Source organism: Kogia breviceps, chromosome 16 (assembly GCF_026419965.1).
Source record: "Kogia breviceps isolate mKogBre1 chromosome 16, mKogBre1 haplotype 1, whole genome shotgun sequence".
In the NCBI taxonomy this organism is placed as follows: domain Eukaryota; kingdom Metazoa; phylum Chordata; class Mammalia; order Artiodactyla; family Physeteridae; genus Kogia; species Kogia breviceps.
In genome coordinates, this window is record NC_081325.1 from 58923278 (window position 1) to 59067456 (window position 144179).

The window sequence follows — 144179 nt, forward strand, 5'->3', positions numbered from 1 at the left end:
AGGAATAAATAGAAACAAAGAAAACAAAAGCAAAGATCAATAAAATGAAAAGCTGGTTCTTTGAGAAGATAAACAAAATTGATAAACCATTAGCCAGACTCAACAGGAAAAAGAGAGAGAGGACTCAAATCAGTAAAATTAGAAATGAAAAAGGAGAAGTTACAACAGACACCGCAGAAATACAAAGCATCCTAAGAGACTACTACAAGCAACTCTATGCAAATAAAATGGACAACCTGGAAGAAATGGACAAATTCTTAGAAAGATAAAACCTTCCAAGACTGAACCAGGAAGAAATAGAAAATATGAATAGACCAATCACAAGTAATGAGATTGAAGCTGTGATTTAAAATCTTCCAACAAACAAAAGTCCAGGACCAGATGGCTTCACAGTTGAATTCTATCAAACATTTAGAGAAGAGCTAACACCCATCCTTCCCAAACTCTTTCAAAAAATTGCAGAGGAAGGAACACTCCCAAACTCATTCTATGAGGCCACCATCACCCTGATACCAAAACCAGACCAAGATACTACAAAAAAAGAAAATTACAGGCCAATATCACTGATGAATATAGATGCAAAAATCCTCAACAAAATACTAGCAAACAGAATTCAACAACACATTAAAAGGATCATACACCCTGATCAAGTGGGATTTATCCCATGGATTCAAGGATTCTTCAATATACACATATCAAGCAATGTGATACACCATATTAACAAATTGAAGAATAAAAACCATATGATCATCTCAATAGATGCAGTAAAAGCTTTTGACAAAATTCAACACCCATTTATGATAAAAAATACTCTCCAGAAAGTGAGCATAGAAGGAACCTACCTCAACATAATAAAGGCCATATACAACAAAGCCACAGTGAACATCATTCTCAATGGTGAATAACTGAAAGCATTTCCTTTAAGATCAAGAACAAGACAAGGATGTCCACTCTCGCCACTATTATTCAACATAGTTTTGGAATTCCTAGCCATGGCAATCAATGAAGGAAAAGAAATAAAAGGAATACAAATTGGAAAACAAGAAGTAAAACTCATTGTTTGCAGATGACATGATACTATACATAGAAAATCCTAAAGATGCTAACAGAAAACTACTAGAGCTCATCAATGAATTTGGTAAAGTTGAAGGGTACAAAATTAATGCACAGAAATCTCCTGCATTCCTATACATTAACAATGAAAGATCAGAAAGAGAAATTAAGGAAAGAATCCCATTCACCAATGCAAAAAAAAAGAATAAAATACCCAGGAATAAACCTACCTAAGGAGGTAAAAGACCTGTACTCAGCAAACTATAAGGCACTGATGAGAGAAATCATAGATGACACAAATAGATGGAGAGATATACCATGTTCTTGGATTGGAAGAATCAATATTGTGAAAATGACTATACTACCCAAAGCAATCTACAGATTCAATGTAATCCCTATCAAATTACCAATGGCATTTTTTACGGAACTAGAACAAAAAAACTTAAAATTTGTATGGAGACACAAAAGACCCTGTATAGCCAAAGCGGTCTTGAGGGACAACAATGGAGTGGGAGGAATTAGACCCCTTGACTTCAGACTATACTACAAAGCTACAGTAATCAAGCCAGTATGGTACTGGCACCAAAACAGAAACATAGATCAATGGAACAAGATAGAAAGCCCAGAGATAAACCCATGTACCTATGGTCAACTAATCTATGACAAAGGAGGCAAGGTATGGAGAAAAGACAGTCTCTTCAATAAGTGGTGTTGGGAAAACTGGACAGCTACATGTAAAAGAATGAAATTAAAACACTCCCTAACACCATACACAAAAATAAACTCAAAATGGATTCGAGATCTCAATGTAAGACCAAACACTATAAAACTCTTAGAGTAAAACATAGGAAGAACACTCTTTGACAGAAATCACAGCAAGATCTTTTTTGATCCACCTCCTAGAGTAATAGAAACAAAAATAAACAAATGGGACCTAATGAAACTTTAAAGCTTTTGCACAGCAAAGGAAACCATAAACAAGATGAAAAGACAACCCTCAGAATGGGAGAAAATATTTGCAAACGAATCAACGGACAAAGGATTAATCTCCAAAATATATAAACAGCTCATGCAGCTCAATATTAAAAAAACAAACAACCCAATCCCCAAATGCACAGATGACCTAAATAGATATTTCTCCAAAGAAGATATACAGATGGTCAAGAAGCACATGAAAAGCTCCTCAACATCACTAACTATTAGAAAAATGCAAGTCAAAACTGTAGTGAGGTATCACCTCACACCAGTTAGGATGGGCATCATCAGACAATCTATAAACAACAAATGCTGGAGAGGGTTTGGAGAAAAGGGAACCCTCTTGCACTGTTGGTGGGAATGTAAATTGATACAGCCACAATGGAGAACAGTATGGAGGTTCCTTAAAAAAGTAAAAATAGAATTACCATATGATCCAGCAATCCCACTATTGGGCATATACCCAGAGAAAACCATAATTCAAAAAGACACATGCACCCCAATGTTCACTGCAGCACTATTTACAATAGCCACATCTTGGAAGCAACCTAAATGTCCATCGACAGATGAATGGATAAAGAAGAAGTGGTACATATATACAATGGAATATTAGCCATAAAAAGGAACAAAATTGGGTCATTTTTTGAGACATGGATGGATCTAGAGACTGTCATACAGAGTGAAGTAAGTCTGAAAGAGGAAAACAAATATCGTATATTAACGCATATATGTGGAACCTAGAAAAATAGTACAGATGAACCAGTTTGCAGGGCAGAAATTGAGACACAGACATAGAGAAGAAACGTATGGACACCAAGGGGGGAAAGTGGCGGGGGCTGGGGGTGTGGTGTGATGATTTGGGCGATTGGAATTGACATGTATACACTGATGTGTATAAAATTGATGACTAATAAGTACCTGCTGTATAAAAATAAAATAAAATTTAGAAAAATAGCATGTATTTATATGTAAGCCTTTGGTATTTTTTTGAAAATTCAAAAGGTCACATTTTAATTTTTTACATAATTTTGGTGTAATTATATAACAATCTGAAGAAATTAACAAGTAAGGGTTTTTCTGTTAAAATTTGAAAGAAAAAATTGGTAAGGAATTGGCAGCTTTTCCTACCATATAATATACCTTTTAAGCCAATTCCGATGTCTCTTATAGGTTCAGATTGGAAAAGAAGTAAAAAAAAAAAATTTTTTTTTGGCCACGCCACGTGGCATGTGGGATTTTAGTTCCCGACCACAGATCACACTCCGCACCCCTTGCAGTGGAAGCTCTGAGTTTTAACAACTGGACCACCAGGGAAGTCACTAAACAATTATTTTATATATTTTTTACCTGAATACTCTTAAATTATAAACCAAAAAGTTAAAGTGCTTACACACCTTGATCACCTCTGAATCAAGTTTCTCCCTCATTAAAACTGATGCTTTTAAATAAGCATTTGATTGAGAAATCTTGTTTTATACATATTTTGGTTGGAACATTTTGTAAGCAATGTATTATTTCTGCCTCTTGAAATTTCAGGTTGAAATTAATGAAAAGAAATTTTCAAAAATTTGAATGCAGATTATTAAGGTTTCTGTGATATTTGAGAAAAAGTCATTTACTTGTGAAACTTTTGAAGATATGTTTCCCCCAACATCTTCTATTTCTTATAGATGAATACACATTGGGAAACCTATCTGAAATAATTAGCAGATAGTTGATGATAAAGCAATTCAATAAAAGGTCATTTGCCTTATCTCTGAACAAAAAATTACCATCTCTGTTAGTCTATGAATTGGTGGAATAATTTGTTTTATGCATGTTTCTGTTCATGCTGAAAATCAGTAACTCTCATAATGGAATGCCCTGGTTGAACCTGGTACACACAAATTGTAACACCTAGTGCTATGGTTGCACTTTAAACTGATATGTTGTCACTTCAAATTACTTTGCATTGGCATCTGTGGTTATTTAGAACTACAAGTTAATTTGGATAATTTCCAGAACAAATAAACAAGTGCAAAACTGTCTCAATGCATTTACTGTGCTTGAATGATTGAAGGGCTTTTTTTTTTTGGCTTTAATGTTCCAGAATAATTTTATCTAACAGCAGGAAGTGGCTAGACTCACAAACAAACAGTTCTTTTCTTGTAAATTATATGAAATCTACATGAAAAAGGATACTTAATTTAAATTACAATAATAATAAATAGAAAATGACTAAAGCACCTTACAAAAAAGTTCTATGCATAACATAATGACAATAATAACTATAACAGTAAAATAGAAATGGCAATAGTGATAGAAAAAACAACACAATAAACAGAAAAAGTAAGGATTTTGAACTACTCATAGTAAAGGAATCATGGTATAATGAACAGGAAACTAGAGCTATTCCAAAAGATAAACAAAAAAAAATGTAATACTAAAACAGTATTTATTTTGGAAGCTAAAAGATGATATTTTCTATGAGAATTTACCAATTCTATGCCATCTAAGGAACCACAGACTAAATGAATACACATCCTTTATGTATACGGCCATATCCATATTCTCAGTCTCTCACTACAACTTATTATTGTTATCCTTACATATACCTTTTTATCTTAACCTCATGCTTCAGCCATGTAACATGCACACTGCAACATGGTGATGGCTCTCTCCTGAAGCACATCTTTTCTCCATTTTCATATTCACTCAGAGAAATCTCAAGTCCCATGCTTTAGTCTACATGCATGAATGTATGTCTTCTGCCCTGATGTCCTAGCTAACATATAAAACCTCCTAGGTTTAAATACTGTGATGGTTCATTTTATATGTCAAGTTGACTAAGCTGTGGCTCCCAGTTTTTGGTCAAACACCAGTCCAGATATTTCTGTGAAGGTATATTTCAGATGAGCTTAACATTTAAATCAGTAGACTTGAGTAAGGAAGATTGCCTCCACAATGGAGGTATGCGCCTCACCTAACAAGTTGAAGGCCTTAAGAGCTAAAACCGAGGCTTTCCAAAGAGCAATTCTTCTTCAAGACTGCAACATAGAGGCCATAACTGGTTTCAGCCTGTAGATTTCAGTCTTACAACTGAAACATCCACTCTTCTTTGAATTTTCAGACTGCCTACCTGGTTGACAAATTTTCAGCTTGTCAACCCCCATCCAATTCCTTAAACCCATATTCTTTCTCTCTCACTCCCTCTTTCTCATATATATACATATATATGAAAATTATTATATATATATGAATAAAATTATAATACTTTTACCTGAGGTATATGTTATAAACAGCTGCTTTCTAATAAATGGATGAAATTGTAACATACCTAGAAAGTAATAAAAGTAGAAAGAGAAGTGATGGTGGAAATATTTAACAAACAATGTTACAAGTGTACCAATAAATTAGAAAAGACCTCAGGTCTTTAGAAAAATAAATGAAGGTACACTAGAAATAAAGTGTCCTAGTTGTAATGTAAAGTGTAAAGCCTTGTTTTAAACCTTTAACGAAATTGAATTTGTAATAAAAAGTTATTTCAGAAACTCTTTGACTTAGAGATTTCCTAACAAAAAGACATGAAAAAATTAACTAGAATGTAGAACAAGCTTCTGCAGAGTATAGTAAAGGTATTTATATTCCCCCAACAGCAAAAGAAAGGAAAATTATTATAGATCAGTCTCATTCATAAATTTGAGTGTAATTATTCTAAAAATTTTTCACAAATAAAATGCAGTAATTTTTAAAAAATTATAATACATGTTGGCTAAGTAATTTCATCCCAAGAAATTAAGAATCTTTGATATTAGAAAGTCAATTAATTTAGTTAACTAAACTTACAGAATTAAGTGGAAAAATCCAGAACGTATGCTCTATAATTCTTTCTATACAAGAATGACAAGGATTTCTGTCTTTATTTTGTTTAAATAATGTATCCTTATTTAGAAGTATGCATGGCACATAGTAGTTCTGTGATGTTTATAAAATGAATAGCTGCAGAAAAAGAATACATAAAAATACAACCTTCATTTACTGTTAAAAAAAATTAAACCTTTATCAAACTAGGAACAATATATAACTTCCTTTAATGTGTTACAGAGTATCTTAAAAAAAAAGAACAATCATAGCCATATAGGTGTTACATAGGTAACACAATACTTATTATTGAAATATTGAAAACAGTATCTGAAAAACTGGTAAATATAAAATCAAGATTAATTTTCATTAGTAAGTATACAAAGAGAAATATGACTTTATAATGGTATCTTTTATAAAGGCATAAAACTGCAAGGTGCCCAATAGTAAATGGCAATTCTGAATTATTTGATATTTCATATATACAATTATAAAATTTTATTGAAAGACATTAACAAATCCTAAGTAAATGGAGGTTATATCATGTTTTATTTTTTATTGTAACAATATCATATAAATATGTACTTTTCAGTATTTTATCTTTTTACTTAATGAAATGCCACTCATACCAACAGATCCTTTTTTGAGAATTTTCACAAGCTGATTAAAACATTTATATGGGGCTTCCCTGGTGGCGCAGTGGTTGAGAATCCGCCTGCCGATGCAGGAGACACGGGTTCGTGCCCTGGTCCGGGAAGATCCCACATGCCGCGGAGCAACTAAGCCCGTGAGCCATGGCCGCTGGGCCTGCGCGTCCGGAGCCTGTGCTCCGCAACGGGAGAGGCCACAACAGTGAGAGGCCCGCATACCGCAAAAAAAAAAAAAAAAAAAAAAAAAAAAAAAAAAAACATTTATATGGAGGGCAAATAGTCCTCAAATTACAAGATATTTCTGAAGAAAAATAACCTGGTGATAATGCTTTCCTACATTAAAAATATGTAATATAAAGTTATAGAAATTAAGGTAATGCAGTATTTGATCAGGAGTGGACAAATTTATGTATAAAATAGACCCATGCCCATATGAAACTTCAGTATGGCAGAGGTACTCTCACATCATTGGTAAAATGGAGGACTATACAGCGAAGTAACTAGAAAAAATAAAGTTGGATCCTCAAGTCCTCATAAGTAAAACTTAACTCCAGATGAATTAAGAAATTAATTGTTTAAAATCCCCAGCAAAACTATGAAGAAAAACCATATATGTGATTGAAAGAATGGACAGAAAACATCAACAGACAATCCCCCAAAAAAGAATCACATGTGGCCAGAAAATAAACGTGAGATGTTCAAAATTATTAATGATTAGGGGAATGCAAGTCAAAATGCAATTAAATTATATCTTACATATTACATACATTCCATTCACAAAAATTGATAAAGCCTACCAATATCAAGTGCTGGGGAAGATGTAAATCTACAGAATCTCTCAGGCACTGCTGGTGAGAGCTTAACTTGATACTCCTACATTGGAGAACATTTTTACATTATGTTTTTACATCAGAAAATATATTTTCATAATATTCCTTCCATTCTTTTCAGGCCAAAATGTTTGGAATCTACCTGCCACCACTCTTGCTCTCAAGACTATGGTGAGCAAGCACCTAGTTTTCCTAGGACTGAGAGGATTCTCAAGATTTGATACTTTCCGTGCTATGACTAGAAAAAAAACCTAAGGCAAATCAGGAGGTCGGTCACCATAAATCACACCTCACACTCAATTTATCAGAAAATCCAGTTTGCTTCAACTTTAAATTATGTTCAGATCATCAGCTTGACACCATCTCTACCATTACTACCTGCCTCAGACTCCTGACGTCTGTCATCTTTTTGAGATAAGAAGTTAATCTCTGAAGAAAAACATTGATTTGAAGCCCAGTTTCACCCATTACCATTATTACTACCAGTGCTACTTAAGTACCAAATACAGACTCAAGGGTATATATGTATCATCTCATTCTTATAACAAAATGAAAAAGGTTATTATCCTTGCCAGGAAAACTCTGAAACCTGAGCCTCAGAGATGTAATTTCCTCAACTAGTAGCTGTTGGAGTCTACTCAGTCTCAGATCCTTCCATAATACTTGTGATTGCTGTCCATATGGGTGACATGTGGATAAAGAAAACGGAAATATTAGAAGCAATGTGAAGTCTTACCTTTACTACTCTACTCTTGTTATATCTTGTCTCTTGCCCACATCCAAGATTGACAATAAGATGAGAATGGGGTCAAGAGAGGCCAACTTTAAACGTTTGCAGCCCACTTCCTTCAAAGAATTTCAGGAGTTTTATCACAGGTGAGTAAACAGAGTCCAGAAATTGTTTGCAAAATGTTTCCTCATTAAATACTTGTTAGTCAATTTTCTTAAAAATAAAATTGCTGAAAACAGGTAGGTTTTGATTTTCACACACCCAACTCTACCCTATTTAATTCGCCAAGCATTAAATAGGGCATTTTATACTCCTCTTCTACAAGTTCATGCAACGCAGTTATTCAATTTTGAGAAAATAGATGCCATTTCTACTTTCTTTCGCCTAGAAAAAGAAGCAATATTTTTCTAAAATAAATTCAAGCACATTTTGCTTTAATTATTGTGAATAACAATCTATTTGATTTACAATGATTTGTAAACTTTAGGCATTAAATACATATGAAATAAAAATAGTATAATGCTATATTTGTGTCATTTGAATTTATATATGAAAGTTGTCTCCTGATGTAGAGGTGCAAATGGAGCATTTTGTCCTCCATGGTTATTAAAGGTATGAGAAGAAAAACTGTATTGTAGATGCGTTGTATTATTTTTACAGAGATCATACCTCAAATCTATCAGTCAAGTGTTAGTACAAGGAAAAATCTCTCTAACTGAAAGCAATTTTTTTCCTTCATAAGAAAAACAGGAATACTTTCAGTGTCTTATTTTAAGCTTTAAAAAAATGTTTTCTGGAAACTATGATTCCTGTCCTTTTTCTTATAATTTCAGCTTTTTGTGAGAGACAATGTTCTTTAAAATCAGAGACCAGTTAATAATTTGTGAGTTCCTGTTATTGGGCTCCACTTGAATTTAAATAGATAGGCTCTCAGGGAAGGCATAACTGTACTTGGTCACACTGGTGTGTCACCTTGACAAAACATTCAAAATCACAAGATGCCCCACATGACTTTGTCTGAAATAATAAATATAAACATTGATATTCAGTGATTACTTTCCTAAGAAAACACATTAATCATACCTTTCATGGGAATATACTAGTTTAAATACTGGGCACGAAAGTGTTTATTTGGCATGCTTTCTTTTAATTAACAGGTATGTCTTTCTAAAGTTAATGTAAGCTCGGTAGTTTACACTCTAGGCTGTATATTCTTCAGGAAATGACAAATGTTAAGAACAAGGACATAAATTAATTCATGCTGGAAAGAAGGAAGAATGCCATTCTTAACAGGAAACAGCCAGCTAAGGATGCTAGATGTAATGTGTACTGAACTGGATATGTTGGAAAAAGACAAATGGGGCATCTTAATATTCTGACTCTCATTAAATGGTAGATTGGGTGTGTGAAAAATATCTTACCAAGGTCTCATTAATATTCCCAGACGTGGAAGGAGGGCAGATGAGTATAGGCAAATAGACCAAAGAGATATTCTGCATAATGAGATGGGTCACTCCTTCCCTAGAGAGTGGTCCCAACAAGCATGAAAGCAATGCTATCGGGATTCCTCATGAATGTGAGCAACTGCAACAACTAGAAGGACTTATGAAAATACATTATAAATTTTAAAGAGGGAATGACACTGAATTAGCAGAGGAAATACATTTTTTTAGATTAAGCTACTACAAAAAGCTATAATCAAGTTTCCCAAGATATCCCCAGAGGGAGAAACTCAGGCAAGTAGTAATGAAGAAAGAAAAACTTAATGACAGTAAAGATAATGTGAAGATGTGCTTTGAAATAAAATGATTAAAAAGTAGATTGTTCATTATTGAAAATTGATTTAGTAAAGAGGAGCTAAACCTAAAGTGGTTCTCAAGTAAACATTTAACATAATGCTTACCTGTGAAACAGTAGAGCTAGTCCCATCAAAGTCAGCAGTAGGATATTTATTTGCCTTGACCTTTTTTTTTAATGTATTAAAAAAAAAAAAAAACCTGGCCAATAACATGCCATAAGAATTGACGTGAAAGAAAAACTCTTAACTAAAAAAAGAAATCTTATTATTTGCAAATGAAATAATTTTCTTCCTTGAAAATGCAAGAGAAAAACCTAAAATCTCATATATGTATAAGAACAGAAGTTCTATAAAATGTATGACAAATGCATATATAAAGAGGCATATGTATGTATGCAAGTATATGGCTAATATTTATGTAGTTGAAATATATTTCATGTTTTCAATAAATTAAAAATCAATAAAGATAGTGTTGACCTAAAAGAAATAGACTGCCAGTTATTTCTCCAGCAAAAATAGGTTTATTCAGGATCAGCAAAGAATTGAGATTTGGGATCTGCAACCATAGGAAGCCACGTGCAAATTCCCCCACAGCAAAATAAAGATTTTTCATAGGAAAAGGAAGCTGAGAGGGCTATAGAAAATAGAGTCTATGGTGTTGGAGTTCAGGGCAGCCCACCCAAAAATATGCCAGAATGGCATACTGATTATTTGGAATTAAAATTAAGAAATGGCCAACACAAAAGGGACATTCCAACCCTATTTTCTGTCTACCTGAAAGCAGGAAATAAATCTCCTGTGTGAAAGATGCACTCCCTGCATCTGGAAATAGAAGGACACCCTTATCACCAGAGATAGGAATTCAGACCAAGAATTTCAGCCTATATGAACAAACCTTGTTACTTCTATAATTTACTACCCAAATCCACATTCCATTTAGATTCTTCACTCAGTAAGTACCTAAAACCTAAGTTTCTTTGTTCTGTCAGTTCCTCACAAATTTATCGTTTCTCTTTATAAAAATTATGAAAGATGCCTCTGGCCACTTCTTATGTCCCATTTCTATGAGACCTCTGTGTGCACAAATTAAAACTTGTTTCTTTTTCTCCTGTTAATCTGTCTTGTGTCAGTTTTGTTATTAATCTAGCCACAAGGTCTCAAGAGGGATAGAGAGGAAAATTTCCCCCTCTTCAACAAAGTCCGTGCCTTCTCCATTGGTGAGTTTCTAGAGATTTGGTCATCCTCTTGTAAATGCAAATGTCTCTTACAAATGGGTAACTTCTACTTGCCTTTCAGAGCTTTTTCTTATGTGCGGGGGTTTCTTAAAAACAACCAGTTCAAAATAATCCTTATGCCAAAGAGACACATTTTGGGATGGAAAATTGTGCTTCCCTTCAGCAAAATATGTTATAATTCATGTAAATAAATACATGATTTTAGTATATATCATCAAATAAGAAATGATTTACATGAATCAGTAATATAATTAAAGTTTTCTTCCATAGAGTTTTACTATATATCATGTCCATTTCATATTTTAACACTTAAAAATGTAATTTCTATTTTGAATCAATAACAGAATTAATATATATAACTCTAGATCAAATAAAAATCACTTAAAGTTTATTTCTTGTTTCCTGGTTAAAATAAGGACAATCAGTAATGTTAATTAGATTCATTTACAATGATTCAAGGAAAAAGTGTACAAAAAAACACAACAGACCAATCTATACATTTACCTTGATTCTGGCCAAGATAGATAAAAATAGATAAAATAGCTATTGCTTTTGGTAAAAGAGTTAGAATTATACAAAAGATAGTAGAAGCTAAACGTTCTAAGCATGCAAATAGCTAAATTCCTAGGAAAGTAAGGTAACTTTTTTAATTGAAAGAAAATTTTGATTTTCTATTATTAGGAATTAGGCTTCCTACCAGAGAATTATTTTGGAACTTTAACATGCACATTTTGTGTAAATACGTCTGAAGTTTTAACAGCACATAGATCCTGAGTATTCACAAATGAAATATGGTTTCCTTTGTGGCTATGTATCTCCCTTAATATATCTCACTTCATAAATCTTGTGAGGCAGAGGTTTGCAGACTTGTATTACCAAGTGAGAGTAGAGCAGGCACATATGGCAATAGTTTCAAAAAGAGCAAATACACTTTTTTTTTTAAAGGTATGCTTTCCTACTTTCAGAAGAAACAAGTTAACATTAATACTAACTTTTCACAAGTTTTTAAATACTTTTTCTAGAGGCTGGCACCCTGAGTTGTGGTTCACGGACCAGCATTATGGGCAACACCTGAGTGTAAGTGACAACTGCAGAACCTAAACACTCACTCCAGACTTACTGAATCAGCATCTGCAAATGATACATATGTATATTAAAGCTTTAGAAGCATCTTCTATAGAATTCCAAGATACTTAAACTTCTATTTCTGTTTCATCAATTACAGTCAGGATCTCAACTCTACCATATTCTAGGATAAGGAAACACAAACTTCTCTCCTCCAACTGACCAACTCTATCAAATCTACCATTTTGTTTGTTGCTTTGTTTGTTTATCAGTCTACATTAAATATAATTCCACATAGATGGGTGAATAATTAGCCCACAGGCTAACTGAAAACACTGAAAAGTCTGAAAATGGAAATGTTGAATTTATTATGTTCCTGGAGTAATGCAGAATAGAGTCTGACTAAAACCAGAGTGGAATGGAGTGATTCTTGGAATTTTACTTTTATTAGTCATTAAAATACCTTCTTCCTTTCTATGAATTAAAACTAAGGTGGCAATTTATCACTAAGTGATAATTTATCACTCAAATTGGTACATTTTTCACTTTGAGTGAAAGTGTTAGGGCATAAACCATCTTAAACACCTAGGATAACAGATATAAACCAGGACTGTCCTGGACAAACTGGAATATGTGGTCATTATTCATTTAATTGAAAATCTTAACTGTTACATCATTTATAATTTAAACTAAGAAATATAACTCATGCAAACAATTTCAATTATAATCAGGCTGAATGGGCTTTTGGTCATCATTTTGGTGGTAAGTGACAACTTATGGTCTTTCCAAAGTGACAACTTATAGTCTTTCCAATGTTTATTTAATGTAAGCCTCCATATAACTATAGCATATGAGACAGAAGTATTTATTTTGAGAATTGAGAATCATAAATTACAAAAATGAAAATTAAGTATATATATTATAAAAGTCATATATATAATGCATATAATAGTCTACCATTCTAAATGGAGAAAATATTTGAAACTGTTTCTATAAATCTCTTTAAAATGTCTATAGTGATTTGTAAAAAAGTAATTTAAGTTAGAATTACACAGGCTTGTATTTTAAAAAGAGAAAGATAATTTCAATATATACAGTGCTATATTCAAAATGGCTTTGTAACTAACTTTCAAAGATATGTTTCTTTGTTCTTTTTTTTTATTATTCAGGATCTTAGAGAATGGGACCATTTCACTGAAGTTTGAAAATTTTTCATTAATTTTAAACGAAATTCCTTTTTTGCTTTCTAATTTCAATGTATTTTTTGCCTATGATATTTCTATTAAAGAGGCAAGAGGGGGGAGATATGGGGATATATGTATATGTATAGCTGATTCACTTTGTTATAAAGCAGAAACTAACACACCTTTGTAAAGCAATTATACTCCAATAAAGATGTTTTAAAAAAGCTTATATTAAGACCAGATCTTCAAAAACCTTTTTTCTTAAAAAAACATGATTTTCAAATTTGGCTGCACATTATAGGCACCTGTGGAGACGTGTTAAAGTATCAATGTCAGAGCCCCACTCCCATGACTCTGAGCTAAGTGGCTTTGGTGTATTCCTGTCATGTGAACATTCCACATGTGAATCTAATGTGCAGACAAAGATAACCAATCTTTTAAAATATGAAATGGAAAATTTAGATTAATATGGACATAACTAAAATCCCTACCTCTTTTCTCTTCTAATCTCCCTCAAAATATGATATAAAATTATAGATATAAAATTATAGTACTATCAACAACTAAGAAAGTTACAAAAATAACTAACTTACAGATTCTGGAAGTAATTTTCACTAACTGTAAAGCCAGTGGAGCCAGAATGGAAAATGCTTATATTTAATCTAACAACGTGTTTCTTCTGATTATAAAATAAAAACTCTTTTATTAGTTTCAGTTTAACAAAATGAGATATCTTAAAGGTCCACACAAGAAATCTGAGTATGTAAATCTGGCTAGGTATAAGAATAAAGACAGATATCCCCCCAACAGGAAATTGAAAGTGAATATTCTGCTAAGAGACATTAAATTCAAACAGCATCAAATGAATAAAGTGCAATGTCTATAGCATTGGTCTAGGGCTGCCTAATTTAGCTACTGTAGGTCAAAGAGGAGCGATGTTGACAATCACTCCTCTTGAAGGGATTTTATGCGTTTTTATTTGACCAAAATACTGTTTACACATCCTCTCCTAAAACTCCCAGAAACCCATAGAGGATGACAATTGGAAGGCCAGCTTGATGGAGGCTCCTAATACAAAGGGAATGACAATCTTCAATATTACAATGCAAAAATCAGAAACATCTGTGGTAACACTGCATGCTGAAGACTGTAACTTTTCTTGTCCTCTTGGATTGGAAGTTCAGAATGTTAGTTGATTGTGGCAAAGAGGAAGTCCACTTCATTCTGGAGCCACCAACATCAGAAGAGCTGAGAAGGGAGTCAAGGGTGCTCAGATCAACCTCATCATTTCAGTACTCTGACGATAAGCAGAGTAGTTAGTAAATAAATGAGGACCACAGTAACAGACACATTTTGTACATTGACTAACACTGGGTGGGACTTCATTAGTTTCTCTGCACTTGAATATGAGTAAAATTAACTTAAAATAACAATCAAAGCCTGTGGGGAGAAAACGCCACAGAACAAAAATGGTGATGTGATCCTGAAGACTCAGAGTATAGGAGGACTTTAAAAATAATTTATCTAAGACAAAAATAAACAACATATGCTCTGCTAAACCAGATTGGGGGGAAAAATTAAGAAAATATCTATTACCCTTCAAGCATTTTAAAATTGATACAAAATTATTTTATACTATTTAAATACTTAAAAATGATATAAGTCCTATGAAAATATATGTACAATGTTGACATCTTAAACCAAATGTCACCTCATTTTTTAAATGAAATTAATGGAACCTGAACCCTATCACCCATTTTTAAAAGATCATGAATGAGATGTTCTTTAACAAAGGAAAAGTCACATCTTTCCTTTTGCTCCTTCAATTTAATGGATTTCGCTTCCCACACAGAATTTTATTCTTTATTATAAAATAATACTCTATTATTCCTGAAAGTCTTTGTTAAGCACCCTATCATTCTTGTCTCACAATGACAACATATATTTAAATTTAAGTTGAAACTTTAAAGTTCTTGTGACCAGGCTCTAAGTGCTCATTTGCCCCCACCCCTGGGTTCACTTATCATTACAATTATTAATGGTATTCAGTTGACAGAATATATGCCACAAATTTTAATTTAATTATAATTAAGCATAATAATTTAAAAATTTATTGGAAATGCATCTCAATGAATTGAATAGAGCTGTTTTTTTCAACTAGATCATATTTTCATGGATAAATATTACTTATCGCTAGAATACAGCAGTTTTCAATATCATTCTAATTCTATTTTCCATTTTATGGTTATAACCTTTTAGAAAACTTTTTCACATAAAGAGAGATGAAAATCATTTTAGCAATGTCACTGGATATTTAATTACTTTCAAATTATATGCCAGAATCATAGAGTAATTAGTTTTTGTTAATTAATTATGTAATTAAAGTAAATAAATAGAAAACATTTGTCTGAAAAAGGAGACATCCCCAGTGTTTAGTCAGCCACATTCTTAACAGCAATACTAGGACATAGCATCTTAAGAAGATTAGGGGAGGTTGAGAATATTGGTTTTTAATATTGGTTTATTTTACATGATAAAAAAAGATTTTGAAAGAAGAGATAGGAAGGAAGAAGCAGACTAGAGAAATATTTCAGGCAGATCATTTTAAGGAAAGAGAACTTCTGTAATTTAGTAACTAAAAATTATTTTAAAACTTTCTGTTACTGAGTTAGCCTAATGTAGACCCATATTTACCTCAGGTCTGTGCTTCTTTTAGTTTGAAGACAACTGTAAAACTATTAATGGCTTCCCCTTTGGGGAAGTAGGTTGTTTAACATATGGAGATAACGGCACTCCCAAACCTATACAAGGCCTTTCCTTGCTCTCCTGAGCTCTCAAATGGAGGAAGAGGCAAACTAATTTATTTGAAAGCAGGACATTCGGGGATCTGTTTTTCTCATGGCTACAGTTATGACTATTAAAAAATCCAAGATATGGAAACAGCGTACCTAAATGTCCATCAATGGATGAGTGGATAAAGAAGATATATATATATATACACATACCATATCTTCTTTATCCATTCATTATATATATATATATATACATATATAATTTTTTCAACCATATAAAAGGATGAAATCTTGCCATTTGAGAGAACATGGATGGATCTTGAGGACATTATGCCTAGTGAAATAAGTCAGACAGAGGAACACAAAAGACTGTATGATCTCACTTATATGTGGAACATAAAAAACAAAAAAAACAAAAAATCCATCTCATAACTACAGAGAACAAATTGGTGGTTGCCAGAGACAGGGGGTGGGAGGTGGGCAAAATGGGTGAAGGAGGTCAAAAATACCAAATTCCAGTTATAATATAAATAACTTATGGGAATGTAAAGTAAATATAGTTTATAATACTGTACTGCATATTTGAAAGATGCTGAAAGAATAGATCTTAAAATCCTCCTCACAAGAAAAAATAATTTTTTGGTAACTGTGTATAGTCATGGACATTAACTAGACTTATTGTGTTGATTATTTCACATATATATATGCACATATTGAATTATTATGTTGTATACCTGAAACTAATATAATATTACATGTCAATTATACCTCAATTACAAAATAAGCTTATTTAAAAATTCATGTGTACCACCAAGCCAGAGTTTTTTCATTAAGTTAATTGAAGTTGTATTTCCTTATTTTAGATTTACTTTTTCTGTCCCTACAGCTTTTGTAAATTCTTTATTATTATAATCATCAATAATCTGCTGTCAAATGTAAAAGAAATATCCAGCATGAATTTTTCAATCTTTAACATTTTTTGTGTCTTTCTGAAAAATCTTATCTATTTTTATATTTGAAAGCAAACCATATGCACCGTCTCCAAATTATTGACTTGAGTTATAGCCTAGACATGCCATGTCTTCTCAACTCTTTAATTTATAGCTATAGTTACATATCTCACAAGTACCCCAAAGTAAGATTCAAAAGTGAGACAGTATCATATTAAGCCAATTCCTCTTCCTCGTAAATTGCCTATCTGGTCAATTAATTGGGTTTTATTCATTTATTGTTAGCCAATAATTAACTTAAGAGTTATCAAATATTTATTAAGCATTTGCTGAGTATCAGATGCTGTTAAAATCCAAAAAATATAGCATAATAAAATAGATACTTTCACCACCTTCATGAAACATATCTTGTATTGGAGTAGAAAGACATTAAAATAGTCACACAAGTAAATGTAAAATTGCAACACTGTTTACTTCCATGAAGAACAGGTACTTGAATTTATGTTCCTGAATAATAAGGAGGCCTGGCCTAGCCTGAAACAAATTTTAAAAAATGCTTTTCTGGGGCTTCCCTGGTGGCGCAGTGGTTGAGAATCTGCCTGCCGATGCAGGGGACACGGGTTCGTGCCCCGGTCCGGGAAGATCCCACATTCCGTGGAGCGGCTAGGCTCGTGAGCCATGGCCGCTGAGCCTGCGTGTCCAGAGCCTGTGCTCCGCAATGGGAGAGGCCACAACAGTGAGAGGCCCACGTACCGCAAAAAAAAAAAAAGCTTCTCTGATAAATTATTTTCACAAGTCAATGTGTATTGTGGTGGGAAGAAGAATAGTGCAGACAAAGGAAATAGTATACAAATATACTGTGGTGGAAAAAAGATGATAATGATAATTTTAAAATCTTTGGTGGTCGGCAGAATTTAAATACAGCCTCTGTATTAATTTGCTAGGACTGCTGTAAGAACGTTCCAGAGACTGGGTAGCTTAAACAGCAGAAATTGATTTTCTTATAGTTCCAGAAGTCTGAAATCAAGGTGTTAGTAGTATTGGTTTCTCCTGAGGGCTGTGAGGGGTGCTCCATTTGATACTTCTTTCCTTGACTTGTAGGTGCCATATTTATGTTCACATGGTGTCCTCCCTGTGTGCATGTCTGTATCCAAATTTCCCTCTTTCTTAAGGACAGCAGCTATATTAGATTAAGAGATCATGCTACTTTCATATGACCCCATCTTAACTAATTTCATCTACAATGACCTTATTTCCATATAAGATCACATTCTGAAGGACTGAGGACTTAGGACTTCAACATATGAATTTTGGGGGAGACATAATTCAACCAAATTCAACTCAAGATCCTCACTCCTTTTGTACACACATCTTCTCCCAGTTAATCAATGAAACACTAACAGAGGGGCTGCTGTGAAGAGATTTTGCAGAAGCAAATTAGGTCTTAAATCAGTTAATTTAATACAGGGATATTACCTTGTGTGAGCCTAACCCAATCAGGTGAGACATTAAAAAGGACTGAACTCTTTTCAGCCACAGACCTATAATATAGATTCTTCAATGAACTAGTCTCTGTAGTGCTACAAATTATCCTTATAACCTTTGTATATTCCTTAGTATATTTTTTATATTCTTCTGCAACATACCATTTGCTACAGGCTGACATTTTATTTGGTAATATATGTACACCATGATCTTTACAGAAATAATTTTTATCACACTGGTTTTCAGTCTTTTTTTTTCCCCACAAGCTCATTGAACTAGAAGAGATTCTCTAGGTGCACCTTGATTTGTTTTGACTGTCTTGGTTTGTTTTGACAAACATACCTTTGTCTCTTCCTAGAATGCATTTTCTTACTTTAGAACCTAATAAAATTGCCCATCAATCTTTTAGAATTTAACTGCTAACATCTTTTCTGTGGTGTTGCCACTGCTTTTTCTTACTGCCAAAGATAGCCCTTTGTTCTTGTTACACAAAGGTGCACCTCTCTTCTAATCCTCATCCTATTAGTAATTCTTTATTACACATCTGTCTTCTCAATCTCACTGCTATCCCTTTAAAATCAAAACATTTGTGGTACTCAAATGTATATAGCTACCCTGGCCCTATATTAGGAAACAAGCAATATGTGTAAACTGAAAACAGTCATTTCAAATTCAAACTTCATTATTACCGTATATTCAGAATGAAAAATTAAATGATATTGTATATGACCTGAGCATTTTCCTTAAGATAAGTGACACATATGTGATGACTGATCTCACACAAATCCCATCAAGTCTATTCTATTGTAAAAGGAAACAGAAATTCTCTCACTCATCAGAAAACAACAAAGTAAAATTTGGTTTAGGAAACGACATGCTCACAAGATTTTAGTAATTGCTTCCAAACTTTTTCTATATTTTCCTTATAACCACCCTCCATATGCCACTGATCTTCTTTTGCACATGTCCAGCTTTCATACACTTTTTAAATATATAAATATATATGAAATATGCTCTCAAAATTGGTCCATTGCTTATTAAACTGAGTAGGACCTGCCCCTGCTGGAACTTTCTGGGGGCAGATCCCATCCCCACCCCCATGTCCCCTGCCTTTAACCTCCTAGGCCTTCTCCATGTTCCAATAAACAAATTTAATCAGAAAAGTGAGACAATGCAGAAACAAAAGAAAACAGTCAAGCAAGACAAAATAATAATAGTTTAGCCATAAAACGAAGTCAAGACCTTTTGTTCCTCTTCAAGGGCTATACATAATATCCTGAGCCATATCCTTGAGTTTTTTTGCAAATACTAAAACCCCCACCAGATGGAAGAAGCTAACTAAATGCTTACCACAAGGATGCAGACCTCAGACCAGTTGGAACAGAAGGTCAATGATTGAGATTCCTGAAACATCACACTGTTACCTCTTTATCAACCAGTTGGAGAATTGAGCACAAGTTAATCATATACCCCCTGACCCTCTCCCTCACCTTGTCTTTAAAAACTGTTCCCTGAAAGCCACTGGGGACTTTGGATCTTTGGAGCATGAGCTACTTGTTCTCCTTCCTTGGCCCCATGTTGGGGGCCTTGCAATAAATTCTTCACTTTACTTCACCAAAACCCAGTGCCAGTAGATTGGCTTTATTACGCGTGGGCAAGTAGAATCCCAGTTTGGTTCTGTAACTTACTCTTTCAGAAGAGATTTTGGTGTACCATATTCATTGAAGTGCACAAACTGAATTGAGAATAACTTATGATAAGTATTACCACATTGGTTTTCAACATTTCCCATCTTCAAGGTATACCATGTACTCCATTTAGTATGAAAGCATCTAAAAGTAAATTTTAGACATTTTCTAATTTTCTTTAAATTGTTAAAAAAAACACCTTAAGCAAAAAATAATGCAGTTCATTTTATCACCATGTGAGCAAATGAGTCTTAAAAGTGTACCTTATATATGAAGATAATTTTATATTAGCTTTGTTTAAGATAATTGCACATATTTTTGCATTCTGATTACCAATGTAATTAGGTTTAAAATGTTAGGCTTCAATGAAATTTATGACTTATCCATTAAAATACATTTTTTACATTTATAAATTCATATTTTCTTTCTCTGGTTCAACAATAATCTGGAGATGATACACTTAATGAATTGGAATAAGTAGACTAAACTGTTTAATCTGCATTCTGTCATTCTTTCATCCCCAGGTCGGTGAAAAATTACGATTATTTCTGTTGTACTCTTTTAATCTTGAGATTTCCTGATGTCTTCGTCTAGCTCAATCCCAGCCACCTGCTATCTGACTGTCATTCACCAGCCTGGTCACTTGGCTAATGCTGTTTTACAGCATTTCCATTTGTGTCACATATTCCAAGGTTGTATGTTACAGTTCCTGCCAGCCATTCCTGTAGGTCATGTCCTGCTGTTAACCAACCTTTGCATATACTCAAGCCTGTAAAGCTGCACTGGAGCAAAACAATGCTGACAGACTGGCAGTGTCCCAAGTCCTTGTTGGTAAGAATCCTCTCGTGCCATTTGGTCTCTCTCTCAGGGCTGACAGGAGTTCCAAATCATCCTGCATTTTTTGGCCACCAAACCAATTCTACTTCATAGACACCTTCCTTGAAAAGTGTTTCCTTAAACGATAATGGTGGACAATTACATGTCGTACGAACATGTAAACATAAGTTTAATAGGAACTATTTTTTTAAATTTTTATTTGAATAATTTCAGACTTTATAGAAAAAGTGTAAACATTGAATAAAATTTCCCACATATTCCTCAAATAGTTTCACCAAGTGTTTACATTCTGACACATTTACATCATAGTCTGTGTGTGTCTGCTTTTTGTGTGCACGCGCATGAGTGTTTGTAAAGATAGATATTCTGTACAGAAATAGACATTCAACTACTCAGCCTCCCAAAGTCTGGGGCTAAAACAATATATGCATATACTCTCTCACATATATAAATATAACAAAAAAATACATCTTTTTATGTTTTATATATACATAAACGTACACACATATGTAATTTTTGGTGAATCATTTGGGAAAGTTTCAGATACGATTTTTACTCCAAAAAATTCAGTGAGTATGTCTTGCACAAAAATATTTACTTGCATAACTACCGTGCAGTTTTCAAATTCAGCGAAGTTAACATTTATTTAGTATTATTTATATAATTAATTAATATTATTCGGTTTTATCAATTACCCAGGGATATCTTTTAAAGCACTGGCTCCCTCCATCACCTACTTCAGTTCAGGAGTGTACACTGTATTTAGTTTTCATGTCTCTTCAGTCACCTTTAAAGCTGGAGTGGTTCTTTTGCATTTCTTGAGTTTTCATGATGTTGACCTTTTAAAATATTACAGAATATAGCCTGATTGCTTTTTATTTTTAGAATATCACTAAATTTGTTTTTTTGTTGTTGTTGTTCTGGATGCCTTCTCAAGATTAGATCCATGTCCTATAATTTTGGGCAAAACTGATATTGTGTTTGTCATATTTCTAATAATCAAAGGTGGATAAAATATTACTTCTTCATATTTTATACATTAATGGAGGTCATGAGGAATGGAAGGATGTCAGAGATGGGTTTGGATGTTTTAACTGCACCAGAGAGATTTTTAAAAAGTAAGAACAAGCAAGAAGTGACAGTCATTTTAAGACATGGGACTCTGGGGCAGGCTGTTTACCCTATCTGGTTTGAGGACTTCTTTTTTAAAAAAAGATTTATTTTTAAAAGGTATATTTTATATATAAAACACCAGTTTGATGAGTTTGGAGATATGCATACACTTATGAAACTATCACCACAATCAAGTTAATAAACATATCTATTACCTACTAAAGTTTCCTCCTGTTCTCACCCGTTTTCTTTTGTGGTAAGAATACTGAATATGAGATCTACCCTCTTAATACATTTTTAAGTGTACAGCATGTAATTGTTAACTATAGGTACTATATTGTAGTGCACATCTCTAGAACTTATTCATCTTGCATAACTAAAGTGTTATACCTATTGAATATTTCCCCTTTCCCTCACTCCCTGGCAACTGCCATGCTACTCTGCTTCTGTAAGTTTGACACTGTTTTAGATACCTCATATAAATTGAATCATGCAGTATTACTGGCTTTTTCACTTAGCATAATGTCCTCCATTTTTATCCATGTTATTGCATATGACTAAATTTCCTTCTTTCTTAGGGCTGAATAATATTCCATTGTAGACCATATTTTCTTTATCCATTTGTCCATTGATAGATATTTATGTTGTTTCCATATCTTGGCTATTGTGGATAATGCTGCAATAAACATGAGAGTACAGATACACTTCAACATATGGCTTTCAATTCTTTTGGATTTATGCCCAGAAGTGTGATTGCTGGATCATATGGTAGTTCTACTTTTACTTTTTTTTTGAAAACTCCATAACGTTTTCCATAGCAGCTGCACCATTTTACATTCTCAACAACAGTGTACAAGGGTTCCAATTTCTCCACATACTCACCAACACTTATCTTTTGTCATTTTGATAGCCATTCTAACAGGCCTGAGATGAAATTTCATTACAGTTTTGATTTGCAATTTCATGATGATTAGCAATGTTGAGCACATTTTCATGTATGTTGTCTATTTGTATTTGTTTTTTTGGAGAAATGTCTACACATCTGTTCAAGTCTTTTGTCCATTTAGTAATTGCAATTTGGTTTTTTTTGCTATTGAGTTGTGTGAGTTTCTTATATATTTTGGATATTAACCCCTATCAGATACACGGTTTACAAATAATTTCTCTACTATTCTGTAGGTTGCCTTTTCATTCTGTTGATTTTTTCCTTTGCTGTGCAAAAGCTTTGTTACCATTAGAAAATGGGATTCTGGCACCAGGTGCCAATTTATATTATCACCTGTGCTCACCTACATTGAAATGCCTACAGAATGATTAGTTTTGGCAGACTTACTAACTACTATTTTACATGTTAATGGAGGTCATGGGGGATAGAACGATGTCAGAAATGGATTTGGATGTTTCAGCTGCACTAGAGAGATCTTTAAAAAACAATGACAAGCAAGAGGTTTTAAATTCTTGCCTAAAAGCATAGTCAGGAAAACAATTTTTCTGAAGGCTTTAAAAACTCATATCTTCATACGTTACTAAAATTCAGACAAAGTCTGCTCTGTAGTTACTGAGTTACAACCTAGGTTATATTTTCAGCCCACCAAATCCACTAATTGAAATTTAGGACATTGACTGGGAAAGTGTGGAATTCTGAAAAGTAGAATTGTAATAATTGAAATTATTCCATTGACTCTATATCTAGACTCCAAAAACTCATTAAGCCTTCCAGACCACTAGATTAGTTTGATTTTCATCTGTCTGATAAAATGTTTCTGCCTTGCCTGAAGAGCCTGTAATGATATTGTCAGAAGTAGTTCCTCTGCACGGGGACAGAAATTCTCTTTATATTCCATGCCCATTACCTCATTGCCTCCAGACCTGTAATTAGAATCATACATTTACATGTTCCACAAGCCATTTGTAAAGCAGAATGCTTACATACAAATAATAATAAACAAAAAACAATAATTGTTAAAATGTGCTAATATATTTTGGTTAAGCCTAGGGGATTATGTGTGGAGAATATTTCTGAGGGTATTAAAACCAGTAAGGGAAGAACATAATTTTACTTCAGTTTGAATTCATCAGTATAGATGTACGTGCCAGAAAATACAGACTCAATTCAAACTTTGAGCAGTTTGAATTGACTAAATTTTGTTATAGGCTTAATAAAACCTCTTCTCAAAGATTGTATATGTTGAATGATGTTGTAAATCAAAATCTATAATGTCAAGGAGAAAAAAATCCAAAAACTCGTGAAGTTGCCATCAGCTCAAAGGCTCACAACCATGATATCTGATAGCATCATTAGGAAACTTCCTTCACCACATTTAAGAAACACACACTAGTGGTTGTCTCATTTTGGATGAGTGGAGGAGGAAAACCAAACAGTAGATGTAAGTTGTCGTCAATGTTATATTTTTATTTTGATATGGTAGTAGTTTCACTGATATTCTTACCAAACCTAATTTAATAAATAAGCGTTTAGAGGGGTGGGATAGGGAGGGTGAGAGGGAGATGCAAGAGGGAGGGGTTATGGGGATATGAGTATACATATAGCTGATTCACTTTGTTATACAGCAGAAACTAACACACCATTGTAAAGCAATTATACTCCAATAAAGATGTTAAAAAATTTAAAAATAATAAAATAAATAATTTAAAAAGGAACTATTTATATAGGTTAGTGATGAGAATATGTGAAGAAACATTATGATTCCAAAGAAATGAAGGAGGAGAAATGCATTGATAAGGAGAGCAACAACATCGTTCAAAAGGACAGTATGGGATGTTCCGTCTAGTCCAAGGATGAATATGGATGGCTCTGTGATTAAAATGGGATTTCAGATATCAATATGATATGGAATCTCAGGAGAATTTAAGCCAAAAAACTGCATTTAACCGCCAGAAACAAGATGTATGTGGTTACAATAATAGACAGTGTGTATATACATAATACATATATATGTGCATATACATATAGAAAGAGAGAGAGAGAGAGAGAGGATATTTTCGCACCAGAATCATCAGATGTGACTAAATGATTTATGGGAAATCTCAGTTGGAAGTGGTTGGACAGCATTTTAAGGCACTAGCTCTTTGTGTAACCAAAACCAAATCCTCTTCATGGGGAGACCTGAATTGAGTCACCATGATCAAAAGTGGTGGCTCCTCAAACAATTCCCATGCCTAAGTTAAAGCAAAGATCCAAAGGCAAATAATCAAAGGGAAGAGGGTAATCTTTGAAAAGACCCTTAACATTATGAGAACATTCACTAAGCATTTTCATAATCATTCCTAATGGGGTCCAATACTGTTTATTTGGTAAATATGCCACTGGAGAAAAAGAATTGTCCTTAATATTGGAGTGTAAGAGAGCATTGGCTCTGGAGTCATTCTAGTCACTACTGTCCAAACAAATGTGGTCCCATATTCAGTATGGGGACTTATGGGAATCAGGTGGTAAGTGGATTTGAGTGAAAGGCCATCCCTAGGAGTTCAATGATTTCATTTGGTATTTATTTCCTTAGATCTGAAATGTGTAGCTTAAACAGACATACTTAGAACTTAGTTGACAAAAATACAAGATACTCTGGATTTCTTGGGTTACAAACATACTGTTCTCTATCTCCACTGTTGAACAGCAACTCTATTTCCCCCTTGATGCTCAGATAAATTATCCCAGCCAGTACAATAAAATGTAATGAACACCCCCTTTTAAAGACAAATATATATAGTAACACTAATTTGTCAATGAATTCAAATTTCAAATATTATATTACTTTTATGCTAATTTGATGTTACGAGTCATCTAAGATTGTACAGTGTAGGTCTCTATGTCATGTTCAGTGTCTGATTCAGACTCCTCTATCCCTTTATGTGAGCATACCACAGTGTTCTAAGTATGGGAAGGAAGAAAAATGACAGATACGACATTAGGTGTTATATTTAGGGTGACCTTGTATCCTTGTTTGCCTGGGACCATCCATCTGTCATTTTGTAGAAGTTCCCAGCAATCTATCCATTTTAGCATTTGTCTTACATTTTTCATTTTTAATCAAAGTATCATTAATATTAACATTAAACTAATTATAAATGAACTTAGTGGTCCGCCACATAATACATGCAACTTCTATCATGACCTCATGCAACATATACTAAGCTTTTCCTACTCTGACTCCTTTTAGATATTCCCACAGAGACCCCGGGAACCCTGTTGATAATATAAAGTTAGGTGTATTAAAATTGTTACAGATGGGGTGAGCAGCACCTTGACAAAGCCTCAGTAGTGATTCCAAAGGGAGAAGTCAGGGAAGGCTACATAAAGAATATTGGGATCTGTGGTTAGTCACAGTGAATTTAAGGCAGAAGTTGGTAAGAAAAGTCTGAGAAGAGGTTAACTACATGGTCACTGGAATTGCCAGAGATCTTATTTTCGGAATACAGTAGTCAAAGAGGAATTACTGTTGATGTGTCTTATCTTGGAACATTCAGATATGAAAAAGGTGGTATTAAAACAACTTAGATACTTTGTGCTGAACATTATGGTTCGATATAACTTATTTTGTGCCTCATAAATATTTTGAAAATTGTGGTTTCTCTTTCATTTCTCTACACAATGTAATGAATAACTCCCTGTTAAGGACAATACATATAGTAACACTAATTTGCCAGTCAAATCCAAATTTCAAATAGTATATAAATTTAGTTACTTTAGTGTTCTTTTTTCACTCTTAAAATTTCCCATTTAAAAAAGATAAATCATATGTTTTCCTACTTATATTGAAAGGTGCTATTCCTATGTTCATCCTTGTTCTCAGATCCATGTATTTAGACAATAGCAGATATGAATGGCATCATACGTTATCAGGTACCTCATTCTGTAAGTCAGCATCCCAAATTTTCATGACATTGTTTTCCAGTTGGTATTATAAATGAGGCTTCAAGGGAATATTCCATAATTCTGTAAATCTAGCTTCACCTGGATAATATAGAATATAGATGAGACAGTGAATGTTGTGGACGTTAGCGCATAACCACAGTTCTCTTTTTTTGAACAAAATTTCCTTGTTCAGATGTCAAGTTGTATCAGATAACATATTAGGGGTATAATTTCAATGAAAATAAAAACAATGGAATTTTTACAAAATTAAAAATATACTAAGAGTTTAACACTTAAGACAAATCTACAAACATCAACCCAAGGGGAATGGAGCCAGACTGTGGTAAAACAATTCCTTTTATTCTTGATTCCTGCTTGAGCTTTGAGCCATTATGATCTAGAATTGTCTACTTTACAGAAAACAGAAAATCTGGTCACTTTAGAGATGTGGTAGTCTATTTAGACTAGATAATTACAATTAATAAATTGTAAAAAGAAAAAGAGAAGGTATAAACCGTCTTAAAGGAAATAAATATTTGTATTTTGTCTAGATTCAAAGAACCTTTTTCACTGTGAGCCAATCATTTCCCATTCCCCTTTCTACCTGTAAGAGAAACCTAAGTGTCTTCTGGGAAACTATCCCACCCCCTACTCTGTTTTTGCTGTTGGTGAAGCTTGAGGTTGACTCTTCCACTATACTAGTAAGCATTGGAATCAAGACAGGCTAGACAGCATCTCATAATTCCTTGGCCTCACTGACTGGTTCAGGAAAGATGCAATATACCTAACTATTCTATATATTGATAATGGTGAACTTCTTAAAATTTACCATAAAGTTGAAATATTTCTCTCCACTCTTCTGTCTTATGCCTTATGACTCCTTTTCTTCCTTACCCAGCTAGTCTAATTTTAGAGGCATTGGGGAAATGTATAGATACTCTCTACTCACATTCAAGGAATAATTACATGTTCTGCTGGAGTCTTCTCTCTCAGTCTGGACAATTGGTGGTGTGCCTTAAAGCAATTATTTCTGATCTGGGCATAAAGTCCTTTGCCAACTTTGATATGAATACACTGTCATTTCAGTTCTTCAAAGAAAATATTTCTCAGATTTTTACTATATGGATAATGCATAATAATTTTCGGAGTTCTTGTGAGTTGTTTTATTTTTCCTTTTTCTCATTTCATGAAAAATTTCCCAAAAAGCTAAAAGAGGATGAGCTAAAACATATTTGTACAGATCATTATGAAATCTTTTTAATTTTGCAGTTTAGTAGAAATCCGGTGTTTTATCTACTTATTTTTTAAAATATTAGCATGTCATTTTCATAGCTTTGTCATATTTTTCTGTTTTCTCTATATTTATTTTTTATTTTCAACTCAAACCTTATATTATTTATTTCTTTTTCTCTCTTATTTATTGTTTATATTATAGGAGTATAAATCTATTTATACAGGTTTTACAACTTAAAAAAAAATTTCTACTCTATATCTATTCTGTTATTTTCCATTATCTTATATTTCTCTTCTGTCTTGCTATTACTTTCTATTTCCTATTATCTTATACACTGAAGGCCATAAATATAATAAATCAAATTAAGCATTTGTATTAAATCAGAAATGTACCCATGTCATTTTTTGCATTTGTTTGTTAATTGATAATACTTTAGTCTCCTTTAATCCATTCTTTGCTTTCTTGGCTGCTGGACAATTTCTCTTACAAGATACGATGTCACAAGTCGGTTGGTTGCTGCATTTTGTTCCTATATCACTTTCCAGTGTCTTAAAAAATGGCATGTTGGCCCAAGATGGGATTTGTACATTCTCTGACTACCTGATCTGTATAAACTCTAAATACATCATGTAAATTAAAAACTATAACATAAAATCTGCCCTGGAAATGGGATTCTTTCTGCCTCTTTAACTGCTCTAAGTAACACCTATAAATCTTAAAATGTAAATTTGTGTTTCTGCCACATGGCAATTTGGAATATGTAGAAAATAAAAAGACTAATTGGGGAAACATTCTGGATGTGACAAAATGGAGAAATCATGCAGAGAAGAAACAGCATAACAGTTGTCAGTTGAATTTTTTCTGACTGTCTCCCCATCTCTTAATTATCAGTATAACGTGGATTAAGAATGAATATTTGTGTTTCCTAGCCACCCTGTTTGTTGTAGCAGAGCACACAAACAGTATGCACCAATCCAGGTGATTCATTCTAGTAATAAAAGTCTCTTCTAAATTTTGGCAATGAGATTATTTTACCAAACTTAATCTTTGGTGCTGTTTTTCAAGGTCACCTGCCTGCATCTTCATCTGTATTTTTTTAGTCACCATTTGGGAGAGACTGGCACCAGGGCCCAAAAGCCAGGTGATGTCTTAAAACTGAAATCTCACAATTACAACAAAAAAATGGAACAGCCAAAGCACAGCAAGAATCGCTTCTTCAATGTCATTCAGTTCAGTTCAAGTTAACACAAATTATATTCAGGAAGTACTTATTGTTCCCCAACTCTAACACAATTTGCATAGTGACTTGATACCAATTTGCAATCAGACATATATTCATACAGCCCAATAAGATAAAAAACAATACAATACAATCAGATACACATTATTTACTTTCCCATCTTGCTTTCTGGAAAATTCTTTTCTTTCTTAAACTAACAAAGTCCATTATCATTTGGTCTCCCCACAGTGCTTCTTCTCAAAGGCTCTTTTCTCATAATCTCACAGAGTAAACCTTAGGTTACTTGACACAACAGCCTAATAAAAGCTGTTTAACCCAGGGATGGACCTTTAACTCAAAACAGACACAACAGAGACACATTCCCAGGAATTAGGAATGAGAACACAAAAGTTACGACTAATAATATGCACTTTAAGAGACAACACAGGTATGTGACAGAGGAGCAATGGGACAAGACAAGTAGCCTCAGATAAAGGAAGGCAGAACTCAGAGAACAATAAGTTTGGTATCTGAAGTACTGCCAGTTCCTTAACTAACTACACGATAAAGCCAGGCTCAGCTATTGTTCTCGGGTTCTCTAACACTTCTGTAACCATCCAACACACTTTCTATTTGTCTTAAGTTCACTTTAGTAAGTTTTTGTTCCTGGTAACCAAGAACCAGGAACAAAAAGAAAGGCAGTAACCTTATTTCCTTATATTTCCTTTATATATAAAATTATTGTATGTTTATATAAAAATTCTTATTCTGATTCCTCTGTATTACTTATTGCCTTCAATGGCTAATGATCATTGTTTACACTCATTTCTCATAATTCCACATGATGGCAAATTATCACTCCTCTTATGCAGTATTGGCTACTTTAAGATGTCTCTCTCATATACAAAGGTTTTTCTATAAAAATCCTCTTCTTTAATTTTCTAAATAATAATAGAAATATAGAATATATCCGAAATTTCTGAAATGAATAAATTGAGGTTTGATAAGGAACCTAATCCACAAAAAATAGAAATTATTTTGTTTTAACTTGTTTTCACTTTCACATCTGTATTTATATTGAAATTAAAATTTGAAATGAATTTTTACAACATGAACTACCATGTGGGAAAAACCAATAAAATTCTATTCAGTAAGTATTTTTAAACTGAGAAAACATGACATCAAATTGCTCCTGTTTGAGTGTTATGAAAAAAGGTTTCATTTATATATGTCGAGTAATAGTAGAGAAAAGAACAGGCACATATGATGGAGGGATGGAAAGATGAAGGAGAACTCAGGTTAAGGATTGATTGTGGTCGCATTTCCTATACTTCATGAAATTATTATATATTACATTTTATATCTAAAAATACCATCCATGTTCTTTTCTTTCAACCTTAAGCTATCATTTTACAGTTGAATGAACTGAGCTTTAGGAAACATGATTTACTTTATAAAGATCACAGAACTGGTTATTAACAGAGCACAGTCTCTTTATCCTTTGTCCAGGGTTTTTCTACTTTGTAATTCTATTGTAACCTAAAAAAATCATAATTCTACTTTCCACATTTTCCCGTTCATACTCTTTTAATCTATCACAGATTTTAAGTACTTGTCACTTACAGTTCTCATGTAATAATAGGAAAAAACCAACAATGTTGGCTTGTGATTCATCATGCAGTGCATGCAAATTAAAATATTCTATCATATTTGTATTTGCAGTTGTTTTGTTATTACTATAAAATTAGGAAAAATGTATCTATGGCATTTTAGTACTATTGAAATGCCCCAAATCATCATAATAGAAAAGATAATTATGTATTCTTGCTATATGATACTAACAGAATATCTGTTTAGAATTACAAGGCACAGAAGACATAAGCGTAAGTATCAAATTGCTCAGTTCCTATAAATTTATTGCATTTTTGCAAGCATCAAATCAATGCATTTCTTCTTTCAAATCCACTAATTTATGGTAATCTGTACTGCTAGCAGGCTCTTTGAATATCTTTGCATATTAAATGCATTTGGATAATACAAGACCAGTTTTTTCATCACTAAAGTAAGGGAGCTCTTTTTTCTTTAATAACAAAAATAAGATACTTTTCTCCTGGTAAATATGGTTCAAAATATTTCCTAAAAGATCATCTTCCAAGAGGAAAAATGACTTTAACATTCAAGGGAAAAAACCATTCTGAAAATCCCAGATCTTTCATTTTCATCATTTGAGATAGCCGATGGTTTATATGGAAGGGTGTGTATCATTTCCTCACTTCACATGGGCACTGTTCTTTTGTACTTAGTGCAGAAGCTATGTAAATTTCTAAAGACTGTAACTCTCTAGCAGGAAAATGCCAAGGAATAGACCCTTGACATTCCCCGGGGGCTATAATACATGAGACCCTCCACTCTTTAGGTTTTTCTGAGATTGTCTTCTTTAGTCCCAAGAACTCAGATCAGTACCTATTCACCCAAATGCAAAATTCACAGTCTGACATTCTCCAGTGGTAATGTGGCTTGTGGCAAACAAGACAGGATGCACTGGAAGCTATTTTCCTGAAATTAGGGCATAGTGCCACTGGGGGAAATCTGCTTCAGCTATGTTGATGACAGATATATAGATGATAGATGATAGATACATAGATAGATACATAGATAGATAGATACACATAAATTGATGTAGTATAGATATAACTAAAGCCAAGAGGTTTTTTAAAACTTATTCAACTTAGACAATAAACATGTAGTGATCAACTCAAGAGGTTATTCCTAATTTTCTTATATAAATCATCATCATAAATGATGATGCTCTTTAGAACTAAACTACCTCATTTCCATCATCTCCAACATCAATTTGCTCTAAGTATATAAGTTCTCCCTATGATTATGACATAGTGTAAAACCACCAGAGGATTTCTACTGCAGATAATAATTTTTAAATGAATACATAATTAATAGAGACCCACAATGCCTCCACACTATGGCAGGCATTATAGAAAGCAAGTAAATATATGATTCAATACCTAATATTGAGAAGTCATAAAGCAGTTACATGCCAAAACATAAAGAAAAAGAATTACATTCTGAGTAATCAGGAAGATCCCTGCTTTCCCCGCCCATACAATAGGTGAAGACTGAAGAGCTGCAGAGAAACTATACTTACACAAAGATTCAGCTTCACTTTCTTCCCATGAAACCTTCCAACAAACATGGGGGATAATTAGTCACTAAGGACAAATAAGCTATGATGATCGTGATCATTTTAACAAGTGAGCATAAATTATAAAAGGAACATTATATTTCAAATTAAAATTTAATTTAAAAGGCTAAAAGGTAAAAATCATTGCCATGAAGAGGTTGTTTTATTTTTTTTCATATTCAAGAAATATTTGTTTTTAGACCACTATAACAATTTTGTGTTTAGCTTTGACTATCACTGAAAATTCTGATTTTGAAATTTCTGCAGTAAATTATAGGGACAGTCTTCTGTATGCTAGGTACTCTTACTCAATTATGTTATTGAGTCCTCAGAATTCTCCCAAGGTTGCACTCATTTTTCATCTTGCTAATACCCATTCAAGAGGATAGTAATAGTCTTAGGTGGGATGGGAGTGTGCAGGATGAGGTAGATGGAGAGATGAAATCAGTTGGAATCAGCACATCAAGGAAACATGATTTTGAAATGTTTACTAGGAAACTCCCAAGTCATTCACATACTCCTCTCAAAAAAATTAGCATTTCTTATCTTCTGCACAAAAGGAAGAAGCCAGAAATGTTAACACAATCAACCGAAAGGACAGCAAAGTTGTAAGCAACAGAGACACTTACCTTTTTTTCTTCTCTTCCTTGTCTAAACCCAAGTAACCTAGAAGATGAAGGAGGAAAAGGTGCATGTCTCAGATAGACAATGCACCCTCCCCTCAAAGCTGAGGAAAGGAAAGAATAAAATAAGACACACTCCTATTCACCCCAGTGCTCAGTGCCAGGGAGAAGGCATCATATTTAAATTGCATATGAGATTAGAGTTCATAACTAGAAACAACTGAAGTTTTTTACATAACAAAAAACTCTAGGAAAATTATGGTATTTTCCTAAACACTGATAAGATCTTCTACTCAATAAGGAAGAAAAAGTACTCAGAGTAGAGTGAGGGTGAATGGAGAAAAATGAAAATATTTTTAAATCTAACCTGAAGTTCAGACTATTCAGTAAATTGTTATAAAATTATTCCAAAAGAATAAATAAGTGCACAATTTTCTGTTCTAAATTTACAAATATTTGAAGTGATTTATGTACTTTCTTTGAACTAGGTTTTAAAAATATTCTGTTTCTTCATAAATCATATCTGAAGGTCCCGCATAGACTGTTTAGTACAAATAGCATTCAGTTGGAAGTTGGAAAACCAGTTTCTAACCATAGCTCTGTCAATAAGTAGCTCTGTGGTCTCTGACAAGATTAAACCTCCCTTAGACTCAGTTTCCGTATCTTGAAAAATAAGGGTATTGGGTGTAAGGAATTTTCATTGCAAACATTTTATAATTAAAAAGAAATTATTTGTCTAATGGATATCCAATGATATTGGAGAAATAAAAGCATGAGGCAATTTAAAAGCTAGTGGTCATTGATCTTAAGTGTGTAATTTTATTAATTTTTTTACAAATATAGATAAGAAAATATAATTGTCTAGAAATTTATGGGAATTCAAATTAATTACTAAATATTTTGGTTGGTTAATGTATGAACATTGCCTCTGTAGTTATTGAAAGAAAAGAGATAAATATAAAACATAATTCTCTCCCACAATGAGAAGATATCATAACCACCTAGTATAATTGAGGAATCCAAAGAATATATTTTAGCACAGTAAAATGGTATAAGCCATATCAACAAGCAGTGTGAGATTACTTCAAATTAGGTTGTATAGCAAAAAATAGATATAAGAATTTACATATAAAATAGGACGGAGTAATCACAAAAAGCATCAAAGAAGATAAAGAATATGAGACTTTTGCTAAAGACAGGTGATAATTCGATATAGCAAAGGTAAGTGAATTAAAGCATTGCAAGAACAAAAGCATGAATCCTGGAAGCCAGATATACACTAAGTGAATAATTTTTTCTTTTACATCTTCATAACTTGGGCAGCTCTGGTTCCAGTCGTGATAGAAGAATGCTTATCCGGACTTACCATCGTAAACAAAGATAACACTAAACACATTATATGAAACAACACTTTTTCAGGCCTGGGACACAGAACACTCCGAGCCTGTCATTCATTTGATAAGGAAAGCATGTAAGCTGGGGTATAATACAGCATGGCTTCCTGCCTCAGATCCTATTTCATACAACAGCCCAAAAAGGTGGAATCCTGACTGAGATCAGCTATCTTAATGGCAGAAGAAACATATCAAAGTTTGGGAGTCTGGAGATGAATAAAAATTTCAAATCAGGGTTCTGGAGAGAAAAGAGCAAACAGAATAAGAGTACTAAAATTTTACATAGAACAAATGCAAGAAGAGTACCAAAAATCCGCATAGAAGTCGTTTTAAGTGTTTGGCCAAATACATAGCTATGCATGTACAGAGTGAAACACTGTGATGCCTGGGAGAAAATTGCTACTGGAGGGCTATGAGCCGAATGGATGGTTCACACTGTTCAGAGGACATGGGCGTTCCAACCATCTAGTGTTTAGAGATATCACTAAAAGCTCACTGAAACAATTGCAACTACAAAAAGACTATGCCTTTGAAGTGAACTCATCTTGCCCCAGAATAAGAGCTGGGGCAAGTGCATATATGTATGCATGTCTATATGTACGTATGTGTGTGTATGTATATACGTGTGTGTGTAGATATACACACACACACGTATATACATACACGCATTGCAAGCTCAATTATTTCAACAAAATTCTGATTTTTTAAAAAACAAATTAAAAGTCACCCTTCAAACTTTAGCAATGACTTAGATGTCGATTAATCTTCGTCTCTTCTGAAATACCTTGAGGACAGCATATGAACATTTGAAAATACTTTGTTTTTCATTCAGATACCTTTAGTTGAAGACGAAATGTTGCTCAGAAAAAAGAATTGTTTTATCTTTTGCCTTATTTTGTTGTGTACGTGCTTTACCAAATCTATAGTATTGTAGGCGTGAGTTTCCTTTATTTTTCTGTTTTCTCTTTTTACACCACATTAGTGAGTTATTGTCACTCTGACTGACTTTTGCTTTGGCATGTACTCATTTATCTTGCTTGATTAAGAAATGTTTTCTGAAGGTCTAGAATTTTCAAGCTTGTTAGACTACAAGGAAGGCTACTTACACTTTTCCCTGGTACCAATGCTACTGTCAAGAGCTTTCCTTTTCTCTCATCTTACACCAATCTGATATCTACTTAATGAGGTTACTAAATGCAGACATTCATAGATAACTTGAGTCAATGTGACACTGACTTTTTTTATTACAGTATACTTGATTTACAATGTTATGTTAGTTTCAGTTGCACAGCAAAGTGAATCAGTTATACATATACATATAGCCATTCTATTTTAGATTCTTTTCCCATACAGGTGATTACAGAATAATGAGTACAATTCCCTGTGCCATACAGTCCCTATGAGCTTTGAGTACTAACACCCTAGCTGCTTTGTTCATTGCTATTGCCTCGGTGGCACAAAGAATACTTTTAATCTAGGAAGGATCAATACATATTAATTACAAAAAGGGATTTGTAGAATTGTCAATTGTATGGGTCTAGTCTCCTGACTTTTTTGTCCACTTGAACGTATTCTCTTTCATGGTTGAAACACGCGTCTGCTTAGATGTTTATATGTGCGTAGAACTGTATGTGTCTTAACAGCTTTGGTAAATCAAATTCCTCCACTGGTTGGGAAGGATCCAGTTCATTAGTGTTGAAAGCCATTACTGAATTTAAGTGTTTTCCTCTGTCCACATATAGATAACTTATATTTCTTGAGTCAAGCATACATTTGTGTTGGTTACATAGAAGTATTAGAATGGGCACTGTATAGTCTAAAAGATGGATGTAAGGTATGTTTGGGAAAATACAGGTGAAATTTTAGTATATAGTGATTCAGATCTTGCTGCTACCAAATTATATTATGCCTTACCTTTTTGCATTTTAAACCCATTAACCAACCACACACACACAAAACCTGAAAATAAGATGCATATTTGCTTGCTTATTCCATTAAAAAATTCAGCTATGGGTTGCATGTTCTCCTCACAGACAAACTATGTTCAATAGTTTTTTCAGTATTATCTTGTTTTGTGTGAAAATCCCAAGGGGCATACTGCATAGCTGAGTATTTCTTACAAATTATTGCTCATGTTATTTACTTCTACTTTGTAACATATCTTCAAGAGAAAATATACTTAAGATTTTTTTTCAAATTCCTCTGACAACAGTAGAATAGATATATTTGATTTACTTATAATGCATGTAGCCATTTTGCAATTGCTTTAACATATTGCGTTCAATGTTTTGAAAGTTCCATACACTTAGAAATAAATTTTTACTTGATTTTCTCCATTTTGGGCATAACCCGCCAAAACATTTCATTTACCAGTCTATAACTAAACATATTTGACTTCTTTTCTTTTTTGCCAATGGTAACAAATTTGCAAAATTCCTACATACCAGTGTACTAGACTATAGATTGATTCAACACCATGGTTTTACCTTTTCCAGCCTCTGGATCTGTTCTCAAAATATAATTATTAGGGCTTCCCTGGTGGCGCAGTGGTTGAGAGTCCTCCTGCCGATGCAGGGGACGTGGGTTCGTACCCCCGTCCCGGAAGATCCCACATGCTGTGGAGCAGCTGGGCCCGTGAGCCATGGCCGCTGAGCCTGCACATCCGGAGCCTGTGCGTCTGGAGCCTGTGCTCTGCAACGGGAGAGGCCACAACAGTGAGAGGCCCGCGTACCCCAAAAAAATAAAAAAATATGTATATATATAATTATTATTACTACCTTTTATCTTAATACTTGGGTTTGTAAAATTGATGTGTGTCCTTATTAACATAACTGGTCTTACACCAGTCAATAAAACTTGAACCTTTAACAGAACTTCCTTTACCTTCCATCCATTACCAACCCTCACACCTAACATCAGTAAGTAAATTATAAATTATACATTATTATATAATTTATAGTTATAGATTATAAATTATAAATTTGATTAATTTATAAATTGCTAACTGATTAATTGTTCTACACTTTCGTACTCCTTTTTAAAAGTTTTCTGAGAATAAGAAACAGCACACAAGTTAAGGAGTTTGGGAAATTTTATAGTGTTATGAAACTGTGTGAGCCTGCTTTTTAAAATTCTCTCAACAATTCCCTTTCCTCATCTTCTCAAGTTGTCACCCATTTCACTTTGTCTATGTGGACATAATTGAAACTAAGTAAAATCTTATTTCCTTGTGATAAAGATATTCACCTACTTTTGATGTCAAAATAAACACCATACTTCATACTAGCAATTTAACTTGAAATTGGAATATAATGTAATTACCTAGAGGTGTATATGGATAAGTTTGGAATATAATGTACCTTTGGGGCATAGTATGTTTTCTGCCAATATCAGATTTCAGTACCAAGAATGGATGAAAAATGTTGTAAAAATCGACTCTTTTCTATATCTTCTTTTTCTCCACTAGAATATCAGCAATTTTTTCTTACTCATCTTGGTATCATCAAGATGTAGCATAGAACCTGAACCTAAGCAAAAAGATAAAGAGTGAATATTTATTAAGCACTTTATAGGGTAGTGATTACAGGGCTCTTGAAATGACTTAATAATGTAGGATTTAAGAAACTTACTTAATCATCTTTGTGTCAAATTTATCATCTGTAAAATGACAATAATAATAGAGCCTCTATCAAATAGTTGAGAGAAAATTTAGAGAAATGACCTGAGTCATTAAGCAGAGAATTTGGCATATAAAAATTCCTTAAACTATAAACCAGCTATTCTGCACCTGATATAATACTTGGAATTTTACTTCTATTATTTTATTTCCTCCTTACAACAAATTTCTGTAAGATAAATAAAGTAAGATTTTCTGCAAGGTAAATAAACAAAGTAAATTTATATGACATAGAGCCAGAAATTAACCAGAGAAGGCCGACCCCAAAGCTTCTACTATAACTATATTTCATCCGTGTTTAATATGGCTGACATTAAATGATTAAATAGATACAGAATAGATAGGATAGGATTAGATAGGGTTCCTTATAATGCAAAACTAGAATCCATTTATGCAAACTCCACACATTTATTTAATGCCCACTACATTTTTTTAAAATTAATTAATTAATTAATTTTGGGCTGCATTGGGTCTTCGTTGCTGTGCGCGGGCTTTCTCTAGTTGCAGCGAGCCTGCGATACTCTTCTTTGTGGTGCACGGGCTTCTCATTGTGGTGGCTTCTCTTGTTGCGGAGCACGGGCTCTAGGCATGTGGCCTTCAGTAGCTGTGGCTTGCAGGCGCTAGAGCGTAGGCTCAGTAGTTGCGGCGCACAGGCTGAGTTGCTCCACGCATGTGGGATCCAGACCAGGGCTCGAACCCGTGTCCCCTGCATTGGCAGGCAGATTCTTAACCACTGTGCCACCAGAGAAGTCCCCACTACATGTAAAGTATAGGTTAAGGGAAGCAAATGTGATTATAAATTATTTTGGAAGATGTAAATCCATGAAACATAAAGCTGCCAAACAGTTTTTCCCACTCTAAGGTTCTGGTTGGGAGAGGACACATAAAAAGACAAAGCAATATCAACATATAAGCTCTATCAATGACCATCTAGTTAGAACAGAATTAGATAATGAAGTTGGTGCTATTATTTTCTATTTCAAAATCAAATCACATGACTAGCTATGATGGATTAGCAAGATAATGGTGTATTCCCCCCAAGTATCTCCAGAAGGACCTCTCTGGAGGGAAGGGGCAGCAAGGCTAGAGCACCTACTGTGTTAAATTTTAAAGGAAGCAGGAAAAAAACGCTCCCTGGGATACATCACCCTAAAAATGGTAGAAATATAAATTAAATTGTATATTTCTCTTACCTTGGGGAAGTGAAAGGGGAGGATGCATAGGGAAAACAGGGTTTCCACAGTGACACTCTCAGTAAGAAGAATGGTGACATCTGAAGTCTCTCCTGTGGAAATGTTAAAAGGAGAAATTAACAGCTATTACCCAACAGTCTGATAAACTTTCAGTTACTCGTTTAGGAAGTACTGCTATACAGGTATCAGATGAATGAGAGCTCCTGGTATACTGTGATGACGTAAATCGGTTTTGTAATGTACACTGGAAATTGACTTGAAATAGTACGTGAACATGAATTGGGGAGAAAGGGAAGAATATCAAAGCAGAGATAAACCTCACAGATTTAGAAGGGAAAAGGGTTTAACTTGGTTGAGCAGATTTTTTAGGTGAGATATAGATAGAAAAATTTAGTGTAGACAGCAGTCATTTTGGACCAGGCTTTGTCTCTCTCTCTCTCTCTCTCTCTCTCTCTATCTATATATATATATATATATATACATATATATCATTTTATACACATATTATTTATATGTTTAAATATATATGTTTTAATATTTAATTAATTAATCATTTGTTTATATAAAGTTAATCTTTCAAGATTGGGAATAATAGAAGGAGAAATTGGAAACTGCAGGATTTCTTAGGGAACAAACTACTAGAAAAATAAATAGTGTCATGATACACACCTTATACACACAAGATTTGATTTGCGTATCAGATAATCTCTTATTTAGAAAATAAATAATAAAATTACAGGTATAAAAACAAAGATTAGAATGAAATAATTTTTTGACACATAGATTAGCTAAAACTACATTTACTTTCAATAAAAAGAAAAATTTAACATCATTTGAAAAATATATTTTAGTATTATTTAGATGTGTATGCATTTTTCCAATGTGCTATTAATCAAGCAAGATTTCTAGACTGTCAAGAGAATTCTGTGCAATCTAAATATGTAATCAGTGACTAGTAGCAAAGTTTATTTATGTATCCATGTATTTTCTGGTCATTTTTATCTAGCACTTATTTGACTGAGGAAACAAGAAGACTTTTGCTTCACTGCTTAATGGCCTCTCTCTTCTTTTCCAGTTTGCAAAAAACCCTTTTGGCTAATTCATATCTGGAACTATGAATTATTTGTGGTCTTTTACTTAACTTTCTATAGAACACTGTCTACAAGGATAATGAATGACAATATGGATAATAATAAGGTAATACTAGCATGTATTCTGTATGTATGCATACATGCATGTATACTAGCATGTATGAGGCATTGTTTTAAGCACTTTATAGGCACAATTATTTTACTCTTCACAACCAACAAGTAAGGCATACTTAGTGGTTTTCCAGAGTTCCAAATGTGGAGACTGACTCACAGATTCATTTTATTTTGCTTTCAGTGTGCCTATCACCAAGTTTAACAGCTTAAACTTGGCTTTTCTGTACCAGTTGGGAGTCCATTTTCTTCAGATCCCAGGCCTGTAATTCCACTCTTTGGTTCTAAGTCTGACTTCACTGAGAACATTGAATTAAAAGAAAAATTTTTTTAAATTTGGACTATTAGGTTTATACACTGGATTTTTAAATTTTTGTTTGTTGGTTAGTTTTTTAATCAAGCATCAGAGTAAAATTCAGAAAAAAATCTTGATTAAAATGTGAGAAAAATATTCTTTATAGATACAATAAGAAAATAGTATTTACTTTTTATTCCCATTTTTTTCTTTTTAAATTTTATTTTTAAATGAGCATATCTAAATGACAGAAAATATTATAATTAACTCTCATGTATCTATTGCTTTGAAGTAATAATTTAACATTTTGCCATATTTGCTTAATCTACTTTTTTGTTGTTGCTGAAGTTTTATAAAGCATGTTTTTAATATTGTGGCACTTTACTCCACAATACTTGATTATGCCTCTCTAAAAGTATAGATATTTTCTTATAAAATCAAAGTGTCATTATCAACTTTAACAAAATTAACAGCAATAATTTAATAATCGCATCTTATACCCAGCCCATATTTAAGCTTTTTTTCTGACTTTTCTCTATGTACACTATACATATTACAATTGGTATGTTCTAATCAAAGTACACATAGTACATTTAGAGGTTATGTCTCTTAAATCTGTTTTAATTTTGAATATCACCTGCACCCAATTTTCCTTCTATTGACTTGCTGAAAGTCTGAGTCCAGTTGTCTTGAATCCCCTGTATTCTGAATTATCTTATTGTGTCCTCTGTTGATTTTTGGCCTTTTTCTCTACCCCCATATGTTCTATAAACTGTGAATTAACACTAAAATTTTAGTTATTATTTTTCCCTTTGTTTTTTTTTCCAAAAAAAATAACAAAACTTCATATAGAGTGTACTTCATGTTATATCAATCAAGAGGAATAAAGTATCTGGTTGTCCTGTGATTGGGAAAGTTAATTTTGTTGGTGGCTTTAATTGCTGAAAACTGGATTCCTAGGTGGTAAAGTTTCTTTTTCCCTATGACCAACAAATAATCTGTTGGTAAACTTTAGCATGCTACGAAGAATAATTTTCTTACTAACATTTGACCTAAATTTTTTAGCATTCATTCATGCTACTTTTCCACATCAATTTTTGCAAAATGGTGATTTTGTTCATTTAATTTTTCCTTCCACATTCATTAACTGACAATAGTCTAAAAAGAGAGGCTTAGCCTGATCAGAACATATTCTTTATAAATCATAAGCATAAAAGTAAACAGCTGCAAACATATTTAAGTATATTTGATGGTAAAAAAAATTATCTGGACATCTCAAACTGAAAAAGAAAAAACTTATTTATTATTGCTAACCAGTTCCTCAAATTCATTCCTTTGAACTCTCTAAATTTAGAACATGTTCTTTTTATAATAAATATTGCAGATTTATATACATAATCACAATAAAATCCATACTTGACTTTATATTCCTCACATAAATAGCCATATATACATTTACAATGAACATCATTTTAAAGGATCAATCTTAAAATGCTATATATCTTCAAATAATTATGTTAAAATCTCACTGTGCTTAATTATCTCCAGGGAGTATACTTATTATTTTAGAAGCATCTGCTAAAAAGAATTAGATAAGAAAAAATAACTTTCTGAAATCTGCTTTTTATCAGGATCATTTTGACAGATTCAGGCTACCTACAGCCTCGATTCACCTGAAAGGGAATGATATAACATTTATGTCAAATATAATATAAGCAAATAATCAGCAGTGAAGCTTGGAAGAGTAACAGGAGAATATAATTTGGGGTATATGATTTTGTTAAATCAAATAATGCCAAACTTTTCTTAATACACAAGAAAAATTGAGGTGATATTGAAAGTTGGCAATATTAAAGATATATTTGTATAGTTAAGGAGATATTACAATTGTGTTTCACTCTAAGTTTTTAATCTTCAGTAATTATGGCTATCAAAAATCACTAGCTATCTTTCTAAGGCATGTAACATGATCATATTTGCATGATATAAATTTAACACATTTGTAGAGAATTTACACATATAATTATCTGGTAGTTCAAATTTACTTCAAATTAAGCATATCTTAAAAAATTATTTTAGCCATCTATTTCATTAAAATGACTTAAAAATTATAATTTATTAAGTATTAATTAGACATTCACTGTCTAAAAAATCAAAGTGCCACAGAAGCCACAACAGTAAATTAAGCCATGGCAATAAAAATGGTCAACCCATAAAGGATAAGCGATATGTCCACACATCTGCAATATAAAGAAGTAATGGTGTAATGCATATTCTCATAACCAAGGTATATAAAAAATAAACAAATCTTACTAACTAGAGCCAAGTTTCTCATTTTTGGAGTGAGAGATTATAGATAAACTGAACCATCAAGTGGTAATAGATTAGTGCTAGCGACATCAGTATAAACTCGTGTTACTGTACATACAGATGGATACATTTAAAATATTCATGAATACGTGTATATACACAGGTTAGCATATACACATATATTTCCTTCTGTTGGAAGCACATTCTGGAAGCCATGACATCCCAGCAGCAACAAGCACATCCATTGCCTAGAATGCTGTTTTTAATGTCATTCTCCAATGAAAGTGGACCAGGGCTTCTAGAAAAATGGCTAGGATTCTAGGACTGGGACAGCAGATAACAATATAAACCTGCAGTATATTTTAATAACAGAAAGTAAGAAAATATTTACCCCCCAAAAGTATATTTATCAAAGAAACGAGTGAAAGAGTTGCAAATGGCCAAAGCTGGACAATTTGAGCTACAAAATACAGTGGTATTGGATTGTAAGCCAAAGTATACAGTAAATATCCATGAATCTATACTGATATAAGTAAATAATTGAATAAATAAATAATATCAGGGAAGAGTTGGCTGCACATAGTACTTCTTCCCAAAGTTTACTGTATGGAAAGGGAGAAAAAAGAGTAATTTTAAAAAGAAAAAAACATAATGAATTCAGTCAGGTGATCAAGATTAACATCAACAGTAATAAGTCATGTTGATTATATATGTGTGTATATATATATAATATATATATATATATCTCCATCCTAACCTATATCCTAATATCTGTATCTATATCTATACCTATCTATCTATGTATCTGTCTGTCTTATTTGTTCTGTTTCTCTAGAGAACCCTAAGTGATACGAAATGAGAGTACTAATATTGTTATTCTTCAATTTGCCATGGTGTGTACATTTTATGGGATATGCTAATTCTTCAATCCCTGTATCCTTGAGAACCAAGATTTTCAGTGTGGAAAAAAGGAGATACAGATGCAATACAGAGGTGTTTCAATAAAAAGCTTGTAATTCAGTGTTTCAATTGAAGCTACCTGTATGAGCACTAGTATTTTAGTGTGTGTGTATCATATATTTTCCTATATATAACAACCGAAATGCCTAGAAATAGTGATCAACACAGTAGCAATTAACATTCCTAGAGATGGGATTGTGGTCATAAGATGCCATCTCATACATAAAGAAAGTAGTGCTTCTTAGAGAAATGACTACTCCGGTTCTGCAAAAAGAAAATGTGTAAGATTAGCCTGGAGTTTCCTGTTAAATCAAATATCAAAAAGCTTTCAATGTGCATTGGGGTACTGTCAAAAGGTTAGAAAACCAGCCTGAAAAGTTTTCTGCTATCAAAGACAACACCATTTGAGCTCATTAAAAATAGTAATTGCAGTGAATTAAAACCTATCAAATGTGTTCAAATACATCAGTTTATAAAGATATTTTAAAAATTAACCTTTATAGAATAATAAGCAACAATTTTAATACCTTCAAATATAGAGAACAAAACATACAAACAAATGAAATATTTATACTGCCTTATCTCTATGAGACATACCACTGCATAAACAAAGGAGGATAAGTAATTATTTATAAAATTATTCTGTATATAAATAAAAATATATGACAGGATTACAATATTACCAATTGTCAACCTTACAAATCAATGGATCTGTCAATGAACACCTATGACTACTAATGTCATAAAAAGAAGGAATAGCAAACTTATGAGATTCCTCATGAAAGAACATTGCATCTCCCCAAATCTGGATAAAGGAATACAGTTGGAGTCCTACCTAACTTCTGGGCCTATATGTCAATGCTCAGGAACTACAAAGGACAGAGGAACATGCAACATGAGTACGTAATCAACAAAACCCAGACCATGGGAAACTCTACAGGCCAAAGGGTACAAGCGCATCATTAGATAAGGTATAAGAAAGAAGTCAACGAATGGAGGGTGAATCTGTAAATTAAAATATACCTTAAAAATAACGACTAAGAACTTTAGAGTCTAGGTTTACACATTTAGATGGTAAAACTATAAAGAAATGTAAGAATTGATGACTAAAAAGGACTGGGTTGTGGTTAGTTATGTAGGAAAGGGAGGACTCGATATTGGGACAGGACACAGGGAGGCTTTTCATGGATAGTTGCCAAAGTTTTATTTCTTTAACTGGTATTGGTTAGAATAGTATTCACCTCATAAAAATTCATTCAACTATATTTTATTGTGCAAATTTTTTCTGTATCTGTGTTTTATTAATAATAAAAAAGGTTCATACCAAAGAATATATTACAAAGTCAGTGATTATATACAATAACCTCATCCATTTATTCCAAATTGACTTATCCAAAGGAGATATTTTATACCTCAATATAATTTCAAAGATAGGGATATTTTATATCCCTCTAATTATTTGATGTTTGATAGGGAATGTTCCCTTAAACATTTTAAAATCTTCATGTGCATTTATAAAATTTTAAAGAATACTTTTTATTCTTAACTAATAATTTAACTCTTTTCTGTAATTTAGCATCATTTCTAAGGTGTACTTTCCATGCACTGGCTGAGTATTAAATTATTCACTATAAATACCATTCGTAAGACAGAATACTTTGGTTTGGGCCTACCTAACATCCTCAATTCCTTTTTGGAAATGTCTCCTGTCAGCCCACTCTTAGAGTCCAGAAGAACAATGTGGTTCTCTGTCCCTGGCACCAGGCTTGGGACATGTAATCTATATTTAGCCAAGCCAAGAACCAAATCCTCTTATCCACAGTGTTTTTACTGGTGAAACACAAGATGACACAGTCTTAGTAAATCTGTATAGAGCTAGCTCCTGACCACAATGGTAATTTCAGGAATAGACATATTATCCACTTTGTAAGCAAAGTAAACCATGAAGATGTATGATAATATACTAGAATAGAAGCCCTCCTGTTTTGCTGCTTGCTACCTAGAAAGACTTCGAATTGGGACTGAGCGCAGTAATTCTGCCTTCATAAGATGCTGGAGAAAAGCCAAAAAATAGAAGTATGAGATAAAGAGAAGGGACTGTTTCTGGTGACAGTGTTTGACACCCAGATTAAAACAGAACTGCTGACATTACAATTCTTGGCTTTCCATTTAAATGATATAATTGCCTATTTTGCTTAAATCTATTTGAGTTGGATTTTGTGACAAATGCACTATTATATTTGCAATGTTTCATTCAAATAATGTCATGTCCAAATAGAATAATTGTTTGTTATGACAGTTATCCTTGAATGTGTTTGAACATGTCACGAACAACTGATAAAAACATTTGACTAAATATTTTGTCAAACATTGTGGTAGATAAATAATATTTGACAAGATTATTGCCAATAATGATTGCAAGAAAATTTTAAATTTCAAAATCTTGTGCTGAAATTTAATCATTTGAGTATCTTTAAAGAGTGAACAGAAGGGTAAGGAATGTTAGATGTGAATTTGATATTTTCTGTATACTGTGTTTTATAGCTATTCATATACTGTGTTTTATAGCTATTCAAATTTGTGGCACATGACAATATGTATCATAGATGTTGCTGTTTCGATGCAGCTCCTGGTATCACATATCCTCTCATTGCTGAGGCTAGAATTCATCCTCGCTGAGGTCAATTTAACAGACTAATGTCATCCTGTAATTGGTCCCCAAAGGAGAGTTTCATCCTTTAATCTCAAGTAGCTCTGTTAGTTTATAAAAGATATCTAAGGAGTGACAAAAAAACATGAAAAAGGAAGTACATTGTATAATAAAAAAACCTATCTCAGCTTTCTTAATTAATTCAGTGTTTTTAATCAATTATCCCATAAGATTGTACTCACTATATGATTCACACTGCTAGACCGTCAGATTGCTGCTAAAATGGTTTTCTGAATGCTGTTATAACCTAACAATGTGGTTTCAAGAAATGAAGTTCCCCATCTCAAATTATACCAAGACATTGATTTTAAGACATTGATTATTACAATAAATTATTTTTCTTCTGAAATCTTTACTAAGAAACATTATTAGAAATTTAAACATCTAATTACAGATAAAGGGATTCTAAATATTACACTTTGTCTTTTATACCCTATTTCATATACTCTATTCTTTCTCTACAGCTTATTATGAATCAAAATTTGGGACTATATCGATTAAATGTTTAATTTATATGTGTAAATCAGAGAATGGTAAGAACTGCCTAGTTTTCCATTTTCATTAAAAGCTAAAAGTGAATTAAAAATAGAGTGAAATGTGTTGGATTTAACCACAGTTTGTTGTGAAATGTGTTGGATTTAACCACAGTTTGTTGGTCTAGAGTACTATAATATGCATGTGTGTGTATGTGTGTGTGTCCTTTATCAGATAGCAAAAATCTAGAAATACTACTGTCCATGGAGCTTGAAAAAAAATGCATGCCTTTGTGTTCAGTCTATATCTCTTTTTAAAAAAATTTTTTATTGGAGTACAGTTGATTTACAATGTTGTGTTAGTTTCTGCTGTACAGCATAGTGAATCAGTTATATCAGTTACACATATACATATTCTTCATCTGGGGGGCTGCGTTGGGTCTTTGTTGCTGTGCATGGGCTTTCTCTAGTTGCAGTGAGAGGGGGCTACTCTTCATTGCAGTGCACGGACTTCTCATTGCGGTGGCTTCTCTTGTTGCGAAGCACAGGCTCTAGTCGCACGAGCTTCAGTAGTTGCAGCAAGCAGGCTTAGTAGTTGCGGCACACGGACCCTAGAGCACAGGCTTAGTAGTTGTGGGGCACAGGCTTTGTTGCTCCGTGGCATGTGGGGTCTTCCAGGACAAGGGATCGAACCCATGTCCCCTGCATTGGCAGGCTGATTCTTTACCACTGCACCACCAGGGAAGTCCTGAGCCTATAACTCTTAATCTCAGTATATCCATAACCATATATATGGTTATTACTGTATATCCAGTACATAGTGGAGAACTGGACTCAGAAGTTGCTCATTGAATGCTTGTTGACTGACTCACAGATTGACTTAATACAACATGTTTTCATATAAATAAAAAATATTTGTTATTCAATCTAGCTATTAGGTCTATTCATATCTTCACAATCCATTGTCTAATGCCTTTTTGCATCATCAGTGTTTTGGCCTTTTGCAAACTGTAAATTTCATTTTTCATAGCAAAAAAATTTTTTCATTCATTTATTCATTGAGTCTGGTGACAAATACCTATTGAATATTTATTACTTGCCTGACACTATGCTAAGTGCTGAGGGAAAAATTACATAATTCTAAATATTTACAACAAAAACAGAGGAATATCAAGTCATTAGTAACTTTGCAAACTAAAAACTAATACAGATTATTCAGGTCTACTAATGGATGACTTCCATTATGTGACCATATGTGCTGGAGTATTTATACTACAAATTGATTAGAAGGCAGAGCCAATGATGCCTGCCTTTTCTAATCCTACTTTCAAAATTCACCAATGAGCAGAGTGGATGTTGTAGAATAGTTTATCAGAGCTGATTTCCATTTTCTTATCTCACCTACATGATTCAATAAAATTAAGCATGCTGGGCTTCCCTGGTGGCGCAGTGGTTGAGAGTCCGCCTGCCGATACAGGGGACATGGGTTTGTGCCCCGGTCCGGGAAGATCCCACATGCCGCGGAGCGGCTGGGCCCGTGAGCCATGGCCGCTGAGACTGCGTGTCCGCAGCCTGCGCTCCGCAACAGGAGAGGCTACAACAGTGAGAGGCCCGCGTACCGCAAAAAGATAAATGAATAAATAAATAAAAATAAATAAAATTAAGCATGCTAAAATAACAGGCGTTGAAAGATATTTTTAAAGGCTCAGTTTTTACATGGGGGCACAATTACAATACGAATTTACCCATTTGGGCCCCTTCTCTGAATTCTACCTCCCAATTTTCAGGATTTATATTGCATATCTATCTTTTCAAGTTGATTTTGTGTACTTTTTCTTTCCCAGGCTCTGACCTGGGCAATATTTCCCAGATATATTGTGAATAAGATATCCAAAGTTTCTGGTTTAAGGCAACTTATATTTTAATTGGGAAGATAAAATAAATTTTAAAATGGAAAAATATCAGGTCATAATAAGCTCTGTGGAGAAAAATGCAGGGCAAACAGTCAGTGTATTGTACGCAGGATGGGAGATAGTGAGCAGGGATAACGGTAGTGAGGAGTTAATGTTTGACCAAAGACCTAAGTGATGTGAAGGGGAGCATTGCTTGCTGGGAACATAGTGTCTATAGGCTCTAAGGTGGAAATAAACTTGGAATACAAGAGATACAGGGAAAATGTTCGTATGTGAGAAAAGGGAGCCTTAGGGAGAGCAGGAGAAGGACACAATAAAGTTCTCCTCTTGGCTATTGTTGGACCTGCATTTATTCACTTTTTATAACGTTGGCAAGTCCCAGACATACTCTGATATTCTTCCCCTGTCTTGAACATCCCCAGCATTTATTTCCTTAAACATCAAGCCTGCTCCTAAGTAGCCCTAGAACTGTTTCATATAAATTAGGAGCTTCTTTTTCACTGGTCTGTTTAGACCTAAGGAACAGTCAGAGAAGTGGGGAGTCTAAAGTTATTCCTGGATCCATAAACCTCTCTTTTCTTAGAGATTTAGAATTTAATATTTCTTAGGTATTTAGTAATACCTAAGAAGATCATTCTAACCAATATAAAATTATGCGTAACCAACTCATTGTAAAATAAGATGCCATGCCGATCTGATACTTACAGTAAGAGGATGAGGTTTTCGCTTTTCTTTTGCAAGAGGAGGAAATTATTACACGTTCTTTAGGGAAATCCTCTAAACTTACGCTGCCCTTCATTTTCATCCTCCAAGTTAGATGTTCACAATGGAACTTTAAACACTATTCTGTAGGATGCAGAATAGTATTTCTATCCCTTTGACCACTTTCCTATCACTAGACGGTTATTAGTTAATTATTGAAAATAGAGTCCTTATCCTGAATACTCACAAACCAGGAAACCTTTGAGGGTCCTATCATTCAGCCTTTGTTCTTGAATATGCCATCCACGGCCATGATACTGATACTGTAAGAGTAAATACAAATAGAAAAAGAAAAAATTCTCCCCGTTGGAAATGAAGGAAGAGATGCCCCGCCTCACCTCGCCCTGCCTTCCTTTTATGAAGAGTATTTACTTAAGAACACTTGCAAATGTAAGTTCTTTCTCTGTGAAACGTATGTAAATATTTTTTAAAAATTAAACCTCTCCTCGGTTTTAAGACCCAGGAATGTCTTTCTAAAGGACCTGGGAACCATCTCTATGAAACATAGTCATTAAGACAGATAGCACCCCAATCTCCCACTTTCTGTGGGAAGGTAGGAACCTAACTTCAGCAGACACCTTGCTCAAACTGCAAAATGACCCCTTGTCATAAAGGTAAGAGTAGTTTTTCTTTCTCCAGGTAAAGCCACTTGATTAACAGAGATATCACCCCTATTACCAAGTAAATTTAAGATGAACTACGCGTGACCAGTGGTGCTGTCAAGTCCTCTTACTTCAGGACGGGTTATTATTTATCTTGAGAACATGTACGTAACGGATGGTATCTGCTTGGCTATATAAAGGTGTGAGATTTCTTTAGGTCTTTGCAGTCTTAGTGGATTGCCTGGGATGTACATCACATTCTGGTCTAATGCTTATTTAATAACAATACTGCTTTCTTTCTCTTCTAACTTGGTGGTGAGGTTTTCTTGGTTGGGAGAAGAATTGGGCTTTAATTATATTTCTCCAACAATCCTGAGCCAGGTCTGAGATGGGGGAATGGGGTGGTGTTTGATTGCGAGTGATAGAATGGAAGCTGACAGACTTTCAAAGAAACAAAATCACCAAGTTGAGGAAAGGTATTATAAGAGTGTGAATCTAAAAGTGCCGATACCAGGTTCAGGAACTGACAAATGAATCAGAGATATAACAATGGATTCCAAATTGTGATTTGAAGACTGAACATAGATTTCCTAAGGTGTTGTAGCCGGGGGAAGGTAGTGGTGACTTCAGCCCTGAGCAAGAGCGTTAATATTGTTCTGACATAGTTGAGGCTTTGCTGGAATCTTGTATCTAAAAAGTACATTTTAAAAAGCAAAGTCCTTATTTTTTTTTTTCCTGGAATAAGAACCTTTATGCAGTTCACTTTTGAGAGTACATCAGGGAGGGAGACTTCATCAAAATGCCAAGATAGTTTTCCAAATAACACTTGATATACCCAACAGGTAAAATCAAATAAATAAATCTTTGAATTAGTCATTTTATTTTATTCTTTAAAATTAGCAAAAAGGAAAGATAGATTCAACCAGTGGAAATAGACTCAGGGAAATAAAATATATTTGTCCTCATTCTCCCTGACATGATGCTAATAAAGGAAAGGCAAGCAATTATGTGGGCACTCTGAACATGTAATTATTATTTTTCTTGCCATTTCTCCTTCTCTCACAACTTAAAGGGACTCACAACTTAAGTCCCTTTAATTAATGACCTTAGGGGACTCTTACTAACATACAAGTCAGCACATAATTTTTTTTTGGGGGGGGAAGGGAAGCGATTATTACCTGATTTTAGACCACAAGAATAAACTTGGGTTCCACTTTTATACAGGTGGGATTCTAAGTTCTAGAGGAATATCCTCAAACCATTAATATCTCAATTGGCTGTCTGTCCTTATTGGCAGGAGGGCTAGAGAATCTAGCCAAAGTCTGGGAAGATCAGCAAAGACAGAGTAACCAAGCAGGTCACAGAATGAATAGGATTTGTGGTCTAATAGCTGGGAGAATTTGTGCTCCATTTCAGCTGATGTGCTCTGATCAGTGGGCACAAATTCACAGGTGTGTGCTTGTGTGTGTGTGTGTGTGTTTGTGTGTATGTGTATGTGTGTGTGTGTGTGTGTGTGTGTGTGTGTGTGTTTTCTCAGCCAGTAAGCAGTTAAGTTATAGTTGTCCTTATTTATAGTAGTGCTGGGGGACTGGTATTTCTTGAGATTTATAATCAAACGTGTGACAGGAGATATAATTGGAACAGGAAAAGTGAATTTCATTTGTGAGGATGTGTGTGTGTGCACATATGTATATAGTATTTATCTTCTTATAAATTGAATAATTTGAAGTTGCATTTAATCCAAGCTCATTACAATTATTTATATGTCTGCCTTGCATGCTAAGGAAACAATTTAAATTTCCATTCTTATTTCTAACATCTCATGGAATAAAAAAATAATTCAGATTGCCCTAAATGACTTTGATTTTCTCATAATGTGAATGTCTTGTATGTATGTTCAATTACCTTATTTTGCATAAATATGACATAATTAAACTTTATTGCTTGTAATTTACACCCATGGGTAATCATAGCTCAAAGGCCATGCTTGCATTCTACACAATGATCTAAAATAAAATTCCTTTCCAAATGAATAAATGTTCAGTATTAATAATTGTACTTGGAAGTGCTTTTATCCCAAACTAGTGGTATGATTTATTAGAAATAGTCAATGTCAGTAAGTGGCATTTTAACAGGTAAATTACTTTCTATAATAGCAAACCATTTACTAAGTAGAATATAAAAGATTTGGGAAAGTAGCTCCTTGTCAATAAATGCAAACTTTGTATGTAAATTTGTGTATTACTGAAAAAAAACCTCGCCAAGTTTTTCTTTCTAAATATTTGACACCTGTAGTTTTATATCTGACCATTTGTAAAACATAAAAGTATTAGCAAACAGCTACACATCTGAAACACTTAAATTGTGTAAATAATATAGATGATGATCACATTTCAATAATTTTATCCTAAAGCATAAGTCCATCATTTGGCAATTTATCCATCATGAAAAGGATACCATAAAGAGGAAAACAATGCTATTTGGGAAATATATTTTTTGGTTTCTCTGGAATATGTCCAAAATGTGTAGCATGCTTGATTTTGAAGGCATCATAGCACTCATTAAAACACAAACTTAGGCCAGTACTTTAGGCAATCACAATGCAGTTGTGATTGAGGAAAAGCAAACCGTGGGGGGTGGCCAGGTGCATCTCTGCCACCACTTCCCTGCACCGCCCCTGCTTGAGGAAGGCAGCAGTTCTTCCAGCAGACAGCAGCAGCACCCTACTTCTCTAAACGAAGGTAAGGAGGGTAAAGTCAGAAAATCAGAAATCACACTAATGATTAAACAAAGACAAATTAATATTGGTGCAAGGTTAAACATATCAGAGAACTAAAAGGCAAAAAGGAGCACTGAAGCAGCTGCAGATAACCCGAAGAAACAAAGGAAACACGCTGGCATTGCCAGATCTGGAACCGTGGTGGAGGAGACCTTTCACCCTGTTTCTAGGGCAGAAACCGCTGAAAGGAGGATGCTGGCTGGCGCTGGCTGGTGCTGGTACCTCTGAAGGGATATGATATGAAGATGGTTCTGGCAGGGCAGCAAGAAGCTGTAGCTAGGATCCAAAGGCCGCTTCAAGGTGAAAGTTTATTGCTATGGCAACAGCCACAGACTTAAAGCAAAAAGGGAGGGCATCTCCCTTATCCCCTCCTCTTCTCTTTCCAGCCTTTTTGTATTGCCCGTACTCAGGCCCCTGACAGACAGCCACCAAAGGAGACATCAGCCTGCAGTCTCCCAGGCCAGCATCACAAAGGAGCATTTAAAAGGTTGGATTTGGAGGAAAGAGGAAATAGCTTAATTATCTGCACTGTACCTTGCCTGAGAATCAATCACCCGAGGGAATTAAATGCTACAGTCTCCATGCTATAGTTTTTTTGGAAGTGGAATAGATTTAAAATCAGCCTTCCCTAGTCTTACTCACCGCCTTGGGCTATGGCAGGGGTTTTGGCTAAATTGGAATAAACACGACCTGGTTGAATGAGAGGCTGTACGCTTACCAGGCGACCCTAAAGCAGTGAGTGCATCACCATGACAGGGTGTTAGCGCTGCTAGGAGCAAAGGTCAGGCGCAGGCTGACAGCCAGCAGAAACAGGGGTGAAATTCGGCCAATAACCTGGGTGAGCTTGGAAGTGGATTCCTCCCTCCACCCCACGAAAAGGAAGCTGTGGTCCTCTTGACACTTAGTTTCAGTCTTGTAAGCCCCAGAGCAGAAAAAGTAGGTGAACCACTCTGTGTCCTAGACTTCTGACTCACAAAATCTATGAGATGATGAACGAATGCTGTTTTAAGCCACTGAGTTGATAGCGAGTTGTTAGGGCAGCAGTAGAAACCTAACACTGGGGGCCACCAGGGGGTATGTTTGCTTAAATCTTCATCCCCTGCTTCTCATCACTTTGGAAAGGTTCAAAATTCTAAGACGAGAAAGAGAACCTCTTTTGTAGCTAAGAGTGCAGTGGGTACCCTCGAATTGCAACCTGGGATGTCCCTTCAGAGGAAAAGCATCACAGGCCCCATTCGGCCTCTGTTCTGCATATAAATTATTCTCCTACTCAGCTGTGAGTCTATTCTAGTAAAATGAAAACTAGGAATAAAGCCTCTTCCCTGTTACCCTGAACCGGAATGCTGGCTGTGTTCTCCAACTCATATATACCAAAAAAAAAAAAAAAAAATTCGAAAACCGAAACAAAAACAAAAAAACAGAGGTTGCCAGTTTGCCAGGCAATTCTGGGCTTGCTGGGAAAGAAGCTCAAATATCTATTATTCCTAGAGCTGAAGTAAAGTGCTTTGATAAACAAATTCCCCTTTCAGCATTATAAAATGTCATTATTTTTGGCCTAGAGACAGCAGTTACAATTATTCTGGGGGTCCTGGATTCTTTTATTAGATTCTGATTGATGGCCATTTGATAAATATTATTTGATCTGAACATTTGAGGGTCTGTAAGCCCAGTGCAAACATACAGAGCTGCTACCTGGACACACTCCATGAACTCCTGCTGGCAAGCTCCATAACTGTATTTGTGGTGTATTGCCAGGTACCCACTATACTTATAAAGCTTGTCAAAATTTTATAGTTGAAATAAGAGAAGAAAAAGTACTCAGTCTTCTAACAAAAGATTTAACATAGACAGGGTCCTGTGCAAAAACTATTCCATTAACAGTGGACATCACTGTTAATCACTTGGACATCACTTGGACCCCCTTCTGCGGAATATCAAAGTTAAAGCAGGAAAACAGCTACTACTGCACAGACAAGGTCTAATATCACAACTGTGACCGAACAGACTGCTGTCATTATGGTACCTGGTATGAAGCCTTGGATATCGCCAACATTTTCTCTTTTGTTTTCTTCCCCAAAAAGATCAGGATCAATTGGCTTCCACGTGACAAGGCCTGCAATAGCTCTGTGCACTCCTTTCACAAAGCTATTGGAATTATTCTACAGTATTTCATCAGTGGATCAGACACGTTTAAACACAATAGGAGCTATTGGTAGGAGCTGTTGACATGTTCCTTTGCATTGAAGGTATTCTGATGCTGACTTGCACTGAGGAAATTGCTCACACTGCAGTGATTAGAAAATGGTTAGACCTTAAATGAAGAGGAAACTCAGACCCTGTTGCTCCCATGTCCTCCGCTATGAAGTGGAAACGGCACATTCCACCAGGGGCCAGCCCAGGTTCCTAAGGCCTTGGTCAATTTCAAGAAGAGGAGGCAATATACTCACGAGTTGCAGAAGCGGTTCCACTCACTGTGTTACCTAAACTACTTGTGCAAAAGGACCTTGCTTTGGAAACTTGCCACCTGATAAGAGCATGATTCACTGATAAAACCAATGGCCAGAATGGGATATCTAGTGGAATGCCATAACTTGAATATAAAACAAGGCATCTTGAGACTGATTGAAATATGTCCTCATGTAGACTCACAGATCATCTCTAATAATGGCTTTAGCTCTATGATAAGACCATTGGGACACCAAGATAGTGATGACTAAACATATAGTGATATGATGCACATGTAACTTTTAGACACACACTCACTCTCTCTCGGCTGGAATCACTGTGTGTCTTGGGGAACAATTATACATAATACCCGTGCTCGTGAAGGACATGGCAATATATTCTCATTCTCCATTTAGATTATGAGTACCTTGATCACTAAAGGAGAATTTCACATCATATATAACCTAGAAATGTCCATGCATAAACTATTGATAGGAGGTATTTCTAGATGAAAACTTTAAATTTATGTGTCACACATTTAAATTTTCAGAAAATTATCTAATATCTCTCCAACTTGATTGTATGCACTATGGAAACAGAAACACAGTTTACCTCTGTATGATTTCCTTGAATCGACTACCTCAACTTTTAAATATAGTAGATAATAAACGTACATTGGTTGGCAGGTTCACAGATTTATCTGTGTTGTGGCCATATTCAGTACATTAATAGTAGAGTTTTATTATTTGAAGTAATGTACTTATTTAGGTGTATATTACACATATACCTGTTACTAACAAATAGAATATACCTTGAAAGTACAGTAAAAGAACTTCTCTCATTCCCGTCATCCAGAGTTCCTCTACTCTCTACGACCATTCTTTCTGTTTATATACAGATATATTCCAGAGTAAACTAAATATTTTATCCATCAAAATTATTTTTTACCCAAATAGGGGCATAGAGGCACCTTTCCCTGCATTTTCCATTTACTACCGATATATATATTTTTTTCATTCCATATTAATAAATATAGAGCTTAGAATTGCTTCAGGCTATTTTACCAGCTACATAATATTTATTTTGCATTTCTTGTGTGTTTACTTGTGTGTGTAGAAGTGAATTAAACAGACAAAATTCCCACTATCAGGGAGCTAGCAATGTAATTAGGAGAGACAGTCATTTAATAAATATATAGTATATTTGATGATAATAAGTGATGTTCAGGAAAAAACAGAAAGGTAAGAGGAATGTTCAGAGATAAAGGTGATAGTCACTACTCCTCAAAGGTCAGTTTAATAATCTCCATAGTATTGTCTTTACCTAAACTTTGGGACATCATTAATTTTACTTCCTTATTATTCATTTTCCTAATATTCTGATTAAGGTCCCCTGTAGTGACCACTTATTTGCATCCTGTTGGTACAGGTGCACACACATGTGCACACACACAAAAATTTTGTCCACATGCACCACCCGTCTCCAGTTTTACCATACCTTTCCTTTGTGATAAGGACCCTATTCTTTTCTATCAGATTACACTGTTTTGATTTTTATTGCTGCTGTAACAAGTTAACACAAACTTAGAGGCTTAAAACCATGGGTATCTGTCACTTCACAGTTCTGTAACACAGAAGTCCTGGTGGGCTCATTAACTTTGCTGGTTTCTCTGCTCAAAGTTTTACAAGAATGAAAACTGAGACAAAGTGTCCACGTTGGATAACTGGGCCCTTATTAGGAGGCTCTGGAAAGACTCTCATTCCAAATTCACTTAGGTTGTTGACAAAATCCAGTTCCTCGAGGGAGTATTACTAAGGTCGCCATTATCTTACTGGCTGTTAGCTTGCGGGCTACCATCTCTGCTCCTAGATGCCTCTTTCTGGTCCTGGCATGTGGCCCTTTAACCTTAGAATCTCTCTGACTTCCACTTTGGCTCTATCTCTTCTGCCTCAAGCTGGAGATAGTTTTCTGCCCTTGTGATTAGATTGGCTCCATCTAGGTAGCCCATAACACTCTCCCTATTCCCTATTTGTAGATCCATAACCTTAAATACCTCTGCAAAAATCCCTTTGGGCATGTAATGTAACCCATTACCAGGTTCCAGCGATTAGAGTGTGGACATCTTTGGGAGACCATTTGCCTACCACACATACACATCTCCCTCATAACCACTTTCAGACTCATCTTTAACATTTCTTCTTTGATTAGCACCTTCTGTGCTCTTCACCAATGCCTCTGTGAAATCCATCCTTAGTAATTTGGATCTAACTAATCTTTGAGCTACTGACCTTTCTGTGTATGTAAGTGTGTGTGTGTGCGTGTGTGTATATATATACATATATATATCCTTTCCAAGTCTTCATGTTATTAGCCTCTTTCATGTCTATTCCTGCGCTGTTCCCCTTAGTAATTTTATTGACGATAGGAATTGTGCCTTGTTAGTAAACTTTTGCTCTTCAAAATATAAAACAAAATCAAGAATCCACATCTGTCTACTACCAGCTTTATGTGGCGGTCAAGACATTTAATTCCATCTTTGGTTCAGTTTCAAGAACTCTTTAAATGCTTTTTGCCTATTCATACTATCATTATTTTAAGTTAGTGATCCTATAGACATTCTCTGTGCCAAACATTCTTATCCTTTGGGCAAACATCAGTATCTTTCATTTTTTTCTCAATTCTAAACTAAGTTCACATTTCTTTATCTGCTTTCTGAAGTGTGATTTACAGAAAACTTGCAGAATGTGGCACCAGATGTGCAGGACCCAAAGGCGGAGGATTGCAGAGTTGCTCTACAGAGTTCATGAGACTTGAAGACAAACAACAGATCCTTCCACGCTATTAATAAGCCTCTCACAGATGTCACTGTGAGGATGACATCAGAAATGCACATTAAGAACAATTTCCAATCTAAAAATTACCAGGAATGATTTCAGTATCTACATCTCTTCTTTACCAGAAATCCTAAATCCAGATCCTACCCAGTTTGATAGTTTTAAAATAGAAAAAACTATTTTTAATTATAAATAATTAATTTTAAAGAGTATTTAGACAACAGAGGTGTATAATATGAACATGAAATAATCACCCTTAATATTTTGATGAGTATATTGTATATTGATATATAGTTGTCTGTGTACATACATATGCATATATGCATATGTATATACATATGTGTGTGCATATATGCATATGTGTGTACTTATTGATAAGATATATATTTAAATAAGCACACACATAACCACCTAATATGTATATTTTTATATACAATCAGCATATTATATATTTTTTTAAATTAGCATCTATTGTGACAATATTCTTTAACAATACATCCTGAGATAAATTGCTGTACTTATCAGCTGAATCGTTGTGTCTATCTGTAAATATTTTATAGAAATGCAATTTGGGATGCAAGGAGTATGAACATTTAGAATCCATAAATGAATTTCTAAAATCACTTTAGGATCTGAGGAAAAAAGAGAGTTTTAGTTTGTTTATTAACTGTAAGACCTATAAGAGGAAGAGAGCAAATATTTCTAAAATAGAGCACAGTATTATGACCACAAAATGTTGAAGTATTTACTGTGGTTAAATATTGTCTCATCACACTTTTCAATAATAATTATACACTTAGTTCTAATTACCACATCCTCTGAGTAAAGAAACTAATAGAAGTAGCTCTTCATTTTCAAAAATAATTTATTTTACTCAAAAAATAATGCTTATGACAGACAATTTATGAATTTACTACCCCAAAAAGGTAGCAAAATAAAGTTAGTGAAAATCCTATCACTACAAAAATTATCACCACAACAATTTGGCCACTTTAATTTCAGATTCCTTCTTTATTCCTCTCTCTCTCTCTCTCTCTCTCTCTCTCCCCTCTTCCCCTATCAACTTCTGATGTCACATTTCCATCTCTATCTCTGACCTTCCTCCTTCCTTTCTATAAGGACCCTTGTGATTGCGTTAGGCCCACCCATAGAGTTCTGAATAATCTTCCCATCTCAAGATCCTTAACTTATAATCACATCTACAATGTCCCTTTGACCATGAAGGGTAAAATAGTCACAGGTCCTGAGGATTATTCTGTGGACATATTTAGGAGGCCATTATTCTCTCTACCATGGAGTCTAAATAAGAACAATTTGGAAAGATAGTTGGCATTTTATGTCATAGTAACTAATAACACAATCTCTAGAATCAGATTTTTGGTTTCTAATCCTACTTTAATAGCTGCATTACTTTCTGTTACAATTAAGCTATATAGACCTTAATTTCCATCACATTATCACTTATAGAATTTATTAAAATAACTTCAAGACACAGTACAGTAAAGGTACCTGACTCATAGTAAACTATCGTTATTATCAATATTAAGCAGGAGCTGAAAAATTCCTATTTTAATAGCCTGGATTTAAGAATGTTTAATTTTTTTAAAAAAGAAGAATGTTTAATTCATACCACCTACATGGGTGTGTTATAAAGACAGAAGGAAAGAAGGATCCTTTCAGCATCATTTCCTAGGAAATCACTCATTATTTGGAGTCATTACATTAAATGAAACATTTGGCATTGGTGCTCTAAAGAATCTTCACAGGATTTGTTAGAAAATGAACAAAGGCAAAACCAATGTTTCTCTTTTGTTTTCTCTTAATTTTGTGCTAAACAATATATTAAAGATAGGTGATCATCTATTTTATCATTCATTCCAGGCCAGGTCTGAGAACAAATGGGAGGATTATTAAAAGTGAGAGTTATTAAAATTATGCCGAGGTGCAACTCAGGATATTTGGTCACTTTAATTACATAAAAATAACGTAATAGTAAATAATATTACTCATCCTATCGATATTTTATTTTCAGTGCATATTAATGCATTTTTCCAAAATAAAATTAACTATAAGTTTTCTTACAATGGCTCTGTATTCGAGCAACTTTGTTTGCCATGATTTCTAATGCAATATAACCTTAATTCAAAATTCTGTGCTTTGGGGTTTTCCCTGGTGGCGAAGTGGTTAAGAATCTGCCCGCCAATGCAGGGGACATGGGTTCTAGCCCTGGTCCGGGAAGATCCCACGCCGCAGAGCAACTAAACCCGTGCACCACAACTACTGAGCCTGAGCTTTAGAGCCTGCCAGCCACAACTATGGAAGCCCATACGCCTAGAGCCCGTGCTCTGCAACAGGAGAAGCCCACTCACCGCAGCAAAGAGTAGCCCCAACTCGCCGCAACCAGAGAAAGCCCGCGCACAGCAATGAAGACCCAATGCAGCCAAAAAAAATTTAATTAATTAATTTTTAAAAAAATTCTGTGCTGTTATTCACATCCCTTAGCTCTTGTCACTTCCAATCTTGTGTGCCATTATGTTCAAACCCTGAAATTACTTTTATTAATAAGTGAATTGAACAGTAGTGTCTCCATATCCCTATGACATATTAAATAAGACATGAAGTTATTGATCTTATCAAGAAATTGAAAAAAGTTGTTTCAATGTAGCATTATGTAATGTATTATGGGTATATTCTGAATCTCTAATGGTCGTCAGTTTTTACTCATATTACAGAGCAGAATCAAAGATTCTAAAAATGTCTTGGGTATTAGGTATAGGACATAAAACAATTTTTACTCAGTGATATTGTGGCAGCTCTAATATATGCACATGTGGATTTTGCTCAACTTTGTATCAAAATACAATAAAATTTTGTATTTTGAAACATACTTTGAACAATCTAACACACAGAGAAAATAGATGTTATTTATTGGACCCCCTCCAAAGCCCAGCCTGTGTCAATTATTCTCTTCTCCCAATTTGTGTATCTTAGATAAAAATATAATCAAATTTCAGCATAGATTTTTTAAATTGTAATTTAAAAGTTTTAACAGTAAAAGTTTCCATCAATCTAAAGCTTTTTCCTTGAAAATGTATTTAGCTGTTACATACTAGGCTGGATTTCTGAACAAACTTAAATAAAAAGAAATCATAGTGACCATTTTTTCATTGAAACATATTTGTTCATGTCTCTAAGACCCTGAGCTTAGTAAGGGTCAGAGTTATGCTTTAGAACTTTTGTGTCCAGTAAACAAATACAATGCTTGACTCAGAAAGATTTATGCATAATAAATGATTTGTTTATTTATTTATGCATAATACATAAATATTTATTTATTTTTAAAAGATGTATTCATAATAAATGAATGCTAGCTTTCTACAATTCTTCTGCTTAAGAAAATCCTAATTTGTGCTGTTTGGGGGACAGTGGTTTAAGCTGGGGATTTTTGATTTGGTTCCACAGTTCGAGCCAAAACAGATCTCTGTATTGAATCTCAATGCTCTCTTGGAAAGATGTGAGAATGCAGTCTGCTTAGGTGTTGAGGTTCAAATCCACATTTGAGAAAGCATTTTGAAAATGTACATATAAAATCCTCAAATAAATCTGCCATTACATGATCATTCCCAATATGAAAGTCACTTGAAGAGACACATTTATTTCCATGACCACTCCTATAAATACAAAGATTGCAGTTATACATCAAGATTTTTATTCATTGTGAATGCTATCGAGGAGGCAAATGCATTTTTATTGAACTGCTAATCAAAGAAACAGAATTAGTTAAAAACTAGACGACAGATTTTAATTAGCATTAAATCCAATTATTGATGCTGTATAACAGTTATGATAGATCACCTATTTTTAAAAAAATTACTTCTATTTTTAAGAGATATTACTAAACACATTCTTTGGTTTATTATTTTCCTTCATTACTTCTCTCTTTACTTTAATATGGCTAACAATCTTCCCAACATAAAGATTAGGAAAACACCTGTAACGTTTTTTTCTTCTACCAGTTGTTACCTGTAATCTCACCTGACTGGCACGTTTGACTTCACTCTTTCTCTTACACCAACATCCGCCAGTTATGGTTGGCTATACCTTCAAATATATCCTGATACTACCAATTCTCATCGCTTTCACTGCTAGTGCTATGACCATCAATATCACTCATCTACACCACGACAAAAAGCCTTCTCACCAGTCTTTCTCCTTTTATCCTCCTCTCTACAGTCAATTCTCTACAAAACATCCAAGGTAATTATTTTAAAACATCACATTGTAGCATTTATCCAACAAAACTGTACTGTGGGGCTTCCCTGGTGGCGCAGTGGTTGAGAGTTCGCCTGCCGATGCAGGGGACACGGGTTCGTGCCCCGGTCCGGGAAGATCCCACATGCCGCGGAGCGGCTTGGCCCGTGAGCCATGGCCGCTGAGCCTGCGCGTCCGGAGCCTGTGCTCCGCAACGGGAGAGACCACAGCGGTGAGACGCCCGCGAACCGAAAACAAAAAACAAAACCAAAAACTGTACTGTGCCTATTCATCTCATTTAAAGTAGAACCAGAAGTCCTTACCATGACCCTGAAGTCATGACATGACCAAGCCCCACCCTGTTTCTTCGACTACCCCTCACCAGCCCCAGGTTTATGACACTAATTTGCTCTCTTTGCCTCCTGTCAGCAGAACTGGGTTCTGATCCCCAAATATCTAACCCATAAAAGTCTTTATACAAGCATGAAAACATCAAACTCTCCATAAAGCAGGAGAGGTAACACTGGACTACAAAATGTTCACCGTGTATCTTGTGCAGTTGGGTGTGACCACATGACTCATCTCACAGGAGAGAAGACAATACCTCGACACAATTTGTCACAAACTATCACACCTCGCATCTGTTCTTCTAAGGCCCATTCATCTTGCCTAAAATCATTTACTCTCCCCTAAGAGGCCTACCTCCCCTTTCCCTTTCCCTTTCCCTATTAAGATGATATTTAAGCCTGAATTCTAAGCCATCTCCGATAGTTACTCTGAGATGATTTTTCCCTGGGTATCTCCTATGTAATACATGAGGAATACATGTTAATAAACTCTGTTTGTTTTCCTCTTGCTAATCTATCTTTTATTACAGAGGTCTCAGTATTGTATATCTATAGTACTGATGCATACTTCTCCACTAATATTTGAAAATAGAATGCTATTATTTTTAAGAGACATTGTTTCCTCTATAGGAATCTCTGTCTCCTTTGGGATGAGGACCGTTTAAAATGTGGTCTTTCGAATACCTATACTTCTCTACTCTCCTCTTCCTATCAATGAACATTGAAATTATTTTACATATCATCATCTTCCTCAAAGTCTTAGGTTTTGTTGAGAAAGAAGGTCTAGTATTTTTAGGTATATACCAAGGTTGAATTTTTTTTCTCCCATAGAGGGCCAAAAAGTAAATATTTGGGGTTTGGGGGAATATACTATCTATGTCATGACTACTCACATTTGCTGTTGTAATGCAAAAGCAGCCATAAACAATACATAAATTAGTGGACATGCTCTTGCTTCAATTAAAGGTTATTTATAAAAAACAAGCAGTGGGCAGTATTACTTTGCTGACTGCTGATCCGGATTAGTAACCGAAACTTCCCTATACTACATCTCTTTTATCAAGACTTCTTTAGAATTTAAATCATATTAAAAACATATTCCCATCTATCACCTTTCATTTATATTTATTATAAGATTCTTTCACAATTATTGTTTATGAGTCTCCTTCCTTAAGTTTCAAGACTATATATATAGTCTTTTTCAGATTCTTTTCCATTATAGGTTATTATGAGATATTGAATATAGTTTCCTATACTGTATAGTAGGTCCTCATTGTTTATCTATTTGATATATAGTAGTGTGTATATTTTAATCCCAAATTCTTAATTTATTCCTCTCCACACACACCCTTTCCCCTTTGGTAACCATACATTTGTTTTCTATGTCTATGAATCTATTTCTGTTTTGTAAATAAGTTGATTTGTATCATTTTTTAGATTCCATATACAAGTACTATCATATAAGATTTGTCTTTCTCTGTCTGACACACATCACTTAGTATAATAATCTCTAGGTCCGTCCATGTTGCTGCAAATGGTATTGTCAATATGTCATTCTTTTTTTATAGTTAAGTAATATTCCATTGTGTACATATACCACATCTTTATCCATTCATCTGTCAATGGACATTTAGGTTGATTCCATGTCTTGGTTATTGTAAATAGTGCTGCAATGAACACTGTGGTGCATGTATCTTTTCAAATTAGAGTTTTCTCCATTTGTATTGGCCATTGATATTCAGAATATCAACACATACATGTTCTTTAGCAGCCAACAGAGTGCTAGATGTATGAAATGAAGTGTCTTTGTATGTGTGTGTATTTGTCTGTGTGTGTGTGTGTGTGTGTGTGTGTGTGTGTGTGTAAGTTCGTGCTTAGCCTAGTTTATATGAAGGTACTCAAAGCTTTTGAGAAGCCTCTGTTGATCTTCTATCCATATGATGAGAGGACTTGCTGACTCAGAGCCTTTACCCTTTTGTCACCCTGCTGAAGAACCTCTGGTCCCGTTCTCAGCACAGCTGCACTCCTGCCTGCTTTACCTTCCTAATATTTCTCCCCACTTCTCCATCTTATTTGTCAAGGTTTTATGGAAAGGATTGGTTATGTAATGTTTTGAGTAACTGAATTTAATTTTTATCTCTTCCTTAAGATTGCATGTATATTAATTAGCTACACTGTGTTTTTAACTCCCATACTACAATGCTTTGCACATCCTAGTAAATAACCATGTCCATCTTTAAAATAGGAATGGTAATGCCTGTTTTATCAGTTCTCAAAGATCATAATATATAACAAAGATGAAATTAAAAAGAAAAGTGATTTTAGAACTGTAAACTAAAATTTAAATGCAAGTAGGATTTTATATATAGATATATACAATATACATTGTATATACATTGTATATACATTGTATATACATTGTATATAGATATACAATATAGATATTGTAAAGCATTGATATAATAGGCAATATGAGATTAGATTATAAAACACAAGACTACCATTTGCATATTATTCATACTAATTTATTTTTTTAATTATTATTATTATTTTTTTTGTGGTACGCGGGCCTCTCACTGTTGTGGCCTCTCCCGTTGCGGAGCACAGGCTCCGGACGCGCAGGCTCAGTGGCCATGGCTCACGGGCCTAGCCGCTCCGCGGCATGTGGGATCTTCCCAAACCGGGGCACGAACCCGTGTCCCCTGCATCAGCAGGCGGACTCTCAACCACTGCGCCACCAAGGAAGCCCCATACTAATTTATTGTCATGGACTATACTTTTCTCAAAGAAAATGATACTTCTAAATAGAATCTCTTGAACAACTTAAGATATTAAAGATATTATTAAAAGAATGTCATATAATATATGAAAACTGTATTTTAAAAGACATTTCAAAAAGTGAACAATAGAAATAACTTTGGGGCAGTCAAAAATACTTTAAAAATCTCACTAATACTCTTTGAATCTTTCAAGTCAGGGGAAGAACACACGTCGTTTTAATTTACATTCATTTCCCAGAAACAAGTATTACCTATCATCTTAACTCTCTCTTGCCTGTCAAGACATGTCACACTACTTTTTAAGAGTAAAGCAAAGAGATCTGTCCGTAGCTATCAATTTTTATCCCATAAGTATTTACAAAGAAAAATGTGTTTTTCTAAGAACGAACTCACAGATTAGTCTTGAATCAAATTACCATTTCCTCCAAGCCCTATGAAATTTTATGGTTTTAAAAAAATGAAACAATTTCACTCACTAGAGAGAATATCATGTATCTTAGGTGAAAATACATAATTTTTATAAAGATTTTATTATCCTTTTCACAGAAAGAGAAACTTTTCATGTTAAGATGATGATGAAAAGACAGTGCTGGTATACTTGCAAGGGATCAGAGACAAAATACTTTTATTTATATTTCCATATTCTGAGTTAAAGAATATAGTTATATAATTCAGTGTTTTCTTTAACATGATATAGATAGAAAACCATGTTACTCTTCATCACTTTTTATTATTCCTAAAATATTTAAATGAGCCAGTGTTAGGTAGATTAAGAGAAATAAAATGTACTTTCAGTTACCTAAGTAGAGATGAAAGTGATGATTAGAAGGGAGAAAGTTGGAATGAAACCAAAAGTTATAGGATTTCAAATGGAAATTCTCTTCTTTAAAAAAAGAAAAAAATTATTTACTTATTTTTATTTTTGGCTGTGTTGGGTCTTCGTTTCTGTGCGAGGGCTTTCTCTAGTTGCGGCGAGTGGGGGCCACTCTCCATCTCAGTGCGCGGGACTCTCACTGTCGCGGCCTCTCTTGTTGCGGAGCACAGGCTCCTGATGCGCAGGCTCAGTAGTTGTGGCTCATGGGCTCAGCTGCTCCGCGGCATGTGGGATCCTCCCAGACCAGGGCTCGAACCCGTGTCCCCTGCATTGGCAGGCAGATTCTCAACCACTGTGCCACCAGGGAAGCCCCAGAAATTCTCTTTAAAGTTTCTGCTGTGTATGAACCTATTTCTTTTCATCCAACATAGTTCCATTTAACTGTGGATTTTAGAGAAATTATACCTATATCTGTATTAATGTCTGTATCTATACATCTCTCTTTATCTGTCTATTGAAAGAACATATCAATGATTTTCATGATTTTGTGCATGCGTGTGTGTCTTTGTGTGAAACTGTAATAACTGTATGGCAAGAACTGTATGAATTCTTTTTGTGTCATCATAGTTTTAATCACCTAAGTAATCATAATGTAGAACTTGGTGTGCAAGACCTGTAGTAAAGTGGAATACAGCCTATTCTTACATAGGCATAAAGTGAGTGTTATTTAGTGTAAAATTAATAATGTGTAAGTTTTCTTAATGTTTTATGAATTTGTTTTCAAAGAATTGCATTACCATACAGTTTGCCTTTCTCTCTTTCATAATTGGAGAAACTGTGTTATCAGTCTATCATCACAGGTTACATGCTTTTTAAAAATGTAACAATGTTTCCAATACTGTATTGTGAATAGAACTGTAATACTGTATGTCACAAAAATTTTATAACAATTAATTCATTACTGTATAGATTAATGAAGCAATCATATCAATTACACTAGGCTACCATAAAGAATAATACATGAATTGTTATACTTGTAAATAAATATGAATTTCTTTTTCACATTATCTTTTCAGTTTGATGTCCAGTGTTAGTAATACAGATAACATCTACAGTGTTTTACATCAAATAAGACAACATTGATGTAGGTAATAAAGACAGACAATTCATCTTGTAAACAGATGATGAAAACTCACAGTATCAATAAATACAGAACAGTATTGTGAATGTATTCTCTCTTTCATATGATTTTCCTGATAACATTTTCTTTTCTCTAGCTTATGTTGTTGTAAGAATACAGTATATAGTACACATACAAAATATGTGTTAATCAACTGTTTATGTCATCGGTAAGACTTCTGGTCAACAGTAGGCTATTAACAGTTAACTTTTGGGGGACAAAAAAGTTAAACTAGAGTTTTGGGATGCACAGGGGTTGGTTCTCCTAACCCCTGAGTTGCGCAAGTGTCAACAGTAATGCAGTAAATAGCATGTTTTCATGCTTGTTCTTGTTTACATATTATATTAGCTAAAACACCTCCAATCATGATCAACATTAACCCATCAAATATATACCTGGTTCTTAAACAATAGGCAAAATAAAATGTGAGCTGAAAGGATTATCAAAATCATCTAATCTACTGTTTTACAAATTCTATTCCATGGTACCCTAAAGCTAGGGTATTTTTAGATGTAGAAGTTTTAATTAAGGTAGTCATTGAGGAAAGACTTGTTGTGTTTCTGTAGCTTAAAATTGGGGAGTGAACCTTTTGATATCTTCTGACGTTCTTATTTTACTGTTGAGAAATCCTAAGACTCTAGAACTTCGTAAATCATCGGCTATTGTCTCAAAATAGCCACTTAATAGCAGAAATTTTGTATCAACTTTGGGTCACAAAAATAATAAAAGAACAATTTTTATTCTCATGTAAAGCTAATTGAATATTGACATATTGTCTAGTTCTTAGCAAGCAGGTATGTTTAACTATTTTGAAGAAATGACAATTTTATTTAACTTCATTTTTATGTGCATAATTGTGGCTAAAAGCCAAAATATATATTCACTGAAGAAAACATATTCTTCACTTTTACTATTTGGAACCAAATTGAAAATTTCTTAATGCAGCTTTCAAGTGTGCGTTTTATTCAGAACAATAGTCAAGGATCAGCCAATAGAAATTAAGAAATGGTCCTTGGGGCTTCCCTGGTGGCGCAGTGGTTGAGAGCCCACCTGCCGATGCAGGGGACATGGGTTCGTGCCCCGGTCCAGGAAGATCCCACATAGCGTGGAGCGCCTGGGCCCGTGAGCCATGACCACTGAGCTTGAGCGACCGGAACCTGTGTTCCGCAACAGGAGAGGCCACAACAGTGAGAGGCCCGCGTACTGAAAGAAAAAGAAAAAAAAAGATTAACTCTTTAAAAAAAAGAGAAATGGTCCTTGAATATATGTACAATGTAAAATGGCCATTTGCAATAAAATAGTGTTTATCTTGTAAATTAAGAATAATATCATGACCTGAATTAGTAAGAATTGTGTAAATGTAACTGTGATTTCTTGCTATCTACTTTTCTAATTTTTGTCAACCACATACTCCTTTGACTGTGGACATCCATATATCCATGCATCATTTCTTCTTAGAATTTTGAGTCATTATACATGTAATTACATGAGTGTAATTACACGTGTGTGTATGTGTGTGAAATAATTGCTACACAAGAAGCTAGCAAGCATATTTAAAAGAGTTTGTATGAAGCGCTTTTAAACATAGTCCAAAAAATATTTGGCTGTCATGACTGGTTATTACAACATAAATCATGTGTTGGCCTATAGCTATTGAAATCCCTAGCTGCTGAATGTCCTAGAAATTAAATTATATTTTTCTTTTTCTGCACTCTACAGAATATGAGGCTGATCTCTGAGGTTAAATCATTTTTTTGACCTTGAAGATCTTTCAAGAAGTATTCATAAGAAGCTGTCTCTGGAGCCTTCCACTTTAAGGTAACAAATGATCTGAACTATGTCGCTAGTGAAAAAAAAAGCAAGAAAATGTTTAGCTAACAGAATCCAAGCTAACGTGATTTAGATTCCTTTTCTTAAATGTTTGCCCTTTGTTCATTTTCTTATTTATAACAATTACTCAATTTCTTACCAAAATAAAATAATAATAATCGTCCCTAACACTTTAGTACCCTGGAAAGATATATGAGTGCACTTAAAGTAGTAAGCATAGGCATTAGGAGAAATGTCTCTCTCCTCCTTATGATTTTCTTGAAAAGAGGTTTTCTTTAAACATCCATAAGCTTGAGTTCCAATATTCATTTCTGTGGATGAAGATGATCTGAATTATCTTGAAAGTAAGCAGCGATGTTTAAATTTCTTAGTTGGTTAGAACTAGTTTATTACAAGTCCTGTATGTAGGGTGAATTTGTCTTTTTATCTTTTTGTTTTTTCAAGTTGATACATGTGGGAAGTGATATTGTTATTTAATAGGTCTTCTCTACAAATTCAATTTTTCCCTCAGAATTTTCCAAAGACTTAACTGGGAGTCTAGTGATCATGTATTTTTTCTCTCACAATAGATAATTTTAAACTTCAGTTTTATCAGTAATGTAGGTGATATTAAGGTTCTCTAGTAGTTTTTCTTTCTTATTTTTTAAATTAATTCTATGTTTGATTGGGGAAGGGTCTAGTTCCTCTTCACTGGGCTCAGTCATAGAAGTTTATCATAAAAATAAAAATAAAATATTTACTTAATTCTTCATAAGTTTTATGGTAAACTTTAAATTACATAAACCTATTCCCAATTTCTCTTATGAAAACTGAGTAAAGAGTTTATATATAGTCAGCTTTTTCCAGTTTTATTGAGATTTATTGACATACAACATTGTATAAGTTTAAGGTGTACAGCATAGTGATTTGACTTACATATATCATGACATGATTACCACAATAAATTCAGTGAACACCCATTATTTCATATAGATATAAAATTAAAGCAATGAGAAATCTTAGGATTTGCTCTCCTAACAATTTTCATATATAACATACAGTAGTGTTAATCATATTTATGTTGTACCTTATATATATACACTAAGCTTTTATTTCTTATTTTCTTAGTAAGGTATAGTTAAAAGGTACATGTCCTGGTTAGTACTAGTTGTCAATTCTATTTTTTCTATTTTACACATAATGGCTGTTCTTATTGTAGACTGTATAAGAACAAAAATCATGGAAAGTCCTAAGGTGATTCCGGGGTGCAGCTCACATACCATAAAATAATGTGTAGTTAGTAAACAGAGAAATGAATAAGATAAAGCACTTATGATGCAGATATGATCCATATTTATAAATATAACTAAGTATTTAATAAGTGTATATAAACTAATGTGCATTACATTTTGTTAAAGTACCAAATATGATAATATATAAAAATCTGCTGAGAAAATCTAAAAGCTCCATGAATCCTGTGTATTTGCTTAAAGAGAATTTACATAGTGGAGCAAAGTATTTTTACCAAAGGGACTGTTAAGTCAATTTCCTGATAGTGGTCAAGGGAATATATCTGGTGAGTGATGTATTTTTAATTTTGTATAAGTGAAATAAAAATTGCTTTTGTATGTGTGTGTTCATGTATGTGTCTCTGTGTGCATTGCACTATGAGTGAGACTGCTCTATCAAATCTGTGTGACTTTTAAAATTAAGAATTAAGGGTTCAAAACATGGATTGACCTGGAGAGTATTATGATTAGTGAAGTAAGTCAGATAGAAAAAGACAAATACTATATGTTTCACTTCCATGTGGAATCAAAAAAAATAAAACAAACAAATGAACATAACAAAACACAGACTCATAGGTACAGTGGACAAACAAACAAACAAAAAAAAGAATTAAGAGTTCAAACAACTAGAAGAAAAACAGTGGCAATGATTTTTTAAAATTCTGACTATAGGGCTTCCCTGGTGGCGCAGCGGTTGAGAATCCGCCTGCCGATGCAGGAGACACGTGTTCGTGCCCTGGTCCGGGAGGATCCCACATGCCGCGGAGCGACTGAGCCCGTGAGCCATGGCCGCTGGGCCTGCGCGTCCGGAGCCTGTGCTCCGCAATGGGAGAGGCCACAACAGTGAGAGGCCCGCATACGGCAAAAAAAAATAAAAAAAATAAAAAATAAAAAAATAATAATAATAAAAATAAAATTCTGACTATATAGAGCACTAAACTAACAGTACTACTACTACTACTACTACTAATAATAATAATAATAAAACAAACAAAAAAGAGAAATGTCAAAATGGGCCCTATCTCTTGAGGGCAATATGGTATTTTGTTATTCACTGACATTCAGCTAGGTTTAAACATCAATTTGACTAGCACTGGCCTTCCAAAAGTATTTATGAACCTAATCATTTTATCTTAGTTCAGGATATATCACTCAGGTGCAATTTTGTCCCCAAAAGAGCATCAAAATTTGGTTGTAATGCCTTCCCTGTAGTGCATAAATCCATCAGACTAAGGACTTTGTATTTAATTTCCCATTATGAGGAGCAAAAGTACTAACAAAAAGACAAAAAAACCTTCTCAAAACCTTTAGTGATAGTGCTTATTCCCCAGACATCCTCATGTGGCCAAAAGGACCCACTGCATTTGTAGGTGTTGATAGATAGATAATTGTTTGTCCTTGGGGTATTAATATTTAGTTCTCTGGCTGTGATACTCATCAATTTGGATTGCTTATGTGGAAAATATACAAATTTTATCTCTGGAAATCAGGTCTCAACATTGCTATCTAATTTATCATCCATTTGGGGAAATCCAGAATTTCAGCTATATTATTGGTTTTGCATATTTTACCCCTGTATTGATCAAGACAATGGAAATCAAAATAAGACCATGGGACTATACTTGTTTTGCTCATTATGTAAATCTCAGAATATGTTCATTGAAGTTTACTAATTCCTTAATCATTCTTTTGTTTAAAATATATATTATAATCAAGATCTCTTATACTAGGAAAACACTGACTTAGCAAATACCTGAACTGCTTAAATGATATCAGAAACAATTCCCCTTAAAGAAAAAAGTTATATCTAAATCTAGGTAAAGTAGTGTGATAGGATATTAAAATGAAAGATTGAGCTGAAGCACAATAAATAATATATTTTGAGGTGATGTATTAGAGACTATAAGAAGTATTCCAATATATTTTATTTTTTCTTTATTATTAAAACTTCTAAAGCTAGGCTGTGTTACATTTACAGAATATAAAAGGCCACTTTTTCAGTTTCCCTTGCCTTTGGCATAGTCATAGAAACAGGTTGTAGTAAATGGGGTGACTAAAGAACTGGAATAGTGTAACTTTGGAGAAGAGGTCTTAATGGGGGAAGGCACACTCTTTCCCTTATGTTTTTCCTCTTTACTGCTGGATTTCTGGATACTTACCCCTTAGAAGTCCTCATGTGGCTTGAAAGCACAAGTGCATTTTGGAGGTGTTATATTGGTAGTTATTTCTAGATTCAGATTCACTGTGGTCCAGGCCAAAGAGACCCATGTAGATGATAGTAGACAGCTGGAAGAAACCTAGGTCTTTGAAGAATCATAGAAACTGACCTTGTGACATTTTGCAAGTGATATAGCACATATCTGAAATCACCATTTAATGCTTCTGGGGGAATGCAGCAGTTAACTGTATTTCCTCCCAGCTAAGCTCCCTTTGTAAACTCTCCAATCAGTCTCTCTCTGTTTCTCTAGCTCTGATACATACTTAGGATGATCTTTATTCCTCCTACATTTTCTGAACTCCTTCTTCCAAGATTCTTTGGTTGAGTAAATGGTTTGGAAATTTTTGAAAATACCTCCTAACAATTTTTTTACCACTTCATATCCCCTTAAAGGATTAATTCATGTCTTAGAAACTAATTTAAAAAGTTAATTTTGGTGAATTTATTATCGGCTGGTATTAGCCAAATATATGTTAGCTCTTAGGTAACATGATAACATTTAAATGGTCTTTCTATTCATTACAAGTAAAGGTCACATTAAATAGTGTGAACATTTCAGGCAAGTGGATTATCAGTAACAAAATGAGTTAAATTTCTTCTCCCATATGTAAGTCTAGAACTGCTATTAAATAGGTGCAAATTAATAACTTTCCAAGGTTACACATCCTGTAAAAATACGTATCATTTGACTTTCACCTCAGGAACAGACACCCCTACTCTACAAGCATTGAATTCTCATACTTCATAGACTGCCGACTGGTACTGAGTAAAATGTCAAAGAGAACAAGGGCCCATTTGACAGCCTAGAATACTCAGCTGACTGTGGCAAGTAGGCAGTTCTAACATATATAGCTCCTAGCTATGCTTTGGAAGGTTTATTTCCCTTAGATGGCTCTGTAGAAACCTCAGTGACAAGCTGTTATATCTTTTACAAATCTGCCAGCTACCTTTTATGAGCTTCAGTTGCTCTTTATGACTATGATAAAAGACGAGTAGCAACCACGTGGGTATCCAATGGTCCCCAAAGCAAGCATCCTTATACAGAGAATGTAATGAGATTTTTGGGTGTTCTTTCCCTTCAGCTGACTGGTTGCTATCTTAACTCTTCTTTCCAAACCATTCCGTTGTTACTTTAATAAAAGTAGTATGTATGAAGTATACTTGACAATTCTCATTATTGTTAATTAATCTAATAATTAACAAAATAGTATGCCCACTATCAAAAAAATAAATCAATAAGGAAATCAAAATTGCCAGTAATCTAAACATTACCCATTAACTAAACAGTAATAAGTTTAGTTAAAAGGTAATCATTCACAGTGCAATAAAATTATATGATATTTTCAGTAATTATTTTTAAGTGTTCTAAGTATAAATTTGAGACTGTAATCATTTTAAAAGGACATAGTTAAAATAACACCATGTGTATAAATGTATCAACTCTTATTTCAGATTATTACAATAAATTCATAAATTTGTACCTTCCTTTAACTCTACATCTACATAGATAATATTACAGAATTTTAATCTCTCATGGATTACCAAAGTGTTGCCATTAAAAAGGTTGATAAGAAACTATGCCAAAAATTCATTAATTCAGTATATGCCAAATCTATTTTTTAAAAGTAAAATAGAAGCTATATCCACTATCTCAACTCCAAAAATTGTGGTTATTTTTTTAAATTTGCATATATTTTATGTATACTATGTTTACGTTGCTAATTTTTATTTCTTTAGTGCCTAGAAAACTCACAGCTGACTTAGTGTCTTACATTTTGATGACATGCAGGAATTTATTACGTAAATTTTGAACCCTGCCTTTATTCCTAATCAATATTACATTTTAACTTTATTTTCCTTCCTTCTAATTTCCTGTTTCTCTATTTATATGTTTCCTTTGTTTTGTTTTTTTAATTATAGGAAATATAGTTATATGTATTTTTATAAGTCATTACAAATTTTTTCTAAATGAGGTACTGCTGTAAAGCATAGAGACATATTCAGTGCATCTGACGAGACTTTTTTTTCTTTCTTGAGGTCAGCATCATGGTTTTTATTTCTCTATCTGCATATGTCTCCATTTTTCATAAAAGAAAATCTAAATGCAATAATTGATATACAAGTACCTCTATGACATCCCAGGCATTACTATTTGTTACTAGTTACTATTTGTTACTACTACCAGTTTGAGGCTTGCTTTAGACTTCAGTATCATCAAACTGCTTTTAAATCTTCATACAAAGAGAATTTTTGCCTCCTTATTGTACCTATACCTACAATTCTTTATCCACTTGTCTTTATTTTCCGGAATTCTACTTTAAAATTTAATTTAGGCATCACCTTTTTCACTGAAGATGTTTTTGGCTTCCTTTTGAGTTCAGTTTCTTGAATACATTGAGTATTTTTTCACAATGCTCTTGCCTCTGTATGATCAGTCCTTCCACATTACCTGATACCTAAACAATGACCTCCCCGCCTGGTCTCATCACCATTGCCTTAAATAGTTGTTTGTTTGTTTGTTTGTTTACTTTCCTTCCTTTTCTCCATCTATGTTTTTCTTTAGATCTCTCCATTCTCTATGCTTCGCTCTGTTTTAATTACCATTCAGGTCTCACCTCCTCTGTAAATCATTCCTCAATGTCCAACATTTTTCTGACCTTCCATTCCTCTGACTACTACAGTCATTACTGGTCATGCGGTTCATCTAGTGTTTCACATGTACTGTTGGCTACTGTTGTTAAGTGTTGTTAATTGCTTTAAAAGAGTGTGTTGCATCTTGAACTAGTTTAAAACTTTCAAGTACTGGCTCTTAATCAGGAGTTCACAGCTGATCTGTGGGTGTTCTCCTGAAGATCTATGAACCTTTTAAAATTACACACAAGAAAATGTATATATGTGCATTTTTATATACACTTTCTTTTTCAAAGAAACAGTGTCTAAAATTCTTTATCAACTAAACAAAACACCCATGTCTAAAATCCATGGATCTAAAAGATTAAGAATCATGGTTTACACTGTTTTTTTTCCTTCTTCCATCAGGCACACAAATGAAGTGTATTTGTATTTATATTGTATTTGTGTATTTGTGATAAATTCCCCAAACCCCAGGCTGTCAGTTTGGATCACTACGGAGCCATTCCCTAGAAGCAGAGAAAAACCAGAAACAGACCAAGACTAAAAGAAAGTACAATAAAGCCATGGATTAGCTCAAATCCATATTTTTTCTGTCTTGGGTTATATTATATTATCATATTATCCTCTCAAGGATTTTTTTAAACATTTTATTTTATCACAAGATATAAGTTACAAACACAATTTTGTAAAATATATATGTATAATTTAAGGACTAATCAAAGATCAAAACATAGAAAATTACCTGTACCCAAGAAGTCCCTTAGAAGACACTCCACATAGCAATTCCCTTTTTTCTCTTAGACATAATATTTATCCTAAATCTAGATAAATTAAAGTAGACATAAATAAAAATTGAGATACACTACAATCATAGATTGGGAGATTCCTGTTGGGAAGTAATTCTTTTTTGGTGTCTCAAGTTTCTGCATGTTTTTCATGCACAGTCACAGCTCTGTTTTTTCTGGAATACCTTTTCAAGGAAGTTTGTATCACAAACAGCCTTGGAAGACAGAAATGGAGTGTCTTCCTCCTGAGTAAAGAGAGTTTGTTTATCTTCCAGTGTAATAAAGATAACGTCTCCCTCTCGGGCAAAGATTAGTTAGGCTTATATTCCAATTCAAGACAGGTACCCTGAATTAACTCTAGCTCTCCCTGTACATATGCAGCAAAGGTGTTAGAAAAGTTTGTAACAGTATTGTTTATAAAAGCCCCAAACTGAAAAAGACTCAAATTTCCAACAACAGTAGCAAAGAAAAATACATTAGTGTATATTGAGGTAATACTTTCTACTAATGGAACTTAATGAAATATAGCTAGCTACACACAACATGAATGTATCTCACACACGTATGTTTTGGAAAAAGAAGCGAGTGCAAGAGAATACATAATAGACAAGCTCGTCTATATAAACCAAAAATAAGCCACAAGTAAATGCTATTATCACCATGCGTATATGTTTGTGTGTGCATGTGTGCGTGTTTATATATTAGAATGATAATGAATAAGCTGATAAACATTTGAGAAACTGGCCAAAACCTGTAGCCTGTTATCAAATAGAAATACCTTTGATGGCATTTTGTTTCTTTCTTGATTTCAAAGAGAAGATTCACTTCACAAGTAAAAAGATGTTTGTTGTTGGCTTTTGGAGATAACTATTTTCAGGTAGTGGAAGTTCACTTTTATTCGAATTTGCTAGGAGTATTTTTAAATAATCATGGATATACATTACAGTTAATCAAAAGCCCTTTCTGCATTTTATGCGACAGATGTAATATTTTTCTGTCGCATAAAATGCAGAAAGACAGAATAGAGACATCTGTATCTGAGATGTCTTACAATAATTGATTTTGTAATGTAAAAATCAATCCAGTATTACTGAAATTAAGCAAACTAAGGCTATGATGTATTTTTTTTAAATCAGTTTGCAAAAATTTTGCTTAAGATTTCCATTTTTATTCTTGAATTAGAGTTGCCTGTAATTTGCTTTCCTATAATGTTATGTCAGTTACTGGTGATAAAGTTGATGTAAACTTCATAAAATGATTAGTGATATATTCTCTATTTTTCTATACTCTGCAAGAGTTTATAAGCTAGGTATCTTGCTTTTACTTTAGAATTTTTAGAGTTTTTAGGGAAAATCATATAAGCATGGAATTTTATTTGTAGTAAACATTTTTAATGTTGTTTTCATTTTAACATAAACATTTTATAATTGAACTACTTATTATTCAATTATTTTATGATTGATTAATGTAATTCACTCACCTTATAGTTTAAGATTTTATGTGTTTTCTATTACATCTTTTCTTCTTGCCTAATGAAGTTATATTTTATTTCATTAATAAAAATTCTTCATAATATAGTTATGTTTTACTTTTGGCAGCATCTATAGCTAATGTCCCATTTTCATCACTTATATTGGTTATATATGTTCTATCATCTAGTTCTGATCAAGTTTTCTGCAAATTTATCAAATTTTTGTCATTTGAAAGTTATATTATAAAATTTATATATTTATATATGCTTGGTTTCAATTTTTGCTGCATTACACGTTAGTTTATTTTCACCATTTTTAGTTTATTTTGAATTTTTTCCAGCACCTTGAGTGACATTCTTTTCAACACAATGATTTTCAGCCTTTCACTTTTACAATATATACATTAGATGTGATGACATTTCTGTTAAGTATCAACTTAGCTGCATTGGTTTGTCATTCATTTCAAAATATTTTCTAATCTCCAATATGATTTCTTCCTGGGCTCTTTTACTATTTAAAAGTATATTTCACAATCTCAGAACACCTGATGGTCTTACTTAGATATTCATAAGTATTATTATTTTTGGTTTATTACAATTACTGCATATGATTTCAATCCTTAGGAGACTGTTGAAATTTGCATTATGAACTAATTAAATAATCCATATTTACAAATTTTGTGTATTGCAGTTGTTAGGAGCAGTGGTTTATGTATATAATATATATAAATTTTCATATATGTTGATTTATATTTAATAATTTATATAACTACATATATAATATAAAATTCAAATATATATACATATTAGGTGTTCTTAGTGAGGTTCATATCCTTTATATCCTCACATAGTTTTTGCTTGTTTTTCAGATTACAATGATTATTAAAATCTCCCAATATGATTATGATTTTTTTTCTATCTCTCTCTATTTCTGTCCTTTTGGATATTTTTATATTTAGGCAGTATTTTAAAATTCATACTAATTTAGAATCATAATATATTTAATTACTAAAAAGGGACCCTTTTATATCTAATTTACATTGTTTAATGTAAAATCTCATTGCCTATGAATAATATAGCTACAGCATTTTGCTCTTACATTTTGCATGTAATATATTAGATATGTCTTTTCTAATCATGAAATAATTGTGTTCTATTTTTAATTTTAATCTCTTAGCTGGAAACTTTAGTGTATTTATTTTTATAAATTTACTGATATGTTTATATCAAAATTACTTTTTTGTGTCTTCTGTTTGTCCTCTACTCTATATACTGTTGCTTTTTCCAAACCTTTTATATTATTTTTATCATTCTACTCTTTTATCATAATATTTTCTACCAGTTTGAAATCTTATTTAAGAAATTACAACATTAATATTTAACCTATAAAAGCCTAATTATAATGTATTTATTACATTATTCCTGAGCCAAAAAGGGAGACTTAGATAACTTTAATCTCCTGTACTACCTAGCTCCACCTAACTTATATTTTATGGTTATTTTATACATTATAATTTTATCTTGTTTATTATAGCAAGACATTATTATTTTATATCTATATTTTTAAAGTTAAAAGTATTCTCTCTTCCTCCCTTCCTCTCCCTTCTCTCTTTCATTCTTTCTTCTTCTTATTTTTTTCTAAATCTCTGACCTTTGTAGAAGTAGTATCCTTCTAACAGGTAACTTCTTCATATCTTTACTTTTAGTTATGGTTATTTTGTCAATTTTCTCAGCTTTTTTGAATTAAATATTTATTTAAGTAATCCTAGAATTCTTAAAGGTTTTTTTATGTGTTTATATAGTAGAATTCAAGTTTAATACTTATTTTCTTACAACATATTGATGATATTATTTGTCTATCATCTGTTATTTGTCTATATGATGACTTTCATTGTTTCTGAGAAGTTAGTTATCACAGCCTTTAAATTGTGCATGTTTTTCCTCTGAATATTTTTGGATCTTTTAGTTACCTTTAAATTTCATCAGTTTCTCTCTTATGTGTCTTGGTGTAGATTTTTTTTCCTTTACTAACTACTCTTTGTATTCATCATATTTCTTGAATCTACTGATTAGTGTCTTTAACCAACTTTGGAAAATTCTCGGTCAATAACTCTCTCAGTATCTCTGATGCCACATTTCTCTCTCTTCTCCTTCTAACTGCAGTTAAATTTATGTAATCCCTACTTACTCTATTCTCTTTGACCTTTTATTTATTTTTAAGCAAATTATTCTTCCTGATGCTCCTGAATTTCAAGTAACTTATTTTTCCTATTTTCCAATTCAGTGAGTCTCTCTGCAACTTTTCCTATCATGCTGTTAAAAAAATGAATTGTTAGAGAGTAACATCAGGAAAATTGTGATGCCAGTACGTTCAGATCCCATCGCTACACAGAAACAAGGAACAAAAAACAAGCAGAAACTGTTGGAACCAACTTTTTCAGAATTCCAGAAAACATTGAGTTTTACAACATCCAAGCAAATGCTGAATCAACAGAAAAACAACTTAAAAATGGTTGGACTGTTTTGTTGGGTCCAGTCCAACAAATGGTTAGGTGGTTTTCCCTGCACTTGACCTGTCTTAAAGAGAGCAGCAATTTGGCAACTGTCTTAAAGAGACCAGCCCACATCCCTAGTGGGATCCTGTTCACTGCTACTAGAGGAAGCAGAGAAGCCTTTATTCTCAAATTATTGTGCTCTCTGTTCTAAAATATCTGGAGGCTACCTGAAGGACTGACACAAGGCACTCACCTCTATTTTGCCTACCTTGGAAACGGTTTAGAGTAGAAAAGCTGTGAGCATTTCTCAAAAACATGGTAAGATGATTGAAACTGCAGCTCCCAAGGGCAAAATATTATGGTTGAAACATAAAAGAGGCTACATAAGGAGTGGAAGGGAAAGCTGTGGAGAGAGTTTCATCTGGAAATTAAGGCATTCAAAAGTCCTCTTGTACATTTGGGGATTTAGAAAGTAATACACATGTCCAGGATGGGACACATGCTCATAAAAGACCAAAAACACACTAAGTTTTTACCCACTGGTTGATCTATAAGCTCAGAACAAGAAGGAAGTAATGGCTGAGGCTGAAGCAGAATTGTAAGTGGTCTAGCCAGTGTTAAAGGAGGATCCCATTACTGAGCTAATCTACATGGATTGGGAGAGAAGTTTTTGTTTTGGACTATTTTGTTTCAACTTCTGGCATTCAAGGAAATGTCAGTCAAAAAACTGGCTGAACAGAAGCAACAATCAACAATATCAAACCCTGGAGAAGGGGGAGAATCTGATTTATAATGTTACCAAATTGTAATATTCAAACATTTATTTTAAACAAACAAACAAAAATACAAAACATACAGAGAAACAGGAAAGTATAGCTCATTTGAAGAAAAAGTAAACGGACAGAAACTTTCCATGAGGAAACAAAGACATTGAACATACTAGATAAACACTTTAAATAAACTGTCTTAAGTGTACTTGAAGAGCTGCAGAAATAAGAAAATAAGGAAATGATGTATGGACACAATGAGATTGTCAATAAAGAGATAGAAATCATAAGAAGGAACCAAACAGATATTCTGGAGCTTAAAAGTACAATAACTGAAATTAAAAATTTACTAAGGTGTTCAACAAAAGATTTAAGCTGTCAGGAGAAAGAATCAGTTAAGTTGAAAATAAAACAATTAAAATTATATAGTCTTAGTCATAAGAAGAAAAATAAATGAAGAAAAATGAGGAGTCTAAGGGATCCCTTAAGTGGACCAACATACACATTGTGGGAGTCCAACATACACAGAGTGAGGAGAGAGAAAGGGACAGAAAGACTATCTGAAGAAATAAAGGACAAAAACTTTTCAAATTTGATTAAAGATGTTTCAAATTTGATTAAAGACCACTGAGGTTTATGAGAATTTATGTTAATAATCCAGGCACCTACCAGTATTATCATTCTTGGAAAAGTATCAAAATCTATGGCTTATAGTGTTTTGGACCACCTAGGAAAGTGGATTTGGGGCTGTCATTCCACAGGATTCAATTTCTAGTTCTGTTTCTCAATGACTCTTTTCTCTTCCTCTGCTCAGTACCAATGCAACTTTCCTTTCAGATTCCTCTGGGTAAGGGAGTAGGATGGTTTTACTTCTGGCTCACATTGAAGTTATAGACCTTTAATGCCTAAACTTGAGTAGAGCCTCCTACTAGAATCCCACCTAGAACAGACCTGGAATTTTCATTTCTGTCCCTTCAAACCTAAGTACTGTTCTGCTAGGTGGTAAATATCCTGAGAGAATAATCAGCTTGGTGCTTCACTTTCCTCTATGGAGTCCCAAAGTCACTTAAGATTTTGGTCAGATAATTCCTTATGATTTGAAAGAACTCTCACATTTATAAGAGGATTAAAAACCTATTTTCCCAGTATTGTATCCTAAATTCAGTCTGAGGTTAACCCAAATACGAAAACACCATATTACTGGAAATTTTCCCATTTTTTTCCTTTTTAAAACCGTGTTCCATCCTCGTGCATTTGATATATGCATATGCATATATATACATATATATACACATACATATATACAGATACACTTACATATGTGTACATATGTATATGTACATAATTATATGAAACCACTTACTTTAATCTCACCTTCATATCATTTACATAAGGATCTTTCCTTTCTGTGGATTCCAAATGAGTTTTGGAAATAGCTGCATTTATGTCTGTGTTTGATTGTAATTATACACTTCCTTGGCATTCTAACACTCACTTTCTTACCACACACAATCCTTATCTACATGCTTGGTGCATATCATTTTAAAGGCAGAGGCAGAACCAGAATGTTTGCAATGCCAAGTTGATTTTACGAATTACTGAATGTTTTAAAGGTGTTACTTTGATTATAATTATTTAATTTTATACATTTTAATGATATGCATATTTTCTCTATAATTTTCATTAGTTTTCAAACATTTGTTCTTATTTCTATTATTTACAGAAAATAAAAAAAATTATATTACTTTCAAATTTAAATTATATTACTTTCAAATGTTATTACTTTATATTAATATATTATAAAATTATATTACTTTCAAATTTTCTGACCTATTCCTTGTTTTTAGCCCTAATTATTTTTAATATATGGTCCAACACCCTCATGCACTTTGATGATGACAATTATATTTTATAGTATGGATTGTTGCTCTCTCTGTGTCTCTTTTGAATTCCTTTTGTTTATTCTTGCTTTGTATTACCTTCAAACCATATAGGTTTGAAGGTAATACTCAATCCAGCCTTCGTTTGGATGGAGTAGAAAGGGAACTCCTTCTTTTTGCAGTCTTTATGTCTTCAGCCAAAAAGATCACATTATTTTTACGAATATATGACAGATCACATTGTGTCAAAAGCAGGAAATGGGCTTTACATCTTTTTTCTATGGATCGATAACAAGCTCCCTTCAACTTTTTTCTTCCATGTAGTAGGTATCCTGGGAAGGTCATCCTGACAACCAAAGCAGGAACTACAAACTATTCTTTTGTTTTTCCACTTAATGATGGGAAAATCTTACCAGACTCTTCAACCAAAGTTGTGAGATAGAAGGCTCTGTCCTATTCTCCACAAATTCTGAATAGTCTCATGACTTTAAACCTCACTTAATTATTCCCTATTTGTCCAAAACTAGAGCGGTGGAGGAGTGAGACAGTAGCTCCATAAAACTCAAACCTAATGATGCATTGGCGGGGAAATCTTGACACAAATTGTGAGAGCAAAGAAAACCACAGCTGGTTTTGCAGGTGCGGTCCAGGTGGGCCTTGGCAGATCATTTTGAACTGATGAATTGTAACTCTTATTATCAGGGCTGCAGCTATATTGTAGCTTCAGCTAAAGTAGTAAATTATTGGGAGGCGTCATTAACTTCCCACTAAGATTCACTTCCAAACAGGTGGCTGTTCAATCTAAAGATATTTTTTCAAGTACAGCTAGATTCCACATGTTTTAAAGCGTGCACTAACACATACCAGTTATGCATGAATCTCAGAGCCCTTGGTAATTAGATTTTTGGGAACCACTAGGCAGAAATAAAATCATCCATCTACCTTTCCCTAGTCTTACACAGAAGTAAATGCTACAATTCCAAACTCTGAAAGCAAAAGAATTACAAAAATCTATTTAGACATTCTGCCTCCAAGAAGGTTAAGTATAAGTCCTCACCTATAAAGTGTGGGCTACACAGAGTAACTTCATTCCAAAGAGGAAGGTATGAAAAGTAGGGGAAGAAACAGTAATTTTAAAGTCAAGAAACCTAATAAATATGATTTCAACTCAGTGATCAAGGTTAGCATCAACAGTGATAAGTCATGTGGATAGTGTGTATCCTTGATATGTGAAGAGAATGTCAGTTCATCTCTGTGACTTTCCTCCCGAAAACCCATATCCCCAGTTTACTCATGAAATAAACATCATTGAGGGACATACTACAAAGTACCAACCCAGTATTCTTCAAAACTGGCAGGTCATCAAAAGTGAGAGACTGAGTAACTGTCACAGCCAAGAGGAGCCCAAGGAGATATGGATGCATCAATATAATATGATATCCTAGATGGGACTCCAGGACGGGGAAAGAACATTAAGTACAATCTGAGGAAATCTGAATAAGGTAAGGACTTCAGTTAATAATGTAACGATATTGGTTAATTTTTACAAACATAAGATACTAACGTAGGATGTTAATAATAGGGGAAGCTGGGTGTGGGATATGTGGGAACCTTTGCACTATCTTCATAATTTTTCTGGAAGCCTAAAACTATTCTAAAACAAAAAGATATTTTTAAAAACATAAGTAGCACTCAAAAACCGTAGCTTCTGATTCAGTACACGTGGATTGGAGCCTGAGATTCCGCCTTTCTTATAAGCTTCTGATGCTGCTGGCACGGCTGGACTTGGTTCAGTGCCGTTGTTCTCAGAGAGTGGTTCCCAGGTCAGCAGGATCAGCAATACCTGAATGCAGACTCAGGTGAGGTTGGTGGGGATGCAGATTTTCCTACCACCAACTTACTGAATCAGAAAGGCTGGGGTTGGGGCCCAGTAATCTGTTTCATAGCAAACGCTGCTGGGATGCTGACCCTGCTAGTGTGGGGACCACGATCATTTTTTCTCCTTGACTATCAGCCATCATAATGTGACTCCAAGGCCATCACTGGAAATGAAGGCAACAACCTGTCATAGACCCCTACACCAGCACCTATATGTGGTTCCTGGTTAAAGGCATTTCTCTTATCTTCTAATAGCTTCCTTTTCAGCCTTTACTTCCATAGCTTTTGACAAAATAGGTAAGGTCTTATCTTTAAAATAAACCCCAGTTTTACCGTATCACTCACACTGGTTCTGGTTCCCTAACTATCCCAAATAATAGACTTAAATTCCCTTTAATCCATATATTATTAATCCATGTAGAATTGATATGTTTGTATGAGATATGGTATCTTTATTTTCCTATAAAGATAAAATAATTGACTGAGCATTGCCATTCAAAAGCATATCTAATGTAATATTTATGTGTATGTTTCTATTCTTTTACATTGCTAATTTGCATTCTGGAATGATTCCACACTGCCTGAATTAATACATTTTACAACTTGTAATTGTGATATATGTTCATACTTAATAGGGTATGTCATACAACATAATTCTTCTTCGGTTATGTCTTTATTTTTAGTTTGTTGCAATGCATATATATTTTGGAATAAGTTGCATATATAGGTTTATTTCAGGAGAATATATGTCTTAATGATATCGAGTCTTCCTACCCATGAACATGGTAGATATAATTTTTTGTGGAATTTAAAGCAGCAATCTATCTGTATTCAAATTTGGCATATTTTTATGTTACTTGCATTATTTCAGGATACTTAATGTGGTTCATATTGGTCATTTTACAACCCCCTCATATTGCTGTGTGTTCTTTGTTCTAAGTAGATCCTATTATGACAATTTGCAGACCATTTTGAGAGCAAAATGAAGTCCACACACTAGTCTCCAGGCATTTTTTGGTCATAGGAAGCAACTTTATGAAGGTGAGATCAGGGCTCCCTTTACATGTTTCTTTCCCAAGAGATGGCTGTAAGCTTAGATGATGACTTAGTTAGAACTAAACTTGGATACAAGAAGTAATGAAATCTAAAATAAGTTTAACAAAAGAGAAGCTTATTCCCTCTCAGGTATATGAGGAAGGGCAGCAGCTGGCAGCAGCAGGCTGAGATTGCATCTCCCTAACGCTCAGGAACAGTTTCCTTCCAGTTCATCATCCTGACATCCCTGAGTGTGACCTTCATCATCATGGTCTAGAATGGCTGCTGGGGATTCTGTTATTTCATCTGTGTACCAGGAAATCAGGTGGAAAAAAGAAACAGAGCAGTGGGCCATGTGTGGTAACCAAATGTTTTTAATGAGCACATGACACTTCCATCCATCTCATTGACTAGAGCTTGGCCATGTGGCCACACCTTCATAGAGAGGAAGGTTGGGAAATCTTGTCTTTACAACAGGTAGTCATTTGCCCTCTTTAAAAGTGGGAGGTCTTTATTAAGGAAGGTAAAGTTTATCTTAAAGATAAGACCTTACCACAGTTTATAGACCACATGGTTTTACAGAACAGATTGAGGGAAATTGATAGAAACCACATTTTGGCAATCTGGACATATGTTCCTTGTTCCTTGAGCTATAAAGGTAAAGCCTTCTGCCTTCTTGAGACATTTCTTGGGGGGCAGGGGGTGTGGTTTGGCTGTGGTGCTGAGAGAGAAGAGTCTGCTTCTGTCTTTCTTTGTAACTCCTTTCCAACCCTTTTGATGGAATAGCTAACTTAATTGATAAATGTGATATTCTTGGATCATATTTTATTAATGTCTACAAAATACTGTTGTTAAAGCAAGAAATAGATTGACTCTACAGTTTGTCTCATGAAGTAGTAAGAAGAACAATGTCATTTTCTCTGCTTTTTCTCCCTGAAGGATAATCACAATGGGAAACAGATCCATTTGCTATTTTCAGATACAACCCAGAGGATAGGAAGAGTAATGGGTATGCAAAATTTCCAAAGTTCACTTGAGTTACAGGGCAAAATTTTGAAAGTTGTCAACCAAATTTAATTCTGGATTAATTTCTCTTATCATTGGTGATTTGCAGTTCTGAATAAACAGGAATTTTTAAATATACACAAAATGAATTCTTGGTATAATTCAAACAAAAGTCATGCACCATTTAATTTCAAAATAAATATGTGGAGTATTATAAAAAAGAAACATAAGCAATTACAAAAATAAAATCTGAAAGCAATGAAAAAGCACATTTATGTTAATTTGATGCTGTTAGTTCACTTCCATAATAGTCACAGCATAAGCACTAAAAATTTTATGAACAGTTTCCTAAACTAAAGATTGTATCTTAAAAATTACATTTCATGAAAAAAGTTGTTTTTATGCATAAATCCAAGCTCATATTTACAAATGAGTGCCTTACGCATAGATATGAACGATGTTGTGTGGCTTCTTGCTGACCATCCCTGCAGTAATTCACACTCTCCAGCTTCTACAGTACAGCTGTGAAGTCAGTGGGGAGTCATTCAATTATCTGTGATTTTACACATCTGTCAGTTAAATCTAAACATCAAATGCAAAATTGTACACAGACGGGCATTATGCAGATATGTGACTCTCCCTGGTGGCTGCTGAATCTATATACCAAAAAAAGATCCATAAATGACCCTTTCCATATATGAGAAATATAGATTCCTTTTTCACTAATGTTTACGCTATACCAGCCCCAAGAATTTTCAACACAGAAAGACCTGTAATCATCAATAAGTTGAAAATGGATCCTGCAGATTAATTTGACATCTTCTTTAGAAAATATAAGGTTTCTGAGTGCTGTACGGCATCAAAGTTGTTACCAATCTTTAGTTTTAAAGAGTTTCACATGGCCAGAGGAAAAGAAATGTAGATTGGACATTCTTTGCATCCATATGAGTTTGGCTGGAAGGCTTCAAAATGAGCTGAACGTATCACAGAACTGAGAGCATGTAGTACACCCAAACATACCTCCCTAACTGAACAACATTACATTTTATTAGGGTGATTCTTCCAGTGTCACCTCAATTTCAGGGAGAATGTTACGTTAATTGCTATTCTTATTATTTAAAAACTTCAAATCACATATACTATGAAATCCTGTTTTCTGTATAATTATGAAAAATTATGGATTATTTATTTATGATAGCATTTGAACACTTTCAGATTATAATCAGCTTGAAATTTAAAGGATGTCTGGTTTTCAATATATAAAATGTAAGTTTTAAATAGTTTTTATATATCAATCTTTCTTATCTATTTGATTCATTTCTTATATTTAAATTATTAGCATCATGCCATAAAAAATATCACGGGCCAGAAAAATTTGATTAATATTCTAGCCTTCTGCTTAGTAACTTTGTGTTAATAAATTGGAGTCTTTTCCATGATCAGAGTGTATCTCATATGTAGATATAACATCAGCTTGCCTTTACTCCAATATAAAATAATCCAACTATAAGAATGCAAAAATTCTACATAGTTTTTAGATTCTTACTAAAGAAAACACAAAATTTTTTTTTATTTTGAATAGTACTTAGTAGACATCTTTGAACACAAAAATTCTTCTAATAATGAAGAACTCTATTTTTGTTCCTGTTATCTAATCTAAAATTTGAAGAGAATTTCCACCCCAGCCCATTCCCAGTTTTTGTAGAAAAGATTGAATTTTGCCGTACAATTCTGTATTTATGTATGAAAACTTTTCCAATCTGTTGGTGGTGGTCCTGAACCTCTTCTCACTTTGCTATCATATGTTGATACCTGTGAGGTGGAAGCAAAGCAGGTTGACATATTCCTATGAATCAAATTTGACACTTTGACCTTTGTGTTATCTCAGGTTAGCACTGTGTCCCAGATTGCCTTTCCGAACCATGAAATATAGCTAAAGCACTTTGTGGAGGGCAAGAAAAAGGAAAGAATGGAAAAACAAAATAAGAAGTTGATGCCAAGATGGCTTTCTTATCATCTTTAATAGAAAGTGATAAAAGCTTTGGGGAAAATTATGGGGGTAAAATCTTATCAATGAAACTTGGAGGAAATAGATCCAGGAGAACTGATAAGGGGATAGATAAGCAGCACATTGCATACAAGAGATCAGTGAAAAAATAATTCTCTGGCTGCTGTGAGTAGAACTGGTAAAAGCTAGAACCCTCAAGGAAGAGATATGAATAGTGGCAAAAAAAAAGCAATAAAATTGGTTTTCTTCTCACTGAAGACTGTAATTCTTGCTTTCCACCTGAGCATATGTTATATTTACTCACAAGTAACTCAGTTATGACCATTGGGGGAATTCCCTGCTGGTCCAATGGTTATTACTCCAAGCTTCCACTACAGAGGGCATAGGTTCGATCCCTGGTTGGGAAACTAGGATCCCATAAGCCAGGTAGCACAGCCAAAAACAAAAAAAAAATTATGACCACTGCTTTTTTCTTAAAAGTATACAGATAATTGAAGGCCAAGGACACGAGTCTACTAAATATTGAAGGTATTCTGTTAGAATTAAGACACTTTCTAGAGGAATGCTTGCAGAAGCCTGGTGAACAATTATGGACATTGATTCTTAGAATTAATGATCATGGGAAAACATTGGTAATTCTAGACTGCTAATGAATTAGATTTGGGGCTTGAGAATTGATCTCCAAGTAGCTGCTTATTTTTGTGAACAGGTTTCTTCTGGTGGAATGACAACTGATGGGCTATGTTGAATGAATGAAGGGATTTGTCAGGCTTATTTTCAGAGGGGTAATAGCCATACACCCTTACCAGCCCAGAAATAAAATATACCTTCCAAAATACGGATGATCTCAGGTTGTCTTTATCATGGCCACGTGGACACATCTAATTTAATGTAATAGATGTGGATTATATGACAAATGCTGTGAAAGGACTTCCCAGTCTTAGAGTTTTATGTATTTTGTTATAGGAATAAAAAAAAAAAAAAAAAGGAAATAGTAACTGACATGACAGTTCAGTTACTACCATGGGGCTGATTGATAGAAACAAGACTCATTATTTGAAGAATGAGATAACAAAAAAAAGGTTAATTGACAGGATTTCTACTCATGAGTTGAAAGTTCACCATCAGAATTTGTGGGTATAGGAATAAAAAAAATAAGGAAATAGTAACTGACATGAAAGCTCAGTTACTACCATGGGGCTGATTGATACAAATAAGACTCATGTCATTTGAAGAATGACACAGTAAAAACAACGGTTAGCTGACAGGATTTCTATTGATTAATTGAAAGTTCACCATCAGAATTTGTGGGATGGAGGAGCCACTCTGTCACCACCTGCACATGTTAAAATGCCAAGAAATTTTTTTTCTATCTATCCTAATTTAGAGACACCCAAATCAAATTGAGAGGATTATGATTTGGGACAGAAGTACTTGAACAGAGGCTGAACTTTTCCCTCCAATTAAAACAGTGGTATCTGAGATAGATTTACTGAGAGGTCAAAATGTGTTCTTCCAATTTCTAATGAAAGCTCTTAGCCTAGATGCGAAGATTTAGGTCAATTAGCCTTCCAAAACTTACAGCAAGTGTCATGCACAACTATTTGGGTTGAGAAAATGGACAAATTAGATTACTGTAATAGAACATCAGACCCATCAACAATGCCAGGAATGCTTAAAACCCTCACCCAGGAAGGACGATTGACATTCTAAATAGCATGGGAACAAAATGACTTTAAAGGTCAGAATTGCTAAGTGGGGAACAGGAGTGCTTGTTCATGGGAACACTGCATTAAGTCTCAAGGCAGAACATCTCTAAACAATGTATTCTTTATCTTTACTCTCAGATGGCATGGGCAACACAGATTAAAAAGAGAATTTGACCTCTTTATGGAGCAATTGGTTGGAACTGGACAGAGAAAAGAACAAAACCATGTTGGTATTATAGCAATCGATGGACAGTGGTAAATACGCCACCTGGAAGTCGGTGTTTATAAAAGCCTGTGCTAGATATCTGGAATGCAGTTATGTTCATAAACTAGTACACTCTATAATTATCACTTAATGGCATCTGGTCTCTACCTAGTCACTGGAAATATGTAGTTAGTGGTCAAAGGTCACTTATGTTGAGAAAAAATAAGAATGATATAATTTTAATTGATGTACTGTGTGAATTAATACTTTTATTTTTCTGCTAAATGTATGTATTATAAGAAAAGGGTTGTAAGTTCACTGCTAGAATTAAATGAAAATCAAACCTATGTACACAATGACTCATAAGAAGAGTGTATTTCTGGAAGCTCATTCGAAGCATCTAATTAATGTAATACCTATAGAGAATTATTGGCCAGAAAAAAAATTTTAAGTGGCTTTAGAAAGATTACACACTCTACTGCAATCTTACACATGTTCAAATGACTATGGGTAACAAAAAAAAAAAAGTCAAAATATTTGATCTTGAAATATACTGTTAAAAGGCCTCAGAAAGAATGAAGCTGTTATCAACACAAACCCAGATGGTCATTGGGGTGTTAGGAGGCTTTTTTTAAAAATGAAATACCGCAGAAACTGTTTTAAGACAAATTATATATATATGTCAGGATATATTGACAGAAGTCAGAGAGTACATTGAGAAGAAGAGAATTACCCAGAGATCTACAATCCATTCTGGTCAAATCCCTTTGAAAATATGCTAATGGCAGATATTTATTAAAAGCACTGCTGGTATTTACTAACAGAGAGTGCCTTATTTGGCTAGAATTGCTTATGATAAACAAACGTACAACCCAAAGATGGGGTGGATGCATAGTTCCCTGGAATACATCACACAAGCTATTGAACAGATACATTTCATTATGATAATAGCTACCTTTTATGTAATCAATGATGGCACATAGCATTTAGAAAACTCAAATATTATATCTGAACCTCAGTATTTCCTAATGAATTATGAAAATGGGAAACTAGGTCTATAATCTAGACATATTACTACTTCACCTGGTGCCTCATTACTACTTATGTCTTTGAAAGTATGATTAAATTTTGACATTATGTAAGATCTCAGATTCTTGTATGTGATTTGATGATCTGAAATTTCATGTTAACTCAATGTATAACTTCTTGAAAGGCAATATACACTTTACCTGAATGGCAAAGCTTTAAATGGAGCACTTTTGGTTTTTGTTTAGTTTTCTTCTTTAAGAAGGAAAAAAAGAGAAACTACCACTGCTAAAGGAAAGCATGGAAGTTACCACGCCAGGCTCTAAGTTCAAATATTGACCTCTGCTATCTGAAGTTCATAACGTTTTGTTTTTTTCAGAATGGGGAGAATGGAGTGTAAGGGAATTCTTGTTGGAATCACTAAACAAACATATAATTCACTGAGTCTATTTTCATTTCCATGTTTTGATTATGTGATGTGAGAGTGGGTCATTTTCCCAAAGACTGAAAGGCAATTCAATAGGATGTGGTTCTCTCTGTTTGATCTGATAGTTAACTACTGCTTATCCAGGAAAGATGATTACTGTAATTTTTCTTTTCCCAGGAATCACTTGTTTTAAATTTGACATTGCAAGTGTATTCACAAAGTCACTAAGTACTTTTAGCACTGTGTGTTTGGCAAAGGGTCCTTTCAGAGCTTGTTTTTGTGATTATATTTTAAAAGAAGAAGAAAAAGGAGAAGGAAGAGTAGAAGAAAACAGAGGAAGGGGAAGAAAGATGAAGATGACAGAAAAGCGAAAAGCGTACAATCTCCAGCTTTAGCTTATATACTGTAAAACTAGAGTCATCAAGTTTTATCTCCCAGCCTCTCTTCCTATGCTAATCCTGGAGTATATGAGCCTTAAAACACATTTTAGGAGGTTTTGTTATCTTTCTCCAGATACTGAATCGAGGAACAACACAATTTCACATTGCATAAAACTGCCATTCGGGGCTCCAGACTCTTCTTTCCGTGCCCTTTCCTCTAGTCAGTATCTCACATTATCTTCTCATGCCCTCTCTCCACATACCTTGGCTGTCATTATTGATTCACACAAAGGTAACCCTTTGTGATATTGAAAGATTTCAAAATTTTTCGTATGTAACATCAAAAGCCTGACCCATGAAAAAAAATATTTTGACAAAGTGGAGTTCATTAAAATGAAACCTTCGGGCTTCCCTGGTGGTGCAGTGATTGAGAGTCTGCCTGCCGATGCAAGGCACACGGGTTCATGCCCCGGTCTGGGAAGATCCCACATGCCGCGGAGCGGCTGGGCCCGTGGGCCATGGTCGCTGGGCCTAAACGTCCGGAGCCTGTGCTCCGCAACGGGAGAGGCCACAACAGTGAGAGGCCCACTTACCACACACACACACACACACACACACACACACACACACACACACACACACAAAGAGAGATAAAGTGGTCTAAATCTGAGCCTATAATTAGAACACTGGATTTTCAATTCTACAAGGAGAACAGTTACAAAATAAACTGGTGAGAATGCAAAAAAAAAAAAAAAAAAGGAAAAGGAAAAAAATACAATTACAACATTGGCAATAGTAGGGACCAAAATTGTTGTTGGTTCTGGCTCCTAAGTTTTTATCATGCACAGGCCTCCAAGAAACTGAACAACAACCAGTCATTCACAGGAGCAGGATTCTAAATCAAATCTATCCAACAGTAGAGACCCTGCTTTTTCATATGAAACACCATTAAAGAACAGGAATCTAATTCTCATTTTTGGAATGTGTTGACTTGGTCTCACCTTAATGACTCAGATTTAGAAGGTTTCTCTTTTCAAGATTTCCAAAAAAGAATGCTTGACAAGTTAGACAGCAAGCATGTATCTCATTAGCTCCTAGGAAATGTCAGATTCATTCACACCTTCAGAGAGTTAATGATGCATTTCTAGATTTTTTCTTATAAGGAACTATTTTCTACCTAATTTTAGAACACCTAGAAGGTTCTGTTACTTTGTGAATTGTGAAAAGTCAATCTTCTCCTAATGTCAGAAAACATATACTCTCTGTGAATGTGTAGAAATTAATATATAGATATGTATGATATACTTATGAATACATAGAGAGTAATATGTAATACTTCTCTATCTACTGTTCCACTGTATATACTATGTACTCTTTACCAGTGGTCCCCAACCTTTTGGGAACCAGGGGCCGGTTTCACAGAAGACAATTTTTTCCACGGACTGGGGATGGGGGGATGGTTTCAGGATGATTCAAGTGCATTACTTTTATCGTGCACTTTATTTCTATTATTATTACACTGTAGGGCTTCCCTGGTGGCGCAGTGGTTGAGAGTCTGCCTGCCGATGTAGGGGACACGGGTTCGTGCCCCGGTCCGGGAAGATCCCACATGCCGTGGAGCGGCTGGGCCCGTGAGCCATGGCCGCTGAGCCTGCACATCCGGAGCCTGTGCTCCGCAACGGGAGAAACTACAGCACTGAGAGGCCCGCGTACCGCAAAAAAAAAAGAGAGAGAGAGAAATGCATAATCCCAGACCCCAATCTAGATTTACTGGCTCAGATTCTACATTTTAACAAGATCTCCCAGTATTTCTTGTATCTGTTGGACTTTGAATATCTCAGAATTTCATAGGCATATTCATATTAAAGTCACCTTAATACTATTCTCTAATTTGCTTTTATCAGAAATGAATTCATTTCTTAATAATAATGCTATTGATTGTCTCTTCTAGTGCTAGTTTTCAACTTGGACTTTGGATACTTATTTTTCACATCCAACTTGAGGCTTAGGGTCTTTCAAAAAATTATTTCTTGCCTATGTTCACCCATTAGAGTCACCATCTTCTTGCTGTCTACAACCTATGATAAATATAATAGCAACAATAATAATAACACAATAATTCATTTTAATGGGTATTTGAACACCTACCATGTGAAGACATTGTTTGGGGTGTGGGAGCACATTATTTTTGCAAGAAGAAATTAGCACTTCAAAATTAAACATACATGTCAAATTTTAGTAAACGTTGTCATGAGCTGTAAATTAATACCATGAAGGAGAAAATAATTAGTTGAGATGGAGGGATGTATAGAAAACTTTATTTAGGTAGAGAGGTCAAGGAAATCTATGAGATTTCCCATCTCTATGAGATGGGAAAGGATGCCTGGGCTATCTGAAGGGATAGAAGGAAGGGGAAAATTTTGCCGGCGCTGGGAACTGCATGTAGGAAAGAGCATGTCATGAGCCAGGAGATGACCTCAGAGACTGGGCAGTCTGCAGCAGAGTAAGAAGAAGGGAAGTGGCGCAGCAAGAAGGTGGAGAAATGGGCAGAGGACAGATCAGGTGGGCCAAGGCAAAGGAATTTAGATTTTGTGATACTGCAATACAAAGCCATTGAAATGTTTAAGCAAGGGAGTTAAACATGACCTAAATTATGCTCTGAGAAAATCAGGTTTCCTGTTTTCTGGAGACCAAATAAGGGCAGAGAAAGAATAGGAGTGGTACACCAAAGAGGAAGCTGGTGCAATTATTTGAGACCAATGGTTGGTTTGGACTAAGATGATATCAACAGTTGAAGGTGAAAAGACAGATTTGAGTAATATCTTGAAGATATAATTGGTAAGACAGTACTCATATTTTTACAAAGCTGAACTCAGTGGTGTGCGGTGTATGAAAAACGTATTCCTTTTTCACCCCTCACTTTAAATAATCTCTGTCAGATCTTACCCTCTTGCCCCTAGGTTAGTATATTTAGATGCAAAATCACTCTTGGTTACTTCCACGTATTAGAAAACTTATTTTCAAATATATGTTTGTTAAGTCGACCTAAGATTAGTATCAAAATTGTGACTTGTTATCCAATTTAAGCATGTCCCCTTCTCTGGCTCTGGCTCTGGCTCTGGTCTGGCGTGAGGAATCTGCAGGGCAGGGGGAAATGGTGCCCCGTGGCTTCCTGTCCTCCAGGGCTTCTCCCTACTTGACTGTGCTGCCCTCTGGCTCCTCCATCTAGGAAATGGCAGGGAGGTGAGACAGCGGGGCCGGGAAGGTACGGCATGACTGGTGTTTTGTAATCTAGCTTTGATGTCCTCTGCATGCCAAATACACTCAAATGTTACTTTTATTCTTTCATGGGGTACATTGTAGCTTTTTGGAGGCAAACTTCCTCTGTCGTTGAGCACCCCAAAACTGCCATTTCCTTGCAAACGTGTTGTCCTTTCAAGATAGCCAGAGATACAGCTTTTGTTTCCTCTCTAGAGCACAGAAACCCAGCACAGCCTCCCCTTCACAACACGGTCCCGCGGCTCTGCAACTGCAGATGCGTCCAGCCAAGCCAGTCTAGCACCTGGAGACTTTTCTAGAAAAAAGAAGACACAAGTCTGTGTTTGTCTTGATTAAACTCTTCAGAGGGACAGACCGTATGCTCACAAAACCCCTCTCAGCACATCTCTCTTCTCTAGCAACTTAGAAGAGCCAGGATTTGCCAGCTAAGAAAGCATCCAGCTGGAGGGAGATGTCAGTCTTGTCTCCTTGTAACCACCCCTTCCTGTCTCATCGGATCTTTTGAGACTCCCTGAGCTAGCCTTGAAAGAAGGGAAAATCCTCGCCCTCATAGAAAGCAAAGGGAGGTAAAAAAGAGAAGACTGACAAACCTTTGTTAAGTCACAGACATCCACCTCTCTATCCACTGCCTTCTTTTTTGATATATAAATTTATTTATTTATTTTGGGCTGTGTTGGGTCTTCGTTACTGGGCGCGGACTTTCTCTAGTTTTGGCAAGCAGGGGCTACTCTTTGCTGCGGTGCATGGGCTTCTCATTGTGGTGGCTTCTTTTGTTGCAGAGCACGGGCTCTGCAAGCCTTTCAGTATTTGTGGCTCACGGGCTCTAGAGCGCAGGCTCAGTAGTTGTGGTGCACGGGCTTAGGTGCTCCGCGGCATGTGGGATCTTCCCGGACCAGGGCTCAAACCCGTGTCCCCTGCATTGGCAGGTGGATTCCTAACCACTGGGCAACCAGGGAAGTCCCTATCCACTAAGTCTTTACTCTTCTCCATATAAATGTAGAAGTGGATGGTGAGTGAAGGATGGCAAGTCTAGTTTATGGATATCTTTTAGTAAATATTGAGTATTTTTTTCCTAACAACTTTTTTTTTAAGTTTTCTTTTTTTTTTTTTAACAACGTTTGTCCCTTAGCACCTCTCTTCTCAGTTTGGAGACTCAATACGGTCATCAGAAGTAATCAAAAAACCTCTTTAGTATTATCATTTAGTCCTCAAATTAACTCTACAAGTTAGTTTATTTTTCCTATTTTTCAGAAGGGGAAAATGACATACAGGAAATGTGAGTAACTTATGCATGTTTACATACCTAATATGTAGTAAGCAAGGATAAAACCAGACTCCTCGGTTTTTCTGACAAGAAGATGATAACTCAGAATTCTACAAACTTGAACGGAAGCATTACTGTGACTTCTCTAGAATATAAAGGCCTATTTTTAAAAAGTACATTTTTATTTGCTTAAAATTCACGTGGTCTCAAAGTGAATTCTTGTTTTACTATGCAGGTTACTCATACAAAAATAAAAATTGACCCTAGTTTTTTTGCTTGTACATTGAATCTAGTCTTCTGTGAGGATGAAGAACTACTCCTGACTTTATAGATATCCTTTCCATAATCTTACATGTGCTTTCCTCTAAGTAGAATCCAAGAGAAGAAATAATTTTTTAGACTTTGACAAATGTATTTAATGATAATCAAGACTACAATTTAATTTTATCTTATCCTCAGAAAGGAGAAAACATAATGTAATGCTTGTCTGATTGAGCATTTGGGGATTATTCTCCAAAGAAAATACATTATAAAGAAATGAATTTTTATAGAGGTTACCTATAGCCAAAGTTCATATAATACTGTTTTTGTTTTCATTTTTGAAAAGGAGCTGGAGTTTAATTCTGAAATGCTGTATGATGGCCAATCTAAGAAAAAAAGGGGGAAAAAAAGTATATCCAGCCATTATACATTCTTTGTTCACAAGTACTCTATGTTCTGATCTGAAATGCTCACCACCCACTCTCACATGTCACTAGAAAGAAAACGTCTGCTCTACTGCTAGAGAAATACTTGTTCTGCTAACCAACAATCATATATTTTTCAGAAGCCCTAGACAAAGAAAAATACAATTTATACCCTATTTGACCACATGTATTTTATTTTCATTCAATCACCATCATATTTTCCAATGTGAATTTCAAACACTTCAAGGTATTTCTTCTTGGCACTTCCCAAATGATACACTAAAATTTACTGGTTTAATATATTATACTGAGAATATTCCCTTCTCTCAGAAGAGGACTTAAATGCCCTCACAGACATGAAACTAGAGGAAGCTGCATTATAGGAGCCATCCTAAGACAACTGTCAGAAGGTCTGCATGTAAAATTTCCAGCCCTGTCACTTAACAACCAAGGATATTTTAGTAACAGAAAATCTTTTAGAGCTGTGATATCATTATTTGTAAAATGGAGACAGCAATAGTTATCTGTGGGGGTATTATGGGTACAAAATGGTAACACTTTTGCAATTGCTTTGCAAACTATAAAGAATTTGGCATTATTAAAATATTTCAAGACAGTAAATTACATAATTTTTGATGTTTTTGTCAACTATTTCTGGAGACTGAAGTATCACTTTGTGTCCTAAATCAGCAGTGTACAAAATGGTACTTTAGTGGTCTGTTTCTAGGGAATAACTTTCACATGGATATTATCCAGTTGCATATAATGAAATGTGATATATAATCGAGCATTACACATTCAACAGCATCTGGGAAATTGGAATGGTCAGTCCCTGAGAAAATAATTAAAATCTGTGCTTCCACAGAAATATATTGAAATGCATTTCTTGGGTAAAAGATACATGTGGGAGGAAAAAAAAAAGATAAAATTGCTTTCTCTTTCCTTTATGTTCAAGAACAAAATCGAATCCCTGGAAGAATATGGTGTAATGTGTAAGGAACAAAACAACTGTTGATGCTGTGCTTGAAAATGTTATTTCAGCCACAATTAGGAAATAAGAGAACATTCTGAAAAATGCTCTGAAAAGTAAGTGTAGGTTCTAAGAATGAAAACAAAAAGCTCAATTGAAAATATGGTGGGGCTTCCCTGGTGGCGCAGTGGTTGAGAATCCGCCTGCCGATGCAGGAGATACGGGTTCGTGCCCTGGTCCGGGAAGATCCCACATGTCGCGGAGCAACTAAGCCCATGAGCCATGGCCGCTGAGCCTGCGTGTCCGGACCCTGTGCTCCGCAACGGGAGAAGCCACAACAGTGAGAGGCCCGCATACCGCAAAAAAAAAAAAAAAAAAAAAAAAAGAAAATATGGTGTTTCATGAGCTACTAATCCAAAGGACCCTTGGCCGTGTGAGATCATAGTACTTTGTAGACTTCCAAACAAAGGTGGGTTCTCTGACTAACCAAATATGCTTATATTCTGTCATAACTCCCAAGGTGAGTTACCTTTCTCCCAGGACTGTGGACAGCACAAGAGTGGGGGGGTCATGGTGAATTAAATCATGAATTAAATCATCTGGATTTCTCCCCAGTTCTACTGCAAGTTAAGTTAGGCATGGCTATAAAGAGACTGGGTTGCATCTTGGCCTCACTACTTTACTGTAATTTATAATGTAAAACATAAATAAATTTACATATAACATAAAATAATTAATTGTTTTTGTGTCACATAAGTAATTGTTTTGATAACTAAGTTAATTATAAAAAGAAGCAGTTAGTTTTCAAATTCTTGGTTGTTTGAAACACAGCTTATAGCTAATTCTAATGAAACTATTTGGTTTTCTTTGCTTAATTGTTTTTTTTTCTTTTTTTATTAGTTATCTATTTTATACTTATTAGTGTATATATGTCAATCCTAATCTCCCAATTCATCCCACCACCACCTCCCTTCCACTTTCCCCCCTTGGTGTCCATACGTTTGTTCTCTACATCTGTGTCTCTATTTCTGCCTTGCAAACCAGTTCATCTGTACCATTTCTCTAGATTCCACATATATGCCACATCTATCACTATTTCTCACCAAGTTCCCTCTGCTTCAGCCTTATTAAAATCGTAACAAATAATAAGTAAATCATAAGCCTGATCTGCATGCTTCCATGTCTTTGCCCATTCTGTTCCATTTTTATCTATTACAAATATTCAAATTTCTGTCTATCTAAATATCCTACCTACTATCATATTTAACATTTTATATTACTCTGATTTCTACTTTTCATTATGACCTACAATCTGGAAACCTCTGCATTTACACATGACCACCAAGACTTCCCACTCACAATTAGATAAAGTATACCTGTCCCTCTCCCAGGGGTAGTTCATTTCCACCAACTGCAGTGTTTTCCCACTAGTGCTCTAAAGGGAGAGGCGTTTGCTGTCTTACCTTTGCAGATGAAGGTTTGTTTCCCTGAGGGCAAAGCAGAGATGCTGGTGTAGAGTTTCAGCTGTGGCTTCCCTTCCCCTCCTCTGGTCAGCACCACAAGAAAAGCTTTCTCTTTCTCTCTGATCTTCCCTCCATGTCCCTGACAAGAGAGTGCTACTCCCCTCTCTCTGGTCCAAAGTGGCTTTGCATTTTTATGCCAGCCAACCTTTAGCAGTTTAACATTTTTAAGCTATATCTTCTTATTGGCTTATGTGGTCTTGAGGGTTCAGCCGCAGGTAAGCAAGCCCTTGGTCTTCTCTCTCCCAGGTTTCAGATTACTTGATTGTATTCTAATTTCAGTTCTCTAGTATTTGCAGGAAAAATAGTTAATTTTCAGTTTGTTCAGCTTTTTCTTAATTGTCAGGGTGTCAACTGATAACTAATCTCCCTATTTCTTTGAGCTGAAGCCTAGATGTTGTCTGAATTTTTTTAGAAAGCTGTTAAAAATTTGTTTCTTTAAAAATTCTTTTGTATATACCATTCCATATGTAATTTTCAATAACATAGGTATTTGCTCTTTTTCTTTTCCAGTGCCTATGCCAGAGCATAATCAATAACCCTCCTTCCTACTTGTTTAAATGACATTTTAATGTCCCAAGGATAACTTGAGGCATTATCTTTTGGTCAAAACTAATATTCCCCATCCCCCGCTGAGAGCCTCAGCTAGGGTTTCTTAATTAGATCAACATCAATGAAGATTGGGGCAAGGTTGAATATTAGGGGAGGAATTTAGTTTCTTTTTTACTTTTAGGCCCTACATTACTGTGTATTTGTATTTTCCTCTCTTGTAGATTTAACTCCTTTGAGAAAAGACATTATCTCATTTTTTAAATCCTTTACTGTACAGTATCTTCTGCAATTTAGGTATTAAATAGTTATTGAATTTATTTGTTTTGAGTACTTATGAATCTTTATCAAGACCAAAGGTCCTGATAACAACACTAAAAGTGTATTCATTATACTTCTTCTGTTTATCTTATTTTTTTCTTAGTGTGAACACTTACCAGATGGATGGGTAAACATTTAATAAAATTCAAGTAAATTATACATAGTATAATAGATGACATTGCAAGTATGAAATAAAACCAATATCCAATAATATTTATGACATTAAAATGAGGTTATCACTACACAGACATCTAGCGCAAAATAAGCACTAAGAAAATACATTTCTAATCTACCCTCATTTTTCTTAATATTTTCTCAAGAAATGATCAAATTTAGCTACACAGGGAAACTCAGAAAGAAAATTTTAGAACATGAAGCACTTTGGGTTCAAATAGCCCTACTTGAAGCACAATAAGGAGTCATAGTCAGCTAACAGGAAGCTTAAGGTCAGGTTGATAATTAGTGACGGCAAAAAAAGTTACTAATAAATAAGAGAAAGGACTAAAGGGACAGATGGATCAGTGATAGAAGCAAATTTCACCTAATCTCTCTGAGTTAGTTTTCATCCCTGTTTAAACAGTTGAGAGAATGTGACTATCATCTAACTTTTATAAAGTCTCCCAGTGTTCTATTTGCTTTCCTGCCTAAAACGTAATAATGAAACAGATTTGAAAAAAAAAATCATAAAGTGATTTTATGGTTTGAGGAGCTCTGTGGTGATGGTATCAATACAAACGGTAATGAAGGTGGGAGGGAGCAAAAGATGATTCCAGAAAAATCTGTATTCAGTTAAATAATGTGGATATTTTGTACCAATTGTAAAAAGGACCTTGCCCTATTAAGTTACTTTTCATGGCATTCTAAGATCAGACTTCTTTCCCAATACTGCTTCCCAGTTCTTAATACTTCCTTTCCTCCCAGGTAAATTCTTTACATGAGAATAATCAAGGCAGATAATTTGACGACATGGAAGTAAGGAGATAAGTCTTCCTACTCTTTAAGATTTTCCATCTATGTTTCTTGTTGACTTATCAATTTTTTTTTCTGTTGTCTGTCTACAGTTTGTATTTTTATATTTATTAGGAAAAAAGTCTTAGCCAATTTATAGCACCACGTATGTTTTAGAGCTCTATGGCTCCAAATTGTTTACAAAACATTAGTTTTCTTTCTTGGCAGTTAAGGAAAAATGAGAAGTTTTCAAAACCCCTAGTTTAAAGAAAAAATAAAGTTATTAGAACAGAAACAACTCTTACATAGGGAAGAAAATGATGCTTACAATATGACTGAAAAACTTTTCAGTTGGAAACTTTAGGAAGATCTGGGAGAGAAGTATCAACTTAAATACAAAGAAAATCATCCCACTTGTGAAAACATGAAAGAGCACGTCATCCAAGGAATACATAAAGATGAAACATGAACCAATCAGATTTCAACATGAGAACCAAAAGAAAATTCTTTTTTTTATTCCTAGACATTTTTTTTTCTAGACATGCCCATGTTTCTCTTCTTGTTTCTGACTCTTAAAGTCCTATGCTGATGTTAGCCCTGACATTTTCATTTGATTCTTTAAGTGTCCGAGCATTATGGTACTTGATCTTAGGTAAGGTATTTTCCTGAAACAATTGCAAATAACTTTTATCGTTCAAAATCTGTAAATATGTAGTAATTCATATTGGCATAGTTTTTGGTGAAATTTTGTACACTCTTTTTGTGCTATAAAATTTTGTGCTATAAAAACACATTTCACTGGATTAAAGAAAATGGCAACCTTATTAAATTTTATCAATTAAACCAGAATGCAACACAACTAATAGATCTAATTTTTAATTGTACTACTCCATTAATACTCATGCCTAGGCATTAGCATGGGGCTTTTTTAAAAAAAAATTTAAATTTTATTTTATTTGTTTTTTTATACAGCAGGTTCTTATTAGTCATCAATATTATACATATTAGTGTATACATGTCAATCCCAACAGCCCAATTCATCACACCACCACCCCCACCCGCCCACAGCTCTCCCGCCTTGGTGTCCGTATGTTTGTTCTCTACATCTGTGCCTCAATCCCTGCCCTGCAAACCAGTTCATCTCCACCATTTTTCTAGGTTCCACATATATGCATTAATATATGATATTCATTTTTCTCTTTCTGACTTACTCCACTCTGTATGACAGTCTCTAGATCCAACCACGTCTCAACAAATGACCCAATTTCATTCCTTTTCATGGCTGAGTAATATTCCATTGTATATATGTACCACTTCTTCTTTATCCATTCATCTGTTGATGGGCATTTAGGTTGCTTCCATGACCTGGCCATTGTAAATAGTGCTGCAATGAACATTGGGGTGCATGTGTATTTTTGAATTATGATTTTCTCTGGATATATGCCCAGTAGTGGGATTGCTGGATCATATGGTAATTCTATTTTTAGTTTTTTAGGGATACTCCATACTGCTCTCCATTGTGGATATATCAATTTACATTCCCACCAACAGTGCAAGAGGATTCCCTTTTCTCCACACCCTCTCCAGCATTTGTTGTTTATAGATTTTCTGATGATGCCCATTCTAATTGGTGTGAGGTGATACCTCACTGTAGTTTTGATTTGCATTTCTCTAATAGTTAGTGATGTTGAGCAATTTTTCATGTGGTTCTTGACCATCTGTATGTCTTCTTTGGAGAAATATCTATTTAGGTCATCTGTGCATTTGGAGATTGGGTTGTTTGTTTTTATAATATTAAGCTGCATGAGCTGTTTATATATTTTGGAGATTAAAACATTGTCCATTGATTTGTATGCAAATATTTTCTCCCATTTTGAGGGTTGTCTTTTCATCTTGTTTATGGTTTCCTTTGCTGTGCAAAAGCTTTGAAGTTTCATTAGGTCCCATTTGTTTATTTTTGGTTTTATTTCCATTACTCTAGGAGGTGGATCAAAGAAGATCTTGCTGTGATTTCTGACAAAGAGTGTTCTTCCTGTGTTTTCCTCTAAGAGTTTTATAGTGTCTGGTCTTACATTTAGGACTCAAATCCATTCTGTGTTTAATTTTGTGTATGGTGTTAGGGAGTGTTCTAATTTAATTCTTTTACATGTAGCTGTCCAGTTTTCCCAGCACCACTTATTGAAGAGACTGTCTTTTCTCCATTGTATATTCTTGCCTCCTTTGTCATAGATTAGTTGACCATAGGTGTGTGGGTTTATCTCTGGGCTTTCTACTTTGTTCCATTGATCTATGTTTCTGTGTTTGTGCCAGTACCATATTGGCTTGATTACTGTAGCTTTGTAGTATAGTCTGAAGCCAGGGAGTCTGATTCCTCCAGCTCCATTTTTTTCCCTCAAGACTGCTTTGGATATTCGGGGACTTTTGTGTCTCCATACAAGTTTTAAGATTTTTTGTTCTGGTTCTGTAACAAATGCCATTGGCAATTTGACAGGGATTGCACTGAATCTGTAGAATGCTTTGGGTAGTATAGTCATTTTCACAATATTGATTCTTCCAATCCAAGAACATGGTATATCTCTCCATCTGTTGGTATCATCTTTCATTTCTTTCATCAGTGTCCTATAGTTTTCTGCATACAGGTCTTTTGTCTCCCTAGGTAGGTTTATTCCTAGGTATTTTATTATTTTTGTTGTAATGGTGAATGGGTGTGTTCCCTTAATTTCTCTTTCAGATTTTTCATCATTAGTGTATAGGAATGCAAGAGATTTCTGTGTATTAATTTTATATCTTGCAACTTTACCAAATTCATTGTTTAGCACTAGTAGTTTTCTGGTAGCATCTTTAGGATTCTCTATGTATAGTATCATGTCATCTGCAAAGAGTGACAGTTTTACTTCTTGTTTTCCAATATGTATTCCGTTTATTTCTTTTTCTTCACTGATTGACATGGCTAGGACTTCCAAAACTATGTTGAATAATAGTGGTGAGAGTGGACATCCTTGTTTTCTTCCTGATCTTAGAGGAAACACTTTCAGCTTTTCACCGTTGAGAATGATGTTGGCTGTGGGTTTGTCGCATATGGCCTTTATTATGTTGCGGTAGGTTCCCTCTATGCCCACTTTCTGAAGAGTTTTTATCACAAATGGGTGGTGAATTTTGTCAAAAGCTTTTTCTGCATCTATTGAGATGATCATATGGTTTTTCTTCTTCAATTTCTTAATATGGTGTATCACATTGATTGATTTGCGTATATTGAAGAATCCTTGCATCCCTGGGATAAATCCCACTTGATCATGGTGTATGATCCTTTTAATGTATTGCTGGATTCTGTTTGCTAGCATTTTGTTGAGGAGTTTTGCATCTATGTTCATCAGTGATATTGTTCTCTAATTTTCTTTTTTTGTAGTATCTTCATCTGATTTTGGTATCAGGGTGATGGTGGCCTCACAGAATGAGTTTGAGAGTGTTCCTTCCTCTGCAAATTTTTGGAAGAGTTTGAGAAGTATGGTGTTAGCTCTTCTCTAAATGTTTGATAGAATTCACCAGTGAAGCCATCTGGTCCTGGACTTTTGTTTGTTGGAAGATTTTTAATCACAGTTTCGATTTCATTACTTGTGATTGGTCTGTTCATATTTTCTATTTCTTCCTGGTTCAGTCTTGGAAATGGACCCTTTGTCCATTTCTTCCAGATTATCCATTTTATTGGCATAGGTTTGCTTGTAGTAGTCTCTTAGGATGCTTTGTATTTCTGCGGTGGCTGTTGTAACTTCTCCATTTTCATTTCTAATTTTATTGATTTGAGTCCTCTCCCTCTTTTTCTTGATGAGTCCGGCTAATGGTTTATCAATTTTGTTTATCTTCTCAAAGAACCAGCTTTTCGTTTTATTGATCTTTGCTATTTTCTTTGTTTCTATTTCATTTATTTCTGCTCTGATCTTTATGATTTCTTTCCTTCTGCTAACTTTGGGTTTTGCTTGTTCTTCTTTCTCTAGTTCCTTTAGGTGTAAGGTTAGACTGTTTATTTGAGATTTTTCTTTTTTCTTGAGGCAGGCTTGTATAGCTATATACTTCCCTCTTAGAACTGCTTTTGCTGCATCCCATAGGTTTTGGATCATCGTGTTTTCATTGTCTTTCGTCTCTAGGAATTTTCTGATTTCCTCTTTGATTTCTTCAATGATCTCTTGGTTATTTAATAATGTATTGTTTAGCCTCCATGTGTTTGTGGATTTTTTTGTTTTTTTCCCTGTAATTCATTTCTAATCTCATAGCGTTGTGGTCAGAAAAGATGCTTGATATGATTTCAATTTTCTTAAATTTACTGAGGCTTGATTTGTGACCCAAGATGTGATCTATCCTGGAGGATGTTCCGTGCACACTTGAGAAGAAAGGGTGATCTGCTGTTTTGGGATGTAATGTCTGATAAATATCAATTAAATCTATCTGGCCTATTGTGTCATTTAAAGCTTCTGTTTCCTTATTTATTTTCATTTTGGATGATCTGTCCATTGGTGTAAGTGAGGTATTAAAGTCCCCCACTATTATTTTGTTACTGTCGATTTCAGCTTTTATAGTTGTTAACAGTTGTGTTATGTATCGCGGTGCTCCTATGTTGGGTGCACATATATTTATAATTGTTATATCTTCTTCTTGGATTGATCCCCTGATCATTATGTGGTGTCCTTCCTTGTATCTTTTAACATTCTTTCTTTTAAAATCTACTTTATCTGATATGAGTATTGCCACTCCAGCTTTCTTTTGATTTTCATTTGCCAGGAATATCTTTTTCCATCCCCTCACTTTCAGTCTGAATGTGTCCCTAGGTCTGAAGTGGGTCTCTTGTAGACAGAATATATATGGGTCTTGTTTTTGTATGCATTCAGCAAGCCTGTGTCTTTTGGTTGGAGCATTTAATCCATTCACGTTTAAGGTGATTATCAGTATGTATGTTCCTATGACAATTTTCTTAAATGTTTTGGGTATGTTTTTGTAGGTCCTTTTCTTCTCTTCTGTTTCCCACTTAGAGAAGTTCCTTTAGCATTTATTGTAGAGCTGTTTTGGTGGTGCTTAATTCTCTTAGCTTTTGCTTGTCTGGAAAGCTTTTGATTTCTTCATCGAATCTGAATGAGATCCTTGCTGGGTAGAGTAGTCTTGGTTGTAGGTTCTTCCCTTTCATCACTTTAAGTATATCATGCCACTCCCTTCTGGCTTGTAGAGTTTCTGCTGAGAAATCAGCTGTTAACCTTATGGGAGGTCCCTTGTTTGTTATTTGTCATTTTTCCCTTGCTGTTTTCAATAATTTTTCTTTGTCTTTAATTTTTGCCAGTTTGATTACTATGTTTCTGGGCGTGTTTCTCCTTGGGTTTATCCTGTATGGGACTCACTGCACTTCCTGTACTTGGGTGGCTATTCCTTTTCCCATGTTAGGGAAGTTTTTGACTATAATCCCTTCAAATATTTTCTTGGGTCCTTTCTCTCTCTCTTCTCCTTCTGGGATCCCTATAACGTGAATGTTGTTGCGTTTACTATTGTCCCAGAGGTCTCTTAGGCTGTCTTCATTTCTTTTCAACCTTTTTTGTTTATTCTGTTCCACAGCAGTGAATTCCACCTCTGTCTTCCAGGTCACTTATCCATTCTTCTGCCTCAGTTATTCTGCTATTGATTCCTTCTAGTGTAGTTTTCATTTCAGTTATTGTATTGTTCATCTCTGTTTGTTCTTTAATTCTTCTATGTCTTTGTTAAACATTTCTTGCATCTTCTCGATCTTTGCCTCCATTCTTTTTCTGAGGTCCTGGATCATCTTCACTATCATTATTCTGAATTCTTTTTCTGGAAGGTTGCCTATCTCCACTTCATTTAGTTGTTTTTCTGGGGTTTTATCTTGTTCCTTCATTTGGTACATAGCCCTCTGCTTTTTCATCTTGTCTATCTTTCTATGAATGGGGTTATTGTTCCACAGGCTGCAGGACTGTAGTTCTTCTTGCTTCTGCTGTCTGCCCTCTGGTGGATGTGGCTATCTAAGAGGCTTGTGGAAGTTTCCTGATGGGAGGGACTAGTGGTGGGTAGGGCTGACTGTTGCTCTCCTGGACAGAGCTCAGTAAAACATTAATCTGCTTGACTGCTAATGGGTTGGGCTGGGTTCCTTCCCTTTGGTTGTGTGGCCTGAGCAACTCAACACTGGAGCCTACTTGGGCTCTTTGGCAGACTCTGGGAAGGTTCACACCAAGTAGTACTTCCCAGAACTTCTCCTGCCAGTGTCCTTGTCCCCATGGTGAGCCACAGCCACGTCCCACCTCTGCAGGAGACCATCCAACACTAGCAGGTAGGTCTGGTTCAGTCTCGCCTGTGGTCACTGCTCCTTCCCCTGTGTCCTGATGCGCACACTACTTTATGTGTGCCCTCCAGGAGTGGAGTCTCTGTTTCCCCCAGTCCTGTCAAAGTCCTGCAGTCAAATCCCACTAGGCTTCAAAGTCTGATTCTCTAGGAATTCCTCCTCCCATTGCCAGACCCCAGGTAGGGAAGCCTGACGTGAGGCTCTGAATCTTCTTTCCAGTGGGTGGACCTCTGTGGTATAAGTGTTCTCCAGTCTGTGAGTCACCCACCCAGCAGTTATGGGATTTGATTTTACTGTGATCGCACCCCTCCTACCATCTCATTGTGGCTTCTCCTTTGTCTCTGGATGTGGGGTATCTTTTTTGGCGAGTTCCAGTGTCTTCCTGTCAATGATTGTCCAGTAGCTAGCTGTGATTCTGGTGTTCTCACAAGAGGGAGTGAGAGCATGTCCTTCTACTCTGCCATCTTGGTCACAAGCTCAGCACTGGCCTTTTATCTTGTCAAAACCTTTCACAGTTTAGCCTTCCCAAGCTTATCTATGTATATTTAATTATCACTGTACCTCTTTTATTTATTTTTTTTGTTTACATGTTCATTTTTTAAACATCTTTATTGGAGTATAATTGCTTTACAAAGGCATGTTAGTTTCTGTTTTATAACAAAGTGAATCAGCTATCCATATATATATATATCCCAATATCTCCTCCCCCTTGCATCTCCCTCCCTCCCACCCTCCCTATCCCACCCCTCTAGGTGGTCACAAAGCGGGGAGCTGATCTCCCTGTGCTTTGCGGCTAATTTGCACCTTAAAAAGGCTGGTCCTCTTCCTGTAATGCTCTTTTCAATCAATCTCTCAACATGTGCCAAAGCATTTTTTCTTTTTTTTTTTCTTCAACCCATACTGTTTATTCTCTTTCCTGAGCTCCTGTATTAAATAATGTTGGCATGACAAAATTTTGCTCAAATCATTTTACAAAGTAATGGTAGAGAGACTGGTATTTTGTTTTTATTACACTGATGAGGAAAATAGCCACCAGGATTAATAAATGTCATTTCTTCAGCAAATATTCATCCAATTCAAATTAAAATTTACAATATTTTGTTGATGAATCTCTACATGACAAGTATATTATGTCTTTTACTCTAATTTTTCACTTACATTCATATTACATTCTCATTAGAGACCTATCAAGTACTGAAAACCAAAAACAGGACTTGTATTTGCTTTCCACACCTGCATATGTTAATAAACATTCTCTGATGGGCTGAAGAGTAATTTTAATATAATCTGGTACATAAAATTAAGAATCATTAAGTGTTGTGAATATTTTCCCCCAAATATGGACAAAAAAATTTTTATTGTACTTATTTATTGAATACATATTTAATGCTTTTCATAGTCCAGGCAATGGGTTAGGTACAGGTCATATAAATATGAATAAGGTATGACTCCTGCTTTCAAGGAGTTATCAATCTAGTAAGAGAAAGGGCATGAATAAAAATATTTATGATGTAAAGTAATTGCCAATCAGAGCTTCTAAGATGCTATGGTAGGTAGTGGAGGAGAAGATGCCTGTTTCTGATGGGGTGACAGCCTCCTCACATGGAGAGACCCAAAGATAATCCTTCCTGTGTAAATAAATCAGAACCTCAGATTTCTTAAATCTTGTGTGAAACTGAACATCTGGATTTATCTTTTTCACTTCCTGATGTTCTTTTACCACACCTAACAGGTTACCTTGAACATATTAGACTTACAGTAAATACTTTGTGAATATAGACATATAATAACTTATCCACGATAACAAAATATAAAAAGCTCTAAAAATCCAATATTTAAAAATATTTGGTTCATTTGCAAATAGAACATGAACAACCATAACATGCTTTATAATTGTTATTTATTTAAAGTGTTATTGGTTTACCTTCGGGCACAGAAATAGTAATGTGCTTGATTATGGGGTATTACCTCAGAACCTATTTGGAATGTTAAATAATATTTGGTATGGGTACTGCAATAACTTTTTTTGGTTCTATATATATAAATTTTTTACTAAATATAAATAATTTAATAAATAAGAAAATAAATAAAATTATAAATAAATATAAGTACATTCTATTTTTATTTTATATTTTATAATAGTTAAATACATACATATTAATAAAATATATAAATTGCACTTCAAAATCCATGTGGCCTAAAGGGATTCAGAAGATAAAAATTTGTGTTCTTGTCCATGAATGAGTGGTGAACTACAACCTGCTCAAACAGATTTCTTTGAATTTTCTCAAAGCATATCAACTCTCACCACATCATTTTCCTGCTCGTTCACAGCTGTGAGTTTCAAAATCCAGGATCAGTTACAAGATGGTCCCAGAGAGCACAGAACATTCTGAGCAAAAGGGATGTTGAAGAAGGTAAAGGTGAAGGCATTTTAAAAATTGACTTGTAAGCCAACTGTGGGCCACTTTAGCAGTACACAAGCTGAGGTTGATGATGCTCTGTTTACTTGAGAAATAGAAACACTCCGGGGGAAGCATGTTACTTCAGGTCAGTGAACTTCCGTATGAAGCTCCGATGTGAGTGAAAAGCTGACTTTATAAAGATAGTCACTGTTTTTCCTGACCATCTTCTTTGTCAGGAAAATCACATTGTCATTGTCCCTGTATTTATTCTAGATAAGAAAATGCATCAAATTTTCATTTTATGATTTGTACATTTTATTTTAATATTTTATCTAAATAAAGTATTTCAGATTTTAGAAAATTGGTCAAAGCAAACTACTATTCTGTTAGTAAACATTAATTAATATCACAGTATTTCTTTCATAAACTATGTCCTTTGGATTAGATTCATAATATACTTAATCTGAAATAGTATTCATCTAGAAACATTAGTATTTCCTTTGCAGTTCTCATCAGTGATGAATTTTAGGAAACTATTGCTATTTGACCTTGTCTAGTCAATCCCCTTATGTAATGGAATTTAAAGATTTCATTTTCTTCTACCAAGTTACAACTACAACTTATCTTCAGAAAAAGAGAAGAAACAGAGCTAACTCCTTGTGTCCTTAAAATAATTAATCTTGAGAATTCAATTTCTTTTACCTCTTAATGTCTTAAGTTTCAATCATCTCTTTCATTTTTACAGGACAATAGCAGCAGTTTTCCCTAAATTGCTAAGTTCTATCTAGTTCTAGTTCATTATCTAGTTCATTATCTATCTAGTTCATTTTTAGGCTTTTCCTGAGCATTCTATGATTGCCAAATTGTAAAAACTAAAGAGACTTTTACTTCTTGGCTGGATGAAAACAGTAAGTCATCACAGTCTGACTCCTTGTCAACCTTTAGCAAAGAAGTCCAAAGAGCACTTGTCTCTAGTGATCCAACCTGACACTTGCCAAAGATTTCCAGGGTCAACTAAAACAGCACCTCATCCCCTTTCCATACTCCATCGTACCTAAGCCTTAAATTTTACTTCAATTCAATCAGAATGACTCCAACCAAATACTTGAAAAAACAAAACAAAATAAAAAACCTGCCAGAATTGGTTTTTTTTAATTTACATTTTTATTGAGGTAACATAGTCTATAACATTATATGCTTCATGCGTACAACATTATATTTCTACTTCTGTATTCCCTATACCATGCTCAAAACCACCAAATACTTAGTTTCCATCCCCCACAATACAGTTGATCCCCTTTACCTATTTCACCCCCCCTACCACTGCCTCTTCCCCTCTGGTACCCACTACTCTGTTCTCTGTATCTTTGTGCTTGCTTTTGTTTAGTTTGTTCATTGATTTTGTTTTTTATACTCCACATGTGAGTGAAATCATACAGCATTTGTCTTTCTCTGTCTGACTTATTTCACTTTGTATAATAACCTCATAATTCATCCATGCTGTCACAAATCTGTCGGAGTTTTGTTGTTGTTGTTCTTTGTTTATTCTTTTTAGAGGGAGGGGAGGATTGTTTGTTTCTTTAAGGATTTTTTTTTGTAAGCGACAATATTGCAAAATATAAATTAGAAGGTAGAATTTAAAAGTCCATTGAAAGTTCTATATATGAAAGCATATTAAAGAACTGAAATCATATATTATTGACCAGTAATTTGTCACTCTTTTAATGCTATTGCAAATAAAGCTAATGCAACTTAGGATGTGATAGAGGAAATCTAAAGTGCAAGCCAAGTTGATTGGACATGCTTGTGTAACATCATGTTCCATGTGATGTCTTAAGAAAGCATACTGCAATCCCCCTTAATATCATGTATCATGATGTAATATCAAGTAACTATGTATGAATTTATTTGATGATAGTTGTCTGTCTACCAACCAGACTTTAAGCATCATAAGAGAAAAAACTACATTTGAATCTTCATCATTTTATCAGCACAATTCTTGAAAACCCAGAGCATACAGACAATAAATATTACTTCAGGGAATAAAAGAGTCCTACGGAATGTAATCAGATTGTTAAAGGATCTATACATTTTGCCATATCAGAAAACCTCAGAGACAGTGAGTCATTTATTTAGGAAAGAGTAAGGAAAAGGTGAGAAAGAATCCATAGCAGTTTGCAAATGTTTGAAGTTATTTCACATAAAAGATTAAATGGACCTGTTTTAATCTCTTCCAGGTGGGCAGAACTGTGATAATAGACTAGAAATTTCAGAAAAATACACTTCAGGTAAACAAGAAAGAAGCCTTCTTTAAAAAGTATCAATAGGACATTTATAATATAATATGTTCACCAAGTGATGCACAGCAAGCTCCTTAATAGAGACTGAAGCAGAGAAAGAGTAGTCACAGTTCAGGCTGAAGAAATTTTCCAGGATTGGTTGCTAATTTAAATTAAATCATCTCAAGTCATTTATAGCATTAAGATTTTATGATTATTTGCTGTCTTTATCTAATGCCAAACAAGAAATAATTGACATATTCAATGAACTGAATATTTTGTAGACTGTATTCTAAATTTAAAATATTTTGTAATTTATTTAACATAATAGTCTAGAGTTGAAAAGACCTCACAGTAGTGAAAATCGATTAGTAAATCCAACTGTAATTATATGCTTAATTAAAATAAGAAGTCTCACCTTGATAGTGTTCAAATCCAGTAGTGTATTGCAAATCTCCGAGTCTCCAGTCAATTCTCTCTTGAGTTTCAGACAAGGGTCCTGAACTCAGTCAACATTTTCTCCCGCAATGATGTCCTGCCTAATGCATTTGCTAATTGGTTCTTTTCACCTTTTTCTTCTTTTAATCTGGGGACATTCACATACTCGATCGTGGCCCCTTACATTTGGTTAAGAATACCTGACAACAACTCTTGTGTAGGCAACTGTACCGAAGGAGCTGCAGTACTCTCTTGTCATCATTTTTCTCTGTCCTTCTGGAGCTCATATTTCCAAGATATATTTTGCACTGCCTCTGCCGTTCACACTTACCATCTGACAGAGACTTCTTTCAAATCGACAACCTAATTTCAGAGGAATGATGATAGATTATGCCTTGCATATTTCCAGATCAACTGAATTTTCTTCATCGAAATGCATACAGAAGTTTTGGTAGTGGTGGTAGTAATTGTGGGAAGGTGGTAGATTACATTGCTGTTGGCCAAGTAGCTTGGTTCCCTTCCCTCCGTGAACCTGTAGGAAACATACAGCAGTGCCCCCTTATCCGTGGTTTTGCTTTTCTAGGTTTCAGTTACCTACAGTCAATTGCAGTCTGAAAATGTTAAATGGAAAATTCCAGAAATAAACAATTTGCAAGTTTTAAATTGCACATTGTTCTGAGTCATGTGATAAAATCTGTGCTGTCTGCTCAGTCCTGCCCAGGATGTGAATCATCCCTTTGTCCAGGTATTTCGTCCACTAGTCACTTAGTAGCCACACTCAGTTATAAGATTGACTGTGATGGTATTGCAGTGCTTGTGTTCAAATAACCCTTATTTTACTTAGTAATGGCCCCAAGCTCGCTGGAAATTCAAATATTCTCTTACTGTGCCTAATTTATAAACTAAACTTTATTATAAGTATGTATGTATGTATATATATATATATATATAATACATATGTGTGTGTATGTATATATAAGGTTCCGTACAATCTAGGGTTTCAGGCATCCACTGGGGGTTTGGAACTTATCCCCATGAATAAGGGAGGTCTACAGTATATCCTTATACCACTGAACTCAAGCATTGTCATGTGACTTATCATATGTGAACAGAAGTGGCCCTTGTCAGTCTGAGCAGACATTTTACAAGCCAGCACATGGTTCCAATGTCCCTCTGCCACAGACGTACAGTGCTCTATCCAGAGGCTACCCTGTCAGCCTTGGACCTAAAGTGAAGACACCATGCATTGACTACCCAGGCAGTAGTCAATCTGAGACTGACATTTAGGAAAATTTGTCCTTTGTTGTTATGAGCCACTGAGATTCAGGGGTTGTTCGTCACCACAGCATTATCCCAATCTGTCTTGATTGATGCAGGCATATAAAGCTTGAAAGTTTTTTATCCCAGAAGTATGGCAACAATTATAAACAAATTGTGTCTGGCGCTGAGAACAATGTGAAGAAGCAAAGTGGGCAGAGGAGAGTCTATTGGACAATCTGAAAGGGAAGCCCCAGGGTGAGTCCGCAGGAATTCAACTTCAGTTGTGTCAGAAGTAATTTGCAAGAGATTTGATGTAAAATGTGTAATCAGCTCGAATGGAAAACAGCAACTTTATTTGCCAAGTTATGTGGTTTAACCACAGAATAAATCTGGGGTTGAATGGGAGAACGTGTTCCTGTAGATAAAGATGTTAGGATGAGGTTTTCTGGCTTCAGGAACGGAGAGGAAGTGACAGCTTTTAAGGACAGGAACAGGAAGAAATAACAGAATTTTGAAATGTGTTGGATGAACAGCCTGGATGTGGGAGCAAAAAAAAAAAAAGAGTAAGGTTGGTTAGTGATGCCAAGGTAAAGTGACTGAGAAGTGAACATGCCACCCCACAAATGGCGAGAGAAAAAAAAAAAAAAGAACACAGATAAGAAAAGACAGATGAACTCAAGAAGGAGATAGGATGGCAGATAACTCTTGCTTGTGTGCAAGCACTTGGCATAATGAGTTTGTTCTAGTAATTAATATGCAATCTGAGGTGCTCCTCTCCTTTGCATATAGAAAAGAGGGAAAGGTCACTACTTGGTATCACTTTGAAATGGTTATTTATTTAGTTGTATAGTCACATTAGCATAGCATTTGAAAGAATTCCAAGTATATGTAGAGAAATTCACTTATGGATCAGTGGAAATATTAAAGAAACATTGCTCAAATATTAAGAAAATATCAGTCTTCATTAGTGCTAGGGGAATCATTTCTAAGATAGTAGTAGGAATGAGGTAAACTGAAGGTTTTTAGACTATTAATCTGCATTTATCTGCATAGTTCCTAATATAAATACAATAGTCTATATTTTTATTTGAAATTAAACATATATATTGCCTCAACCTAGAGAATAATAGCCAGAGGAGTAAAATAATAGCTGGGGAGGAGGAAGAAGAGAAAAACTAGACTTTTTTTTTTTTTTTTTGGTGGTATGCGGGCCTCGCTCCACGGCATGTGGGATCTTCCTGGACCGGGGCATGAACCCATGTCCCCTGCATCGGCAGGCGGACCCTCAACCACTGCGCCACCAGGGAAGCCCCAAAACTATACTTTTTAATAACTATGTCAAAACAATAACATGTCAATAATGAAAGTTAGATCTATGACTATCAAGGATTGCAAATCTTTTTTAGGAGAAGCATCGTTTTCAGAAATTTTTAGAAAGTTACTAGTCATATATGACATGGAGGAAGAGCTGGACACAGGGCTGATCTCCCACTTTCTTGCTGCATCATCTTCCTCTTCATTATTTGGAAAATTGAAGGAGATAACAGTGTGTATAAATAATGAGAGTGTCTGATGGAATGAGACAGCATCTACTTGGTCATCAGTACTGGATTTGAGATGCTAAAGGAAACTGATATGAATAGCAATCCTATTTGGGGACATCCCATTTAATCACTTATTCATCCATTCAACAACTCTATCATCAAACAAGTACTACCTACTTCAAATGGAAATAAGTGTTGAATCTACATTCTCACCATGCTTGATGTGAGGCCAGCCACGGCATGAACTATATATCTGGTAAACACGTCTGCATGAAGATGGTAGCTCTCCAAAAGGTGTAAGCTGTTGGGACACATTTCAGATCATGCACTAAAGATAATTTCTGGCAGCTTTGTTTGGGCCTCATCTAAGTTTAAAAAAACTTATTGTGGTACTCATTTTGCAACGTATGTATGAGAGGTCATTATGTTGTACACAAAGCTACGTGTCAATTATATCTCCGTAAAATTGAAAAAAAAATCAAAAAACAAACAGACACCAGGTTAAGAAAAACAAAAAACAAATCTGAGGACATAGCTCCATGTGTGGTGATGGCAGAGCTGCAGGCCATTTGGCACCCTTGAGCTGATAGCAGTGGGACACACAGAGGCACCTATCCTGGATCTGAGGGCGGAAGTCAGAGTATTTTTGTGCAAAGCAATGGATGTTAAACTAAGTTGCAAAGGCATCTGGGCAAAGGTGTTTTTTGTTGTTATTGCTGTTTGCTTACTTTTTCATTCTCAATACTCCATTGTTTACAGATACAGATACAATATTTCACAGTTTAAAAAATAAAATAATATGCCCTGATTCACATGACCAATTTTTGGATATTCTCAAGCTCTCTTGTTTTAAAAGGTATATATTCTACATTTACATTTATACTTTAAAATTTTAAATTTTTGGAACAGAAGAAAAGGAATAACAAATAAATTGTCTTTACAAATATATAAAGCATGGATTTATGTCTATATTATTTTAGTGAATAATTATGTTTATTTTTATAGTAGGGATTTATGGCAGGGAGTTTCTCCCAATAGTCTGACTCTGATATTAAAGGGTCTTGTTATTACAAAATTAATTCCAAGTGAAAAATCTATCATATCAAAAAGTGGAATCCAATTTTGACAATGTACAACACTTAAATTTAAATTGATTGTATTTTGAAGGTAAATGAAATATAAACTCTAAAAATAAAATATAAATAAAACATTAAATATTTTTACAAAGAAAAGTAAAAGAAGATATGTGTGCCACAGGATATTTGGCAGCAGGGGTCCTTATTCTGTATTTCATGGAATGTAGTGTTCTGTAAATAGATTTGGGGAGAAACTGAACTTTGATGAGACAAATAGTATACCTTTATTTGCATTAACCTTTAATGGAAATTATCCTCCCCTTCCTTTATGAATATAGGCAACACACCTTGGGAGATGAGCACTATCTGACATTGTAACAATAGTATTCACAGATATTATCATTTCATATTGCAGAGATAGCAGTTGCTATTAAACGTCATTTTCACTAGCTATTGTCTTGAAATTGTGATATTTAACAGCCCTCTCACTAGATCTTTTTATTTAATCCTTTAATAAAGAAACACATATAGCATTTAATTACAACATTTTTTCTAATTAATATTTTGATGACTAAATTTCAACATAACTCCTGGTGTAATCTACTGTATTTTAAAACAGTATATTTTGTGCATTTAATTTTTCATTCTAAGTAGGACAACATAGGCTTCAAGACATTATCAAGAGGTCCAAAACATTTTTAAAATGCCCATTGCCTTTTCATACACATTTTTGCGACTAAATAGCAAATCATCAAAATTGTCTCATATTAGATAATTCCCTTTTCTCTGAGAACTATGGTGGTACAAGGAAAAAACAGTCTCTATCTTAACTTCTGAGACTTGTTTATCATTCATACTTGTTGTTCAAATTATTTAATTCAGTTACATAGAATATGAATGTGAAAAGAAAGAGATTTGGGACTTGGAAATTTGGACACTCATATGATTATTAAAATATATTGTCAAATTAATTTGTGTGAGAAAACATGAAAGTTGGAAGAAAAACTGTAAACATCAATCTAGGAGTTAATGTACTCAAATTATTTCACATACATCCTCAGGTTCTAATACAAGTTTAAAGGAATGAACTTGGAAATTTCATAGATTGCATTAGGGTTATATTTTATTCAAGAAGCACAAGGGACCCCAATTCTCAGATTGCAAAATTAGCTCATATATGGCTTCACACATTCATTAATACAGTATTATTAGTGTATGCTATGTGCTGGACTGTCTTATAGATGCTGGGTATAATGAGATGAAAATATAAAATAATGTTATGGAAATTACAGTGTAGAGATAGAGATTCATAGACTAAACAAGTAAAATATCACAAATGTTAACATACTTTTATATAATATAAGCAAAAGCAAAGCTAGCTAAGAGAAGAAAGTGGAGGGGAAGCATTTTAAGTAGTTTGTCCAGGAATGGCATCTTTGCTGTGCTGATGCTAGCGCCCAGACTTCAAATTTCTGACCTGATTTATTTGGTGAAGAGAAATTATTTCTGGCAGAGCATGGAGCAAGTGAACCATTGTTACCTGGGTGTATTTGAGGATGAGCAAGGAGGCCATTGCCTCTGGAGTAGATTGGTTGTTGGAAGGTTTGGGAGATACTGAAAGGCTGGCTGGAAGGAGCAGCTCATGTGGAGCCAGGTAAGGGCTTTTGATGTATTGTAAATTGACAGAAAGCCATTGGAGCATTTTAAGTACAGCAGTGTTATGATTTGATGACTCTAATAACATAAAAAATCACACAATACTAAAATAAAATTAATACAACCAAAACAGATGAATGAAAACTGTATGGCTCTATATGGATATTTTAAATAAATTTATGATAGTGTTTTAATTTAAAATATAATATTTAAGAGGGGATTTATGCTTCCTTGTTTTAACTGACATTTGTTTGTTCAACTCAATCAACTAAACTGAGGGGATTAATGCTAAAGTTACTCAGACATGGTCTATGAAAGAAAATTAATATCATATTAATAACAAAAATAATAGAGCACTCTTTTGAGATCTTTATATGTATCAGGAATTTTACTCTGCATTTTACATGTATTTTCTAATTTAATCTTCATAAGAGTCTTACAAAAAATATAATGTATCAGTTATGTTTGGGCTGTAGACCCTAAAGGCCAAGCTCTTTATTATTATCCATTTAGGCAAACCTGACCTTGAATAGTTGATTTCCACATTATAAATTCTCATAGCAGCTCATTTGGAAATTTACAATCCATGGATGTCAATAAAGAATGGCTAAAAAAATTTTTTCTCTCTACTTCCTAAAAGATTACAATGACCATATAGCAGAAATGAATATCCTCAATATTTGTATGTTCAATAAATCCATAGATCATCCCCATACAAATAAATACATGTTATGAGTAACAAAATCTTTATACTAACTCATGGCCCCATGATCAAAGTTCAACTTCTGAAAACTGAGATCAGTGTACCAATTCAGTGCAATGCAATATATGCTTCTAAAGTAGGCTTGAAGAATATTGTGAATTACCTGACTGTTGATTTGAGAAAATGGGCTAATCAAGAATGGATATACTTAACAAAACTGAACATAAAATGAAAATAGATGTTCTGATTGTAAAGAGAATTATTAATCTGATTTTCAAACTGGTGTACAGATTTCCTGCAGTTTCATAAAGACTGTTTAGAAGACAAATATGGTTCAATCTTTTAAATTCAATTCCAGCTGACCCTTCCCATTTATTCATTCATATATCTATATGAATCTGGATATATTAATATATAAATTATACATATAAGTATATATAAAATATATATTAATATAGTCACATATGTATTATTTATACTTGTTTTATAATTATTTGTTTACTTCCCTTAAATTATATATACTGGATTGAAGTTTGTATGAATAATTCATTTATTTCAAAATATAACAAATAATATAATGGTTAAAATTTTTGAATTTCATTAGTTTTCAATTTAGATTAACTAAAGTTTTGAATTGGAATCTTTCATATTTTTAACTGTATTATTTACTCTAAGGATGATTTTTTTGCAATAAAGTTCATGATATATATAGCTTTTGTTTGCCTTGATATGTGTATAATTTTGTTTCCAATCCAAAGGATTAAATATGTTTCTTTTTGAAAGCCTTGAACTCATTTTTCTGTTTATTTTTAGGTGTTGTAAATGAAGAAAAAAGATATTGAGTCATGTTATCTGTTCTGGAGAACTATATGGAATAATCTATATAAATAGAATGTGAGATTATTGAAAAGTATGCAAACTCTGAAGCAACATCCAAGTTCGTGATTATTTTTAAATGTGCAAAGGGTAGTTAGTCACACCAAAGGATTCCTCTGAAAATAAACATTTTCAAGAAGGTATGCTTTAGATTTCTATTTAAGTTAGTAAAATATTAAACAAAGAAATTTTTTCCAACATTAAAGAATGCAAAAAGTAGCTTTAGTCGTGAAAAAGCAGATTTGAAAAATATATTCAATGTATTCTTTTTCATATTCAAATATGTATACTACACACTTGTGGCCAAAGTGAAATCATATGACAATCATTTCTTCATATAAATAAAAATTTGAGATACACAACTTTACATGATTTCTAATGACACACAAATGATATACACAGAACTCTATTACTGCTATTCATGTTAATAGCTTAGTGGAAATGCTTTGGAATTTTTATTTCCACAGAAAACAAGAATATTTGTTAACATTGTTTAATAGTCTCATGAAGTAAAGATGGAGCTAGTTGAGAACACTGGAAAAGGATAAAAGTTTGTCATTTATCCGTGGCTATATAAACAGGTCTGATTTTTTTAATCAGTCATATAGGTTTTATGTCCTAGGACAGAAAGACTACAATATTTATGCACTTTAAGTTACACCTACCATATTAATGTCTAATAATTTAGCAGAGCAAACAAGTAATTTCTATGGTTCCCTGTAGTTTCTACTTTAAATGTAGAGAAATAAAGCTAGGTATCTCCACTAGTAACCCCAGCTATTGTTCAATACCAATTGCAAGAGAAATTGTATAATTATTCACATACACATGCACACACACACACGAAATACATGTCAATAAATTAATCTGTTGAATACTTAATTAGTACTTAAATCTTTTTTCATAATAATTGCTTATTTTATAATTGCAGTTTAACATTTCTCACCCAATATTTATGTTTGAATTTGTGACACCTAAATGGACAACTAACAGGAGTCAATCTGAGTTTGTCAAGACTAGAAAATTAAGAAATCAATTTCTCTCTCTCTCTCTTTCTCTGATCTCGGTCATTTTGTTAAATCAATTTCTATTAAAGTTTACCGGGACTCGGTTTCAAAGATTCCAGAAGTAATAATAGGTCACAACATTGTTCCATATAGTAGTATGGTCCTCATGCTTTATGCAGTCTGTAGGCAATCAGTGATATTAGTATTCAGAAGATGCATGTCACAATTACTGCAAGCATGTTAACTTAGTCCAACACCCTTTCTTGAGAAGATTAAATTTTCTAAACACCATGGTAAATAAGGATCTATAGAGATAAATAAGGCACAGTCCTTTCTGTTAAGGAACTCATAGCTAATACTAAGAATCTAACCATGTTTTTTTAAATATTAAGGAATATTAAGGTAATGCATGAGAGTTTGGGTGAATAAGAAATGAAATCTCACCAAATTAAAGCCACTGATATTAGAGCTTGTTACGTCTTCTACCATTAGTCTTTTTTGCACAATGAGGATATAAGCTATAAATGGCTAGAGAGAGAAGGAGTCTAGGTCTTAGATGACCTCTCTGTTGTCTCCACAAACCTGAGCTGCAGACCCAAAACATCTTGGTACATAAAACAAATAAACCCCTGACTCATAGACTCATTTAAGCCACTTTTGTCAGGTTTTTCTTTTTCATGAAGCAAAATGCAATTCTAACTTGTATGCTTTCATGAATAGATTGATTTACAGATAGATATATGTATAGATATCCATCTTGAAATATAAAAAGTTATTTAAAATTATTTTATTTAAAATGAATGGATCAGTACAATAGAATTATATGTCTTAGCTATTACTTATCCAGTGCTATTATCATGTACAAAAGTAAATGATATTAAAGATTTCAGCTATTTCATTGACTAACCTTGTTACCTTGTAACAAATTGTTTAGATAAAACTCATTTTTTCATATTTATTTCCTTTATACACAAATTTTTTAGGCAATTTCATACCAAAACATCCATGGCTATTATCTAGAAAATGGCAATACTTTGGACTGTTTAATAAATTATTATCATTTTATGTGTGTGTGTGGAGTTACAATTTGATACATGCCAAGGCATAAAACTTTGTGTGGTTGCTAGATTATATTATAAAGATTGATAAATCATGCTTCTGCACGAATTTAAATCAATTTACAATAATTGATAAATCATGGCTAGACATTTGTTTGAGTTAACAGCATTGATTATTTTAACTACTACATTTTGTTAACAGCTCACTAGTGACTTATGACTGGTTAATTGATTTAAGTTGTCTGTATTCCAAAAGACAATACATTGAGATCATTATGAGATGGTAGAATATAAACTAAATTTTTAAATGTATACTATAATTAATAGCAATAAATAAAAATTCAGATAATAAAGAAAAAGCCTATTCCATTTTTGTAATATTTCTAATCATAAGCTATTTCCACTTACATACATCTTAATCACATAATTCATTAATCATATCGACAAACTTTAGTGAAATTATTTTAAGCTTTTACTGTGGACATTTAACAGATGTTTAAGGAGGCCTTGATAATGAATGCGACTGTATACTTGACAAATGATCAACATTTTTCTTGAATTCTATAAGAAAGGAGATTTTAGTAAAGGATAATGGTTTCTTCAATTTGATAAAAGATTAAAACATAATTTCTTTAGAAGAAGTAATTTACTATGCAGCATCACAAGTATACACATATATGCATATATTTTATATGATTATATATAGTGAAATTTACAACTTATCTTACAAAATTGCATTGTTGCTAAAGAACATTACTTACAAAAATTATTTTGCAATTAGGAGACCATGCAACTTTTCAGATATATTTAATATTCCCTGATGAAAACTCAGTAAACTTTACAAAAAATATATTCAAATATTTTTGTTGTATCAACCAGCCATTTAAATTAAATAGCAAGCATTATTTCAGCCAGTATCTAATTAACATGCCATTAAATCACAATGAAATATAAGAGAAAAGAGATCAAGAAAGCATACTTTCCTCGGAATGAGAGGGAAGACAAAGAATAGGAGTATTATTGCTCATTTAATCTGAGCTGCTATAGATGAAAAGAAAGCCACTACTCTAACAATCATGTCTATTCATTATTCCCACTTCATTAGCTATCCAGAAAAAAGTGGATACTGTTTGTGCCTAACCTAAAACTGAAGTACATCAAACAGCATGCGGTTACTGTGACAATTAAAAAAAATGTGTGGAAATTGACCCACAGAAACAGAATATATTCATTATGATACATATTTTCCATTGGCATCACTATTCTTCAGTTTCAGAGTCATCTTAGGGATTATAAGCATCATCCTCAGTTCATAGATGATGGCATTGAAAAGCAGAAAATTGTGATCAGTTGTATTACTGAGAGACAAATACTCACTACCTTTCAGCTTGAGCACTGAAGCGAACATACATGGCGCCTACTGAAACTAAGCTGGGACATGCAGCCTGGAGACAAGCTCAGCCAATCTCAATAAAAGGCCAGCTGATAGAAAGACTGACACAGTTCTGGACCACTAGGTGAAAATATAAATGCTAACCATTTAAACAACTTTGTTTTAATAAGAACTGACAGATATAGAAACTGATATCACATATCGGCTGCTGATATTAGTGTGTGATGAAAAATCTCTTGTAGGAGGCTGGAAAAATAGCAGTTCACGTTACATAGAGATGAAACTTTGGGTAAAGTTGTTGTTCACTAACTGGGAAGATTTATGTCATGTAACTAATAAACTTCTCATTTTGCTTCCACCAAAGAAGTTTATAAGCAGAATGTTAATAGTGTGAGCTACATTTGACAAGGTACAACGAAAAAGTAATGGGCTCAGAAAAAAACTAACCAGCTTTGTAAGCAGAAATGAGAAAGAATAGAGAAAGATAATAAACTGAAGTGTTAGGGAACAAAATTATTCCTAACCAAACCAAACCACAGATGCAGCCTCTAGGAAAAGACCAATCCAACATACTGATATTAAGACACACCATTAAATCAAAGACATGTTCAAGGATTAAGGTGGCTTTGATAGGTAAATTGTCCCACAGAATTTTTTCTTTTAACCGAAATTACCTGTAGGCAAGTCTAGAGGTAGATAGATAGATGGTAGATAGATACATAGATACATAAATAGATACATAGATTTCCATCTCAAAGAGTGTGGCTTTGGAACATGGAATGGGCTGAAATCATACATAGAAAACTCACAATATATTTGGGAGAGCTGTGCTAATGAAAGCACACACACCCTGGGTTAAAAGAAATTGACTGAGATGAAAAAGCAAATGCATGTGCCGCTAATATCATAACATAGTAATGAGGCTTAGAGAGTTCTTGGTTGCCAGAAAGAGAGTTTTCTCCAAAAACCTCCTCAGCTGTGGCCAAGGAGGCTCTTGAAGCAGGAAGTGCCTCCCAGAAAGTGGGTCCAAATGCTGGATAATATTGAACTGGGGACCTGCATCTAAACATGAAAAATGAAGTCTAAATTAGTGTATAATTGAAACACAGGATAAACAGACTGGAAACCTTTGCCCAGCCATATTTCAGGGTTGCTGTGGACCACTGAGTTCTATGAGGCTCAAATTCTTTCCATTTTCACAATTCCACCATTTATCCCCCCCGCTTTTGTCTCCTATGTTTAATGTATCTTTTAGTTCATAGGTCTCCGGACTAAGAAGAGCCTAATTCAGACTTAAGATGATCACCAGATCCTGGAATTCTAGCTTACTGCTATAAATAGATGAGACTTTTAACATGTCATGAGGAAGATGCATGTGTATTTTGCATACAGAAGGAAAGTGGATATTTGTGAACAAGATTAGACTATAATAGAGTGAATTACTCTTCAGCAAATAATCACTCCCCTTGCTTTTCAGAAGAATCTGTTTTCCTGAAGTATGATTTTCCACTTAACCAGGTAATTTGATTTCTCCAATGACTATGTGTAAAAGTGCCTGAGCAGAGATCTTAAATGGAATTTCCTTGGCTTGCTGTCTTGTGCTCCAGTGGTCTGCCAGAAAAATAGGATCTTACATGTAGCTTGACCCCTTAAATCTGAACCCACTTGAAAAAGACTTGAATCCATATCCCAAAGTCAGGTAACTGGAGCAGAGTTCCCCCAAGACCAGCCAAGCCCAGCTAAATCACAACCTAAAGCAAAGTTTCCCAGGGAACTGTACACAGGGAACAAGAAACATAAATGTTTTCAATATAAACCACTGGGGTTTGGGGTGGTTTGTCACATAACATTATTGTGTCAATAGCTGATCTAACCTAAGTAAGATTTTTTTTTCTCCATGAAGTATACTATATTTAATGGTAAATTAGGGTAATGCCTGAGAACCTTTGGATTAAATGCTTTATTAAGTGTTCATTTTGTTATGTCTTACTATCTTTAGTAAGGGATAAATAGACTCATTTTTGTGGACATAACATTTCCCTTAAAGAATATACTGTGACAGAAAAATGTACTATTGTTATCATCTTAATGGATTAATTTACTTGTCATTCAAAATTATGCTTTGTTGATTTCATCTAAAGAAGTTATAACATCATTATGATTATATGAAAATTGATGGTTTAGGTTTTGGGAACACAGTAAAGCTATATTAGAATATGAACTTACCGTACCTTATTTATGATACAAAAGTATGTGTCTTACAATTTAACAGAGCATTGTAACAGATGGAGACTGTGAGACAATTATTTTTAGAATTGGCTTATAGAGTTGATTTTTGGAAATATTAAATACTGTTATGACTTCCACCTGCAAAAATATTTATCTAAATAGAAATTATTTTATTTCTTATGGAAATAACTCCTAATATACTTCATACAAAATAGTCCATCAACACAGTATTGTCATTTATATTCTATCTAAATTTGGCATTGGTTGTATTTAGATCACATATCTAAAATATATTAAAATGATATCTCAAATAAATCAGCTTTCAACTTAAAGTATAAGTTGAATTAAGGCTCATCAGGTGACAGCACTGGATTGGGATATCCTGCTTGATAGAGGAATTTGAGAAGAAGTAATCCTTTCAGGATGGTGGATTATCTCTGCATTGAATGTAATAGTGTTAGCACCAATGGCAGCTTGGAGGGCTTTGGCACGACCCCATTCCCCGCACCTTTGGTTTTTTTTTTTTTTTTTTTTTTTTTTTTTTTGATATGCAGCACTGATACTTTCTCGTTCTTATATACAGTGTGAACACAAGTATCTCCTAAAACATTGCTATTTTTGTTGATCCGAAGCATACGGTCAAAGAAAAGATTGTGTACGTATGCTGAAAACTCTAATCAGTGCTCTTCCCTTTACATCTAGATCTTTGACCCCAAGTCTCTCTGATAGAAAAATTCTATTACCTCTAATTAGCATAAAGTTTACAGAGTCATAGGCAGAGGAAGTAGAAGTAATGGCTGACATTACACTACAGTAGAGTTGAGGTTAAATTACACATAGGAAGAATTCAATAACATATTTTGCAGCTAGATTTTGGACAGCCTAAAGATCTATGCTAAATAGTATTGTTTTATTGGCGTGGGAAAAGCATTTAAGTCTTTTGCAGAGGGAAAAAAAAAATCATCAGAAGGGTACATTGGGGAAATGAATCATGTGATAAAGTGAATGATACTTTTGCAGTTAAAAACTGAATGCAAAAGGACCAGGTCAGAATCAATCACTATACAAGAGGAACCGAAGAAAACTTAATGGAATTAACAGTGCAAAAGAGGGGTAATGTAAGTAATGTTATTTGATTGGTTCAACAGAACTTATCAGGAGTAAAGGAGAGAAGGAAGAATTTTAGATGAAACTGAGATTTTCAGATGTCTTTATTCACATGGACAAGATAAGAGTTTGAGATGTAGATGTGAAAGAACGTTAATGAAAAATTATTTTATTTGTATTTCTCAAATATCTATAATACAAGTAAATTATACTGTCAAAAATTATGCAGCCTTTAAAAACATTCATTGATGTTTTAACACATCCAAAAGCATTCGATTCACCTGAATATTCTATACATGTGAGTTAAATCATATTGTAATTTATTACAATTTATAATAAGATGATGTATTTATATACTGTCTTAAATAACGTTTTAGATTCATAGAGTAAAGTAACTTTTGCAATTCTGATTCCACATTCTAACTCTACATCTCCAAGTTAAATGGCTGCATTAAAAAAAATCTTTTCTTAAAAACCATAAGTTTTTGATAGAACCTGATATATTAATACTATGTTCAATTTGTTTAACTTTCACACTCTTGAACGAAACCCATTTCAAGGATCAAAATCTATATGTGGTTGAAAAGAAGAGTTAAGTGGTGTAATAACTCCTTTCCCCATTTAGAGCTATGCAAAGGCTTATCTCACTCCTAGATGAAGACATGCACTAAATAATAACTAACTGCCTTGGCTTTTGTTTTATACACAATTTTTGTTGTTGTTACTTGTGTTTGCATTTAGCTTAGTTTGAATTTACCTAAGCAATATTCTTTTCCTATTTGGTCTAAGGCACAGATGAAAATAATTTGTTCACTCTTACATGTTATCCTAATGATCATCTGGTCATTGTTAAAAAGCTTGGGGAAAAACTAATTTAAAAAACTGTGTAGTTAGTATAGTTGAATTTAAAATGAAGAGATACATTCAAGGATAGATAGATAGACAGTTAGATAGATAGATAGATTTCTCACTGATATGATTTATAACCAAATACCTACCTCTCTACTTCACATTATCAAAGCCTACAATTGATTTGGGTACCTAGAGATGACCAGCCTTCTTTAAAATGAAGACATTTTAGTAAAATCACTAGTGACTGGTTTGTGAATCTAAAATTCAGTGTCTTTTACTTTCCTCTAATCAGAAAAACAACTCTTGTTAATGAGATCACACACTTTCGATTATAAAGCCATGAACACCACCACAATCCCCCTCAAAAAATTAATTTGATAACTTTTGGGAGCATAGTGACTATAACACTATATTAAGGGGGCCTGCTGTATAATGAACATTTTCTGTTTCTTGATCTGTGTGGCTCTATATAGGTGTGTCCACTTTGAGAACATCTATGCACAAGTGCCCACTTGTAAGTTGGGCACTTTTGTGTTTTTGTTATACTTCAACAAAAAGTTTCCTTAAAAATCAAGTTGATAATGTTAAGGCTTTGGGAAAGTTGATGAACACACCTATGATGATGATATGGCAGTTATTACATGTAAGGTAATGCTCTAGAAATATTAAATGACAATTAAGCTAATCTTAATATCAACCCTGTGAGGAAGTTCCAATTATTACTCAACTTTGTGAATAAGGAAAGTGATATACAGTTATATAACTTGCTCGAGATCATAGACCAAGTAAGTAAGGTTTAGAACTCAGACTTTGTAGCTTCTGAGTGTCTGTGCTTTGCTCCCTTTCATAAGAGGGTAGCATATTTTTCTTTAGTGCATAAATATCCATGTCTTTCAGTTCAAATAGGTCCATTTATAGTAAGTCTGCTATGCTATTGTAGTAAATATAAAATACTACTGTGCAGTAATATCATAAAATATTTGGTTTCATATGTACAGGTTCCAAATCTTTTGTTAATATGTTCATTTTCAATATGAATTATAATTCAATTATTTGAGTATACATTTTAATTACATTTCAGTAATTCCTTTTGTGACCATACCCTCTTCCTGTTGATTGAATTCCAGAAATAGTCTATTCTTTGTAGATACCTAGCCTATCAAGAGTTCTTGTTTTCCAGAACAGAAAACTATAAAATCCAACAACCCTTGCCCTCAAATTGTATTCTTCCGTTTAAAAAAAATCATACAAATATCTTCCCTCTTTACTCGTCTTTCACAACATATGCTTCAGTTAATTATGACTCTCAACAATCTTTTTTTTAGGTACAAACATATAGTCTTTAACATATAGTCTTTTTCCTTCCCTTTCTTCCTTTTTGTTTCCTGATATTTATCTCCTGTATTTTGCATCTGGACAATTTATCTCTTTTCTTCTCTTCTCTTCTCTCTCTCTCTCTCTCTCTCTCTCTCTGTCTCTCTCCCTCTCTCTTTTTATTCTAGGTATTAATAATATTAAGTTTTTCTTCAACTCCTTTCCACTGAAGAAGGACCAGTGAGTCAGACACGTCAACCATCATGTATCAGTAGGATGAAAACTGATGTGGTCACTGTTAGAATGTATAAGTAATCCCTACCCGTGTCAGAGAAGAGTCCCTGCATTTTTGCTGCTGTCTTGCCTATTTAGGGACTTGATTCTAAAAATTCTACCCTCCTCTCATTATCAGATCTTCTTTCTTAACTCTGCCATTTCTATCAGTATTCGAAAGTAACAATAGTTCCTAACTTAAGTGAACTCTTTCTTTCCGAAGTATCTTTCATTTGCCACTCAAGATCCATTTTATAATCCACCTCCTCTCTATCCTGAGAGCCTGACAGCTATGCCCTACATCAATGGACATTTTTGCCCTTTGGTTTCCAAAGAGGAGCCCAGCAGGAAATGGAAGAAAAGGATAAATGTAAATTTGAGATTTGTATGCCCCTGGTTTCCTTCTTGAGGAATTGCCCTCTACTAAGGTCTCTACTCCTTCAAATCATTCTGGAATTATCTTGGAGGGTGTTATCTGTTCCCTGATTGGTCATTAACTGATATAGTAACAGGGTACTTGGAAAGATTCTGATTCGTATTTTTAAAATTGACAATTATTTTTATACATGTATACACATCTAATCCATTGTTTGTTAATGTTTTGCACATCTTGTTTGTAAAATACACTCTATTAATATCTAAATTAATATCTAAAATATTAACTAATATATTTTAATTTACAACTGAACATTTTAATAATTCTACCTTGGTATTTATACTATGTAACTTATTAAATCGACACTATATCGAGAAGTTCCACTATTTTATAAGAAATGCAAATAATTAAATCACAAATGTCTATTCTGTGACCAAGAGAGGTCATTTTTCTCCAGGCTTCTATGTGTTATTACATTTATGTTCTCAAATCATTTACATTCATGCATATACAGAGTTGTTCATTTTTATTACAAAGTTGAAGATTAAGTGTTCATGCTGTCAGGTGCAAAATCATTTTGAATGCTGTTGTCATCATAAATTGACAGTGGGATAAGAGAACTTTATAGATAGTTACTGAGATAATATATAAGCTATATTCTTTTTTATTATCATTATCAGAGTTATTTGTATCTTTACAGCACTGAAAATTAGATAATATAGAAATAAGAAATAAGTATTTTCCTCTAAGTTGTTTAAGTTTAAAGCAATAACTTAGGAATTTATATTATTTTGAAAAATAAATGATAGAAAATACATAAAGTAATGAAAGAATTCAGCATACTCTAGAAAATGGTCTAATTCTACTTTTTGATAAAACTAATAAAATAATGGAATTTATTCATATTGCTATACTATTGAGCAGAAATGGCCTGATAACATGAAAATAAAATTGTATGATTCCAATAAGACACTCAAAATAGACTTAAAACCATAAAAATATTCAAGAAAACCAATTATCATTATATTCTATTATAGACTGTTATGTCTCCAGAGTTCCATTAGAAATGCACTTATTTCATTTGCTAATTTTATTTTTGTGCTTCTAAATTCTAATTTCGAACTTCAAAATCACATTAAACAGATATCTCAGGATAGTTAACTTTTCCCCCACTGGGTAGAATTTGGAAGAGTGAGAAGATCCAAAAAAGAAAATTAAAACTAATTTTACCATATCCCAATTTGATAATATTCTTGAGTAATTGTGAACTTTATAAATCAATTAGAATCATAAACTCATATATGGTTATTTGTCAATCTTTTTTCTATTTTTTGCCACTATAATATACCATCAACATCTTGTGCATAGACATCTAAATTTTTCTTGTAGTTTGTTTATGTGACATTTTTTCTAGTTTAGACTACCCTGAATTCTTCTTTTTACTGTACCATCTCCTTGTCCAAATTAATGTTCCCTACTTCATAACAAGTTAAGCATGCATTATTCCTTAGACTTTTTATACCTTCCAAGTCCTGTACCCACTCTAACTCTATATTTTTATTTTTCTTAACCAAAATTATCTTCAAATAAGTTATTTTTCTTACTGAGGCCTACCTTTAACAATTTTTTCCTTTTATCCCCTATGTTATAAGCTCTATTTAAATGTTCGTTTGTACTTATCTGAATAACTTTCCTACCCTTCATAGGCTCATATATTCTGTTAAGACTTTGACTTCTTTTAAACAATATTATCTGTTCCCTAACAGAAGAGTAGAGTAGCTGAAAAGTAAATATGTACATCAAAAACTTATCCATTGAGAGAGACCTTCACGATGGCAGAGGAGTAAGACATGGAGATCACCTTCCTCCCCACAAATACATCAGAAAGACATCTACATGTGGAACAACTCCTACAGAACACCTACTGAAGGCTGGCAGAAGACCTCAGACTTCCCCAAAGGCAAGAAACTCCCCACGTACCTGGGTAGGGCAGAAGAAAAAAGAAATAACAGAGACAAAAGAATAGGGACAGGACCTGCACTTCTGGGAGGGAGCTGTGAAGAAGGAAAAATTTCCACACACTAGGAAGCCCCTTCACTGGTGGAGATGGGGGGTTGGGGGGGGAGCTTCAGAGCCATGGAGGAGAGCGCAGCAACAGGGGTGCAGAGGGCAAAGCAGAGAGATTCCCACACAGAGGATCAGTGCCGACCAGCACTCACCAGCCCGAGAGGCTTGTCTGCTCACCCGCCGGGGCAGGTGGGGGCTGGGAGCTGAGGATCCGGTTTTGGAGGTCAGATCCCAGGGAGAGGACTGGGGTTGGCTGTGTGAACACAGCCTGAAGGGGACTAGTGCACCACAGCTAGCTGGGAGGGAGTCCGGGAAGAAGTCTGGAGCTGCTGAAGAGGCAAGAGACCATAGTTTTGGGGTGCGAGAGGAGAGGGGATTCATAGCACCGCCTAAACGAGCTCCAGAGATGGGCACAAGCCGCAGCTATCAGCGTGGACCACAGAGACAGGCATGAAATGCTAAGGCTGCTGGTGCAGCCACCAAGAAACCTGTGTGCAAGCACAAGTCACTATCCACACCTCCTCTCCTGGAAGCCTGTGCAGCCTGCTACTGCCAGGTCCCATGATCCAGAGACAACTTCCCCAGGAGAGCACACGGCACACCTCAGGCTGGTGCAACGTCAAGCTGGCCTCTGCCGCCACAGGCTCACCCCACACTCCATACCCCTCCCTCCCCCAAGCCTGAGTGAGCCAGAGCCCCCAAATCAGCTGCTCCTTTAACCCCATCCTTTCTGAGCCCTCAGGTGACCTACATGCAGAGGCGGGGCCAAATACAAAGCTGAACCCCAGGAGCTGTGCAAACAAACAAGAGAAAGGGAAATCTCTCCCAGCAGCCTCAGGGGCAGCAGATTAAATCTCTACAATCAACTTGATGTACCCTGTATCTCTGGAATACCTGAAAAGACAACGAATCATCCCAAAAATGAGGTGGTGGAGTTTGGGAGCAACTGTAGACTCGGGGTTTGCTTTCTTCATCTAATTTGTTTCTGGTTTTATGTTTATCTTAGTTTAGTATTTAGAACTGATTATCATTGGTAGATTTGTTTATTGATTTGGTTGCTCTCTTCCTTTTATATATATTTTTTTCCTTCTTCTCTTTTTGTGAGTGTGTATGTGCATGCTTCTTTGTATGATTGTGTCTGTATAGCTTTGCTTTTACCATCTGTCCTAGGGTTCTGTCTGTCCGTTTTTTGTGGGGGTTTTTTGGTATAGTTTTCAGCGTTTGTTATCATTGGTGGATTTTATTTTGACGGCTCTCTTCTTTATTTCTTACTTTTTTTGCTTCTCTTTTTTCTTTTTAATAATTTTTTTTATTTTAATAACTTTATTTTTCTTTCTTTCTTTCTTTTTTACTCCCTTTACTTATGACCTGTGTGGCTGACAGGGTTTTGCTGCTCCAGCCAGGTGTCAGGCCTGTGCCTCTGAGGTGGGAGAGCTGAGTTCAGGACATTGGTCTCCCAGACACCTCCCAGCTCCACATAATATCAAACAGCAAAAGCTCTCCCAGAGATCTCCATTTCAACATTAAAACCCAGCTCCACTCAATGACAAGCACGCTACTGTGCTGGACACCATATGTCAAACAATTAGCAAGACAGGAACACGACACCACCCACTAGCAGAAGCCTGCCTAAAATCATAATAAGGTCACAAACACCCCAAAACCAGACGCAGTCCTGCCCACCAGCAAGACAAGATGCAGCCTCATCCCCCAGAATACAAGCACCAGTCCCCTCCACCAGGAAGCTTACACAACCCACTGAACCAAACTTAGCCACTGGAGGCAGACACCAAAAACAATGGGTAGTACGATCCTGCAGGCTACAAAAAGGAGACCCCAAACACAGTAAGTTAAGCAAAATAGAAAGACAGAGAAACAAACAGCAGATGAAGGAGCAAGGTAAAAACTCACCAGACCAAATAAATGAAGAGGAAATAGGCAGTCTACCTGAAAAAGAATAAAGAGTAACATTAGTAAACATCCAAAATCTGGGAAATAGAATGGAGAAAGTACAAGAAATGTTTAACAATGACCTAGAAGAACTAAAGAGCAAAAAAACAATGATGAACACACGATAAATGGAATTTTAAATTCTCTAGAAGGAATCAATAGCAGAATAACTGAGGCAGAAGAACAGATAAGTGACCTGGAAGATAAAATACTGGAAATAACTACCACAGAGCAGAATAACGAAAAAAGAATGAATAGAATTGGCAAAAGTCTCAGAGACCTCTGGGACAACATTAAACACACCAACGTTCGAATTATAGGGGTCTCAGAAAAAAAGAGAAAAAGACAGGGACTGAGAAAATATTTGAAGAGATTATAGTTGAAAACTTCCCTAATATGGGAAAGGAAATAGTCAATCAAGTCCAGGAAGCACAGAGAGTCCCATACAGGATAAATCCAATGAGAAACACACCAAGACACATATTAATCAAACTATCAAAAATTAAACACAAAGAAAAAATATTAAAAGCAGCAAGGGAAAAGCAACAAATAGCATACAAGGGATCCCCATAAACTTAACAGCTGTGATGAAAGGTAAAAACTCTACCTAGCAAGGATCTCATTCAGATTCACTGGAGAAATTAAAACCTTTACAGACAAGCAAAGGCTAAGAGAATTCAGCACTACCAAACCAGCTCTACAACAAATGCTAAAGGAACTTCTCTAGGCAGGAAACACAAGAGAAGGAAAAGAACTACAATAACAAACTCAAAACGATTAATAAAATGGTAACAGGAACATACATATCAATAACTACCTTAAAGGTAAATGGATTAAATGCTCCAACCAAAAGACATAGACTGGCTGAATGGATAAAAAAATAAGACCCTTATATATGCTGTCTACAAGACACCCACTTCAGACCTGGGGACACTTACAGACTGAAAGTGAGGGGATGGAAAAAGATATTCCATGCAAATGGAAATCAAAAGAAAGCTGGAGTAGCAATTCTCATATCAGACAAAATAGACTTTAAAATAAAGACTATTACAAGAGACAAAGAGGGACACTACATAATGATCAAGGGATCAAACCAAGAAGAAGATATAACAATTGTAAATATTTATGCACCCAACATAGGAGCACCTCAATACATCAGGCAAATGCTAATAGCCATAAAAGGGGAAAGCGACAGTAACACAATCATAGTAGGGAACCTTAACATCCCACTTTCACAAATGGACAGATCAATCAAAATGAAAATAAGTGAGGAAACACAAGCTTTAAATGATACATTAAACAAAATGGATTTAATTGATATTTATAGGACATTCCATCCAAAAAAAGCAGATTACACTTTCTTCTCAAGTGCTCATAGAACATTCTCCAGGATAGATCATATCTTGGGTCACAAATCAAGCCTCAGTAAATTTAAGAAAATTGAAATCATATCAAGTATCTTTTCCAACCACAAAGCATGAGACTAGATATCAATTACAGGATTAAAAAAAAACTGTAAAAATACAAACACATGGAGGCTAAACAATACGCTACTAAATAACCAAGAGATCACTGAAGAAATCAAAGAGGAAATCTAAAAATACCTAGAAACAAATGACAATGGAAAAACTACGACCCAAAACCCATGGGATGCAGCAAAAGCAGTTCTAAGAAGGAAGTTTATACCATTAAAATCCTACCTCAGGAAACAAGAAACATCTCAAATAAACAACCTAAACTTACACCTAAAGCAGTTGGAGAAAGAAGAACAATAAAACCCCAAAGTTAGCAGAAGGAAAGAAATCATAAAGATCAGATGAGAAATAAATCAAAAGGAGATGAAGGAAAAAATAGCAAATATCAATAAAACTAAAAGCTGGTTCTTTGAGAAGATAAACAAAATTGATAAACCATTACACAGACACTTCAGGAAAAAAAGGGAGAAGACTCAAATCAATAGAATTAGAAATGTAAAAGAAGTAACAACTGACACTGCAGAAATACAAAGGAACATGAGAGATTACCGCAAGCAACTATAATGCCAATAAAATGGACAACCTGGAAGAAATGGACAAATTCTTAGAAAAGCGCAACCTTCCAAAACTGATCCAGGAAGAAATAGAAAATATAAACAGACCAATCACAAGCACTGAAATTGAAACTGTGATTAAAAATCTTCCAGCAAACAAAAGCCCAGGACCAGATGGCTTCACAGGTGAATTCTATCAAACATTTAGAGAAGAGCTAACACCTATCCTTCTCAAACTCTTCCAAAATATAGCAGAGGGAGGAACACTCCCAAACTCATTCTGTGAGGCCACCATCACCCTGTTACCAAAACCAGACAAAGATGTCACAAAGAAAGAAAAATACAGGCCAATATCACTGATCAACATAGATTCAAAAACCCTCAACAAAATACTAGCAAACAGAATCCAACAGCAGATTAAAAGGATCATACACCATGATCAATTGGGGTCTATCCTAGAAATGCCAGGATTCTTCAATATACACAAATCAGTCAATGTGATAAACCATATTAAAAAACTGAAGGAGAAAAAACATATGATCATCTCAATAGAGGCAGAAAAAGCTTTTGACAAAATTCAACACCAATTTATGATAAAAACCATCCAGAAAGTAGACATAGAGGGAACTTAACCTCAACAAAATAAAGGCCATATATGACAAACCTACAGCCAACTTTGTTCTCAATGGTGAAAAACTGAAAGCATTTCCTCTAACATCAGGAACAGGACAAGGTTGTCCTCTCCAACCACTATTATTCAACATAGTTTTGGAAGTCCTAGCCACATCAAACAGAGAAGAAAAAGAAATAAAAGGAATCCAAATCAGAAAAGAAGTAAAGCTGTCACTGTTTGCAGTTGACATGATACTATACATGGAGAATCCTAAAGGTGCAACCAGAAAAGTACTAAAGTTAATCAATGAATTTGGTAAATTAGCAGGATAAAAAAATCAATGCACAGAAATCTCTTTCATTCCTATACACTAATGTTGAAAAACCTGAAAGAGAAATCAAGGAAACACTCCCATTTACCACTGCTACAAAAAGAGGAATAAACCTACCTAAGTAGACAAAAGACCTGTATGAAGAAAACTATAAAACACTGATGAAATAAATTAAAGATGATACCAACAGATGGGGAGATATACCATGTTCTTGGACTGGAAGAATTAACATTGTGAAAATGACTATACTATCCAAATCAATCTACAGATTCAATGCAATCCCTATCAAAATACCTATGGCATTTTTCACAGAACGAGAACCCAAAATTTCACAATTTGTATGGAAACACAAAAGACCCCGAATAGCCAAAGCAATCTTGAGAAAGATAAACAGAGCTGAAGGAATCAGACTCCTGGACTTCAGACTATACTACAAAGCTACAGTAATCAAGGCAATATGGTACTGGCACAAAAACAGAAATATAGATCAATGGAACAGGATAGAAAGCCCAGAGACAAACACACATGCCTATGGTCACCTTATCTTTGATAAAGAAGGTAGGAATGTACAGTGGAGAAAAGACAGCCTCTTCAATAAGTGGTGCTGGGAAAACTGGACAGGTCCAGGTAAAAGTATGAGATTAGAACACTCCCTAACACCATATACAAAAATAAGCTCAAAATGGATTAAAGACCTAAATGTAAGGTCAGAAATTATCAAACTCGTAGAGGAAAACATAGGCAGAACACTCTATGACATAAATCACAGCAAGATCCTTTTTGACCCATCTCCTAGAGAAATGGAAATAAAAACAACAATAAACAAATGGGACCTAATGAAACTTAAAAGCTTTTGCACAGCAAAGGAAAACATAAACAAGAGGAAAGGAGAACCCTCAGAATGGGAGAAAATATTTGCTAATGAAGCAACTGACAAAGGATTAATCTCCAAAATTTACAAGCAGCTTATGCAGCTCAATATCAAAAAAACAAAAAACCCAATCCAAAAACGGGCAAAAAACCTAAACAGACATTTCTCCAAAGAAGATATACAGATTGCCAACAAACACATGAAGGGATGCTCAACGTCACCAATCATTAGAGAAATGCAAATCAAAACTACAAGGACTTCACACCAGTCAGAATAGCCATCATCAAAAAATCTAGAAAAAATAAATGCTGGAGAGGGTGTGGAGAAAAGGGAACCCTCTTGCACTGTTGGTGGGAATGTAAATTGATACAGCCACTATGGAGAACAGTATGGAGGTTCCTTAAACAACTACAAATAGAACTACCATATGACCCAGCAATCCCACTACTGATCATATACCCTGAGAAAACCATAATTCAAAAAGAGTCATGTACCACAATGTTCATTGCAGCTCTATTTACAACAGTGAGGACATGGAAGCAACCTAAGTGTCCATGAACAAATGAATGGCTAAAGAAGACGTGGCACATATATACGATGGAATATTACTCAGCCATGAAAAGAAACGAAATTGAGTTATTTGTAGTGAGGTGGACGGACCTAGAGTCTGTCATACATAGTGAAGTAAGTCAGAAAGAGAAAAACAAATACTGTATGCTAACACATATATATGGAATCTAAAAATAATAATAATAATAAGGTGATGAAGAACCTAGGGGCAAGACGAGAATAAAGACACAGATTTACTAAAGAATGGACTTGAGGACATGGGGAGGGGGAGGGGTAAGCTGGGACAAAGTGAGAGAGTGGCATGGACATATATACACTACCAACTGTAAAACAGATAGCTAGTGGGCAGGCTGCATAGCACAGGGAGATCAGCTCAGTGCTTTGTGACCACCTAGAGGGGTGGGAGAGGGAGGGTGGGAGGGAGATGCAAGAGGGAGGAGATATGGGGAAATATGTATATGTATAGGTGATTCACTTTGTTATAAAGGAGAAACTAACACAATTGTAATGCAGTTATACTCCAATAAAGATGTTAAAAAAAAAACCTTGTCCATCTATTAGAAATTCCAAGTGAAATCATTAAATTACAAGTTAAATTACCCTTATGGAAATCCATGAAGTTCTACCCAGCTTTATAGTAGCTACAATTATGAGGTTTTTCTAATACTTTTAATATTTTATCTAATTATTTATTTATTCACTTACTTATTTGTTAAAAATATTCATTCACTTATTCACTAAAAATTATTTGGCATTATTTTATCTGCTAGATTCTGGCATATATATATATATATATATATATATATATATATATATATATATATAGTTTGTTTTTTCCTCTGCTCATTAGTTGGGCAGATATTCCTTAATGAAATAATTATTTGCTGAGTAACAGCAGAACCCTTTGGTCCCTGCTGATTTTACTTTTTTCTTTGAACTCCATCATTTGAGCTGAGGGAGAATTTAATTCTGTTGTTTTGATTCTGAAGAGACTATAAGGGACACAGTCAGGGAGGGAAATGTCCCAGCTTGGGGGTCAGAGCCTAGGCAAGGTGAGGACGTCAGTCACACACGGGGCCAATCTGAATTGGGTGCCAGGACCTGATGGGGTGAGGAAGGATACAGTTGGGGAAAGGCCCAGTGAAGGTGACAGATCCCAAAAAGGCTGCGAGCGAGCCTAGTGTGAGATGAAGCAGCCTAAGCACTGTGAGGGGGTCGGGCAGAGAGATCTGCTCTGTAAAATCCAAGGCAGAACAAGATGTCCACACATAGAGAGGCAAATGATGCGGTGTCTTCTGTCAGAGGCCCAGCCGCGGGAGAAAGCCCTGCCACGGGCTGTCAGAGTTTAAACGTGAGGAGGAGGGCTTCCTTGTGACGGGACAGAATATAGAGAGCCCGAAATAAGTTCACACACATGGAAACATAATACAAGGCAGTGTGGACACTGTAGGTCAGGGGGTGAAAGGATGGACTATTTATTAAATGATTCTGGGAATACTAAGTTTTCCTATGAAAACAGGAAATAGGGTTCTTATCACACATCATACTAAAATCAATTAGACTTTGAAGTGAAATAGTGTAGATTAATTAATATGAATTAATGAATATGATTTGATGAATAATATGTAATATCCAGAATTTGAAGTATCCTTTAAAATATTAATTAGTGAATAATAAAAAGTACCCTATAAATGTTCCTGTTTCTCTGTAAGGAAAAAAATTTTTAACAAAACTTAAACTAATTTACCATAAAAGAAAGAAATGATAAATAGAACTATATTAAATTTAAGAAGTTTGCTCCTAAAAATACAGATTAAAAAGTGTGAGATGGTAAAAGAAGGCAAAAATTGGGAACTATTATTTCAGCACAATTATTTACCAAAGGATTATCATCTGAAATATCTGAAGAAACTCCTTTAAAAAGATAAGAAAAAAGAGGAACAGGGAAGTATAAATGTAAGCAAACCCTTCCAAACATTTTACAGAAGAGAAAGCACAAATGTCCTGTGAATATAGCAAAACTGCAGAATTTTAAAATAATGAGGGACATGTAAATTAAAATAGTTGAAATACATTCTAAACCAGTTCCATAAAAGGAATGCCTTTTTGGCAAAATACCACTGTATAATTTGATTAGGTTGGAAAGGCTAGTCATACGTTATTTAATAATAAAGTAGGTCAATCCTAATTTATTAATGATAGATGGTCTGTCAGTAATTATTTTTAGGCCAAAACTCATTTTGTTGCTTAGGAAACCTGGTTAATTTAGGAAAAGTGGTTAAATAAGTGATAAAGTTCGTATAATCAGGCACTAGAAAACAGGAGTGGAAAAAAATAGGTCTCTTGACAAGTAATTCACAATGGATTATAGCAAACTTGATAAGCAAGAGGACAACTTTATATTTAAAATAAGCACTAGAAGTCATATTGAAAAAATTATCAAAGCAGGAAATGTTTCTAATCACACAATTTAGTTTTTTATTCATGTCTAAAACACATGTATTTTGATAACACTGCTAATTGATGAGCATAAGATACAACACAGAAACATTTCTGTTTGGTATTTCATCTAATTTCTTAATCAGAAAATGTAAGATTATAGGATTTTTATACACATTACTTTCAAATTTTCTCCTGAAAGAGCTAATAAAAATGTTATAGGTTGTAGAGGTTAATTTATGGATAATTCTGCAGGCAGAAAAGCTCTAAATTAACCTTGCTGTAAAGGAGAACTCAGTGTTCTTATTCATTAAGGCTTCCAGCTGTGCTCAAGTAGAGTGTGGAAGATGTTCCTCTTCTTTCGGTTTCGGACTTACAGTGCAAACCTCTTTTCAAAGTCCTTTTATATATGTATTTATTGTTCTGTTTCTCAAAGGAAAGGAAGAAATGTGCAGTTGATATAAAATTATTTTTCTCTTGATAACATCTAACCAATTAAATTCAGAAATTTCCATCAATAAGCTTCAGCTATACAATGTTCCTTCCAAACCAGTAGGACAATTTAGTACTGATGAAATCAAGGCAGAAGCCTAAGATATAATGCTTGGGGGCTTCTCATTTTATTTTTATAATTTAAATTTTCTCCTTGGTAGATTAGGCTAACAACCTATTCTACCAAGGAACATATTTGTCAAGAGAATGTCACCATCAAAAAATAGTGTTTTATATAACAGGAGTTGATATGGATTTTTACATTTGGGTTTCTATTAAATGTGGCATAATGAAATGCAGTCTTCAGTTTAAAATATTTCCCTGTCTTTGCAGAAGAAAAGTATTTTAAAAATCTCCTATACTAAGGTTAATAAAGTGATGGGAATTTGTAAAACTTTTTCTGTGGAGAAGAGTAAGCCTTTATCTTACTCTATTAGTTGATTGGAAATACACTTATATATAATTTGTAACTAACTCATATTAATATTTGGCCTCATGTACCAAATACTGTGCTAGACACTGAATATAAAGCAGGAAACAGTACGTACATGATCTTTAGCATTTACAGCATTTACTGAGGTCAGCATTGTCATCATTTAGTCTCATTTATGGAATAGAATTTTAAAAATATTTTCTGACTCACAAATTAAATAGAAATGTATCCCATAGGAAATCGTCAGAGCTGATAGGTAATTTCACCATGATTACAATAAAAAAGTCAGCAAGCAAATATTCAGTTACGAAATAAGTTAACAGGATATGTGTAAAATAAATAGGGTAAAGAGTTGGAGAAAAATTGAAGAAAAATTAAGACAGAGATGAGGTAAAGTATTTCTGGAGTGGCAACTTTTAAACTGAACAGGTTTATTAACATATAAATGATATGCAATAAACTGCACATATTTAATGTATACAATTTGGTGAATTTGGACATATGCACACACAAGGATAGAAAACAGCCATGGAAAAATCTGGGAAAAGAACTTACCAGGAAGGAACAACCTCATGTGTGAAGGCCTTAAGACAGGAAGGCAGTGGCTATGTTTAAGAAATGGAAAAAGGCCAGACCAGTTAGAACTAAATGGGCATGAAGAAAAATGAAGAAATTATAGGTTTTGTAGATAAGTAGGAGTTCTAACAGGGGTCATTTAAGTGAGTTTTAATTGTAAATCAAAATAAACTGGAAAATCGGTGCAAAATTTTAAGTGGAATAATATGATCCTCTTTATTTAAGGTAATTTTGTATATCCTGTAGAGAATGGATGGGAGGGGTACATGAGAAAAAGGGTGACAAGTTAGGGGGAAATGCAGTAACAAAGACAATATTGAGTGACTTACACAAGATTAGTGGCAGTTGGAGATACAACAGCAAATGTATGTAACCTCTCTAGAGATTGTACATAGAGGAATGGAGAACCAAGATCCAAACATAATCTCAGTTTAGGGGCTTGGGCAACTAGGAGGATTTGGTATCATTTACAGAGATTGGGACAAGTGATGATGTTAAAGGCGATGATCTTAAAGATGATGAGGTTAAATTGCTGACACTGGCTTCAGCAGTGCACAATTACGTGTTGGATGCTTTTAAGAGAGCGGTTTCTGTGGAGATTTTCAGCAAAGGCTGATGGACAGAAGAAAAAGAGAGGTAGGAAGCTCTTAAATTGATCAAGAGAAACAGAAACAACTTAATACTTGGAGCAGTATTTGGAGCTAAGGGAAATGTAGTTAGTTTTTGTTTTGTTTTGGCTTTTTTTCCCCTCTGAGGTTCATATATGATGATGGTGATATG

At 34.4% G+C, this 144179-nt stretch overlaps 1 long non-coding RNA gene across 1 annotated transcript; it reads right to left on the reverse strand.

The window, feature by feature from the left end:
- Positions 1–38812: 38812 nt before the first annotated feature.
- LOC136792777 (uncharacterized) lies at positions 38813–114575 on the reverse strand. The gene is made up of 3 exons (XR_010837160.1): positions 114285–114575; positions 39637–39728; positions 38813–39149 (listed from the first exon to the last, which is right to left on the reverse strand). It is a non-coding gene; the product is annotated as an uncharacterized lncRNA (long non-coding RNA).
- Between the last annotated feature and the right edge of the window lie 29604 nt (positions 114576–144179).